Here is a 144,179-nt window from a genome sequence, read left to right as displayed (position 1 = left end):
TTTCCCTAAAGACTTTTTCAACTGTTTTTTCAGACGGGGCAATGGTTGCTCAACAAGATTTTTCAATTCAGTTTTTATTTCTTCAATTTTTTCTGTAAGCCTGTCTACGGATTCACATTTTTTTATTTTACAAGAGACTGTACGTAGCAAAGATTCTTGCACCAATTCATATTGTGTCCACTGAAAGTTGCGCAATATATTCCTTGAATCCAATGTGTATGCACGCTTTTTTAATTTTCGGTTCGACTTTGATCGACGAAAAAGATATGGGTCTGTATCTGCAGATATCGATCTCTTTAGCTTATGTTTGCTCTTTTTAGAAGCTGTGAATATAGAAATATTTTTCTTAGTTGAATGAATGAATCGTTACTGCAAAACCATAAACATGGCATGGCAAAATTAACAACATATATTACATAATATAAAACATGGACAGACAGCAGAGAACAATATAGTACAATACAATGACATGTAAAGTTAATAGATTAGATGATATCGAATATTCCATGTATTTTCCTCCTATATTCACATAATTTCATTGTTGGAGACGTACAAGACGCTAGTAGTATTTACAAAAGTTTGTGATTATTAGGCCAAGAGAAATATTACTTTCGTAAAAACTTTGTGTTTGGACAGACCTATAAGCGGGACAAACAAGAACACAATTGTAGTTGTTTACCAATTAAGAAGCGTAAAATAATTACATGTTGCCAAATATGACTCAATGTTGCACTCAGTTGACAGTTCTATAGTTTACAGTTTGAATTTAATGGGTCTATTTTTATGCCCCACCTACGAAAGTAGAGGGGCATTAGGTTTTCTGGTCTGTGGGTCCGTTCGTCCGTCTGTTCGTTCGTTCGTCCGTTCGTCCATTCGTTCGTTCGTCCCGCTTCAGGTTAAAATGTTTAGTCAAGGTAGTTTTTAACTTAGTACTAGTGTTCCCTATGATATGATCTTTCTAATTTTAATTCCAAATTATCAACCCAATTTCACGGTCCACTGAACATACAAAATGATAGTACGAGTGGGGCATCCGTGTACTACGGACACATTCTTGTTCAAAATAATACGCAATTGCATGAGCGTATCATTGACCTTAGAATTAGTTTTACCTTAATGAAATTTGATAATTTATTTTAGTACTACGATACCGATGTCATCTAGTGATGAGTATGTCTGCGATATTGCTACACCACCTGGTTTGATGCTCTCTGTCTTATTGGTATATGCTATTCAGCACATTTGATTAATATTAACGATGATAATTATTGAAATTCAATCTCCCTTTTTGTTTGTAACAAGAATGTGTCCTAAGTACACGGATGCCCCATTCGCACAATCATTTTCTATGTTTAGTGCATTAAAATTAGAAAGATCATGTCATAAGGAACATGTGTACTAAGTTTCAAGTTCAACTTCATCAAAAACTACCTCGACCAAAAACTTTAATCTGAAGCGGGACGAACGGACGGACGAACGGACGAACGGACGAACGAACGAACAAACGGACGAACGAACTGACGCACAGACCTTAAAACATAATGAACATAAATTGGGCATAATAAAGAGATATTGAAAAGACGAACAAAGTTCCAACTAATTATAATATGTATCTAACCCTCATTGGCATATGAACGAAACTATCATGGCTGGTTGAATTTTCGACAAGCTGTGGTTTTGTTGTTAAATATTAGAAGGTCATGTCATAGATAAAAAAGAGAGGCAGTCTCGGACCAAGGCTAATTTAAATGACACCGGTATGACTTTACTACCGCAGCTGTCCATGACATAAATGAAAACGAGCATACCAATAAAACGTATGTATACATCAGTGTTTTGGCATTCTCCTAAACTCATCAATGTGTAATTTTCAATTTTAGTACGAAGAAGTATGTGTAATATGGGAATAGAGATACATTCACTCTAAGTTTTCCTCAGGTCGGCAGTAAAACCCTGATGTCTGTTTGGTTTTACTTCAAGCACCAATTTGTAGCCGGTCGGAATGATGACATTAAATCCAATGTGTCGTATCAGTTACACGTCCTCTTGACGTTACAAATCATTGCAACTACTCTTTGTGTGGTCGTAGGTTGTTGAGAAGCATAATTTCATTTCCTTTCCTATTTTCACTTATTTTCCATAGGCACTATTACAGGAGATATCTGTATTTATTATGCTTCACGTTAAAAATGCCAGATTTCGATTGACTAATACAAGGGAGATAATTTACTCTCTCCCATGGCAGAGCGGGAGACATATTTTTTACAGAAAGAAAGGTCATTCCAAAGTCTTATTAAGTTACATTGCTCAGAGTAATAAACAAGACATGCTCTCATTTAGTTGACCATACAATTACATTCTCCTATTTATCAGCATATTGACAATTAATTGATGGAAAGTCGACCGACAGTGTCTATATTTGTGATATTTTATACTAGAAAAACTCAATATGATGACAGAATTTCAGATGTCCTAGTAAATATTTTGTTGAGATCAAATTGGTTTACCAGACGTGACTGTGAAAGGTATGAATTTAATGTTTTCAAAATTGTTAGAATTGTCTTTTGATACCGAGTTACGTATACATTTTTTTAAATTTAGACAATAAGAAGAATTTATACTTATGTTTCCAACAACTTTCTCAGCAACCCCAGTTTGTATTGTCTCTGTTTTGTCCTAGAAAAAAAATTGCAATTTTTAAATGATATTTGTTTTGTAACTCTTAACGTATGACATGCATTTACAACTGCGAATGTCAATTATATATTTGTAGTAAAGATGAATTATATTAACAGGCACATAATGAAAGCAAATATTTACTCACAGAACTTATAAAAACAAATCTTTTTGAAAAATCGAACTTTTTAGTAATGAAATATACATTTTCGTTATAATAAATTTCAATGAGTATCACATGAAAAAAGATTAGTCAACCCGAATGTTACATCTACATTGATATATTAGCTCAACAAAGGAACGATTTTTGTTCTACTCAGGATAGGTAAGATAATTCCCGGACTTGTTTTATGAATATTTAGAATCCGAGCCTGGTAGAGGTTTTGTTAAATGTTCATAAAACATGACCTAGAATTGTCTGGCCAAAAGTAAAATAACAAAAATACTGAACTCCGAGTAAAATTAAACACGGAAAGTTCCTTATCAAAAGGAAAATTAGACATGTGTTTAACACAAACACATTAAACGAATGGATAACTGCCATATACCTGGTTTTGTACAGGTATTTTTTTATGTAGAAAATAGGGGATTTAATTTTTGCTAGCTAAATCGCTCTCTCATATGACAGTCGCATAAAATTACATTAAATTGACAACAATTTCTGAACAAAACAAACAGACATAATAGGTAAAAATGTCAAAAATAGATGAACAACATTCAACATAGTGTTATAATCTTAATCAGTATAAAAAAAATGTCAACAATGAAAAGCAAAAATGCATATAGACAAAGCACATTAGCAAAAAATAAAAATTTACCATAACACAATAACACAATGACGGGATAATAACATAACCACACATTCGATTGCACACAAATTCAGCGTCTTATATTGCAATTATCAAACCTTAGTATGAGCTCTCTGTAAGTGGTAACATTGTTAGTTAAAGGAATGTTAATAATTTTGAATTGTCATTTCAACAGATGGAATGAAATAGCAAGGATAAATTACATGTTTTTAAATGGTATACATACAAATATATACTGCATTCAACATAATACCTAAATCAAAAACATAATTTTTTCTCCAGTTCTATCAATTTTATTGAGAAGTATTTATAAGATTTGCAATAAGGATAAGTGAAGTTCTTTATAAGCTGAATAAAGGTTGTTATAAGAGAATTGAAATTGAAGTTAATGTATTAAATTTAGTGATATTCTTAAGCAATCAAACATAATAAGTTATTTCCGATTGTACTGAAGTCGCAACTTCACATTACATACATGTACGCCTTAAAGATTTAAAGAATTATTTCGTTTTCAATTGTAAGAACGCAGTGGTAAAAAAATGTTAACTGTACAATGACAAAGTCTAAGGTAAGGGATCGCCATTTAAGAGATCTTTTCGCCAAGCAGGTCTGAGGTCTCAAACTTTTAAATGCACATGGTGTGGACAATTGTTTGGAAAAAAAATTGGTCGAACGTAGTTTGTGAACTACTGACATAAATCCTGTATATACAATTCAGATTATAATGTCAAAATAGCTGAGTTTTAGTAATCTGATTCATACATCATGCATTGACTCAACTTTAATATTAAAAAGACCAAACCATTATTATTACTTGGATAATTTACCTTATTCAGACGTGGTAATGATGATTCGTCCATAGTTTTCCTTATATACTTTGTATCTGTTTTTGCCATTATAAAATGATCAACTAATAGCTGTCTAGTCCCTTCTTTCTTGGTTATATTGACTGTACTGTCGTTTCCGATAACGATGGCGTCCGTGAATGGACTGTGTATCTGTATGTTATATGTGTGGTGTACAGTTTGTATAACATTTGTTGCAGTGCCGAGTTCCGTCTAAGATAGAATTTGAAAAATAATTACTATTTCATTAAGTAAACAATTTTCAAATTTTCTTTAAAACAGTTTGATTTCATAAACGAAAGCGATTCCATTATTGATGACGTATTCATACTACCAAATGAGTGATGAATAAGGGGTGAAGAAAGTCAAAAATTTTCACCGTATCAAACCTCAAAATTGTTAAGTGGTAGTCCAAGCCTGTCTCTCTTGTTTGACATTTGTGTAGAGCCATTCATTTGGATTTCTGTTTTTTTCCACCTTATTTTACTATTTGTCAAGTTTTTTTCAATGATAATTAGTTATGTTTGTTCGATATCAATAAACTCATCATAGATATCAGGATTATATTTTATTTTTACGCCAGACGCGTGTTTCGTCTACAAAACACTGATCAGTGACGCTCGTATCCAAAATAGTTAAAAAAAGTTGAAGAACATTGAGGACCAAAATTCCTAAACGTTTTGCCAAATACAGCTAAGGTAATTTATTCCTGAGGAAGAAAAGACTTAGTATTTCAAAAATTCAACAGTTTTATAAACAGTTAATTTATAAATATGACCATATCAATGATAATCAATGTCAGCACAGAAATGCTGACTACTTGACTGGTGATACAGTTGGTGTATTAAAACTCCACAAGCAGTGGCATTGACTCAGTTGTAAATGGACTCATCAAATTAAACTCGTTTGTACATTGCAATCAAAGTATATTAAATTATTTAAGATTTAACCGGAGTTGTTACTCTTCCCCATACGCTTTGGTGGTTTTAACTACAATGCACTGGTAACATAAAACGGTTATTTGTATCGGAAGAGCTCTTAAAAGACTGCACAATACAGTATAAATCAGGCTCGCTCAGTCGCATTAAGCTATCATACTTATCTGGTACTGTTCAAACAATACGCTTGCACTAAACAAAGATCTGATTAGTATATATTCAGACAGTTCAAAGCTGCTCTTAACTGTTACCAAACAATATATTGAATCGTATAAAAAGGTATTGAACAGTTACAGATTGACTGCAAGGTTTAATCACGTTTATATTGTCAGCCTCATTGGATGAAGTTTAGATCAAATTGATCGTTTAAGACTCAAATTGTTTTAACAAGTGATGGTGATCACACAGAATGACATATCTAGTACAATTAACCACTTGGGGAAGCTGGCTATAACCGCATAGGTCGAACCTTGAACAGTTGAGGCAAGTATTCAAGCTTGAAACATTGCTGAATTTAAATTGTGATCAAATATTTGACACATCACAGGTTCCTGAATGAAGTCAAAGAACTGACAAATTTGAAATTGGACTTTTACCTGTTATGGCCCTATATCTAAAATCCAAATACACGGTAATATTCAGCATATCCAAATACATCAATAATTTCATTTATCTTTATATTGATGGACGACATTAGATGTGTTTTGAAAGGGGTTCACTTTATAAAAAGATTATATCATTCTGCAAATCAATTTATACAGAATAACAAACAAACCAACCAAAGTTCTTTAAATTTGTTTTTCAAAATATCATTCATTTTTAATACGATATCTTTAAAAATCTATAAATTGACCTTTATTTTTCAAATGATATAATAATGAACTTCAAATTTTCAAATTTGTATTTTTATGTATAATTTCTTAGATAAGAGTATGATATTAATCTATTTTAAACTTTGATTCTTCTTTTTATTTTATTAAATGTGCAATACATCTTTAAATTTGGATTGCGATTGAACAATCGACATTGCATACATTTCTGACAGACGAATTTGGTTTTAGAACAAACAAATTTGAAATTGGACATATACCCTCCATGGTCCAATATCCAACATATAAGTACACGATTAGGTTCAGCATATCAAAGAACCCCAATCTATTTTTTTTTTTACCCTTTGAACCCTTTAGATGTAGTACTTTTAGACAAAAAATGCAAACTAAACAAATCGCACCTGCTCTATCATAAAATATATTTGAGACAAATAACATATAAATTTTAAATATTATCGGGTAAAATATGGGTAATTTTATGTTAAGGGGTCTGAGCGTCAGTTTTACAGAATATTTTCACCTGTTAAAACTGGACCAAATCATTACTTTACCTACAAATTCATGCCCCACTATATCTTATAAATGTGTTTTCATCTCTTAAAGCTACTTACTACTTCATACATCAAATATAGTGAAATAAATTTGAAAGGTGTATAAAAAATAAATATACTGTACACACTATGAGACTAAAAATCAAAGGACAATAACTTTGTCCCTTGACCATATGGACCAATTGATAAGGGGCCCAAATTCAAAATCTGAATTTTGGATGAGATCAGGCTTATCAAAGAACCCTATGCATTTATTTTTTGTTCAAATCAAATCAAGTTTTATTTCGGACCCCAATTTTGACAAACTTAAAATCTGGGACAAAATATATGCTTAGATTCCGCATATCAAGAACCCAAAGATTTTGTTTGAAAATGAAACTAAATCAAAGTTTGATTTTGAATACTTTTCACCTGAATACGGACCCATTTGAATACGGGGACAAACATCAACTATCTGAATACGCTGGTTGAGTCGTTATATATTGTCTGGAGAAATTGTTATATGTGATATGTAAGAACCGAAATAAGATCGTAGAAATCAGAACATTATAACTATACGAATAACATATGTTTTTGTGACTTTTTATCGTTTTAAGGGTCACGTAAAATACTTATATACTTACAGCTTGTACATCTTGATCATTATATATTCCAAGAGTCATATGTTTTTGTTTCCTATTGTCTCCTGGAAAATGATATGGTTGCTGTTCAGAATTTGTAACTTGCTCAGATTTTTCAATCTCATTTTCAATGTTATGAGAATTGTCATTTTGTCCACGTTCAGATGTTCGAAATCGATTTACATCAATTTCACGCGGTGTTAATGGTGTCAATCCAAAGTTGTCATCATTTGGATTTACATGTTCTTGGTCTTGCAACTGCATATCCCTCGGAGCAAATAACATATTGTCGCTTGCAACGGGCTTCAGTTTGATTTTTGTTTTCGTTAATTTGATTCGGTTTGAAATTTTTCTTTTCTTCGGTTTTGATGTTTTGATATCTTTGTTTGTAGTAGACTCTACCCTTCGGCGAGATGAACCACGCAATAAGTTTCCCATCTTACAATGTGTCTATTTTCTACTGAAAGAATAATAGGAATGATATTAATATGTTAATAATAATGATATAAACAATTATAATAAAACATAAGAAGAAGAAGAAGAAGAAGAAGAAGAAGAAGAAGAAGAAGAAGAAGAAGAAGAAGAAGAAGAAGAAGAAGAAAAAGAAGAAGAAGAAGAAGAAGAAGAAGAAGAAGAAAATGCAAATATCTTGCTCCTTGTCAGACAGTATTAGTTTTGTTCGACTCTGTTCCTTAATACCAATTTTTGTTTTTGTAATAGGGTGCATTATGAGTAAAGCAATTTGTAACAATAATTTTCTTTCTTATAATTATGAGACACACATTACTTGAAATTCATATAAAGGTATGGATTAAAAACGGTTAGTTTATTTATAAGTCATAACAGAATTTACATTAACAGGTAAATATTCTTAATGGGTTATCTATAGACACAGGGTTTCCGCTGGCGGTCGCCATTTACGTATTTTGCGAAAAATTAATGACTGTGGCGATTAAAATTCATCATTTGCGAAAGAATTTGGCGAAAGAAATATAACGATTTTAAAATTTCAGCCATTTTATTTATTTACTTTTTTCGGGTTTCTCGGAAATAACCTGATTAGACAATATTCGGAATTGACCTTGAGCACGTTAAGATTTTGACAGAAAATCAATAATCAACTAGTTGCATTTTATAGACAACAAAGGACTAGTTAATACAGGTGTTAATTGTATTGTTTGACAAAATGATATTGTTACAGCATTACGTCCGTCACATATCACACTAAGGATTTATTAACCAGTTTGGGACGCACTTGTTTGAAGCAAACTTTTGACGTCTCCTCACTTTCTTTTAATAACGATGGTCCGGAAAGGAAACATGTTCAAATCAAGAAAAATCCCAGACTTACAACTTTATCCTTGGACTTTGAGATAGATAATTGATTTGAGAGTGTCGTTTTGGCGACTCACATGTTCAAGCTTAATTTTGTGTCTCAACTTTTTTCATTGAGGATGGTTCGGAAAAGAAAACTGTCCTTATGAAGGAATATATTGGGAACAACCACTCAAATAAATGGTAACACTTCAATGTAAATGACTATCCTTTTAATGAGGGATCAATTTAAAGTGCTACAAAAGTGTTTTGTTGTAAAAACCACTTCCTAATAGAAAAGTACATATTTATATCAATTGAAGAAACTTTTCCCAAAGAACTATACATTTGTATTATATGGTCAAACAATGTCCAAGAATTTTGTTTTATTCCTGGACTTATATATTTTCTTAATGGTAAAAGTAAGAGAACCCTTCTTTTAGAAAAATTATTCCAAATTTAATGAGTCCCCCCTTTTAAGTTAAAAAGAGAAAGTTTATTTTAAAAAGTTTTAGTGTTTATTTATTACAATGTAGACTAAAAGATAAGTTTAAGAATATAGTCATATGCAAGAACGGGGCATCTTTTTTTTTTTGGGGGGGGGGGGATTTATGGGCTGGGGGTGGGGGGTTCGAAAGAAGGATAATTTCAAACAAACCAAACTCCAATTCTGAATGCAAGACATTAATTTAGTTCAATTAATTTACATTACTTGAAAAGAAAACCAATTGAAAACTTAACAATTTAGCAACATTGTTTTACATTTTTCTCTCAAAACACCATAAAGGGGCAGTTAAATATAAAATGTTCTACGCCGTTTTCGATGACAGATGTGTTGAGATAACTAGGGATTAGACTGAGGATTAGATCAACGTGATTCGACTGCATATTTTTCAACAATAGGGGAAAGGCCTCTTCCTAGATGATCCTTTATCGTATCTGAAGGTATACTCAGACGTGCCTCTGCTATGCATCATGTGTTACTTTCTTAAATATATTAATGGGGTCATAAATTTCATCTGTCTGATAAGGCGGCCGGTGTATTTACACGGTATAATGCTCCTTTTATTAGATAATGTATTTAATTAACATAATTTAAATTGGCCTTGTCAATTGCATGACATGTAGATTTGCTAGATTTTTTTCAATTACACTGGGTGTCCCCTTGAGCAGAGTAGGGCTTATATTCAAACCCCCTTATGGAGCTATATTTATGGTTAGTCCCGGGGGTTAATCCGGCCACACTCGACTAAATCCACCATACATTTTGTCTACTTTGGGGATCTGCCATGATAAGATTCCTTGATCCGCATCTGCCCCCTCGCCCAAAAGTGTATAGTACAAAGGTTACACTCTCGTTAAAGAATATAAAATGAAAACAACATGACCATGAATTTCATGCGTCCGAAGCACTTTTCTGGGTATACTTCCATCAGCTACAAATCCAAAAATGCAATTCAGACAAATATGTCTATAAAAGAACCGGAACATTGTTTTCACTAATTCATTTTTTGATTTCATTGCAAAATTTGGAAACGGACATGTTTAAAAGGATTATTTTGAATCATGTTACTGGAACCGAAGAATTGACTATACTGAGCGCTGATACTAACCTCGAAGATTAATGGTCCATCAGCAGAGGGATCGACTACATAATTATACAGTTTCAGAGAAGTTGTGATGACAAACTGTTGCAGCAGTATATGAAGGCAAATAAGTTAAAAGGGGCGTAACTCCTAGAAAAAAATTGAATCATAATTTTCTGTCGATATACATATCTACATAGTATGTCTTTATCATCTACAAAGTTTCATGAAACTCTGTTGTGCGGTTTCAGAGGATTTGTGATGACAAGAACAGGACTGACGGACTGACATACAGACGGGTCAACAAACATAACCAGTGTTATCTTTCTATATAGTCTTTACATATTAATCTGTCGCCATATTGAGTAGGGTTGCACTTATTCTGCAACGTGATTTAACAGTATTTTTATTTATAAAAGATGTCTAATGATAATAAAAACTTTCACAATTTGGCGTTGATGGTTAAGCTAAGTAATTAGTCTAGTACTTTCATTACATAATTAATTCTTAAAAAGCATGTTGTTATTTTTTTTAGTTGTCATTTGATAAACAATCTTTTGTGTTCTCCAACTTTTGAGTGATTATTGCATAGCCAATAAAATTGAAAACCGCATGGAAAATTCAGACATAACAACACAACTACTTGCTTTCCTGTTAACCCAAATATATATTTGATAAATTTTGTATGTGATTTGCAGATATATCTATCTAATAAACATTTTCTAAAATGTATTTAGTCTTCTCATTACATTTAACTGAATTGGTAAAAACATTTTCTATAGTCCACTGCCATATACTGCAATCCCTTTAATTGTATTGTTATAACAATGTACATGTATTAGGGTTTGAAACACTATGATCTGATTATGACAGGTATTATATATGATTTTTATGAAGCTTCAAATATTTACTGTTTAAGTCATCTTAACACTAGATACAAAGGTTATCTTACTTTACAGATTCAATATAATACCTAATTAAATACTATGTGGTATTAAGACGTTTCCTGGTTTGTTAATCAATCAAACTTTAGTTTAGGAAGGATTATAATGATACACCATTTTTTGCAGTGTTAAAGAAACCTATCCACCCGCTAGTAAATCATGTTATCTGCATACTTAGTACATAAAACAATCCATAGAGATTAATACATTGCCTTTTCCATATCGGCCCGGGTATCATCCCGAGAAGTAGTCGAGGTGCTGATATGGGTCGAGGGATGATACCCGGGCTGATATGAAAAGGCCATGTATTAATCTCTTTATCATATACTTTCGACAATTGCTTTATGTACGGCAAATAAACAAATAAAATATCTTAAACATTCAAAAAATTTATAAGAAAGTTAAATTATGAATCCAACAAATACACTATAATTGTCCAACAATAGCATCACTACCTCCATATTTATTTATGCTACCATTTCTATAGAGGCATTTTGAAACATTGAAAATTTGGAAGAGTTTTATAATCATTATTTCTCCATGTTTGCTGTACTATAAACTGATTCATAATTGTCAATGGCATTTGTTAGCAAGTACTGAACTATCATCATTTGTAAAATCTAAATCATTTGATTTATCCATGTTAACAGATGTTATTCAATAACAGCTGGTTCTGTACAAACAGATTTACCACTGGACCCAATACACCTTATCGCTATTTGTACGGCATTACTGGACATAACAAAAGTTCCCGTAAATGTTGACGTCATCATGAAAAATATCTGACGTCACAATGGAAAAACAAACAGACGATACTTGAAAAACCGAAAGTAACTTGCACGAGAGACACTGTAATGGGTTTTGTGCACGAAATCCCCCCTGATATGGATTATCTTCCCAGGAGGGGGGGGGGGAAACTATGGCTTGTATACTTCCGCTCATTACACATATGCAAATGCTATCATATTAATGCTAAGTATATGATAAATTCAATTAATGTTCAGATCAACAGGGTCAGCCAATAAAATAAATTGTTATGGCAAATCATTCATAAAGAACTAAAAAATATTCTACCTTAATATAGAAATGTATAAGCCTTATCCTTCTCCCATAAAAAATGTAAAAATGTAAGATTAATATATAGGTTTACGGTAGATGTCATTGGTAGAATAAAAACTTTCTGTTATGTCCCCCTTTTTAATTTATATATAATGCCTGCAGGTATAACAAAGGCAAATCAAGATCCACATACAAAGCTAGGAGATAGTTTCCCGTCCTTGAACTATTGATGTTCTATAAATAAACTCATCTTGGATACCAGGATGACATTTTGTATTTGCGCCAGACGTGTGTTTCGTCTTAAAAAGACTCATCAGTAGCTCGAATTTTAAAACAGTTAGTAATGCCAACAAAGTACAATACGAGGTTCAAGCATTATGGACCAAAAATTCATAAAAGGTTTTCCCAATACATCTTCATGTAAGGTAATCTATTCTTGATAAATATGACCATACCAATTAAAAAACACAGAAGTGCTAACTACCGGGCTGGTGAAACACTCGGGGAATAAAAACTCTACCAGCAGAGGCATCGACCATGTGGTTGTAAATAAACTAGGCGTTTTTAAAACAAATATGTCATCAGAATGTCTTTTTTTTTTTTTTTTTTTTTAACAAATTCCAATGTAGAAAAAGCTTAATAATAGTTCTACTTCATGTCTGGTTTGGTTGGGTGACTGCTTTTCAATATTACAAATAAATAATATGCGGATGACATCTATGTAGAGTAGTAGTTTGATGACAGCGCTCGATTGAATTGAAACTTGAAATTTTCGATAATTTTGGTTCAGCCTAAATTTTTCTTTATATCGTCAACCAACTAGTTGAGTTGGAAAATATATATTGAAACTAGTTCTTATTGTTAAAGCTTATTAAAATTCTTCTTAGAAATCATCCATATAACTTTCTATTCGGATGATCTTTATAATAATAAATTATATGACATCTACAATACAAAGCTATATCCCACGATTGTCATTCGGTAAACCGAGAAAAACGAATAATAACGATGGCAAGTGTTGTGATCGAATTGTGAATCGCAATTAATCGAGAAGGCATATACGTAGCCAAGAAATAGGTCTTTTTAATTGAAAGAAATACAAGTTTATGTAATCACCGATTTTACATAACAATGATCTATCATGTGTAGACATTCCCAGAGTATGAATAAAATACTAACTTTTTTCTCAACAAAAACATTTAATCTTACTTTTTGCAAAGGCTTCTAAAATGTTTGCTTAAGCTAAGTTTATTTTTTTTTAAAATAGGTAAAATATTTTTATAAATTAGCTATATCTGATCTTTCAAGAACAGAACCCGTAATTTGGTGATCGGAAACATAATCATGAAACACCTAAAACGATTTACAAGTATACTTGTAGTACACATACGTGCATATGTGTTTGCAATTATTAGATTTATGTTTGGGTCACGTCGTATTCCTCTTTACTTATAAAAAAAAATGTGCTACGACGGTTTAATGTTATTTAAGGTTCATGTGGACCAGATTCTATTCATCTAGGGCATGCTATGCCTTAAAACTTTTCCAGATGCATAGGTTTGCCTGTACTCAGAGTAAATTTTGAGGTGAAAATACGGCCATTTTAGCCATAGGGTCCACATGAACCTTAATGTTGGATCTCATGCACAAATCATTCGTTAATAAAATACTGTTAACATCTGTGCTAGGTTTCCTATGATTTTGATAAGCATTCATAACGCTGAACTTAGTTTACCAAACAGTTAACATCTTATAAATGTTCCGTATAACCCGAAAATTAAACAAACATTTGAATAGACGCTGTAACTCAGGATATGTTCTTTTAAAGAAAATAGGTTATATCATTTATATCAAACTCATATATATATATATATATATATCTTCGTTTACCTTGTACACATATATATCTTCTTGACACTTTATATCCAGTTGCGTACACAACATGCACAAGTACTGATTGTAAGTAGAACACTTCAATCAATTTATGATAGAATGAGCTTAAAACACTTTAATTTCCTGAGTGCCGTGTTTATTTTTAGATCACATATATATAAAATTTTCTTATTTTGAAGGCAGTTCAGTGCAACACAGACGTTGAGCTGCAAAAGTTTCTTATCATCTACATCCGATTTCACCTGGATAGATGCACGCTTGATAAAGCTAGTTGGTCTAGCGAAATATTGCGTTTTTTTGCATCATTTTGTAAATATTTTAAACATTCTTATATTTACATACTAAATAGTGTGTTAAAATTACATTGTTAGGCAATCTATAATTTTATTTGTGTAATTGAATTAATCTCTGTACTGATTAATCCACACTCCCATAGATTTGTATGTCATGTGCTGCTATTTATAGGCACTTATATATATATATATATATATATATATATATATATATATATATAGTCTTTCTAGTGAATAATATTATTTATAAGTCTGAAACATACGCGTACTACAAATTTAATGCGGACCGTTCAGTAAAAAATTACGGGGTAGCACTAACTCTGGATCTACTTTTCGGGCAAGTAAATATCGATCAAATCTACTTTAAAAATCAAATATAGGCAGATAGGTAATAATTTTACTTCATTTACTCACTGACTTGGTCACGTACAACCCTATAATGCTCTTAAAGTTTATCTTGTTATAACGTACTTATAAAAGTTCTCGATTTCTGAAAAATGCGCTATTTTAATGTTGTTAATATTCTTGATTTTATGAATATTTCGTGAATTGTAAGAACTTACAAATTGAATAGTTCATAACTTTTGTTTCAGTGATACAAATAACATGAAATCCTCCAGTAACAAGTTTGAAGACAAATTATATAACTGACCACGTGTTTGTGGATGTGATACTTATTGTAGAGTAAAAGAGAGGTGGAATTGAATATGTGAACTCAAAGAGAAAGACAAATCGGCCATGACAGAAATTCGAAAGACAAAAAAAAAAAAAAAAAGACGAAATGACAAATTATAAATCTCATCATAGAAAACTATTTACAGACAACACCAAACCAGCCATAATTAGCAGATGATTTGGGATAGTAAGCAGAAGCATGTCCACATGTGGCATCCGTGATAATAGTAACCTTTTAGTTAGTTTCAACAAGGTTTTCGTATATAGCATATACTTCTTATGTAAAGGATTAATTTTAAAGATTGTTTTACAAAAGTTTGTTTAGTATAATAGCTTTGCTTTATCTTATTTATAAAGTAAATCAATAATATAACATCATAACTACCATTATTTTTCAGCACAAACAAACTATTTCATCTTAAATTAAATTACATCAAAGTTCCAACCTCATTATCATTTATGTACAAAACAATGAACGAAAAACAAACACGTCGCACAGCAACAAAAAGACACTAAATTCCAGGCTCCTGACTTGGGACAGGCACATACAGAAGGTGGCAGGGTTACACATGTTTTGCGATCCCTCCCCTCACCTTGGACAGTGGTACAACAGCACAACACTAGAACATACTATACAAAAAACAATCAACGAATAACAAATATGATATAAAAAAATCCAAAATTTGTATGTTCGTGTTTGCATAGTTTTCTGAGTTCTCATTAGAATATTCAAAACAATAAAACAAATGGGCTTTAAAAGAAAACAAAATGTAAATGATTGACATCAAAATTTGCCTTTAAAAAGTAAAGTAACGTCTTTCTTAAATAATTTCGTAAATCGACACTCTCCATTATTGTCTTAAAATACGTCTTATTGGACCGTGGTATAGTAAACATCTATTTTCATTACACACTAATAACATGATAGAATAACCACAGTGTTAAATTAAATTCGATCTAGTTATTTATTATCCTCGTTACGGTAACTATCAACAAAACTGAATCACATGACCCAGCTTTAAAAAACTTATCATTGTAATCTATAATCAAAAATAAAACCAAAAAAACACTTTTATTCAAAATTAGTTCTTAAATCATAGCTAAACAGGCAATATGGCATTTGATGTAGTAACATTTTGATTTTTGCATTTAGTCCTGTATTGAGCAACCATTATTCGTCAAATGATATATACACACGACACCAAATTTAATCATATTACTCTCAATATTGCTAAACGTTCAAAATATGAAAGATCATCTGCATTTCAATGGGATATGGAATTTCGGTTAATATATTTTACTTACCGACGTTGAATCCAGGAACTGAATAACTTCCACACATTGAAAAACTTATCGATTAAATAATAGATGTCTATATTTAGATGATAAAGTTTCAAAAATAAATATGTGCACTTAACACATTAGTTATATCAATTAAAATTTTGATATAACTTTTTTCCTGTATTACTTTTAGTGTTATAAATGAAGAAATGAAAAAAACCTGCTATGTATTAAACTACAATAGAGTTTTATTCTTTTAAAATTTAATTGCCCTGACAATTATCGTCCATTTGGTTCTTTTAAACGAAGCAGAGAGTATGTGTATTATGGTAATATTACGTAAATATCTAAACAGAAACTAAAAAGTTGTGGTAATGTTTGCAGTAATATTTGATAAATATACACATGATACAATTTCATGAGGCTATATGTAGACTGCTGTATATGTAAATAAATATCACATGTTTTATATATTTGTTATATATAGTTATAGATAATAACATGTTCCCTTCCTTGTTAGGCTCTTGTATAATCCCGAGATGCCAAGAAAAGCATACAATTCTAACCGAGGGCACATATGGCACGAATGGGTTGATCAGGGTCCATACCAATGATTGAATTACGATGTCTGTTAACAACACAACATAACTTTTTTTATGCCCCACCTACGATAGTAGAGGGACATTATGTTTTCTGGTCTGTGCGCCCGTTCGTCGGTCCGTTCGTCTGTACGTTCTTCCGTCCGTCCGTTCCTTCGTCCGTCTGTCCCGTTTCAGGTTAAAGTTTTGGGTCAAGGTAGTTTGTGATGAAGTTGAAGTCCAATCGACTTCAAACTTAGTACACATGTTCCTTATGATATGATCTTTCTAATTTTAATGCAAAATTTGCGAGTGGAGCATTCGTGTACTGAGGATACATTCTTGTTTTAGAAATTACTTTGTTGCCAAACTTATAAGATGTCGGTACAGAGAGAGTGTCATGTGAGTATTTTTCATATTTGATGTCATGTTTCTTAAAATTATTTCCATTGCCCATTTTTTTGTGTGTTCGTTATAGTTTTACTTCTTCTTTATTATGTATTATTTTGGAAATTGACTTCGTTACAATATCGATAAATAAAGACAACAGTAGTATACCGCTGTTCGTAATATATAAATTGATTGAGAAAAAAAAACCAAAAACAAATACGGGTTAAAACATCAAAATGTAACACACACACACAGAAACCAACTATAATATAACAATGGTCAAATTCCTGACTTTGTACAGGACATTTTAATTCGTGCCAAACCTCCCGCTTGTATAGCAATGTTAAATATAACATTAAAATGAGAACATTGGTCCTCAATGCTCCTCAACTTTGTAACTTTTTTTTTGGTATTCGAACTTTTTAATCAGAGCGTCACTGGTTAGTCTTGTGTGGAGAAAACGCGCGTCTGGCGTATTAAATTTTAAACCTAAAACCTTTTGGTAGCTATTATTCGTGTGTTTCTCTGTATGTTATGAGTGAATTAAACCAATCTTTAAGTATAATTTGACCTTGATCGATTTGTTTTATAAAATTGTTACAGTACCCTTATTCAAAAGAAATTGTCCTATGTATACTATTTTATTCAGTACACTAGTTCTATGCATACTATTTTTTTCAGTACACTAGTCCTATGCATATTATTTAATTCAGTGCACTATTCATTTTCATGATTAACTTGTCTAATTGATAAATGATTTTATTTTTAATAGTTTCATTCTGGTAAACTACTGAAGATATGCATTATAGTGAAATGAATTAAAAAAAAAGCTATTAAAAAACCAATATCATATGAAAGAACAGATTTAACGAACCTTCACCCTTATCTGAAACAAATGTGTAACATTACAACATAGAAAGAGACACTATAACATATCAATTGAAATGGGTAAATCAAATCAAAAAGACATATTAAAACAAGTGGGCATACACTGTACGAATAAATTTGATTCATGATACACTGTAAATGCAAAATCAATAAAATAAGGGGTGAAAAAATAAAGGCAACAGTAGAATACGGCTGTGAGATGCACAGTTTGAAAAAAGAAACACAAATAGAGTTTGAAAATCTTTGATTCACGCAAAACAAAATTAAAAATCACAATTTTTGTAAATGCAAATACTGGAAATAACATGCCAAAATTGTTAATTCAGGAATAGAAATGGCGAACAATTTTTATAAATGCTGAATCAGGGATTGAAATGTCCGAATCGAAGAAATACTTTATGAACAAACTTATGTTTGTGATACACGTGTAGCTTGTAAATAGTTTAATGACAGTTAAGAAGTAAATAATAAATTTAGAATCCTAATCCGTTAGTTATTTTTCTGTCACCTATCATTTTTTGGGATTCTTTATAGCTTAATGCTCGGTGTGAGTCTAGGCTCCGTTTTAAGGACCGGTCTCTGACCTATAATGGTTTGCTTTTACAAAGTATGACTTGGAAGGAGAGTTGTCTCATTGGCACTCATACCACATCTTCTTATATTCATTCAATTTAGAACAAAACATTGAGCGCACGTATAGCTGATGTATATTCCTGACAATCAAAATAGTAAAAGTTTTCTGAATAATTATAATATAATGTGCATTGACCATTTGAATTTTTTTTTAAATTTTCATGATTTAGCATTTCAAACTGTTTTAATTAGAGGTCCCCTCTCCCTATGTATTTCGTGTGAATGTTAGTGAGTTACGCCTGGTGTACAACATTAAAAGTCTGGTACATTTGTATCGTTGATGACTCTTATATTATTTGTTGTTTATCAAATGATAGGCTCTTGATGGAATGTGAAACTACATAAATGATTTTTGTTTTTTAAATGTTATAAGAATTCACCGTGCATAAACTTATTAGCACCAAAACGGTTTATTGTAGTATAACATTATCAATGCATTTCTTTATGAAGTATGTAATTATAATTCTTAATACTTTGATTTCCTTTCTAAAATCTGTTTCTATTAAAGTGACCTCTCTGCTCGATATGCTTTATATTCATCCTACATCTTAACGTTTAAATATCTGCTGAGACCCAAAATGTGTACATTTACTATACTATCATGTCTATGCGACAGTTGCTCAATTATTTTCTTTATGTTAAGTTTATTGCAATAATTAACGAAATTAACATAATTATGTATATGACAAATGATGGTAAAGATGGGTAACTAAAGGTTGCGTAGGCGTGTAGATAATTTAAAAACATCTTAATTTATTTTATCATTATGACGTTATGCATAGTATTAATATAACATTCCATTATCATTCTGAATGATAATTTAATTATCAATAGGTGTTAACTTTTTATATACTTACCTTTGCTACCTAAGATAAGTTGTTCCTAACCTTTCGATATCATCACAACACTGTTAAAGGGAGGTACATGTTTGACAAATAAAGATAAAATCAAATTCGGCATTGTTAAAAAGCGGTATACGTTTATATCTTTAGTCGATTTCTAGTCAGTTATTTCTCTGGTAATTATGATATGATCTTTATTACATTTTCGTCACTGGTAATTTTTGTTTTATAAATTTACATATAAGGTGAACGACCTTTAAATTGACGGAAGAAACATATATAAGTTGAACGACCTGTAAATGTACACAATATCCAGGTACTCACATAAAAAACGGATGTTACTTAGGTACTTGCACTTGATATTCTTATATTGAAATCTGATGTTAGACAGTTTTTGGAAATAATTTTTAGATAAAGAAATGTATCTCCATCATTCAAAGGTCTGATTTTAGCTATAGGTTATGACTTTGAAATAATACATCACTGTGGAAACATTAATTGTCGAAATGTGTATCTGGTGCATAAAATATGTATTTTTACTGTTTCTTACATAACATACATCATATTAGACGGATATGTGTATCTTTGTGTATAAAGTCGATATACACATTGCATTGTTACATTATTTTGTTTACTTTTATTTAAATTACTTAATATGTATCACAATAATGGTATGTAAAAGAAGAAATAGTTGCTATACTAAACGATTGACTGAAACCTGGTTCAAGAAATTTCATTACGGTTAAGTTCAAAGCGGCAATTCAACTAAACAAAATTTACGATACATATAAGATTGAAGTTAAATATATTGAAATGCATGGTCAATATCAGTTAAAACATGATCTTTGTATTACAGATGAATGAATAAGAAATGCATACTTTTTGTTTTAATTATTTACATAAACCACATTCCGGAAGCGATGATCCATGAAAACCTTCAACAAGAACTGCACAATTACTGAACCTTAAGGGAGTTCAAATACTAAGGACATGTATTTCATCAATGTTATGATAATGCAAAAATGTATAACATTCACAATTGTGTGTGTGAATTTATGAATGTAGAAGTAAGTTGAATGACCTCGATGATAAGTTTAAATACACCCGACGACCGCCTTAACTTACTTTTTAAAAGCTTCGTCATTCATTCTGCGAAAATCAAAAAGAATTGTAGTACTACTTCTTAATATACATGACGCGACAAAAAAGAGTCACACAATGTACCTATGTATCTATTGATGAGGATACAAGTTGAATGACCTCTCTCAAAGGACTGAAATAACAAAGATCCATAATTAAATATTAGGGCGAGCATATGTTGTTTGTCGTCATGATGATAAAGTTGTCGGGTCTTGTTGTCTTTCTGTTTCTTTTTATGTGTAAACTTTAAAGAATTTGAGATATTACTCAATTCTTAGTATATTCATCGAAAGCTAGTGCCTTATGAGCAAAAATTAAGCTATATCTCTTATATATCATTAATTTAAGGCCAAAGATGCGGTATATTCTTTCAAAATAAATAAGCTATAATTAAACTGAATTTAAACAAAATTAGGCTTCTACTGAAATATAATACAAGAGTAACTCCAGCTCTAGAATTCTCAAGTTCCGACCACTATAAGATTTAGAATACCCTAACAGGAAATATTTCTAGAAATGTTGTGTAGAATAATGCATGTAAAGCGCTTTAAGCTATATTGTGTCCCATACGCATTGATCATATCTATCTTCTGATACATATCAAACCTACTGAAGACCCTCTTGCATTGTGAAAAAAGAGGGACGAAAGATACCAAAGGGACAGTCAAACTCATAAATCTAAAACAAACTGACAACGCCATGGCTAAAAATGAAAAAGACAAACAGAAAAACAATAGTAAACATGATACAACATAGAAAACTAAAGAATAAACAACACGAACCCCACCAAAAACTAGGGGTGATCTCAGGTGCTCCGGAAGGGTAAGCAGATCCTGCTCCACATGTGGCACCCGTCGTGTTGCTTATGTGATTACAAAATTTTAATCCGGTAAATAGTCTAATTCGGTAGGTCACATTCATGAAAGGGAAGGGAATTGTAGTAACGACGTAAGGAACATATCCGATATCATTTGTGAAACGGTTATTCCATAACGGTCAACCAACTCGTGATGGCGTCCGTAAAATATACGAAGGGATGATTTCAACTTCACCATTTGGAACTCTTGGTTTAATAGCTTCCTTGTGAGCAGAAACCCTCTATCAAGAAAATCATGATAGGAAATGCAAGCACGGGAATATCGTATCAATTGGGAGATATATACCCCGTATGCAGGTGCTGCTGGAATGTTGCTACTTAGAAATGGAAAGTTCACAATTGGAAAGCTGAAATCATCTCTTTTGTCGTAAAGTTTTGTTTTCAACCGACCCTCATTGTCAATTTCTAGATGAAAGCTTCAAGTCATTCATTAGAAACCAAAGTATGTCTGATTAAAGTTAAGTTAATAAAATAGATATTTCGTAAAACTAAAATGTCCTGTTTTTCCTGATCGGAATCCAAATCACTTTTGACATCAGCTTTTAGCAATCAATGCCTTTGAAATCATGATATTTATTTGAAATTATGCATAAAAGATGGCAAAGGCACGTTTGTTTATTACAGAACATAGTAATTGATTGATTTTGGCCTACTGATGCACAGATATGCATATGATCGTATAGAAAAAATGCCTTGAATGACCGTCTACATGTCTTTTTCAGGTGTTCATTAAAATGTATATACCTTTTTTGTTTCTTTTTAAGTTCCTTCCAACTAAATTTTAAAACAACTTTAACAGCAGCATAAAGCAAAACAATATAATATTTGTTATTCTAATTTTGTGTAATTTTACCAGTGGGAGACAAAAAAGCTATTGACACCTATTCCATTTTAATTCACATGAGAAAAATAAAAAATCCAATTGAAGAATATTGTTTTATCATTGATCTTTATTTGTTGATTATTTGAATGGGATAACAGTTTTGAGGAGATACTTTTAGAAAATTTGAACGAACGAACGAAAACAAGGATATATTGTACTGTTAGTAACTGTTTTAGTAAATTAATTTAAATTGTTTATGTTTCAAACGTGCCTCTCCGATTGATAATGTGGAACAACTCTGGCTTGCAAACGAATTGAAAGAGAAGACGTAATATCTTAGGGCTGTGCCTCTTACAATGTTGCAAAGATAACGGTCTTCAACTTCGTACTTCATATAACTTACACGGTTATTCGAGCCCAATTATAACTCTTTATGGACAGATAGAGACGGAACGCACATATGGCGCATCACATTATAACCTTGACATCGTTTGTAAGTTTTTACTACTTGTTGCCTGAAATTCATTGTATATGCAGACTGTCTTAGTGACAACAATTTTTTTTTATAGATACCAGGATTGGAAGTTTGTATTTGCGCCATGCGTGCTTTTGTCTTCAAAAGACTCATCAGTGATCCTCGAATAAAAAAAGTAAACACCGTCAAAAAAAGAACGAAGTTAAAGAGCATTGATGACCAAAATTTCTGAAAAGTTTTGCCAATCATAGCTAAGGTAATATGTTCCTGAGGTAGAAAAGGGTAAGTATTTCAATTTTCAACATTCATGTGCACCTGTTTCTTAAAATAACAGCATGCTATGAAGCATCAAATGCACAACAATATAGTTCATTCTCATCGTGGGACAAATAACCGCAATAAAAGAGCTTATCCTATGATTATGGTTTAAAAATATGTGCATTGTTGTTCAGCTTACATCACTTTATAAATTTAGTTTTTCTGTACGTTTTTGATGCACCAACTGTAATGTCATTCCACTTGTTAAATGAGGTCCTACTTACTAAAAAAACCAATAATATTATAATAAAAGCGAAACCATAAAACTGTTTTGGAAATTGATAAGATCAATGAACTTAAACCATGTCACCAATACCAACCACAATCACTAAATAATTAAATGTTAAAAAACAATCAAGATCGTTATTCTTACCAATGGTTGTGTATGACAGTCTTTAATCAACTCCCAACTTAATCACAGCTAATGTGTGCGTAAAATACCTCAGATACTTCAAAAGTACTTCTACCATTAGGGGTGGATCCTGGATAATAAAATGGGTGCAACTTAATAAAAGAAAAAGAAATATCCCCTAGTGTAGCGAGACTTAAATCAATTTTGACAATTTCAGTGTGTCAAAAAATGAAATAAATAGTGTTTCTCTTTCCTACAACTAGAAAATCAGATATTTTATGATATTTTGGGTGCAATGTAAATCTTAAGGAAGCTGGCTTGTCATGATTCGTAATTTTGGTCTGATTTTCGGAATCCTCTGGTTTTATCCATTTGAATGCATTAACAAATTTTGCCCGGTGACCCCCATTTTTCTTTTTATAATTCTTTTACATGTATAATGATAAGCTGTCTGTTAAAGTCTTTTAAAATTTTAATTACTTTTTAATAGTTTTTGATGACTTTAACTTGTCAATGATAAAGCTATGAAAAGTCAAGAGAGAACATTTTCCCGCCAAAATTTCAATGGCTTATATACCGAAAATGAGCACGGTGACCTATATATTTTTTTCGCTCTTTGTATTCCTTTATTAATCCCCTATTAATATAAACTAGTGTTTTGAAAAGTTAATTACTTTGAAACTGAGAAGCGAACTCCCTTAAATCAGTGTTTAAAGTCAAATCAGATAATGTCTTTTTTTTCCTGTAAATTTTGCCAAAAATAGAACTTATTTTAGAATATTCAGATAAATAAATGAATGCAAGGTATTAATATAATATTCCATCATCATTCTGATTGATACTTTAATTATGAATAGGTGTTAACTTTTCATATACTTACCTTTGCTACCTAAGATAAGTCGTTCCTAACCTTTCGATATCATCACTACACTGTTAAAGGAGGTACATGTTTGACAAATAAAGATAAAATCAAATTCGGCATTGTTAAAAAGCGGTATAAGTTTATTTCTTAAGGATGTTCGCTACTCTGTTTAAAAATTACAAGCTTTTTAAAAGACCATTATGAATTGATAGTATATATATAGAAACAATAAAAGGAGAAAAAAATGGAGGGTCCATGTGCTTGTTTTCAAGATATAAGCCAAAGAAAATTTGGCGGGAAGTAGTTCTCTCTAGATTTTTGATACATTTAACATTGGCACCTTTTTGGTTTCAAAAACTATGAAAAATAACAAGGATTTAATAAGATTTTGAAATATGGCCTTTTGAACTTCATGGAACAAAATTATGAAAAGAAAAGTAGGGGTTAGTGGGCAAATATTTTTATTGGCAATACATGGATAAAACCAGAGGATTCCGAAAATCTGGTAAAAATTCCAAAAATAGAGGAGCAAACATCCTTTAGACTATTTCCTGTCCATTATTTCTCTGCTTATTAAGATATGATCTTTATCAAATTTTCCTCACTGGTAAAAAAATGATGAATTTACATATAGGGTGAGCGACCTGTTAATAAACGGAAGAAAAATATATAAGTTGAACGACCTGTAAATGTACACAATTAGCCAGGTACTCACATAAAAAACGGATGTTACTTAGGTACTTACACTTGATATTCTTATATTGAAATCTGATGTTAGACAGTTTTTGGAAATAATTTTTAAGTAAAGAAATGTATCTCCGATCCATCATTCAAAGGTCTGATTTTAGCTATAGGTGATGAATTTGAAATAATACATCACTGTGGAAACATTAATTGTTGAAATGTGTATCTGGTGCATAAATTTTTTTTTTACTGTTTCTTTTATAACATACATCATATTAGACGGATATGTGCATTTTTGTGTATCAAGTCGATATACACTTTGCTTTGTTACATAACTTTGCTTACTTCTATTCAAATTACTCAATATGTATCACAATAATGGTATGTAAAAGAAGAAATAGTTGCTATATTAAACGATTGACTGAGACCTGGTTCAAGAAATTTCATTACGGTTAAGTTCAAAGCGGCAATTCAACTCAACAAAATTTACGATACATATAAGATTGAAGTTAAATAAATTTGAAATGCATGGTCAATAAAAAGTAAAAACACAACAATACTGAACTCCGAGGAAAATTTAAAAAGGAAAGTCACAAATCAAATGGCAAAATCAAAAGTTCAAACACATCAAACGAATGGATAACAACTGTCATATTCCTGACTTGGTACAGGCATTTTCTTATGTAGAAAATGGTGGATTGAACCTAGTTTTAAAGCTAGCTAAACCTCTCACTTGTATGACAGTCGCACCAAATTCCATTATATTGACAACGATGTGTGAACAAAACAAACAAAAACAATAGGTAAAAATGTCACAAATAGGGTTAAATAGTCTACTTCGGTAGGTCACATTCGTGAAAAGGGAACGGGATTGTAGTTACGACATAAGGAACATTTCCGATATCATCTGTGAAACGGATATTCCATAACGGTCAACCAACTCGTGATGGCGTCCGTAAAATTTACAAAGTGATGATTTCAACTTCACCATTTGGAACTCTTGGTTTAAAAATGAAAATTCACAATTGGGAAGCTGAAATCATCTCTTTTGTCGTAAAGTTTTATTTTCAACCGACCCTCATAGTCAACTTCTAGATATAATTTATAATGAAATGGCAAAATCAAAAGCTCAAACACATCAAACGAATGGATAACAACTGTCATAGTCCTGACTCGGTACAGGCATTTTCTTATGTAGAAAATGGTAGATTGAACCTGGTTTTATAGCTAGCTAAACCTCTCACTTGTATGACTTGTATTAAAAATACTTCCCACGAAATTTTAATATCAGTTAAAACATGATCTTTGTGTTACAGATGAATGAATAAGAAATGCATACTTTTTGTTTTAATTATTTACATAAACCACATCCCGGAAGCGATGATCCATGAAAACATTCAATAAGAACTGCACAATTACTGAACCTAAAGGGAGTTCAAATACTAAGGACATGTATTTCCTCAATGTTATGATGATGGAAAAATGTGTAACACATTGTGTGTGTGAATTTATGAATGAAGAAGTAAGTTGAATAACCTCTATGATAGGTTTAATTTTACCTGACACCGCCTTATCTACTTTAAAAAAGCTTCGTCATTCATTCCGCGAAAACCAAAATGAAATGTTGCACTACTTCCTAATGCCTTATGAGAAAAAGTAATATTTCTTATATATCATCAATAGGCTATTTGCCATTTCCCGTAATTGACCCTGTAATTAGAGATCCCTAATTTGGTTGTCTCCCTTATGACGGACATTATTTTTTATTTACAATGGAGAGCTAACAAACAAAGCAAATTTACTTGTGCGTAATGTGAGCAATCTATAAGGGTTTTAAATCTTTTAATTACATTAATTTGTGTTTTAGCTAAATAAATTTGACACAAGAAATTATTTTTCATGAAAAATTAGTTATACCGCCGAAACATCACTTTCAATTCATCATGCTTTGCATTGGCAAAAGGGAATCTTATCCGGTATGGAACCACTCTACGATTGACAAAGGGAAGTAATTTGTTCAAAAAGTGTGTAATAATAGATTCAAATCGGTAATTGGCAAATGGAATATTTGTGGCCAAAGATACGGTATATTCTTACAAGATAAATAAGCTATATTTAAACTGAATTTCAACAAAATTAGGCTTCTAGTGAAATGTAAGACAAGATAAGCTCCAGCTCTAGAATTCTCAAGTTCAGACCACTATAAGATTATAAATACCCTAACAGGGAATATTTCTAGAAATATAGTGTAGGATGATGCATGTATATCGATTTAAACTACGTTTTGGGCTATACGCATTGTTCATATCTATCTTTTGATACATGCCAAAAACATACTGAAGACCCTCTTGCACTGTGAAAGCTGCAAGTTCTTCATTAGAAACCAAAGTCTGTTCAAGTTCATTCAAGTTTTATGTCTAGATATTTAGTGAAATTAAAATGTCCTGTTCTTCCTAATCGGAATCCAAATCACTTTTGACATCAGCTTTAGCAATCAATGCTTTTAACTCATGATATATATGAAATTATGCATAAAAGATGGCATAGGCACGTTTGTTTCAGTACAGAACATAGTTAGTGATTGATTCTGGCTATCTGATACCTTATACATGTTATATTTGGACTGATGCACAGATATGCAAATGATAACATATAAAAAAATGCCTTGAATGACCGGCTGCGTGTTTTTTTTCGTTTTTTTTATTGAAATGTATTTACCTTTTTTGTTTCTTCCCACGAAATTTAAAAGCTGCTTTAATAGCAGCATAAAGCAAAACAATATAACATTTATTATTCTACTTTTGTGGAATTTTACCACAGAGAGACAAAAAAGCTATTGACACCATGCCACCTTTTCCATTTTAATTTACATGAGAACAATTAAAAATCCAATTGAAGAATAATATTTTTTCATTGATCTTTATTTGCTGATTATTTGAAGGACAGGTTAAGTAACAGAGTGCATGGCTCAGATAAGATTAGACAATATGAATGTGTAAATGAGGTACACAAATAGATGGGTGCGATTACATATCATTCAGTATCAATGGACGTTGTTTTTGTTCAAATAATTCATAATATAAATGTTGATGTGCCAGTTGTAATAAAGCTTTATATTTAGGATTATCAACTTATTATGAATGATTTGAAAAGAAGGCGAGACGTTTCAGCCTGTGCGCTTTTTTTAAAACTGTAAAAATAGGTGCAGATAAATGGTAGATTGTCCCCTATAGTAATATGTAAATAATGCATTATATGATGAAGATAACATTGTTAGTACTAACTTTTAAGTTTCTAAATGATGTAATAACAACTTATAAGTGTCAAAAAACGTAAAATTAAACACAGGTTATAGAGAGTCTTATATTCTATTGTTAACATTGTTACCGAGTTTTGTTTGATAAATGCAAATACTCTGATTTGTTTATACATTTAATTAAACAAAACAAATTTTGAAATCAATCAAAATCAATTTTCAGTGAGAGGTTTTAACTCCTTGCTTATACATACATTTGGTATACATCGAAATTAAATTAAATGATTTATTAGGAAATAGTATTACCATGCAAATTTTTATATGGTTTAAAATTAATGTGAAATATATATATAAACACATAAATATATATATATGTCATGGTCCTATAACGTAAGCACTACTATTTAAATGACAAATAAAGGCAACAGTAGTATACAGCTGTTCGAAATTCATAAATCGATTGAAAAAAAAATCCGGGTCACAAACTAAAACTGAGGGACACGCATCAAATATAAGAGAACTACGCCACAACAGAAACACGACATTAAAATGAAACACACACAGAAACGAACTGTAATATAACAATAGGTATTTTCCTGACTTGGTACAGGACATTTTAAGAAAAAAAATGGTGGGTTGACCCTGGTTTTGTGGCATGCCAAACCTCCCGCTTTAATAGCAATGTTAAATATAACATTAAAATGACAGCATTACATGACAGGACTACAACACAAATAAATGGGAGAAAATATAGGACAGAGAAACATCGATCTGAAAACCGCGAAATCTCACAGCTGTTTCTATAAAGCTATCTACACACTTTTTCTCTGTTTCTTCATCCACTGATTCACTGTTGTAATACCTATAGAACATTTAACATCACAATCTGTAATAAGCTTTATTATTGGAAAATAATTATTTGAAGGACTCGCTAGTTAGTACAGTAGGGAAATTCTTGAAGGATTGAAAATTATACTTAATTGAAACACAGAAGTTAATAAGATGTCATCCATACGTTGAAATAACAATCAGAATTATAATAATTATCTCATGGGAAATTGAAAGGACATTTTATTTATATCATGTATGCAATTGCTATTTAAACAACAATGTGTCACCACTACACAGATGCCCCACTCGCACTATCATTTTCTATGTTAAGTTGACCGTAAAATTGGGTTCAGAACTCTAATTTGGCATTAAAATTAGAAAGATCAAATCATAAGGAACATGTATACTAAGTTTCAGGTTGATTGGACTTCAACTTCATCAAAAACTACCTCGACCAAAAACTTTAACCTGAAGCAGGACAGACGAACGAACGAACGGACGAACGGACGGACGGACGGACGAACAGACGCACCGACGCACAGACTAGAAATCATAATGCACCTCTACTATTGTAGGTGGGGCATAAAAATAGATAAATGAAAAAGGTGCGTTGCATATGATATTTGTAAAAGTAAAATCACAAAAATACTGAACTCAATTCAAAAAGGAAAGTTCCTTATCAAATGGCAAAATCAAACACATAACAACTCTTATGTCCAATAATAGGCTACGTAAAATCTTTAAATTAAATTCGATTAACCATACATCTGCGACTGAATATTCCCAACAATTTCTGATACTAGGAGGTTTTAAAAAATTTTAATCTATTTATTTTACATTCGAATTGTTTTCAACCAAAATTGAAGATAACATGTCAACTACATATGTAAATCTCATCTAAACTACGAATAGCATCTTCCTCGGTAATTGAATTCCATTCTTTAGGAATAATATTTGCAGAAGTCCGAAAGAACTGCCGTAGTTCATCCTTCCTGTTGCATATGAGCCATTTCCAATACTTAAATTCACCAGCAACTACGGCAGGAAGGATTTCCCAATTAATTAAGGGCTGGTCATTATTCGAACATTTCGGAGGATTGTCTTCATTTATTAGTTTAAAAGATCTATGCGGTGATCTGATTAGGCTATTGCAATTTTCCAACATGATAGTATTACTATCGTCCTTTATAGATCCGTAAGCAACCAGAGGTCTATGTTGGATACATTTATGTTTATTTTCATGTGTAATATGTTCTATATCACTATACTGACATGGTTCGTGACAAAATGGACAACATTCAGTACAACCCCAAAGACATTCTATTATATAATTATATGGGTCCACTCTCCATTTAACGTCATTAGTGGTAGTGTTTTTGAAATTTGCAATGATTTCGCTATTCATGCTCTCTAAATTTGAAGCTACAATGTCAATGAATTCTTTCACGAAGTCATTTCTAAGGGACTGAAATTCACCAAGATCTTTCGACGAAAGAGGCAGCGATTTTAAATTTTGCAAAAAACATTTTGCCCAGTCAGATAAATCATTTATTTCACCTTTTCTATGTTTTGTTGATGTTATTATTATTGCCAACTTAAGTTCATCAAAAATCTTTTCGACTTCCATTTTAGCAATCTTTGCGTACACATGCAGCTTATTCGGACTTTTCTTAACAAAAATTTTCTGGTCTGTAAATGATACAAGCCATTTTTTGGCAAATTCATTGGGATCAAAAATAAATTTTATAATATTGCTGACGTCAGTAGAATCAAACTCAATCATCATCTGTTTCAATACAAATGATTTCTGGCAATCAAACGTGAATGTAATAATAAATTGTTGTATTTTAAAAGGCATCAAAGTTGATACATGCCAGCAAACCTTTTTTGAAATTAAACATTTGAAATCCTTTGCATAACTTGTCATTTTGTCTCTCTCAGATGCTGTTCCTATTTCATGAGTTGTACTCCACGGGATAATATGAAAATCTTGAATGCGCTCTTTCTTTAATTGTAATAGTTTATCGTTTGCATTATTTAATACGATTTTGCTTTTCTCATTTAGACCTGATATTATACGTTCATTTGCATGTCCTGTTTTTAAAACCGATTTCCTTAATTTCTCGTTATATTTGTCAACAATAGTTTGCAATTCAGCATTAATTTCTTTAATCTTTAAAGAAAGTGTTTCAGGGGATTCGCATTTCATAATTTCACATGAAACTGTGCGTAATAAGGTTTCTTGAATCATTGCATACTGATTCCATTGGAAGTTCCGTAGCATAGTTCTGGGATCGACTGTGAATGAAGGTTCTTTGGAAAAATCTCGAAAAGGCTTTTGCCGAAGAATCGAAACTGATCTTGATCTCCAACGCATTTCAGAACCTGTGAAAAAAACAATACACTATCAGTACAAGACACACTCATAAATCTGAACTGTTAATCTATAGCTCCTCTTTTTTCTGTACTTACACAACCTTGGCTTGAAATATCTGACTTTTAGTTTTCAAAATAAAGGTCAAGCAAAAGAAAACCGCCCCGGCGTCATGAAATATACTGAGTAAATGTTGATCTATGAGTTTCAATGTCCCTCTGGTATTTGGCGCCCCTCTTTTTCAAACACAAGAGCCTTACCCATTTAGGCAAACAGAATAAAGAATACAAAAAGAAAATCCATCTATTTTAGCAGAAAAAGAACCACCAATGGATCGTCAACACGATGAGAAAATCCTGCACACGAAAGCGTACTTCAGTTGGCCCCTTTACACTAACATATACATGTTTAGCAAAATTGATGCTACAGTAAAACTCCGAAACAAACGATGCGTTGAACTAATAAATTTAAGTCCTTCTAATAATTAACCAATAACTTTACCGAAAAATGAACCTAACAATGATATATAATGTCAACATAAAGGTGCTGACTACTAGGCTTGTGAACCTTAAATCTTCAAGCTTGGTAACACAGACTACCTTAAAAATACATACGAAAACACGTTGACGTAGAACAACAATAAACAAGTAAAACACAAAAATGTTTTTTTCTATCAAAAGATTAAAAGTGCCATTAGCAGGATTTAGTCTATATTTAACAGGTTGATGGTTTACCTAAAATGAAGTTTATGTACTCATGTATTGTTAAAATGGAAATCGGGTCTTTCGATAAAACAGATTGGCCGAGTTTTAGTTAATTTTTTTTACAGTTTACATTTTCCTTGGTTAGGTTCGATAATGTGAAAGTAGAGACATAAATTGGACAAGATATTTGACCGCCAAATCTTGAGGAATGCTTTTGTTAGCAAACAAGAGAACAGTTACTATCGATTGCAAACAAGCATAGCAGGAACTAAACGCACGTTAACACCGTGTTGACATATTTCGTTTGTTTACTTGAATTTCCCAGTTTTCAAATGTAAGAACGTTGCTGTAATTATGATTAAGAGATCACGATGTTTACTTAAGTCCGTTTCTTCTGTGACAACGGTTGTTTACTGCAAATTTCGTTTTTCTATCAGTTGCGTGCACTTTTTATTTTCAAAGTAAATATGACCATTTTAGTCTATAATAGGAAAGCCACAACCATGATTCATCTTATTGGTATTTTTTTCTAAACTCCATCTTTTTCTAATGCAATACGTGTTTATGTTTATAGTCATCAAAGGTACCAGGATTAAAATTTAGTACGCCAGACGCGCGTTTCGTCTTCATCAGACTCATCAGTGACGCTCTTATCAAAATATTTTTAAAGCCAAACTAGTACAAAGTTGAAGAGCATTGTAGATCCTAAATTCCAAAAAGTTGTGCCAAAAACGGCTAAGGTAATCTATGCATGGGATAAGAAAATCCTTAGTTTTTCGAAAAATTCAAAGTTTTGTGAACAGGTTTATAAAAATGACAACATTATTGAGATTCATGTCACCACCGAAGTGATGACTACTGGGCTGGTGATACCCTCGGGGACGAAACGTCCACCAGCAGTGGCATCGACCCAGTGGTGTAAATAGTTATCAAAGGTACCAGGATTATAATTTAGTACGCCAGACGCGCGTTTCGTCTTCATAAGACTCATCAGTGACGCTCATATCAAAATATTTTTAAAGCCAAACTAGTACAAAGTTGAAGAGCATTGAAGATCCTAAGTTCTAAAAAGTTGTGCCAAATACGGCTAAGGTAATCTATGCCTGGGATAAGAAAATCTTTAGTGTTTCGAAAAATTCCAAGTTTTGTGAACAGGAAATTTATAAAAATGACCACATTATTGATATTCATGTTTAAATATGCATTATGAGTTTTTTAATGAAAAATGGAAACACATTCATTCAATTTTTACAAACCTTTGCATATGGTTTCTGTAACGTTCCCTCCAACTCTAGATTTGAATTCGTCTCTTGTTTTGTCCTGTAAAACATTAAAGGTTCATTTTTTTGTTGTGCATGCAGAATTTATCTCCATTTCTAAATGTTTCGTATAATAAAGATAAAATCAACGTTTTAAAAAAAAATAAACATATATATTAAAAGAATGAAAGAAAGAACGATTTTTTTACAGTCTATCTGGCGTCGCAATCAAGGGGTGACATCTTTAAACGAAAGAAACATCTTCATTTTTCACAACTTAACACCAGTAGGTTAGTGGGCTAAGTAAATAATGAAATTTTAGTATTTTTCATTATGATAACTTATTCAATACATATCACAGTATCTCTTATAACAACATTTTTTTTTCTTAAAATGTCCTGTACCAAGTCAAGAATGTGGCAACTTTTATCAAATAGTCCATTTATGTGTATTTAGGCGTTTTTAGTTGTTGCACTTCATTGTTTTTATTGTTTCGTTGTTTTCCTCTTTTTAAGTTTTCAACCCAGATTTCTTTTCTCTCATCGATTTATTACTTTTATCCTGCAATTGGGTGTCCTACTATACAGATACAGCCCTACAGATATCGCTATGCTGTATCTGTATACTATACATATATCGCTTTAAAGCTCCGCCCACTGCCGGACTGAGTATTGTTTGAACCTGTGTGACCTCAGAATGTGTATTCCAGTTGCATTCCAATGACGATGACAATTGTCGATTTCAAAACTTGAATGTGTATGATTGTGTTACAAAATCAACCATGTCAATTTCAGCATGCATGTTTATTGAATTTCAAGTCTGAAGCGTAGGACAACTCGTACACTTCTGTTTCAAATTTGACAATGTTTTGTTATTTGTTTTTACTGTTGAAATTAGTTGTTATGTTAAAATAGATAATTATTCACCTTGAGCGATGTATTATTATTGACCATTCGAGATTCTTTTTTTGCGAGCCCGTCTTCAGCGTAATGTGTGATTTTGATATTACTACGCGGGCCTCAAGGGATTACAAATCGAAAATAAATACTAAATATTATGTTAGTTTTTGTGTCTTTTAAAACACAAACAATATACAGAATTAATTGCAGGATAAAGAAAATAACTGTTTAGTGTCTTTAAACATCAGCTGTATTTGTACTCGGCTCGAAACAGGTGTAGTAGCTCGCTAAAAGCTCGCATACACCTTGTTTCCTAGCCTCGTACAAATACAGCTAATATTTAAAGACACTAAACAGTTATTGTCTATATAAACAGCGGTATACTACTACTGTCTTTATTTACAGTTTGTTCTTTTTTTTTTGCTCACAAACTACCAAACAATATGTCGACATTATTTAAACCAAAATTTATCCAATTATTGTAATATCTCAACGAGAAACTTGACAAAAAGGCCTGTTTATCTTGATTTTTCATATACCTAGAGCAAAACACATGTAGGATCTGAAGGGAATTAATAATATCGCTTACAGGTTAAAAGTTAACTCTGCGATTCGAACTTTTTTCACTTTATTCTTAATAATAGCGATTATACCGAGAAAAAATGGAAACGATATCTGTAAACCGTTTGTTCATTCATGTTTTTGTGTTTTATTCATACATATATCAATTTGTTTTTGTTTTAGATTAAACAAATGTGTGTGTTACATTTTAATGTTGTGTCGTTGTTCTCCTCTAATATTTAATGCGTTTCCCTCAGTTTTAGTTTGTTACCCCGATTTTGTTTTTTGTCCATAGATTTATGAATTTTGAACAGCGGTATACTACTGTTGCCTTTATTTATACATAATGAAACGTCTTAAGCATGGGAAAACTTACAATTTCATGCCCTAATAAAATTTCATTCATGGTTTCCCCGATATATTTGTTGTCCTTATTTCCCACTTTGATATCGTCAACTAGTGGTTGTCTGTCTGTTTCCTTCTTGGTAACATTGACTTTATTGTCGTTTCCTATAATGAGGGCATTTGCTGATGGATTGTGTATCTCAACTTTTATGTACTGGTTGACAGTTTGAATCAAGTTGGTGCCGACTTCGGTCTACAAATTTTAATATATATATTTTTCAATCACTCATATTTCCTTTTCACTAGCTAGTTTAATAAAAAATAAACGATTAAAAAGCCTTCTATAATAAGGATAATGGTTTTGACTAGACTCCAGATTGAAAAATTTTCTTTTCGTCATCTTTTTGAAAACTTTTATTGTTAAAAGAGATGGCGTATGTCTGTTTGTCTAATCAATTAATGTACATGCAAGATATCGTAATTGGTAGCAACATTAATATGTTTGAGGGAATTTCCTGTTTTCATTTTAGTCAAATTTCATTTTGCTTCAATTAAGAAAAATAAATGCGTCCTTTCCGATTTTTTGCCTACGTGGTCTCCCAGAATAATGAAAGCTTCGAGTGATAGGGGTTATTTATTCGATTTCTGTGTTTTCAAGACCAGGATCAAAAACTAGTCTGCTTTTAGTCAGATAAATGTGTCCTTCTAAGGTGACAAGTGTGCATACTGTTAATTTGTAAACTACTTAGATGAACATGTCGATCTAGAAAAAGCACAAATAATATTAGAATCGTATCAACACAGTCTCGTCCTAAATGTTATTTTGATGTGCGGTCACCTCAATAATCATCAGTATCTTTTAAGACAATTCATAAATGTCTGTTTTGTTGGATACAGATAAATGAAAGCTTTCAAGATTCTGAAAATATAATTAACAGATTTTAATCGACTACAAGCGAAGTATCTGAATAGTTCGGAAAGTACCTTTGTAAATAGTTGTAAAAGATTACTGAACTACTCTAAATGGCTATAGATCAGTTTTTTATATGAGGTGTCCAGATAATGTTCTGTATTCAGTTAAAAGTTTAATTTTCCAGTGATAATATTACAATTATGAATTTAAAACCTTCCTCCTTCATACATATTTCTAGGATTTTCTTCTTTGTATTGCGTTTTACTGTTTAAATGTCTACCATACAGAAAACTCTGATTCCTTATCCGGTTTTGGCTGTACTTTTTGTCGTCCTTTGTGGTTTATACCTCTTTATCCTTATAATACGCTTGGATTTTTCAAATGTTTTGGCCTCGAGCATTTTTGAAGAGACATTGACTGTCAAAATGCGCATCTGGTACAGAAAAAAATGTACCGTTTAAGTAATCAATACATCTTATAAGAAACATTATGGTTGTTTAATTTAGATTGATATTTCCGTTGATGATTTTTAGTGAGTTAGCTGCGAAGTGCAGTTTTGCATAGTTTTTATTTAAACTTACTATTTGTGTGTTCTTTTCACCAACAATATCAGATTCTGGTTTTGGCGAGTCACGCATATCATCATTTGAAACTGCTCCTTCATTTTGGCTATCGACTCTTTGAGTTTTGGACATGTATGTGTTCTGTGACTTATTTCTATCGTCAGTACTTATTTCTTTAAAAGAATGGTCTAGCGTAGAGGTTTTGCTATCAATGTTTATTAATTGAATATCAAGATGATCTTTTGAGTTGAATTTCATACAAGATATAAAACCTTGCACACAGTTTCCCATGATTATACGTGTGCTTTTTACTGCAATTATAAAACATAGCAAGTAAAAGTGATAATTTGTAAAATTTGTTGTGAATAGTACGCTATTATAAGACATTGGACTTTTATTTGACATTGTTTATATAATATTATATTGTAATTTTAATTATAGTAAATGAATCATACTAGAATATTCTAGATGGATAGTGAAAGTAATTATGTATATTTATGTTAAGAAAGTGTTGGCAAATTCCGAAATTAACCCTGTTACTTAAAATAGATTATCATTTCTCTAGTTAATTATAGTTTGTTCTAGATTTATAATGTTCTTATGAATTTAGTATATAAGTAACGGGTTTTTATGGATAATTATCATTGTAAAAATAGTAGTAACAGAAGTATAAAGGTATTATCAGTTGAACTAGAAAGAAAAAGACGGATTATTCCAATGTGGTATTTATATTAACTGTACATATTGTTAATAACTGTTAGTTATTGGATTAAAGATATCAAAGGATTCCGTGTTAGTCTGATTTCGCCACACATTGGTGAACAATCATATAAACAAGAAGAATGGATTATTGATAACAATAAAAACTAAAATAGAAATAAGAACAAACATTCAGAGAGATGACAACGTTATAATGTACAAGTATTGCCTTCATCAAAACTTAAAATGATAACATAACAGATTATAAAACCATGATCTTTTTTTCGCCAAGGACAACAAACTGCTGGTATCATTATACTTATATTTACTTGAGGTTTGAATGTGGATGTTTCTGCTCTTTGATATGCCCGTGTCTGTAGTGACGTTTTAAATTTCACTGAATGTTATCTATGAGTATTGGTTAATTATTAAGTCAAGGATCTGCAATATTACCATTACTTTTCTTCATTTGTTTTATGATTTGGTATGAAAAAAGCGACTGATAACTTATTACACACGGGATAGCATGTCATAATTTTTACAGTAAAGTTATTCATAAAGTTCAGAACAATTACTTTGGAGTTCATTTTGTCCTTTTGTAGCCTGAAGACGAAGAATATCTGTATGTAATTTGGAATAATTTTATTAACAATTCTGTACCTATATTTTTCTCATTCATTTCCTTTTGGCTACTAGTATTCATGACAAAACAAAAAACAGATTATTTGTTTTTTAAATGAAAAGATTGAATCAAAGTTCGAGTTGATGTCTACATAGTTATATCAGTATATAATATATATGAGATGTAACGCGAATGTCTTTATTTTAAAATGTCACATTGCTAATGACTTTTCTTGATGCACCCTCACCAGCAGCGCTCAGATCAAAACAATTCTAAGCCGTGGATGTACAAAAACGTTAAAACGTGAGAAGTTTATGACTACGTTTCTAAAAGAAAAGACAATTTTATCTTTGGTTAACCTTGTCCATGTGAGTAACATCTTTGTTAAAAAAAATAATTCTGAAATTCTGATGTGAGAATTCAAAAACATGTGTTATTCATTATGTAAAATAAACTGTAAAATTTGTAAATATTATTTTAGTTTAAATTCATGTTTTCAAAAAATGATCGTATTTGTATTTTTGCTTCTCTCGGTCGTAATGGTTTTTATATAAACCGGATGAGCTCCTTACAAGTTTTATCGTACTAAATTATAATCGAATGGAAACTTAAAACGATTAAATTGTATCACAATTTTCATAATTTATCAGATAGTTTATATTTTGACTTCCTTTACTCTTTATTTTTATTTCGGATTAATCTTGAATAATATTATCACCAAAAAGATTAAAATGATACTGATCTATTGAGTGATTCAAACGTTTCGTCTTGAGTAGACATGCACCAATTATAAATTAGTGTTGCTGTAAGACGTCATGATCTTTTAATCTTATTATATTTTCAATACCTACAACGAGACCAAAGTCATACTCACCTGCAATGAGTGGGGTTCAAACTAAGAACCTCAGTACTGAAAGGCTAGTGAACCAGAAAATGCAAGTTAAAGATAAATGCTTATTCAATTAAAGCTTGAAACACAACGAATTTGAGTATCCACAATAGCATAAGTAAAACAATTAACGAGATATATCCAATTTAAAAATATAGATAAATAAGAAAAATCGTCTTTGGAAATGACACGCTAACACCAGTACACATTGGTTTATAAAATTAAATTTCCTTATAGGGACAACTTATTACAGATATGAGTCACGTCACCAACTTAAGCATTTTATAGCTGACTATGCGGTATGGGCTTTGCTCATTGTTTAAGGCCGTGCGGTGACCTATAGTTGTTAATGTCTGTGTCATTTTGGTCTCTTGTGGACAGTTGTCTCATTGGCAATCATACCACATCTTCTTTTTTATATTAACTTGTAATAGTATGATATGAGTAGTGATTTATTTTTTATTAAACATTTAAAACAAAAATGATGAATGAAAGATGATTGTCAAATGAATTACACTTCAACAGCCATTGATCGTCACATAATATCTGCATACTTTAATTAAATTCTTAGTATCTGTTTTTCAAATATACACGTTATGTTCTTTGTAACATATTTGTGTATTTTCATAGTGATTTAGACTATAACACAATGTTGACTGTCGTACCCCTATTTTTCACATTTTTACCTATTTCGTCTGTTTGTTTTGTTCACATATCATTGTCAGAATAATGGAATTCGATGCAACTGCCATACAAGTGAGAGGTTAAGCTAGGTTAACAAACAGGTTTAATCCACCATTTTCTACACAAGATAAAATTGAGAATGGAAATGGGGAATGTGTCAAAGAGACAACAACCCGACCAAATAAAAAAACAGCAGCAGAGGGTCACCAACAGGTCTTCAATGTAGCGAGAAATTCCCGCACCCGGAGGCGTCCTTCAGCTGGCCCCTTAACAAATATATACTAGTCCAGTGATAATGAACGCCATACTAATTTCCAAATTGTACACAAGAAACTAAAATTAAAATAATACAAGACTAACAAAGGCCAGAGGCTCCTGACTTGGGACAGGCGCAAAAATGCGGCGGGGTTAAACATGTTTGTGAGATCTCAACCCTCCCCCTATACTATCTAACCAATGTAGAAAAGTAAACGCATAACAATACGCACTTTAAAATTCAGATCAAGAGAAGTCCGAGTCTGATGACCAAAGGAAATAAACAAAATGACAATAATACATAAATAACAACAGACTACTAGCAGTTAACTGACATGCCAGCTCCAGACTTCAATTAAACTGACTAAAAGATTATGATTTCATCATATGAACATCAGGCACAATCCTTCCGTTAGGGGTTTAGTATCATACCATCATAATATATACGAGAAGAACATAACCCGTGTCATGCCAACAACTGTTTTTAGAATAAATGTGTTTAGTTCCGATGCAAAGACCTTATCAGTGACTCAATATTAACGCCAAAATATGCAATCTTTAATGACTTGACAACAGTATCGTAATTATATCCCTTCTTAATAAGTCTATTCAAAGGTTTTGTAAGTTTCTGAGATGAATACTGACACCTTTGTGCTTTATAAAGAATATTTCCATAAAAAAATTGGATGTGAAACACCTGAACGTATTAGAAGTCTGCATGTTGAGCTATATTTACGAATGATGTCTTTATACCGATGATAAAATTTAGTAAATGTTTTGACTAGTTTATGATATCGAAAACCCTGGTGTAATAATTTTTCAGTAATACATAAATTTCTCTCGTTAAAATCTAAAACATTGTTACATACACGAGCGAATCGTACAAGTTGAGATATATAAACACCGTAAGATGGTGAAAAGGGAACGTCACCATCTAAAAACGGATAATTAACGATAGGAAATGAAAAATCATTCCTTTTATCATAAATTTTAGTATTCAGCCTTCCATTAGTGATATAGATATCAAGATCGAGAAAAGGGCAGTGGTCATTGTTAGTATTAGCTTTATTTAAAGTAAGTTCAACAGGATAAATTTCATTAATATACATACTGAAGTCGTCATTATTGAGAGCATGCTTGTTCGAAGTCAGGTTCATGATTGTTGTTTTCCATTAGTTTGATGTGCATGTTTGAGCTTTTGATTTTGACATTTTATTTGGAACTTTTCTTTTTGAATTTTCCTCAGAGTTCAGTATTTTTGAAATTTTATTTTGTACATGTATATTTATCAAAATGTATAAAACAACAGTATGTCAAGCGAATAAACGTGGAGTTGGATACAAAATACTTAAATAACTAACATTTATAGATTACACATATGGCTATGCATGATATGATGTTTACTTACATCATGTGATATTCTTCATCTACAAATAGGTGTAAAATCTACGGCAGGATGTATTGTCACTTATAAATTTAGGAAGTATTTTATCCTGATTATATTTTCGTCAAACTGGTTTTGTTAAACTATCATTTTTGGTTCAAACTGGAATGATAATAGCACAAAAGATGTTGAAAATGGTGTCATCTGTTCAGGTGAAATCCAAATGTTTTATCGTGAGTAGACTAGCGTAAATTAAAACTCGGTTTTCTAAACAACATTTGTTCAACCGAAGTCATACGCACCTGCAATGTTAGGAATTCCAAAAAAAAAAAACCAATCTGATAAGCAGTTGAGGTGAACTATTTAGTCCAAACAACCATCGAACACATTGTTTTGGTAAATGCTAATCCAAGTAGGAACAGACTTTAGTTTAGGCTGAACAGTTGGACAGATACAAAAAAAAAGTCTATCTGCAGAAATATACACAACTTAAAAAGTAAGGCAAATAGAAATTTTTCCTCATGCATGTATCTTAAAATATGTCCTGTATGTAGGTTTATATATTATATATTATCGATAAACATGATGTTTCAAACAACCAGGATAATATAATTACTCTCACAAGTTCAAGTGTTGTTAATAATTTGAAGGTTATTTTCGTACTAACAATTCAAGTTTGAATTCGTGTTAATCATTGAAATTGAAATATCCGTACAATTTAATAAAATCCTGTCAAAAGGCCAGCAAAAACTTATAAAATTAAATTCACGGAAGTATTTATGTCAACTATTGTTTTTAATAATACATATAAAATATATAATTCTTTCGCTAATTATTGGAAAAGACCATATGCTAATTCAGTTAACCGAATATTTTATAAACGCGTATTATTAGTTAGGAATGAAATCTTTATTAAGAAGTAACCATAGGGATATAGCTGCATTCACAGCTTTATAAAGAAGCCAACCCCATAGTTGACAGTAAGCTATAAAAATCCCTAATATAATTTTTTTAAAATTCCATCCGGTTCTTACTTTTGCTAAAAAAAAATAAATAAAATGAATAAATAACCAAGTGTTTCAGACTTTTACTGTTTCCAATAAATATGTGGCAGCAATAAAAAATTTGATAAATAACTTGATATTGATATTTTATAAGAAATTAAACTAATATGTTATATTATACTTATCCACCAAGAGAAATAATACGGTGAACATAATATATTGTATATTTTGTAATTATTTGGTATATCTTATGACTGATAAAAGAATTTACAATTGCTAGTTTGATTGTGGAGTTATCCATTCAAATTTAACAAAAATGTGAAATTTTATCAACATGTTAGATATAAGGGATAAATTAAAACATAAGTCCGAAAGCCACATTGTTTTTATCGCTTTATATCCTGCCTTATGAATAGTGTTTCCTAACACCGCAAGATCAAAATAATACTGTATCAGTCGGTGAACGTCTGACACAGCGGTATAAAAATAAATTCAGCCTTGTAATCAAGAGGTAATTGAGATTTGAACTGTGACGTTTCATTATTTTCTGTCAATTGTTTATCTAAATTACGACATCATATAAAGTTTAGGCTAGATTTTTTTTTAAAATATTCAAAGAGTAACATAACCAATGTTCTACAAACTGGCACATTAACTGTTTCCTTTAAAAAAACAACATCTAACAGATAGAAGCATGACAAAATGTTTTAAATTTTCCCGAAAAGTTGAGCTTTATATTTTTATATATGGGGCATAGGTATTGTCATTTACAAACAGGTCTTTCAAAAGCTCAAAATCAACCTAAGAAAACTAACTTTATATAGTTTCTAAAAATTTAAGTACGATTTCATTAAACATATTTACGATATCAATTTAATTTCAACTGTTCAGCATTTCAACAATTATTGGCTTTAGTTAAAAATGATATTCGGGGCCAACATTAATCAATCGTCTGCGAACTATACCAATTGAACTGCTATAGATGCGCATTACGAGATAAGTGTACATGTACTTAGTAATTTTTGAAACCTTTTGTTCTTGTTGAACTGTTATAAATATGTTTATTCATCTATTCTTATTGATTATTTCTAAAGCTCAGTGTGATGTTTAGTAATGTTTTTTAAAATCTTTTTTATTTATACTCTGATCTTTACATTAGACCAAAACAACTTATTTAGTTATTTTTTTTATACATATAGATTCCTTTAGAAATATTTGTATATACATGTTTCATACATCTACATAACACTGATTATTTTGTCATTTTAGTTCTGTTTGTGTTTATGTATTTATTTATCTATCTATGTATATATGTCTGATCAAATATGTGAAACTATGATACAAATAACATAAATCATTGTATTATGGCTGGCATCTGCAGTGTAATAAAGCTCGAGGTTAAAACATATTTGAAAATGCCCAATGAGTATCTAATTCAAACAAAGAATTTTCAAATTAGCAAATATTATTGAAAAATATGTTTGAAAGTTGACGAGGGGAGAACAAGAGACCAAAAGTAACCTGGACAATTTTCATGCCAGCATAAATAACAACAATACTATATTCTATAAATTAAAGCGACCAAGTACAGAGAATGACATATACAAACGAAATACAAAACAAAACAAAAAAGCATGGAAAAGGCGAGTTTACATTGGTAGTAATATGAAAAAAAAGTCCTAAGAAAAAACAACATGGTAGTGTGATCTAGCCATGATGACCAATTTCTCGTTTATCAAAGTAAGATTTGGATATGGATATAAAAACCCATTTATATGAGAAAAAAACCAACAAAAAATCCTAACTCCGAGGACAATTCAAAACGGAACGTCCCTTATCAAATGACAATATGAAAAGCACAAACACACAAAATGAATGGACAACAACTGTCATACCCTTGACTTGGCATTTTCCCATGAATAAAACTTCCGGTCCCAGCAAAAAAAAAAAACCACCTGCACGATGGTTCCACAAAATTGGTAAACGACGGAAAATGTAACGTCCGATTGTCTATAGTTGGTTGGTTTTACGTTATAAGATTTCTTTTAGATAGTTGGGTTAATATCTTTATTGCGCCTGCAATTGAGGAATACAAAAGATCTCTTTGTAGAGATATAAGACATGTTTTTTTTTATACAAGCGACTGATTTTTACATTTGTGTTGATTTGGAAAAAAGAGGACCATGGAATAAATGTGTAAAACGGAAGGAGGAACGAAATATACCAGAGGGACAGTCAAACTCAAAAATCGAAAATAAACTGACAACGCCAAAGCTAAAAATGAAAAAAAGACAAACAGACAAACAATAGTACACATGACACAACATATGAAACTAGAGAACAACACATATTACCCAACACTGGGGGTGATCTCAGATGCTCCGGAAGGGTCAGCAGATCCTGCTCCACATGCGGCACCCGTCGTGTTGCTTGTGTGATAAAAAATCCGGTAAATAGTGTAATTCGGTAGGTCACATTTAAATGTATTCAAAGTATTGAATTTTCAAAGAACTTATTGTGTGAAAAATGTGATTTTTAACCACGATGAACCGCATCACGAAAGTATTTTCGGGGTATGCTAATTTACGGAAAAAATGAATCACACTTCGTATCCCGGAAATTTACTCACATATGTGAAAATGTCTCAGATTCGAAACGAGGCTTCATACATATCCAACTTTACGATACGGACTGAGCTACAGAAGGAAACGTTACCATAACCGACTACAGAGAAACAATTGCGTATATTGCCCAAGTTATCTATTTGAAAATCATAACATGTATATCTTTATTTCCATTTTTTTGTCCATTCTCCATTCTATCTCGGGTGTAACAAAGATTAATTCTTTCCTAAATGTTTTGTTCCAAAAGTACACTTTTGAAACTTTTGTTGACTTGGTTACTTATAGTTGTGAACAATACAAAGGGATGAACAATTACTATGTTTGCAGGCGTTTTCTTATATGCATGTAAATGTTGTAAGACTTTATTCATGACAAGATGTATTTTTTTTTACTGTGGATTCCTTAATTTTCGTGGGAACCTATTTTTGTGGATTGAAGAAAACTTGCCTCTTCGTGGATATTTGATTTCATTGTTTTGGCAAATTCTGTGTTTATTGCTATTAAACAATTGTAATTTGTTGAACATTTAAATTCTTAGTTTTCCTGTACATGCGAAATCGACGAAGATTGGTATTCAACGATAATTAATGAATCCACTGTAAAAGTTATCACTATAACTAAGGTGTCTGTTTACCGATTTGCCTGCACTAATACTCTTATTGATTTTGTAATCACAGTATATTGTTTAACCATAGTGCACGTGGCAATTATATCAAGCTGTGGAATCTGATGTCTTCTAATTAAGTGTATACTCACATAAATGCTTGTATTAGAGCAAGTTGTTTTCTTTAAACAGATATTATAAAGTTTGCATCAATACAATAAAGAAAGAACATTTGCTTTTTTGAAATGATTTAATGCTTCAAAATATGGTAGGATGGAATAACTTGATGATAGTTTAACATTCACATCCAACTATAATGCTACATTATAGTTTCTGTATGAGGTAAATGATTGCTACATAATTCTACAGAAAAAAAACCATACATGCAGAAATGAAATTCATTGACAAATGATGGTGTTTCATCTTAAAATTTACTGGAGTGTTTGTTTTCAACAGTTCATTACATATTATTTTTAAGTCAATGAAATTAATGCATTTCTATACTAGCACATTGACGATTAACATGATAAAGATCTATTAATTAACATTCTTGCATACAGTAATACAGTTCTTGACAAATAATATAGTATGCATCTTTATAATTTGCTGGATTTAAATAGTTAATGACATAGAGACATTCTTGAACAAACTAAAAAGTAGAAATACGATGTTTTGCATTACAAGTACAATATAAACGCACTATCTTAGTTGTGTATCCTAACTCGAAATAAGAAAAAAATACTTTCTCCAAAGAATACTTTGTTCAGAAAAATCAATTGTTACTCAGTATTGTAGTATTAGTAATATGTGTTATTAAATAAAGTCTAAATCAATACATTTGAAAACCCAAATGATGTATACATATTTGATCAAACCGTTTTTAAAGCAGTCGTCAGAAAGAAGAAGGACATGTACCTGGTTCTACAGAGAATATGCTTTTCACACGAGGATACTCCCTCTCTCGACGACCTTTCTTATGTACATATCAATAAGAAATTGTTCGAACTCATTTAACAGGGATTCTCCAAAAGAAAACGAACACTAAATGATGAAGCACAAATAAACAAGCTGACATAGAAACAACATGCCAATTCCAACTTGTAAGTAATCATGTCTTCCCAGACTAAAATATCAATCAGTACACATTCAACGGACTTTGTGTAGACGTCATAAACAGTCCAAGAAACGCATGACTTTGTGCAGAACTATGCTATGAGTAAACAGTATCGACAGAATGTAGGATCAACGAGTGCACTAACTGTACAATGGTATATGAATCAATATATAATTAGCTATGCTTTAATTTATCAAAAAAAGCATTGTTAGTACCGATAAATAAAGTGTTTCTGTATTTCACTACGGTGTTAAATTAATAACCTGTAAATACTAGTTTAGTTAAAGACCATTGGATTGTATCTAAATGTAAGAATATGATAAACAATATAGGATGTGATAGTCTGTTTTTAATAAAAATTATACACCTACAGCCAAACTTTTTAAGCATAGTTTTGATCTATTGAAGAATTTAAGAAAAGTTTGAATTGAGATGTTGTAACGAAATCCCAAAATTTATTATGTAATAACTGTTCATTGAAATAAAAAAAAAACGTACTAAGACGGGCATAGCGAACAAGTTGTGAAATATAAACATCATAGTAATAGGCATAAGGAACATTACCGTCCAAAAAAGAAAAAGAAAATTAACAATAAGTAATGAAAAATCGTTCCTTTTGTCGTAAATTCTTGTATATAAAGTTTTCTGTGTAAATCTGAAATATCCATATCTAGAAAAGGACAATTATGGCCAACTGTAATAGAGATGTTCAAGTAATTGCCCTCGGGTAATATGTCCACCTCAGCAAAATGCTAATTACCGATTACGTACAGCAAAATAATGACATCATTATAACAGGTAAGTTTTTTTTATTGATAAATTTGTGTGGCATAATGATTTACAGAGTCGTTACTGTCAATATTTAGAAAATATACCATAAAAAACACGTTATTTTTCCTAAAAATTATTTTGTTAAATATGCTTTATAAAAAAAATAAGATAGTATTTTGGTACTTTTTTTCTCAAAAAGTAAATAACCTCTCGGTGTTGAATGATGTTAGGATTACCTGTAAGTGCAAAGCATAAAAGATCATATATAAACTTAATATAAATTTTTTTTTCTGTCGATGACGATTAATTATATATGTTTAATGCAATCAATTCAAAACAAGCATTGCTGAATGGTTGCAGTTGATTATAAGATGCGGTTTAAATAAAATAATGGTATTTGAGCTATTTACAAAATGTATTTCTGCTGAGGAAATATTATATATTGCAGTATTCCAGTTATTTGTGTACTTCACAGTTGGTCACTTATTCACTATTGTTGCCAGCTTTGTTATCGGTTGAATCTGGAAAAAAAACCAAACAATCATAATATTTGTATCTTTTTACTTTAATTTGAGATTGAGTCATTAGTTCCCTAGAAAAACTGTTTATACGGCGTAACCTTTAAGTTTAATTAATTTATGAGCAAAATATGTTCTTATGAATTAAAGTCTTTCAATTTCCAAATTTAAATCATGATTATAGTTAAAAATATATCATTTTAACTCTAAACTAATTATTTCATTACAAAAGTGAACCAGCTAATGCATTTGTGATGCCATCTAAATTTATAAAGATAAAATAAAATTGAGAAAGGAAATGGTGAATATGTCAAAGCGACAACCACCCGACCATAGAGCAAACAACAGCCGAAGGCAACCAATGGGTCTTCAATGTAGCGAGAATTCCCGCACCCGTAGGTGTCCTTCAGCTGGCCCCTAAAATATGCATAATAGTGCAGTGATAATGGACGTCATACTAAACTCCGAATTATACACAAGAAACTAAAATTTAAAATCATACAAGACTAACAAAGGCCAGAGGCTCCTGACTTGGGACAGGCGCAAAATTGCGGCGGGGTTAAACATGTTTATGAGATCTCAACCCTCCCCCTATACCTCTAGCCAATGTAGAAAAGTAAAAGAATAACAATACGCACATTAAAATTCAGTTCAAGAGAAGTCCGAGTCTGATGTCAAAAGATGTAACAAAAGAAAATAAATAAAATGACAATAATACATAAATAACAACAGACTACTAGCAGTTAACTGACATGCCAGCTCCAGACCTCAATTAAACTGATTGAAAGATTATGTCTTCATCATATGAATATCAGGTACAATCCCTCCCGTTAGGGGTTTAGTATCATACTATCATAAAATATATGAGAAGAACATAACCCGTGTCATGCCAACAACTGTTTTATTTAGAAATAAATGTGTTTAGTTCCGATGCAAAGACCTTAGTTTTTCCAAACAATACTTGGAGTTGTACAAAGCGCGTTTCTTTGAGTATCAAAATAAATAAAGATTTAAAACAAGAGAAAGTATGAAAACCAAATTGGAAAATTCAAGCAAGCAAAACATTATATCAAAGTGTTTTTCAAAACATTTTCCTTTAAAAATATTAAAAAAATCATCCAACTTAAAATATTTACCGTCATTTCTCAGTTCCTGTTCTTTTTTCTCTAATATGTCGATGATGGTGTCATGGCCATTTTTTTCGGCATACATAAGAGCTGTCCATCCATATATGTCATACTTGGTCTTGTCACAATCATTGTTGATAAGAAAGGTGACAAAACGCTCTCGGTCAGACTCAACAGCATTCCCTGTTCTGGTTGATGCCCTGTGGCTCCGACACGTTTCTATCAGTGGTGTATTGCCGAAATAGTTTATACAGTTGACTCCCGCACCTTTTGAAATGAGATCTGTAGCCAGCTGGAATCGATCTCGCCGTATTGCCTGAAATAAAGCACCAGTTCTGTCATTTTCGTCATCTTTTGTAAATCCAGCTCCCATTTTACTGAACAAGTCGGGGCAAAGGAATCAAAACTTCAGAGAAATGTACCAGTCTTCGATTCTCAGGCAATAATGCATTGTATTTAAGATATATTTCTTATTATACGTATGTGTTTCTTCATTTAAAAGGTCACTTTTCTCACCTGCTTTGTATATGACGTCACTTGAATTATAAGCTAATATAAAATCTCTAGCAATCGAGGATAAGCCTGTGTTAACCTTTAAAAATGAATGCGATTCTCTTAGGTTTTCTGCGTTGCCATGATTTTTCTCTTTCTTGTAGAATTTAAAACTTGAACATCGATTAATATGATTATCTTCTAATCTTAAATAGCGGTTTAAATCACTGTGATTTTTCAAAGGGAGGAGTTTTTGAACAGCCAGCATGAACGGCTGTCGTATCTAGGTCAAATATGTCAATTTCACACTGCAACACATTACAGTCATAATAAATAAATACGTAACAACATGTTCATCCTTTAAGAGTTTGAAAGTCTTTCAAGTTAATGAAATATATTAAATGTATGCCAATTTGATAAATTTCATTATTCCGCAGTGGTCAATATACGCATGTGCAAAAACAAATTATTGGATTTAGAGCATGGGTTTATTCATGAAGCGAAAAAAAATCACGTCATATTAGAATGGTTGATTGATACGTTATGTTTCTTACTTTACAAGTCTTTCGGTCCTAGATATAAGACTTCTAAAAAAAGTTAAATCACAAAAATACTGAACTCCAAGAAAAATAAAATAATGAGAGGAGTTGCGATGACAAACTGTTGCAGTAGTACATTAAAGTAAATACGTTCAAAGAGGCGTAACTCCTAGAAAAAAATTGAATCGCAATTTCCTGTCGATATGCACAACTACATAGTATGTCCTTATTATCTGAAAAGGTTTCGTGAAATTCTGTTGTGTGGTTTGAGAGGAGTTGCGATGACAAACTGTTGCAGTAGTACATTAAAGTAAATAAGTTCAAAGGGGCGTAACTCCTAGAAAAAAAATTGAATCGCATTTCCCGTCGATATGCACAACTACATAGTATGTCCTTATTATCTGAAAAGGTTTCGTGAAATTCTGTTGTGTGGTTTGAGAGGAGTTGCGATGACAAGAAACAGGACTGACGGACTGACGGACGGACGGACTGACTGACGGACGGACTGACTGACTGACGGACGGACGGGTCAAAAACATTATACCCTCCGCAACTTCGTTGCATGGGGTATAACAAGACAAAGAGTACAAGGGCACAGTTGGTTGTTATATGCAAGCCAATGGTATGTTGAAAAACTCGATATTTAATCAAATCTCATGAGTTGTTTAATTTATATAATGCATTATTTTGAATAGGAATATGATCTTAAACATGAAATGAGGGGTTCCTTCCAAAAGCAAACAATTTTAGAGTGAGAAGTGCATAAATCTACCACAACTGTCAAGACATCATAACATTAAAACAAAATTACGAGAATGAATAAGTTATTTTCTTATAATTATATGTAGTAAAATTGAGAATGGAAATGGGGAATATGTCAAAGAGACAATTGTTACAACCCGACCATAGAGCAGACAACAGCCTAAGGCCAGCAATGGGTCTTTAATGCATTGAGAAACTCCCGCACCCGAAGGAGTCCTTCAGATGGCCCCTCAACAAATATGTATAATAGATCAGTGATACTGGACGTTATACTGAACTCAGAATTATACACAAGAAACTAAAATTTAAAATTATACAAGACTAACAAAGGTCTGAGTCTCCTGATTTGGGACAGGCGCAAAAATGTTTATCTTTTTTTATTTATTATTTATTTATTTACCTGGTTCAAACTATAGTATGTATAATTAAGATTAGTATCTAACCATGTGTTGTATAGAATTATATAATATATACTACACATGTACATTAGCTGTGTTTTTCATTACCATTGACTTTATTTGTTAACAATATGTGTAAAAGTGAAGCGAGGAACATTCAACCTCCTTAGTCGAAAATACGACCTCATGTCTAAAAAAGGAAAATACCAACAGTCTAATAAAAGTACACACAACAATATACAGAAAACTAAAGACTGAGCAACACGACCCTAACAAAAACTTTGGGTGATCTCAGGTACTCGAGAGCAGATCCGGCTCTACATGTGGCACACTGTATTTGACTGTTGTGGTAAACATTATATATCAAACATGAGAAATAACTATGTTTCCCTTGGTATATAAATTATTCTTCCATGAGTAAATAATTAATGCATTCTATGGGCAATGTTTTATGTTTCTCGTGGTTTTGTAGTTTACATCCTCTTATAAGCAATAACTTAAAATCCTGTGTTGTAGAATGTATGCCCAATGTGATAAATACTTTATTACTCATTTGGTGAAATCAATCTCCAATTAAAAGTTATAATCTAATGAAAACGTTAAACGCTCATATGAACATGGTGAAGGATAAAAAGTAATTTCAAAAATAAGACAAGAAGTAATTGTAACAGGATGCTGTTACGAAGTCTCCCAAACAAAGCTCCCATAACTCGCCATTCATATGGTCCCATGTTCATTTGATTTGATTTTTTGTCCCATACAAGAATATATATGGCTTACGAGTGGGGATCTCAACCATTTACAAGTATTCAAACAGGAGGGGGTGGTGATGACCCTAGGGACTTTACCTACATTTCATTTGATTTGTTTTATTTTCCCATACAAGAATATATATTGTTTAGGGTGGAGATGTTGACCGTTTACAAGTTTTCAAACAAGAGGGGATGGGTGACCCCCTCGGGACTTCCCTTTTATATCATTTCATTTGTTTTATTGTCCCCTACAAGAATATATATGGTTCAGGGGTGGGGATCATGACCGTTTACAAGATAATAGCACATTCTCAAATTGAACAGGGTGGGGGCGACCCCCAGGAACTTCCCTTTAATTTCATTTGATTAGCCTTGTTGTCCCATACAAGAAAATATATGGTTTAGGGGTGGGGATGTTGACCGTTTACAAGTTTTCAAACAAGAGGGGGTAGGGTGACCCCCTCGGGACTTCCCTTTCATATCATTTCATTTGTTTTATTGTCCCCTACAAGAATATATATGGTTAAGGGGTGGGGATCTGGACCTTATACAAGATAATAGTACATTCTCAAATTAAACGGGGTGGGGATGACCCCAAGGAACTTCCATTTAATTTCATTTAATTAGTTTTATTGTCCCATTCAAGAATATATGAGGTTTAGGGGTGGGGATCTGGACCGTTTACAAGATAAAAGCATATTCTCAAATTGAAGGGGGTGGGGATGACCCCCCAGGGACTTCCCTTTTATTTCATTTCATTTGTTTTATTGTCTCCTACAAGAATACATATGGTTTAGGGGTGGGGATCTGGACCATTTACAAGATAATAGCACATTTTCAAATTGAACAGTGTGGGGAGAACCCCCGGGGACTTCCCTTTAATTTCATTTGATTTGTTTTATCGTCCCATTCAAGAATATATGAGGTTTAGGGGTGGGGATCTGGACCGTTTACAAGATAAAAGCATATTCTCAAATTGAAGAGGGTGGGGATGACCCCCAGGGACTCCCCCTATATTTCATGTGATTTGTTTTATTGTCCTTTAATCATTTCTGAAGACTACATGTATTTATCACTTACAGTTTTCAAGTTATATTCATTTGAAAATTTTAGAAAATAAAATCCCTTAGGGTTCTATAGTAAACCCCTCCCTTCTATCTGCCCCCCAAAATACCCCTTAATAGACCCCAATGCACAAACGAAAGATCGATGGATCACCTAGACATATTAGTCTAATGTTCTATGAAACCCTAAGTTAATCTGACCAGGGGTTTTGGAGAAACGCTGCGGACAAGTTCATTTTTAATGTGGCGGAAGAAAAAGAAAAAGAAAAAGAAAAAGAAAAAGAAAAAGAAGAAGAATAATAAAAATAATAAGAACTGAGCAAAAACAATAAGTCTCCAAACTTTGTTTGGGAGACTTAATAAGGAATCATATGTATGAGCAAGAACATACTCTCGAAATTTCAAACTACTGTGGATTCATTTTTTTCGTTGGTACTATTTTTCTTGGATTAGGGAAAGTTTAATTTCTTAGTTTTGCCGAAGCATGCATGCACACCTATATATGATTTGTTATTCGTTGAATGTTTTAACTCGGGGTTTGCCTGTTACTACAAATCCATGACAATTGGTATCCGACGTAATAATGAATCTACAATATGCACTTAGTGTAACGACAGCTACTCAAGCAGAACATATTGTTGTGTACATGCGAAACCAAAAAAAGGTTGTTTTTTTTTCTTATTCAAATACCATATTCTATCCTAAATGGTTTAAAAAATAAAGTATTGTACACATAACCTGAAATTGGACATTTTTAAAATTCAAAGGTCAGTAATTCGTCACAACAATGACATATTTTGTATAAGACATATACCAATGCAACGAATTAGCACAACAGCTATATTAAATTCATATTTTCACAGCTATTTATAATGATCATGAGTAAACAACAGAAAAACAGGAAATGAATCATTAAGTAATTGATTTCCTATATAATAAAAATTTGATAAACATAACAAATAAATATGAAATGCTGATCTTATCCAAATATTTATTTGTTAGAGAACTTAAGTTTTGAATTTTGGGCTGTGGTAAACAATATATATATATATATATAAAGAAGATGTGGTATGATTACCAATGAGAAGAATCTTAATTCACAAGAGTCCAAAATGACACAAAAATTAACAACTATTGGTTACGTACGACCTTCAACAATGCGCAAAGTGCATACTGCATAGTCAGCTTGAAAAGGACTGTATAATGTAAGACTCCTGTGTTGAATAACTTATTTCCTCTGTGGTTAATGATAATATATATCCTGGTTACTAATGTGTTTTATGCGGTGGTTTATTATGTATGTCTTCTTATTAAAATCAATAATGTATCCTGTGGTATTTAAGTGATGTTTACAGTGGTAAATAATGTAAAAGAGGACCGAGAGATACCAAAGGGACATTCAAACTCATGCATCGAAAATAAATTGACAACGCCATGGCTTAAAAAGAAAACAAACAAATAATAAATACAAGACACCACATAGAAAGCTAAAGACTAAGTACAACCCCCCTGTTCATGAGGTATAACATGTATGACTTCTGTTATAAATGATAAATTTCTCTTGTGGAAAATAGTCATTGTGTCTTATGGTAAAACTGGCAAAAGATACCAAAGGGACTTTCAAACTCAAAGTCGAAAATTATTAGTTAAACTGACAACGCCATGACAAGAAAATTAAAAAAGATCAATGGACAAATATTAATTCATCAAGACAATATTAAAAACTCAGGACAAGGAAACACGAAATCCAACAAAAACCCGGGGGTGGTCTCATGTGCTCAAGAAGGGTAACCAATGTATTATTTTATGTCCCCTGTTAAAAATCATTAACGTCTCTTTTGACAAATGATCAGCGTTGATAACAAAGATATACTTAATCGCATAGTCTTAAATAAAATGACAATACATTGCAAAAACCGGAAAACGATTAAAGGACAAACAGCAGTAAACTAAACACAAGGCAGAAAATTAAAGACTTTACAACACCCACTAAAGTCGGGGGTGATCTATGGTGCGCCAGAAGGATGCGCAGATCCTATTTCTGTCAATTAGCACAACATTTCCTTTTATAGCTATTTTTGATTCAGATTTACACATCTATATGTTAGATAACAAAATTAAGCTGTTTATGAAGTTCAGAAATTAATAATATTTTTAATAAAAATAGGATTAAATATGAAAAACAAAAGCAAAAATAAAATGCTGTTTCAAAAATGTACTGATTTTGTAGAATACAATCATGATAACGACACAATAAACAATTACCTTTGAAAACATGGTAGCTGATAAAAAATCAACAAACAACAATTTCTTTTTATCTATATAAAGATATTTTACAAATATTTCTGTAACTAAATTTGCAATAATTATGAACCGACATATGAACTAGACGTTTAATAGTTTATAAAATTGTTTATCAATTTATATTTATAGCATAAAACTTTTATTAAAAAATACATGTATTACAAAAGCTAATGCATACTTAGTAAAATAAAGTTTATCTCTTCATGTCCTTACATAATATGCCCTTTTAACGAAAGCCTTGGTACAATAGATAGATAAAAGGGTTTTTGTATTAGATACTGTAGAAGAAAAAACAATTATGACTAATAAAGCATGTCAAAATTAAATATTACTTATGCATATGCCTTAAAAACTGCGCATTCGTTCTTCTGCAGGTTATGTGGATTGAAACAGTGAACAAGATTGAGTATGGTATTGACAATATTCGCATTGTAAAAGTATTTGTCCAGCCGATTCCAATACTTTCATTCTTAGATGAGAGACAATATAGGTATCAATAAAAAGTTTTATTCCACTATTGTTTATTTAAAGTACAGTAATCTACACTTTGTTCTTATATGGGTTGAACAGTCATACTATATTTCTATCACCTGGAATTGAAAAAAAAAATACTTGTATTCTACATGTTCCATATAATGAAACAGTAAAATGGTACGACATGGATTCATTGAAAGAAACAGTTTCAATATCGGTTACGTTTAAGACAAAATACTGACTTTTAAGGGTTTAGTATGCATATAATGTGTCATAGTTTAGTAACTGCTGTTGTTTTCTTTTTATCAGCATAAATTCTGAAAACTGACCACTACAACTCAAGCTAATGATGTATGAATATACGTCACTTCATAAACACTTTGTAAAATAAAACATTCCCGATTAACGTGAGTTATATACAGTTAATACTAAGACTCATTATAATTCTGCATGCACGGAATAACTTTGTTAATGTCTCCACGAATGTGTCTTCTGTAATTAAAAACTAAAAGCACAACGAGATGTAATGATAAATTAATATTCTCTTTTAAATGAGTTCTTCTTATCTGTTCATTGGAATTTAAGATTGAAACATTATACCTATATCAAAAGTTTTGCCTCGAAAATCAAGTAACAGAAATTTATAGTCGAAATGCGCATCTGGTGCAGAAAAACTAGTACCGTTAATGCTACTAGAGCATTAACCCCCGTATTAAACTTCTTATGTCTTACTTGAATATAGATCAACCTTTTTATATATTGTTTTCAACATACTAACTTATGTTAATACGAGTAAGTACAGATACCTTTAAAAAAACGCTGAGTATGGACAAAACTTGATAAATTTCTATAACAATTTTAAATTCTTTGCATATGCCCTGGTAATAATAATTATAACAGGTAACATGGAAATTGTTATTTCAAATTGAATGTCGGTTTACGAATATTCAGATAGTTTTTGAAAAAAAAAATATTCGACCAGTTGTATGTGTCCTTACACAAAGCACACTTTGCATAACACAAGTTTTATTATTTTGTTGCTTTTTTAAATACAGCAAGGTTACACAATTGGATTAAACAAACATAAACAGGAAATTAAAAGAAATATTATTACGTCTACTTTCCTAACACATGTTACAAGAGAAACCAAAACAAAAAATCAAACCAAAGATACATAATAATATTTCATCAATACCATTAAGTTAATTTAAGTCATGCATGGCGTTTACATTGTGTTAAGTACAAATAATACTTTTTCAATGAAATCGAAGAAAAGTTTGAATATATGTGAACATGTGTACAATGCATTTTCACTTGCAACTGTCATACAAGTGAGAGGTTTAGCTAGCTATAAAACAAGGTTCAATCCACCATTTTCTACATTAGAAAATGCCTGTACCAAGTCAGGAATATGACAGTTGTTATCCATTTGTTTGATGTGTTTGGACTTTTGATTTTGCCTTTTGATTTTGGATTTTCCTTTTTGAATTTTCTTCGGAGTTCAGTATTTTTGTGTTTTTACTTTTTTTTAAGACCTATTGTAAATATACTCTAAACGGTATCATTTAATAAAATTAAATAGATGATTGAATTGTTATACGAAAAAATGCTATAAACAACGATGTTGACGTACCATTTCAGGTGTCATAAATATTTTCATACTTGCTACTTTCTTTCAGATCTAGCATTATATAATAGTCCGCCAATCATGACGAGGGTTCCAGCAATCATACCAACAGTTAAAAGATCGTCAGCCTTGAAAGAAAACATAAGTTATTGATTATATCAATCTAATCTAAGCCCACATTAATAAAAAAAAACTATGCAATTACAATGTTAAATTGGTTATCTTATTAGAAACCAGAAACGTGTGTGCGTAACGTTAATGAAACTAAACGTATCCTAAAACACGAAAATACAAGAAACATATACAATTGAGAATGGAAATGGGGAATATGTCAAAAAGACAACCCTACTAAAGAGTAGACAACATGCATACATGTATGCGAGTGTTATAGTTGATTAGGAAATGTAGATAATGTGGAAAAAATCGAATTCTTAAGTATTTGTCTTTATTCGTTCCATCCATATGTCCATCTCTTCTATAATCTATAATTAACATTACTATATATGCATCACACAACAGTTTTCAGCGTCACTGATGAGTCTTATGTAGACGAAACGCGCGTCTGGCGTACTAAATTATAATCCTGGTACCTTTGATAACTATTTACACCACTCGGTCGATGCCTCTGCTGGTGGACGTTTCGTCCCCGAGGGTATCACCAGCCCAGTAGTCAACACTTCGGTGTTGACATGAATATCAATAATGTGGTCATTTTTATAAACCTGTTTAACCAAACTTTGAATTTTTTTAAAACTAAGGATTTTCTTATCCCAGGCATAGATTACCTTAGCCGTATTTGGCACAACTTTTTGGAATTTTGGATCCTCAATGCTCTTCAACTTTGTACTTGTTTGGCTTTATAAATATTTTGATATGAACGTCACTGATGAGTATTATGTTGACGAAACGCGCGTCTGGCGTACTAAATTATAATCCTGGTACCTTTGATAACTATTTGTAAACATTTACAATTCTAAACTACAATATACATGAACTATTAAATCACTGTCAATTTTTTACACAGCATTTTGAATTGTTTTCATACCAAATAATTACTATAGACTCATCATGGATAAGCAGACAATTGAGCTTAATAAATATTACTCTTACTATGCATGCTATGATCATTATAATAAATCGCCTACTCACATTTATCTGAATATTTTAAAAAGGTATGACTAACAACATTAATCAGCTTTATGTTCATATTGTTAGAAGTCAATAATTCGTTGTTGGATGCAAATATTAAATAGATAGTTATTTAATAACTATATAGTATGAACGCGATTTGCGATTTTGTGCTTATATAATATATGGAAACATTCATTGTTTGTCAATAATGTTATGTAGTCGAGCAAACGTTTTAATGTTGTTGTCTTTTCATTTTGAATTTTTCATGATCGTCAGGGACGACATCAAAAGATCAATGTAGAATAAAAAAAAAATATTAATATAGTTTGGTTGTGGGGTGGGTTTAAATTGCTGCAAGTTATTTTTATTTGGCATCTATTTTTCATATATCCATATTGATCAATTTTCCCTAAATTAAGTTAACAGTAACAACAATAACGGTTTCAATTTTCCTGCACCAGATGCGCATTTTGACAATACATGTTTCTTCAGTGATGCTCGTGGCCAAAATATTTGAAAACCAAAGCTTATATAAAAGATGAAGAGATGGTGATGGGGGTCAGTGGAAATAAGTTCCTTTTTTATACTTCATTGATCTTTTGAAGTCTTCCCTAACCATATATCACATTTCAATAATACCTGTTGTGAAATTTTTTTGTCATATCGACACCAGGAGGCAAAGTGTTCGCAATTTCTCCACAGTATATTGTAATCTAAAGAACCTAGTTTTCCGAGTGCTCGTTTTACAACTTCTTTGGGATCGAAACACCTAGAATATACAGACATAAATCCTCTAAGTATACAAACTCATTTTGAGTTCAAGCAGATAAAGCCTGTAATAATATTGTCTTCAAACAATCGCATGTATAAACTAATATTTACAATGCCTAACAAAAGAGCTCGGAATAAACAGCTGAAATGGTAATCCTTCATATTGTAAAATAAAACGAATGAAATTTTACAAAATAAAATATCTGTCCTTCTCTCATTTGATATTTGATTTCAAAGAAAATAAAGAAAATCTACCGTCATACTACATGTAAATACCAACATTTTTCAAAATCTCTTATAAAGAACGATTTATAGCTGGATCATTATGATATTTAACAACCATTTTTCCATATTGTCGACTTTTATTATTTCTACAGTCAAAGATACAGTTTCTCTCATAAATATCGTGATGAAAAATAATCAACCAGTGATGTCGACAATATATTTGTTGAATTCTTGGAACTGATGTATAGTGTTTTTAAATATCTCAGTTGATACGTTATGCCCGTACATGTTCACACTGTACGAACGTCATATATAGGAGTGTGCTCCTTATGGAGACACTGCTGCAATAGACTTTCAATACAGTCATTGGCATGATAATGTTTTGGATTGGTATTGTGAAAATGATTGTGTAAATTCCATATAACATATTTGGTACATATGAGCGCACGGTTTGTGGTGTCTATCGTTGATGGAAGATGTTTGTTGTTGTTCTGCGGTTAGTTTAACTGTTATATCGACTATGTTTTGTTCGTCATTAAAGCGTAATTTTGTTATCATGACCTTATGAGAGGGAAATTTTGCTAGCCATAAACCAGTTTTAAATCACTTTTTTAAAAACTTTGGTTGTAAAATTCGGAAAATTATTCTGTAACTAACGATGTTGTAAATTATCTAAAAAAAAAATAATTGTACAATTGTTTTATTCAAACAATATTTTCACCAATTCTTCTTTAGTGATGATTTGTGAAGTCGTTTATATGTAAATTTGGTAAACTAGCCGTAGTTATTTTGCACATATTTGCAACACTTCTGAAATGTTCTGAAAAATTAGCAGTGGTTCAAAACTTCGTGCACACATATGTATGCTTATTTTTTTTAACTGTACCATATTCGAACTTTTCCTCATGCCTATTTTATAACACATAGAAAAACAACAACAACAAATTAAGTAGATTCACTCGAACAAAATAATTAAAAAAAATGGACAGAAGCTTGTTTATGATCAAAGCTAGTATCCAGAAGGACATTTGGTAAACAAATATTTCCTGTTTTTTTTCTGTACATACAATCTGCAGTTAAAGTTCCTAAAACATTTATTAATAGCCTAATAAAGTAGGTCAGACACTGGCTTCCGGGGAACCCTTACAAATTGTCAAGGGTTACTTGCCAGTTTTTTGTAAGATACATGTATGGATCACGCTTAATGTACTCAAATTTAATAATGTATTCTGATGGATTATCTATTTAAATCAAATACAGAATTCTCTTCCTTTAATTTTTAAATTCAGTTGTATAATGAATGATACACTTGCTTATTCCCGCGGTCTTTACTGTTATTGATCTTACATTTACTGGTGCCCAAAACATCGAATACGTTTTCTTTCTTTACTTCCGCTTTGTTGAAGTGAACACCACTTATAGAAAATGAGTGACCTGGGTTAGCCGCAACTCGTCCACCAATACCAGAAACATGAACAATTTCGTTATTCCCTGATAAAAACAATATAATGGTAGATATATAGAAAGAGTCGTGCTACATTGTAATGGAATTTGCGACTGTCATACAAGTGAGAGGTTTAGCTAGCTATAAAACCAGGTTCAATCCACCATTTTCTACATTTGAAAATGCCTGTACCAAGTCAGGAATATGACAGTTCTTGTCCATTCGTTTTTGATGCGTTTTGTTATTTGATTTTGCCATGTGATTATGGACTTTCCGAATTGATTTTCCTCTGAGTTCAGTATTTTTGTGATTTTACTTTTTGTAACTTTGGTATTTACCATACCAAGTGATTTGTTTAAAAGAATATAACACATTTTGGGATCCAACGGTCATTATTGAATGAAAAGTAACCTACAGGCTTATTTTCTTTTATTTTATTAGAATATGTAATAAAAAATATATCTTGTTTTGCTTAATGTCAAGATAATTGGGGTAGAAATTTTAGCCTTTTACCTAAATTTTCGATTTCTTGGACGTTTTTATCCACTTGTATTGACAGATAGAAATAATCAACTTTTTATGTTTCTAGAAGGATAAAACACAAGTTGATTTTTGTAAATTTTTTGTAAATTGTTTGGAATATCTTCTGTTCAAAAAAATGCCCTAACTGTTTGTTAGAATTCTTATTGCATGATATTTTTGAAAAACTGCACTTTTGTTCCCAATTCAATTATAGGTGCTTTTTTGTGAAGAGTGAAGAAACGAATAATTTGCATATAGTTATTAGTCATTTGTCATTTTAAAAAAGAAAGGGCATACATATACTTGATTTCAAGCCATCGAACATTGCTTCTTTTGTCGATATATCGGTGTCTTTTTGTAATATGCTCATTCTATAAGAACGTATGATGTCTGTCCGGCGTAAACATGTCGCACCGTAACTTGAGAACGACTTATCTAAATTTCATGAAACTTAATATAGTTGTTTTTTATGATGGTCAAATGATCTGTATGCTTTTTGGTGAAAATAAGATTAAACTTTTTGAGTTACGGCACTTTGTAGCTAAAACAGGGGTGTGTTTTTTTTCACATGTCGCACCGTATCTCAAAAACGATTCTTGATTATTGCTTAAAACTTTACACACTTCTTAGTTATATTAATCTTAATATCTGTATACTTTTTGGTGATGATTATAAATTTCATTTTTGAGTTATTGAGTATTTTGTAAAAAAGGGGGAGGGTTTTTTACATGTCGTGCCGTATCTCAAAAACGATTTCTGATTATTGCTTAAAACTTTACACACTTCTTTGTTATATTAATCTAAAGATCTGTATACCTTTTGGTGATAACTCAAAATTTTATTTTTGAGTTATTGAGTATTTTGTAAAAAAGGGGAGGTATTTTTTTCGCCGTATCTCTGATTATTGCTTGAAACTGTACACACTTCTTTGTTATATTAATCTAAGGATCTGTATACTTTTTGGTTTGATTCAAAATTTTATTTTAGTGATATTTGTAAAAAAAAAAAACAGGGTTGGGGGGGGGGGGGGGGGGTACGTCACATGCCCCGCCGTGTCTCTAAAGCAATAAATGGTAATTGCTTAAAACTTAAAACGCTGATGGCGCAGCTGTTTATTTAGAACCTAGAATTATATATCTGTTTTAAATTTGAACCTTAGAACAAAACAGGTACTGGGTACAGATTTGAAGACTTATTTTATACCTCACATCAACGCGAACCTGATAGAACGCATGGCAACGTGTAATTGCATTGAAACTATGGATTCATAATAATACGAATATATGTACAACTCTAGATCTATCGGTGGTACCTGTATATTAAATGCGTGCCATTGTAATCAACCATTGTAATCAACCACTACGGTAACCACTATTTGTCATTTTAAAAAAGAAAGGGCATACATATACTTGATTTTAAGCCATCGAACATTGCTTCTTTTGTCGATATATCGGTGTCTTTTTGTAATATGCTCATTCTATAAGAACGTATGATGTCTGTCCGGCGTAAACATGTCGCACCGTAACTTGAGAACGACTCATCTAAATTTCATGAAACTTAATATAGTTGTTTTTTATGATGGTCAAATGATCTGTATGCTTTTTGGTGAAAATAAGATTAAACTTTTTGAGTTTACGGCACTTTGTAGCTAAAACAGGGGTGTGTTTTTTTTTTCACATGTCAAAATTTTATTTTTGAGTTATTGAGTATTTTGTAAAAAAGGGGAGGTATTTTTTTCGCCGTATCTCTGATTATTGCTTGAAACTGTACACACTTCTTTGTTATATTAATCTAAGGATCTGTATACTTTTTGGTTTGATTCAAAATTTTATTTTAGTGATATTTGTAAAAAAAAACAGGGTGGGGGGGGGGGGGGGGGGGTCACATGCCCCGCCGTGTCTCTAAAGCAATAAATGGTAATTGCTTAAAACTTAAAACGCTGATGGCGCAGCTGTTTATTTAGAACCTAGAATTATATATCTGTTTTAAATTTGAACCTTAGAACAAAACAGGTACTGGGTACAGATTTGAAGACTTATTTTATACCTCACATTAACGCGAACCTGATAGAACGCATGGCAACGTGTAATTGCATTGAAACTATGGATTCATAAAAATACGAATATATGTACAACTCTAGATCTATCGGTGGTACCTGTATATTAAATGCGTGCCATTGTAATCAACCATTGTAATCAACCACTACCACTATTTGTCATTTTAAAAAAGAAAGGGCATACATATACTTGATTTCAAGCCATCGAACATTGCTTCTTTTGTCGATATATCGGTGTCTTTTTGTAATATGCTCATTCTATAAGAACGTATGATGTCTGTCCGGCGTAAACATGTCGCACCGTAACTTGAGAACGACTTATCTAAATTTCATGAAACTTAATATAGTTGTTTTTTATGATGGTCAAATGATCTGTATGCTTTTTGGTGAAAATAAGATTAAACTTTTTGAGTTACGGCACTTTGTAGCTAAAACAGGGGTGTGTTTTTTTCACATGTCGCACCGTATCTCAAAAACGATTCTTGATTATTGCTTAAAACTTTACACACTTCTTAGTTATATTAATCTTAATATCTGTATACTTTTTGGTGATGATTATAAATTTCATTTTTGAGTTATTGAGTATTTTGTAAAAAAGGGGGAGGGTTTTTTACATGTCGTGCAGTATCTCAAAAACGATTTATGATTATTGCTTAAAACTTTACACACTTCTTTGTTATATTAATCTTAAGATCTGTATACCTTTTGGTGATAACTCAAAATTTTATTTTTGAGTTATTGAGTATTTTGTAAAAAAGGGGAAGGTTTTTTTTTCGCCGTATCTCTGATTATTGCTTGAAACTGTACACACTTCTTTGTTATATTAATCTAAGGATCTGTATACTTTTTGGTTTGATTCAAAATTTTATTTTAGTGATATTTGTAAAAAAAAAACAGGGTTGGGGGGGGGGGGGGGGGGGGGGTCACATGCCCCGCCGTGTCTCTAAAGCAATACATGGTAATTGCTTAAAATTTTCTCAGAAACTATTGATGATTATTGCATAAAACTTCCACACAAGACGTCGGGCGTATCATACGCTGATGGCGCAGCTGTTTATTTAGAACCTAGAATTATATATCTGTTTTAAATTTGAACCTTATAACAAAGCAGGTACTGGGTACAGATTTGAAGACTTATTTTATACCTCACATCAACGCGAACCTGATAGAACGCATGGCAACGTGTAATTGCATTGAAACTATGGATTCATAATAATACGAATATATGTACAACTCTAGATCTATCGGTGGTACCTGTATATTAAATGCGTGCCATTGTAATCAACCACTACCACTATATATGTTGATAAAGTATTGTTTCCTTTATTTCTGGTCTAATAACCGCAATGTGCAAAAGAAAGAACAGCGTCCGTGAAAGCCGGACACTGCTTTCAATGTCAATAAAGATGACACGGATTTATAAATTGACATGTATATCATTATATGTATTATGAGTTGTTGACTTCATAATAAGATAATTAACAAAATAAAACACCAAAACTTGTCACAAGTGAGTCTTTACTTTGTCCGATATACGGAAGTAAAGTAAAGAATTTGTTTACGGGGTGGGGGAGGGGTGAAATTTACACCGAGATCAAATTGCCATGGGGTTCAAAATACCATTTATGAAATATATATATTATATGTTATAACAAAGAAGTTATCTGAAACTTAAAAATAGGAATTTAAAAAAAAAACATTGTAAATTAATCTCAATGCAGTGTTTAACCAATGGCAATGGTAAAACCTTAACCAGTCTCAAAGTACCGGCTTAATTTATCCAGTATTTGAACAATAGAAATAATCCTCAAATAAAACTCAATCCTGAACTCCTAAAGAAGTTTAAGATAAATGATTAAACTGAAAAAAGTTGCCAAAAAAATATATATACTGATAATAGGAAAGAGTTGGTGAGATCACTTTCTCCCCGAAATTCTCGCGGTTTTCTTACATAATAATTAAGAATATTGAAAATAAGTTGTTTTGAAAATTTCAACCCTTGGTTAAATATTTAACCCAACTCCTAAAGATGGGTTAAATATATCTACTTTAACCAAGGATTTAACAGAGGGTTTAATTTAACCACAGGATGAACAACAGAAAATTACCAAGGGTTAAAATTTAACCAAGGGTTATGATGTTTAACCCTTGGTTAAAATTTAACCGATAGTTGAACAACTGGGTCCGGATAGTCCTATTTTTTTGGGAAATTACAGGTAAAAAGTTACTATAACGATTAAACATACAAGATACAATTATGTGTGTCGATCCTGCGTAATTTGACTGAAAACGACGAACACTTTTTCTTAAATGTTAATACTTTCATGAAATTTAAATGAAAGTATAAGTACTTGTAATTAGCTAAATCAAGATAGGGAACATGTATACTTAATATAAAAACTTTCGTATTGTGCTATACAATACGTGAAATATAGCCTCTGGCCTTTGTTAGTCCTGCATGATTTTCAATTTCAATTTCTTGTGTTTAATTCGGAGTTAAGTATGGCGTCCATTATGACTGCTGTTCGGGGGCCGGCTGATGGACGCCTCCGCCTACGATTTGGTTGACCGCTATAGAATAACCGTTTCACAGTTGATATCAGATATGGGCCTTTCGTCTTAAGTACAATCCCCTTCGAATTCCCTTTCATGAATGTAACCCGCCGAATTAAAATATATACTCAATATGTTATAACATGAGTAACATGAAGGATGCCAAATGAGGAGCAGAATCTGCATACTCTTCCTGACTACCCGATATCATCCCAAGTTTTTGGTAGGGTTCGTGTTACTTATTCTTTAGTTTTTATGCTGTGTCATGTGTACTACTGTTTGTCCGTTTGTCTTTTTCATTTTTAGCCATTGCGTTGTCAGTTTATTTTCAGTTTATGAATTTGACAGTCCTCTGATATCTTTTGTCCCTCTCTTTTCTCAGCAAATTATGATACATCATATGAAAAAAAATAATACATAAAACCGAACGAAGTACAAAAACAGATTTTAGGTGCACAATGAATGTTTTTCAACATGTTCGACTTTTTACCAAAAAAAGCACAATTTAAGAATACAAATTTTTAATCCTGGCATCTACATGTATGATGAGTTTATTTACGGTAACATACCTATGTAAACTGCCCAATGTTTGTACGCTCCTCGATCAATTTCTAACAAATCTCCTTCTTTCACCCGACGGTGGTTTGGGTTTGGCAAAGTTTTCTGAGCCATTATCTGCAAACAGAGAATATATTATAATAGTTCAATTCACCTTTATATGCCAACGCAAATGGTTACGGTCATAAAACGATTAATAGTACAAAGAATAACGATTCTGTCGTTTCATTAAATTCCCTTGCGGATATGACTTGTCTTATTCTCCGGTAATAAAGTATATTTTGCAACTAAGTACGGGCCTAAACTGTTCTTATTTGTTGCTATGTTATTATGTCAACAATTAAATTAATTTAGGTTCTTTGTTATTCATAGCATCCTGTAATATTTTATATATTCTTGTACATCCTTGTTTGACCTGAGTTCTCGGATTTTTCTTATTGTATTTCATTTTCATATAAAACCCCAACAAAGTTTGCAAAATCAATTCATAAGAGATCAATAAAAAAGTCTTTTTTTGAAAAGTCCTTAAGTGTAAAAATCTCTCTGAAATTATACCACAAGTTTCCATACCACAAAGGAATGGTTATGATTTGCTTGGAAAAGTGGATGGAGGGGGGGGGGGGGGTGTTACGGCTCAAAACGTTTAGGAATTAGAGGCAAAAAAGAGGGGGAAACAAGGGTTTCTTCATGTTCTTGGTTAATGGCCAATTAAGACAATTTGAAACTAGTGAGTGTAAGGAAGGTAATCCAAATATATTGAGGTAATCCAAACATGTTTGATTACCTCCCTTACACTGCTTTAAAATTTATTTAAGATTTTTTTTTCCCATATCAGATTTCAGAAATTAAAAAGAAAATTTCTTATTTTTTTTTTTGCCAAAAAAGTGGGGGATACATTTTTCTTTTCTTTTTTAGGTTTGGGTCAATATGTTACAGCATAGTGTGTGGCACAAAATCAACAAAAAAAGGAGGGTATTTTGTTTTAACAACAGCGAAGTGCAAAACCCAAAAAATAAGTATAAATTCAAACTATTTAATCAATTTTAAAGTCATAAGAAATCTCTAATTAAAAAAAAAATATGCATATTTTTTTTTATAACTAAATGGATAGTTTTCATCATACAACTTATGTACATATACTTTTTTCTGAGGATTTAAATTCTTTAATTTGTCCACATTTAGATTTCAGATTCTTTATTTCTTGAACACCATAAAGATACAATGGTACAAAGAAGTTCATCAAAAGTCATATAACATAACACAAACACACATGACAAGATGAGATGAAAATATCAAATAATACATGATAAACAGTATAGTAAAGAAGAGTGGTGATTAACCAGGAAGACTCACTTGAAAAGTTATAACCCTGATAAATTTGCACAGCTTTTTCAACTTATTTTTAATTTTTAACTGAAATAGTTTTTCAAATTTTAGTATGTTACATCTGTGCAAGAAAAAAGTATCCAAATATTGTGCTCGAAAATTTGCCAAAGAACTACACTGCAAAGTGTAATGAAATTCATCACCAAGAAGAAGTTTACTTATTTTTAATTGCTTGCTTCCAGGAAGCAATTCGCCGACATATTTTTCGTATTCATAGTGACCTGAGCGTAACCCTCCTCGTTAAAATCCAGTGATCGCTATACGCATGGATCTGTCATTAAAATAAAATAATCAATTATCTGATTGTACATGTTAAACACGTGCTCAATACCCATGCTTTTTGTTATTTGTTTACTATAAGGTGACAATCGGTAAACTTCGGCTTCAAACACGGCATTTAATGAGCATCCATATTAGTTAAATCATAACAGACAAAGAGAAAAAAAATGACGATTATACGATATATTTGCGTAAAAAATGATAAAATTGTGCACAGAAGACTAAGTTTATGATATATACATGCATTGGTTAAAGAATTAGATAAACATTATTTTTCACCACTCACTCGTTTCATATGACTTTAAGTTATTTGACTATAGTAATTCTGTGTCAGAAACCTATTATGGTAAATTTAGACCTGTATCAAGCGTGAATAGTGTGCCAATTTTTGTCCCTTCGGTTCATGGCTTGACCTCTGCGGTCGTATCCAATTGCGTTCGGCGAAGCAGTTTATTAAACACTTAAAGTATATATTATGTTTAAAAAGTGTGAATATGATGAAAAGGATGATCAAAATAAGTTTAAATTGCCCTGGTGTGGAATAAATTTGTGGTAAATTGATCATACTTCTTAATTTCCTTATTTCAATCAGTTTTAAATAGTGTATACTGCCTTAATGATAACATGACTTTAATAACCATTTAAATTTGTTTGCTGGGCATTACCAATTATGGATTCGGTAATTTTCAGCTAAACAAACCCGACGTTTACCGAATCTAAACCACTACCATCTCATTATACATCAATCTCATCATACATCAAACATCATCATCACCATCACCATCACCTTCATCAACAAAAAACGTATAATGTTGTGAGCCCTTCATATAATGTTGTGAGCACTTCATATAATGTTGTGACCACTGCATATAATGTTTGGACCACTGCGTATAATGTTGTGATCACTTCATATAATGTTGTGAGCACTGCATATATAATGTCGTGAGCACTTCATATAATGTTGTGACCACTGCATATAATGTTTGGACCACTGCGTATAATGTTGTGATCACTTCATATAATGTTGTGAGCACTTCATATAATGTTGTGAGCACTGCATATAATGTTGTGAGCACTGCATATAATGTTGTGACCACTGCATATGATTCTGATCATTAACATAAGGCAGTCATGGCGTTCCATAATGTTTACATCCATGTCCTGTATATCATGACAATTAATGTCCAGGATATATATGTACCAAAAACATCTTTTACGTTGTTTTTTTAATTTATTACCATGATAGCTATATTAAACTTTTTTAACAAAATATTACATCAGGAATATCAAACAATTATATGCTTTTGTTTTATGTATGATCTAGTGTGATATATGGTGAAAAATTTCAACTGTAAATAAGTTAATCAATGTACATACCTTATAACATATTGATTAAATTAAGTCCGTGTTCACACCAAACGTCGTGAACAGTAAACATGTTTACAATTAGTTCAATTTAACAGGTCGGGATCACTACCTTATATGGAAATGCATAAATTAGCATACTTATGTTCTCGCAAATGTAATTGTTTATTTACATGTGACGCAATTTATTTTCACCTAGGTTTTTGACCAATCCACTAAATGAGTAACAATGCATGATGGACTAAGTTAAGTACTACGTGTTTACAATCAACCGAAAACACGTGTTATTTACTGAAATACAACACATTTTTTCGTGCAATGCGGGATTCACAATTTCGCTTAGTTTTTCATTTTGTGTATCCTCATATATAGTTCGTGATATAAACTATTACTTCCATGCTCAGATTAACGAAGAGTTGTTTCCATGCGAAGAAAAAATGGTTTGAATTACCCGATATATAGCCATTAATATGTTTGATGATGGCACGGAGATTTCATGTATTCGTCCACCAGACAGCAACGAAACAACAGCGAAAAACACAATTACCTATGAGACAAACTAGTGTAAAGTGAGCCGTCGATAACAGCAGGTGCTAATATTCACGAGTACAGCAATTTACGTAAAGATAATTAAAAGCAAATGTGTGATCCTTGAATTTTGTTTTGGTAAAAAAGGCGAAGAAATCTTTACATAAATGACAGTGTTAACAAAATCTATAAGTATTTATTTTTGTCACATTTCAGTATATCAGACTTCCAAACTGTTCCCTTTGTTTTGAAGGTATTGAAGTCAGCAACTGTAGTTTCATATTGTTTTCTTTTTTTAACGGGCTCGAACATTTGCCAAATTGAATAAAATCATTACAGCTGATTTCCTAATGCTTGCAAAGTAAAACTTTGGTTGGCTTGCTTGCTTTGTGTGTATAGTTGTTTATACGAGCTCTGAAAATAAAATTGACATCTTTAAACAATATATATAGGCATAGACAAACAAAGCAAGCAACCTAACCAAAGTTTTGCTCTACATGCATTGGGAAATAAGCTGTAATGATGTCATCCATATATATGTGCGACGAGGTGGAAAACTTGATATGTTTTGTGAGCGTTGAATCTAATATAAAAATGAAGATGTGGTATGATTGCCAATGGGACAACTGTCCATAAGAGATTAAAATGACACAGAAATTACCATTTATAGGTCACCGTACAGCCTTCAACAATGAGCAAAGCTCATACCGCATAGTCAGCGATAAAAGGCCCCAATATGACAATGTAAAACATTTCAAACAAGAAAACTAACGGCCTTAATTATATATATAAAAAAAAATGAACGAAAAAAGAAATGTAACACATAAACAAACGACAACCACTGAAATACAGGCTACTACCGTATAGCGGGTGTAAAATTTCGCGTTTGACATTGAATAAGATACAATGTATACGAAATATGTTGGCGGTTATTTTGGCGGATTCAAAACTTTTATCAATACCTTTGCATGTGTCGTTTTAAATTGGCGGAATTTATTTTGGCGATTTTGTTATATCCGCGAAAATAACCGCAAATTTGCACCCCGCGAAAATAACCCGCTATACGGTATATATACAAATCTATATGCGTTTTTATTTATTAGATAGATTTCTCCTCCTTTTATATATTAAATTGGGCCGTTTTTTGTGTGTTTTTTTGTTTTGTTTGTTTTACACAAGTAATTTTTGGGTCATTTATAGCGCACTTTTCGGCATTGAACATATGACTGCTTACTTTACTAGATAATGCCTTTTTTTGAAAGATATTTCATTTGCACTCATACCTCATCTTCTTATTTCAATATACAAAGCACGTTTTAGAATAAAAATAATAGGTAATATGGCACCAACTGTGATCCAGAGGTTTTAAATATTAGAAATATTTCACATACGTTTAACATGCCAGCAGCCGAACGATGAAAAAAATTCTGAGGTATATTTTGTGATAAAATTAGCAACAAACGGACATTATCGATGGATGAAGTTATACAAACTGCATTAAGCTATGTATCGTTCCCGCTCAGTGGCGGATCCAAGGAGGAGGGGGTATGGGGTTGGACCCCCTTTTTTTTTAACAATCAATGCATTTGAATGGGTACATGTAGTTGGAATCCCCCCCTTTTTGTCCTGGGTTAGGGTCCCCTTTTTAAAATGGCTGGATCCTGCCCTGCCTCATTCATAACACTAATTTTTAGCATACTAAATATTATGATGTTCTTACTTTCAGTTCAGGTCATGATAAAAATTTCATACATCCAGTAGGCCTACAGAAAGAAGTGTTTCAATGAAAGTTTTCGTGTTTTTCTAGGCAGAAATGATTTTGAAATGACATTATACAGGTTTAAAAGAGCTCAAAAAATGTCATAGTGGACAGTGGTCATTTCATCTGAAATTTCACTGTTTTAGGTCGTAAAATTATTGCACAGGTACAATGCATAACAATGGAAAAAAACTGTTCAACAACTTTTACAAGGCGAAAAAGAAAGTCGAATTGTGAAGCCCTTAAACAATACTTTTTTAAACTGAGCATGCAAATTGAAGTTTATGTTATATATTTTACAATTATCACATTCGCAGAACAAAAACATATATTTTGAGAATCCCAGACCCTATATTAGTTGACAGTTCTTCCACTAAATTCCACGTGTTTTCCGGTTGTTGTGAACTCGTAGTAGCCCACAATGCATTGTAGCTCATTGAGTCGATTGGTCAGTTTTTCAAGGCCGTATTGGCCTTGTGTTTGTGAAATTACTATGCAAATATATTCTGACGTAAAGAAATCTAGAGTTCTCGACCTGTGTAATGTACACTAGTTTCACATTAAAGTTGCTCACATCTATATACCTTGTGTAATTACCTGTACATAAGATTTGTTCACACTTGTAAACTGTATGTCATTTAAAGGTTCATTGCGTAGAACGGAATGCAAATTTTCGAACAACTATTTTAGCAGTTGGGTAACGACCATTTGACCTTAAAAAGAAGTGGGGTTGGATTTTTTTGGTAATTTGTAAAGACCAGTGGCAAATATTTCTGTGTACGTCGATGATCATATATGTCTATCTTTTGTATTTGTTTCAAAAGAGTATTTGAAAAAGAGGGGGGGGGGGGGGGGGGGGGGGGGGGGGGGGGGGGCTATGCTTTTTTTTTTTTTTTTTTTTTTATTTCTAAGTGTATTTAAACGGATCTGAGAAACTAGACAGACAAAACAATTTACCTCAATTTTTTCAGTAATGCAAATATGAGTGAATTGTTGTTTGAGTAAAGACCAGTGGCAAATATTTCTGTGTACGTCCAGTCGATTCGGGAAGACCTTTTAGGCGGGGGCGTGGCGGGCGTGCGCCCCCCCCCTAAAATTTGCAAAGCATGGGTTGACTTCAACATATTTAAGTATCAGAAGAGACCATTCTATCTTTTTTAACATTCAAAGTATATAAAACAGTCAGTTTAACAGAATCAACGTGATTACTAATCAACTGACCTACGCTTTATTAAAGTTCTATAAATAATTTCAAAGGAAGGTGTCAAACGCGGTGTTATGTATTAGGGTTGAATTCTGTTCGAGGTCGGGGCTATTCCAGGTAAGGGTGTAAGGTCAGACCCGTAATGCTGTTTTTGGTGTTTTTAGTATGAACGTGCTTTATATGGAGAATAAAGACGTGTTTGTAATGATGTCTTGTCCATTTATTTAGTCCCCGTAAAAGGCAAGAACATCTCATGGTGGAGGACTTCAAATGGATTAATTTGTTTTGTAAACCGCTTTTGACAATTTGTTTCAATTTTATACTGTGTAACTGAAATATTTTTGTGAATTACCACGAGGATCGATTTGCGTGCACTCAAGCGTGACACTACATGTAGGCGGCAAGCACATGGTTTTTACACAGAGACAATTTTTATTTCCTGTCACTGGAAATCCCACTGGTAAGGGAAGGTATTTAAAGGATCAGACTGTAGATAAACACCCTGAACGGAAAATTGTATGGTGGATACATCCTGGCACGACAGTACAACAGAATTTCGATGGTTGAAAGAAAAAGCTGTGAAGACATTTCAGGACTTAGGGCAGATACACATTACTCTTTTTATATGGTTGGGCATCTGTGACTTAACATTCAAGACTGGACAAAACTCACCGGATTTCAATTTGGACATTTGGCATCCAGAAAGCGGCACTATGATCTGCAAACGAGTTATAGTACATCGCTCGCTCTGTACTTGGATGGGATTCATCCGTCACCTACACTAGCGAAGCTTTGGCTTCTCAGACTTTGTTTAAGGCTTAATAAAGATTGTAATTAAAACATTTACCTAACTGATTGGTATGTTTTTCACAGATTTTCAGTTTTGTATGTGAGAATTTATCTCGCTGCTCTTTGTATTGATACATGAACATGGTTGTATGTATAGTGGTTCAGTGTATGTGAGAATTAACTCGCTACACAAGGCATTAAACAAAGCGTAATACATTTAGACTGAAGTATACATATAAAAGCGTAATATCATTCTAGCTCGCTAGACCCACAACTGTTGATTTTTGCTCTTTATATTAAAATGGCATCTTATGAATGTGTATGTGAGAATTTACTCGCTACATGCATGTATAGAGTAAACCTGATCGTTGGTAACATAATTTTGTAAATGACTTCAAATCAACTCTCGGCAAATTTTTCTGATGACGAGTACGACAGTGAGGTCGAATTTGGATTGATATCAATTAAGTCGACTGAAAACCCACTACTGCCTTTACCCGTTTCTATATCACCATTGTCCCAGTACTCTGACGATTCCCTAGAATTTGAACTTGAACAACCAAACTCTGTTCTATCAGACGAATTTTTGTCGTTAAATCAGCTTCGGGAGCCAGATATTAATTATTTACTTACTCCTTCCCCAAAACTACCTTTGAACTTTTCAACATGTAATTCAAATCTTGCCATTTCAGACACGATGGAAAAACTAGCAAACTGTCGGAAATTTGGCGGCTACCCCCATGAAAATGCTGCATTATTTATTGCTGAGTTTGAATCATATGCAACCCTACATAACATTTCACCACTGGACGACAACCGCATAATAGCGGCGTTTCATTTACATTTGACTGGTCCAGCATTAACCTGGTTTAATTCACTATCGTCAGAAAATAAGGCATCATGGGAAGCTATAGTACATTTGTTCACAGATAAATATGTTGATTCAGACTGGCAAAATCCTACAGTTATGCTTGATAGTGAAATCTTTGAAAACATGTCTTTATCGTCAGGCCAGTCAATTGATGATTTTTATTGCCAACTTGTGGAAAAAGCAAATACATTGAAAAAACCTGATCACGAAATTTTAGTTAAATTCATTAAAGGGTTACCCGAACAACTAGCATTTTTTGTAAGAGCCGGTCACCATAGAGACAGTCCATCGGCATTACCAGCCGCTAAAATGGGCGAAGCTTATGGGTATAGGAAGGCTGAGCTACAAGTAGCTGCGACAAGTAAACAGGCAAAACCTAGTGATAAACGTGACTCCGAGTTCGCCTCCTTACAGTCACAAATAGACACTCTCACAAAGGCAGTCCAAAATTTAACTGCATCTAAAACTGATGAAAGTACAAAACAAAACAGACGTACCGATCGATTTGCTTATAGTCGTCAGCAGGCAACTTACCCCCTCAGGCAACAAACAGTCGTCAGCAGGCAACCAACCCCCCTCAGGCAACCAACAGTCGTCAGCAGGCAACCTACCTCCCTCAGGCAACAAACAATCTTTGTTTCAATTGTAATTCGCCAAATCATATTAAACGTTATTGCAACTGGAACGGACAAGGAGTTAGCAGTTCCGATATCACATGTCAGTTGTGTGACCAAATTGGTCATTCAGCGGTTAATTGTAAGAGACTTTCGGGAAACTGAACAGTCCCGGGGGACACCAGGCACGGTCTTCCGGGAGGACTGATATAGGTGCCAGATGTCGTAGTCGTTCGCCTTCTAGGTCATTTATAAACACTGTTCAATCTGAACATTTTCAAACTTCCGATGATGAAATGCAGTGTTCTACATCAAATATGGAAAGCCGGAATAAGTTTATTTATTTGCCCGTACAGATTTTGAATTTGAAAATCGCAGCCCTAGTAGATACGGGAAGCTCAATAAATGTAATTTCACAACAATTATTTAATTCAATACCTGAAACTCACAAGTCATGGGTAAATTCAACTAGTGAGAAAATTGTTTTAGCTAATAACCAATCTGTTAACATTATTGGTGTTTCACGAATTAAAATACAAATTCCACAAGGAAAACATTGGATTTTAGTACATGTACATGTATTTTCACAAACATCACATCCGTTATTATTAGGCACAGACTATTTGGTCTCGAAGAAAATAATGCTAGATTTTTCAAAGTTGACCGTATGTTCTCGTTTCTGTAAAGTGAAAAATCAAAAGCGTTTGTCAGTTTTGCCAAATTCTGAGATGATAGTATGGGGCAAAGTTCATAATGATATTTTACATGGTATGCAAGGAATATGCACGAACCATAATTATTTGTTTAAATTAGGTGTTTTGACAGCGAAATCGGTAGTTTCTGTAAATAAAGATAAACTGGTGCCTGTCAAACGGTTTAATTCTACAAATGAAATAGTTGATATTCCAAGGGGTCAGATTGTTGCGAAATTTGAGATACTTGACAATGACTCTGATTTAATAGCTACATGTATAGGAAATAGAGAAAATCCAGAGGTTAATAATGTACAGTTTTCGACAGAAAAGTGTGAAGATGGGGAACTTAGTGGGACAAAATTTTTTTCCTATTTTGATATTCCAAAACATTTATCTGAGTCTGAACAAGGACAATTGAAAGGGTTTTTAAAATCGCATGACAACATATTTGTAACAGATGAAAATCCTGTTTTAGGTTTCACGGACGTAGTGCAACACAAGATTATACTAAACCGGATTTCAAGCCAAAATATCAGCGATCATATCGCCTTACCCCAGATAAAAAACAAGTACTTCGGGATCATCTCGATCATTTGCTAAAACAAGGAATAATTTCCCCGGTTGGTGAAACCGAAGATATACCCATCACAAGTCCCATAGTGTTGGTTTCAAAAAGAGCCAAGGAGTCCCGAAATAGCAAAAATAGCGATTTCAATCAGTCTTCAAACAGTCTCTCTCAGTTCAGATTTTGTTGCGATTTCCGTTATTTAAATTCTCAGTCTCAGCAGTTTTTTTTATGGACTACCAAAATTACAGGATTTAACAGAGTCTTTCTCAAACAGGACCCCGAATTTCATAACTCATATCGATTTAAGTTCAGGATTTTTTCAGATGCCTATATCTCCAGACAGCCAACGATATACCGCATTCAACACTTGTTACGGTACACATCAATTTCTCCGCCTACCAATGGGTTTAAGTTCATCGCCAGGATCATTTCAACTTTTAATGGACAAAGTGCTCCATGGGTTAACATTCAATTCTTGTCTGTGTTATTTAGATGACGGTTTAATAACATCAGAAACCTTTGAGCAACACCTTAGTGATTTACATGAGGTATTTAATCGTTTACAAGCTGCTGGCCTAAAATTGGGCCCTAAGAAATGTCATTTTGCACAGAAATCTTGTTTGTTTCTTGGCCACCTTATTTCTAAAGACGGTATACAACCACCGCCTGATCGAATTACAGCAGTTCAAGAATATCCGTCACCCCGATCAGTACGTGAACTTCTCCGTGCACTAGGTCTGTTGAACTGGTTCAAGAAATTTATTCCAAATTTTAGCGCTGAAATAGAACCTCTAACCAAACTTCTTCGGAAAAACGCCAAATTTCGTTGGACATCAGAACAAGAAAATGCATTTACCAAGTTGAAATCTTTATTGACAAATTCTCCGATCTTAGCATTTCCAAATTTTCATACTGAGTTTTATTTAGCAGTGGATACCAGTTCTAAAGATATAGGATACATGTTGTACCAGTATCAGGAGACAGCTAGCGATAGTAAGGAGGTCAGTGTAATTCGTTTTGGTTCTAAGTCATTAAGCAAATGGCAAAGATCGTACGGACCTACAAAATTAGAATTACTAGGGATGGTAACAGCTATTTTAGATTGTGCAATGTATTTGAGGGGTCGTAAATTTATTGTCGAGTGCGACCACCAGGCCCTTCGGCCTATATTTCAAAAACAACTTAAAGGAGCCATATATGAACGCTGGGTAGCAATATTGCAACAGTTCAATTTTGAACTACGATATAAACCGGCAAAAGATATGCAGGTTGCAGACGCTTTATCTCGGTCAACTCGATTGACTAGTTGTGAAGGTATTGATAGTCCTGATCAAGAGGACCCATTTTTTCCATACGTTCCCGAACATGTTGGTGATATACAATTTGAAGGAAAGCGTGTTAATTTTCCGAATTTTATGGATTCTGAAAGTACTGATTTTCAAGAACTCAATCTTCCGGAAGTTAACAACGTAATGCAAACTCACGACTCCATTAGGAATTTAAAACATTTTAAGCGCGGTAAACAATTTCAAAACAAACAATTAGATTTTGGATATGACGCTGATACAGAAGATTACGATGTAGCAGATCAAACAATTTCTAAAATAAAAAGTCAGTTACCAGATTACATAAAATATCAACAATTCACGGACAAATGTGACTCTGAAGACCGTAATATAACAGCAGATACAGGAAACCGTGATATACCGGAAACTTCATCTCAAAATATTGACACTGAAAATCAGTCAGAATCAGTAGATCACAAAACAAGTGCTAAAAATCAGGATACAGAAATTTCTACGGAAAAGGAAGATCATTCAAATTTTACAACGTTAAATACCGATGGTGACGAAACCCAAACTAATCTTAGTACAGAAACGGCTACAAGTGAGAACAATACGCAAGTTAAATTCACTGATTCAATTGAAATCTTTAGACATGGTGATTTTAGTAAGGACACTTTTCAAAAACTGCAAGTGCGGGACCCATTATACATACTTTGGACCTTTTATATCATATTTTGAACAGAATAAATTACCCTCTTCACAGAAAGCTGCTAGAAAACTTCTACTCGAAACTCCAAATTATGACATGGTGGATGGATTGCTTTTTCATACTCGTACAGCAAAGTGTAAACGGACAAAACTTTTGGTAGCACTCCACAGTTAGAAAATAAAATTAAAAATGAGCCACAAAATGTTTTGTCATCTCCTATTCCTGGATTTCTAATACATTAACCTAACTGTTTGTGTTGTACATGTGCATATGTATGTAATCAGTATATTTCATAGATTTGATTTTCAAAAGTTAAAAGAGTGAAAATTAATTCCTTGTATGTGTATCCATGGCAACATTCTGCATTTATTTACCATAAAATATTGCAAAAAGGGGGGTGGACATGTCACATACCCCCCCAAAATTTTGATCAAACTAGAATTTCAATGCCTTTGAGTGATACCTTTTTAGAAACTGTTTTCATAAATCTTCCTAATGATCAAATAAAAAATGGGTGTCTTTCGCCTCATTTTTTCGTAAAATCCAATCACAAAGTTCGTGCGATAAAAAGTTGGAAAAAAACATTGCAATAATTGCCGGACCAATGTATGGTAGGGACATGCAAATACGGACTGTCATACAGAAAACAGCCTATATTACATACATTACATAATCATGATGTTCATATAAACCCAATACAAAGGCTATTTTAATACTCAGCTATCCAAAAATGAATTTTATTGCACACTAGCTCTCATTTTTAAAAAATCCACAGGGGCCAAAATGCGAAACTACACACCTAACTGTGGAGTGCTACCTTTCACTTCGTATCAACTAGCGTTACCAGAGGTCGCTATTAAAACCGTTCTTCGATTGTACCATGACTCACCGTTAGGTGGACACGGTGGCATTCAACATACAGCGGACATGTTAAAAGAACATTATTATTTCCCGAAATTATTACAGAGTATGACGGATTATGTTAGAAGTTGTCACGATTGTCAGAGCCGAAAAGTTACTCAAGTTAAAACAAAAGCAGGTATCGTCGCTTTTAAGACACCTGAAGCGCCTTTTCAGGTTTGGCAAATGGACCTATACGGACCTGTACCAGTGTCAGCAAAAGGAAACTTTTACAGCCGTCGATGCGTTCACAAAATTTTTAGTTGCAGAGCCTATACCAAACAAAGATGCGTTGACAGTTGCGGAAGTCTTATTTAAACTTGTATCTCAATATGGAGTTTGCGATACTCTGATCAGTGACCGTGGTTCGGAAGCCAACGCTCGTGCAATTAAGGAAGTGTGTCGATTACTGGAGATAAATCAGCAATACACACCAAGTTTTACTCACCACTGTCTTGGTTTGTGTGAAAGAACGCATAGAACGTTTGCAGAACGCATGACGCCTTACATTCAACAGGGAAAACATTGGGAGGATATGGTACCATCTATTTTACTTTCATTAAATTCAACTGCCAATGACAGTGTAAAATATTCACCTTTTGAAATTCTTTACGGCAGTCGTCCTAAATTTCCTTTGTCGGGACACGTTCGTGATTTGAATTTAGCGTCAATCCCAAAAGATTCTCATGACTATCTTAAACAATTTTCCGAAAGATTAGATATTATTCGGAATGAAGTAAAGGATCACGCACTAAAGTCGCAAACAGCAATGATGGAACGCGCTAATAAAAAAATTCATAACTTAACATTAAGACTTGGCGACTTTGTATACATGAGTAAAGACCCGACAGGTCCAGGACATAAATTTAAATTCAAATTTGCAGGACCATATGTTGTTGAAAATTGTGAAAGTCCACACTTATATACATTAAAAGACCAGACTACATCTAAAATTTTCCCGTCAATCCATATTAACAGACTAAAGCCGGCATATGTTCGCAAACCTAATCAGTGTAACTATTTCATGGATCCAGTTATTACAAATGTCAATCAGTTCACAGTAGAACACGATTTACTATCAGATGAACATTCGGAACACAGTGAGAACGATAGTCCATGCAATGATCTTGTTTCATCCGAAAATAAATTATCCAATGTCCCGGATGTAAGCACATCAGAAAATAATTTACCCGTGCGACGTTCTAAAAGGACACACAGAAAACCCATGCGTTTCCGAGACACTAATTTTACGACACCTGAATCGTCCACAGATAGTCATATCAAAGACAATGTTAAAATCAAACGTATACTAGCTTGTAAAATAGTGAACGGAACACATAAATATTTAGTTCATCTTTGTGGCGAACCTGCACAGAACGCACGTTGGATGGATATTTCTGATCTCAACGTTAAAGCCAAAGAGATTATTAGTAAAAGGCCCCCGCCTATAATAAATTAAGTGTATTATAGCTTGGGCGTGTGGAAATTATTCCGCCGCTTACAATGAAATAAATGATCAAAGTAGCGTCTGCTCGTAACTGCATAAGCGTGTGGGATTTTCACCGCCGCTAATTCATAAGTATCCAGAGATAAAGTTTGCACAACATTTAGTAATGTAAGAAAAAGAAAAGAAAAGAATCACCAGCATCATCTCTTTTGCACCTGATATTTGTGTGAGGTTCAGTGGCGGATCCAGGGGGGGGGGGGGGGTTCCGGGGGTGCGCACCCCCCTTTATTTTTGCCGATCAATGCATTTGTATCGGGACATATGTTTTGCACCCCCTGCACCCCCCCTTTGCCCTGGGTTAGCACCCCCCCCCCTTTCGAAAATTCCTGCATCCGCCACTGAGGTTTATCTCGCCGTCATTCGTATTCTTGTATAGATGTCCAACAATTTGATAAACTTTGAACTGTTAATTGAAGCACTTTATTAATGTTAATCGTTTGTTCAAATTTATTGCATTTCATTATATTTTTGGTTGACTTGGAATAGCCCATTTTTTTTAATAAGTGTGCATAAATTCATTTAAGATTTGCATATCAGTTTTCCCTATTTGCACATAACTGATTTTCATCAAATTTGTTCATGATAACGGAAATCATTTGATAGCGTGTACATTTGATACATTAGAATGAATGTTCATGTGGAATATTGTCAGTAGCGGTGTGATAGAAATCATAAATTGCCGTTTCAAGAGGTGTTGCTTTTCTGAAACAAGTTTCATTAACTATAAATACGGATCCACGAGTCTGTGAGAGAGAGTAGGGGGGGGGGGGGGGTATGAGAGTGTGAGAGAAACAGTTATGGTGGATGAAACCTATTGTGGAAAGCTCATTTTCAATAAGAGGTAGCGGTCTCTGTTGGTTCCTTATCGATGTATAATAAACAGTTACAGTCATGACAACATTGTTTCACTTATATATATGCTATTTTACAACTAATTGTATTGTGATTTCATAACGTTATCAAATTTTACTAGAGCATATGAGTAAGATGTGAGATTGTAGAGCAAAGAGTTGAAACGTATTTCAATAAGATTTTTGCATATGGAGTCGTATTGTACTGAAGATTGTTTTTTTTATAAATTGATATTTACATAGTATTTTGGTTTGAACTGAATTCAACCTGTGGAAAAAAATTATCCAAATTTTTGCTAAGCGGGGGGATGTTATGTATTAGGGTTGAATTCTGTTCGAGGTCGGGGCTATTCCAGGTAAGGGTGTAAGGTCGACACGTAATGCTGTTTTTGATGTTTTTAGTATGAACGTGCTTTATATGGAGAATAAAGACGTGTTTGTAATGATGTCTTGTCCATTTATTTAGTCTCCGTAAAAGGCAAGAACATCTCAGCGGAGCTGCATTTGATGACAAATATAATAGGTTTTTAGCAGTTAAAGTAAAAACAAATGTTACATTGTATTTGCGGTTTTTAATAATCAATTTGTTTGATAATCGAAGTTCCAAAACATCCCTCTTCACTCACAATTTCATCATGACACGTCGGCAGGTGAGATTATTTTATAATATCCGTAATGAAAGATAGAAAAACTGTTTCAAGCGAAAGGTTAGTGTATTAATTTGTATCTCCGTGTCTATATTTATTTCTCACTTGCAACCTAAATATTTAGCCGAATTCTGTACCGTATTACTCATGTTACTGTATGCTTGGGATCCAAGAAAATAAATATAACTGCGTAAATGCATCTCATTCTGATTTTAGTTGTTTGTGGCGAACACAGTAAAATCTGGCACGACCTCTGAAAATCAAAAAAGTAAAAACAGATAGTATGAAAGAACAATTAAAAATGGCTGGTAAAAGTAGATCTTTTCGTTTGAAAAATATATTGGTCAGGTGAGCAATTGTGATCTGTCTCGTCTCACTTTGCGTCCGTCTGTCCGCCCGTCTATTTGTAGATTGTTGTCAGGTGTGGATTAAGGCGGTTTCAGCTTGAAACTTTTTAATTCCTCGCTAATTTTAACACACAATAGTTCGAGATATCTACATTTCACCCCTTTAGAAGAATATTTCAATAATTTTACCTAAAAAAACCTCCAAAATTTTTTCGCCTCGCCCTGCTCGGTCGATATATCAAGTTTAGCCAAATATTTCTGTTAAGAACTTTATCAGAAATTGTTATAAATATCAATCTTATTCAAAAATCGTTTCTTTTATAAATATATATGGTAAAATCGATATTTTTAATGCCTTTGTGTACACTTAACCTACACAAGGCCTACATTGAGAATCGACTGCATGTAGACAAAACATGATTTGAACTACATGTAAACATTGAGCTTTATCAATCAGACAATGGAAACGTAATTGTGTTTTGTTTATGTGTGAGTTACACTAACACAACACCGAGTTTATGTCAATGTGAACACTGCCTAATATCTATGTTGAGCCTATTTATAGTCGACAACTATGACTAGGTCATTGGCCATTTTCTGTAAATATTGCTTGTATTTCAACTTTCACTTTCGATTAAGCTCTGAAAAAGGTTACACCATTTACGTGAAGTTAAGTTTTTAGATTAAATATGATTTAATGAATTTAAAAAAAAAAAATTCATTTGTGTATTATTCGACCAATGAACTCACAAATAGATAAAATTCTTTGGAACTTAAATGTTTGTGATTGACTTGGTTCAGTTTATACACCATTTATTTAAAGAAAATAATTGCGATTAATCCTTATAATTTTTAAAGTAAAGACAAGGAATACACTCCCCCCATGCACAACGTCTATCACAAGTTGATAGTATGTGTGTCAGTAAATTGGTCCGGTGCATGAGATTGTTTTTTTTTCTTTTAAAGAGAGACAAAAGATACCAGAGAGACAGTCACACTCATAAATCGAAAATAAACTGACAACGCCATGGCTAAAAATGAAAAAGACGAACAATAGTACACATTACACAAAATAGAACACTAAAGAATAACCAAAACTAGGGGTGATCCAAGGTGCTCTGGAAGGGTAATCAGATCCTGCTCCACACATGGCACCCTTCGTGTTGCTTATGTGATAACAAATTCGGTAAATAGTTTAAATGTCCAGTAGCAAGTCCAGAATCTGGCAGTTTTAATCAAATGTTTCGTTTGAATGTATTTTGGTGTTTGTCTTTTATTATATCGTTTTAAAAACATGTAATAGTATTATTTTATATTTTTGTAAAGTTTATTTTTTGCAATATCCGCTGGACGTGGCTCGATAACACTGATGTATCCTTATTTTTGACATTTTTTACCTTTTGTGTCTGTTTATCTTGTTCGCGCATCGTTAAGATAATGGAATTTAATGCAACTGTCGTACAAGGGAGATGTTTAGCTAGCTATAAAACCAAATTCAATTCACCATTTTCTACATACAGTGAAGATCAGTTCTAACCTCTCATAAATTCTGTCAGAATCTGTCAGGAGAACTGTTCTAGAACAGTATGTAGAACTGTCAGCCTGACACCTTTTAGTCAGTTCTAGGTTAGAACTGTTCTAGCTAGAACTGATTTGGTCAGTTCTACCTAGAACTGATTTGGACAGTTCTACCCTAGAACAGTTTTAGACAGTTCTAGCTAGAACTGACCAAATATTTGGTCAGTTCTACTTCTAGAACAGTTCTACGGTTAGAATTGATTTCAAATTCTACGGCTAGAATTGATTTATAAATTCTACAGCCAGAATTAATTTATAAATTCTACGGCTAAAATTGATTTATAAATTCTACGGCTAGAATTGATTTATAAGTTTTAAGAAATATTTGTCTTAATTTAAAGGCTTCGGCAAAATAGCGATTAATATTATATAGAGTTTTGCTATTTTGCCGGTTTTATTTCAGATTTATAATCGGCAAGAGAACATGTTTAACCCCGCCATATTCTGCATGTATGTCAGTGCCTGTTCCAAGTCAGGAGCCCGTAATTCAGTGATTTTCTTTTGTTGATGTGTAGTATAAAATATTTGTTTTTCTTTCATTTTTTGTACATAAATTAGGCCGTTAATTAGTATTATGGGGGGGGGGGGGGGGGGTTATTATTTGAATTGTTTTACATTTTTTATTGTGGGAGTCGGGATGGCTCGTTATCACATAACAAAATATCCTCATTAACCAAATGTAATATCTGTTTACGAGTAGTTTTCATACCTCGGACGGAACTGTTTAACAAAAATCTTTTGACCACATCAATCTAAACTGACTTTATTTGCTCTTCAGTCTTTCTGCAAATCTATATAGCTGCACAGTACTTAAGTTTTAATTGTAGGTCAAGAGGGACTGTACTATACAAGTTACAGCAATATTGGAAAACAATTTTGTTCGCATCAATTTATAGTGCCAGCATGCAGGGGCACTTCCAGCAATTTAAAAAAAAAAAGGGGGGGGGGGGTTCCAACGATATGTTCAAATTCAAAAGCATTGATCGTCAAAAAAAAGGGGGTTTCAACTCCTGACCCCCCCCCCCCCCCCCCTTGATCAGCCAATGCATATGAGCATGTCCTCTTTTTATTCAAAATATTGAATCATAAACAAATATCAGTAGTTTTCATACTTCAGACTGAGTCGTATAATAAAATCTTTTGACCGCATCAACCGAATCTTACCATATTTGATTTTTTTTTATGTAAATCTAAATAGCTGCACAGTAATTCAGTTATAATTTTAGGTCAAGAGGGACTGTAGTATATAAATAACTACAATATTGGAATTGAGAGTGCCAGCATTTCCTATTTTTATTCAAAATATCGCATCAGAAACAAATATCAGTCATGTCAGTAGTTTTCATACCTCAGACTGACAGTAACATGTAATCATGTGATAAAATTATTTGTCTGCATCAATCAAAACTGACCATACTTGACTGCATCAACCAAAACTGACCATATTTGACCGCATCAACCAAAACTGACCATATTTGCTCTTTTTTATGTAACTCTTATAGTCGCATAGTAAATCTGTAATATTTTTATGTAAGGATGGATTGTAAAATCATGAAAATACAAATGATAGAAATATGGGAACACAATGCTACCTAATTTCATTTGCATCAATTTAGAATGCCAGCATGTCCTCTTTTTATTCCAAATATTGCATCATAAACAAATATCAGTAGTTTTCATACCTCAGACTGACTGGTCTAACAAAATAATTTGTCCGCATCAACCAAAACTGACCATATTTGCACTTTATTATGAACATGATGTGAATCTTAATAGCCGCAAAGTAAATCATGTATATTTTTATATCAGGATGGATTGTTTAATAAAAATGAAAGCAATATTGGAAAATAAAATTATGCTCTCATCAGTTTATAGTGCCAGCATGACTTGTCCTCTTTTTCATCAAAATTTTGAATCGTAAACTAATTTCAGTAGTTTTAATATCTCAGACTGACACATGAATATAACAAAATTATTTGTCGCATCAACCAAACTGACCATATTTGACAGCATCAACCAAAACTGACCATATTTGACCGCATCAACCAAAACTGACCATATTTGTTCTTTTTTTATGTAACTCTTATAGTCGCATAGTAAATCTGTAATATTTTTATGTAAGGATGGATTGTAAAATCATGAAAATACAAATGATAGAAATATTGGAACACAATGCTACCTAATTTCATTTGCATCAATTTAGAATGCCAGCATGTCCTCTTTTTATTCAAAATATTGCATCATAAACAAATATCAGTAGTTTTCATACCTCAGACTGACTGGTTTAACAAAATAATTTGTCCGCATCAAACAAAACTGACCATATTTGCACTTTATTATGAACATGATGTGAATCTTAATAGCCGCAAAGTAAATCATGTATATTTTTATATCAGGATGAATTGTTTAATAAAAATGAAAGCAATATTGGAAAATAAAATTATGCTCACATCAGTTTATAGTGCCAGCATGTCCTCTTTTTCATCAAAATTTTGAATCGTAAACTAATTTCAGTAGTTTTAATATCTCAGACTGACTCATGAATATAACAAAATTATTTGTCGCATCAACCAAAACTGACCATATTTGACTGCATCAACCATAACTGACCATATGTGACAGCATCAACCAAAACTGACCATAATTACACTTTGTTATGAAAATCTTAATATATATATAGCCGCATACTAAATCACTTATAGTAATACATATACCGGTAACGATGGATTGTATAATTCAAATGACAGCAATGGGCAGATTTTACAGTATTGTGTTCTGTCTCCTACTTTCATGTTGCTAACGTGACAGAGACAAAAATGAGTAACGTTAGCGACATTTGGACATGTCACATGAGCAACAACATCTTTAAAAGTTAAAATGTATGCACACAGTGATGTTTAATATATGCCTGGAGTAATAAAATTGTACAGTCTGGTTTAGAATTTCTAAATATACAGAATGTCATTTGCAGGTGTACTTTATATCAAATGAATACACAAGAAACCAAAAAATGAGTAACGTTAGCGACATTTGGACATGTCACATGAGCAACAACATCTTTAAAAGTTAAAATGTATGCACACAGTGATGTTTAATATACGCCTGGAGTAATAAAATTGTACAGTCTGGTTTAGAATTTCTAAATATACAGAATGTCATTGGCAGGTGTACTTTATATCAAATGAATACACAAGAAACCAATTCGTAATAGTAACATTAGCAACATCTACTATCATGACATTACATTTTGTTGCGAACGTCTTTTTGGTGGACGGAATACATTTAAGGTCCTCTTGTAACGATATTACATACAACTTACCTTCTTTGCTTCCCCATCATGTGAAGGAACTGACTCCAAATCTATTTCTGCAAAGGGCGATATCGTAACTTTCTTTCTTTTCTTCGTATTAGCTTCCTCTGTTAGGAACACCCCTCTTTTGAGGGTAACATGGTTAAAAGTCTAACTATATACACACTCCAAAATTGCTTAAAATCTAAAATAGACTTTAAATAAAAAGTTTTTAAGATTGAGTGATGATTGTCAACAGCCATTACACACTTATATTTATCAGTTTTAGCCTTGAGTTGTGCATCTTATAACACATATCTCTTGTGAGCATTTCTAGTTCCTCTATTTTGAGCTTACTTTCTCTAAATATATATGAAAAGTTTGTACAGTCAATTATAAGGACTGTAATTTGATGTCTATCAAAGAATGTCTCTTTCCACTTCCTTTCTCCAATAAATTTCGTTACATGGTTTTTAATAGGGTTGAAAGTTTCTTTTCTTGTTTCACTTAATGCTGAGCAGGTAGTAAGCATATGAGTAAGGTCTTCTGGTTCTTGATTGCACATTTGACAAGTTGGAGCAATTTCATATCTGCTGAATTTGTGTCGATCAGCTTGTAGGGTGTACGTTCGTGTCATCATCCTACTTTTGATTATACCTTTTCGAACATCAAGAATTGTAGGCTGCAATGTGGTGTAGGAGATATGCGGCTTTCCATTTTTAATTTGATTTATAGCTAAATATTTGAGTGATGTCTTTTGAATTGTATCAATTTGAAGAATATTTTTCCAGTGGTTTGACATTTTGAGATTTACTAATGTTTTCCAACTATATTTAGTAGGCAGACTGCATTGAAGTTCCCATATATTTGGAAGATTATATAACTGTAAGGTTTCCATCACACAAAAGAAGAAACTTTTTGGATTGTCAAAATTAATTGATGATTGTCTTTGAACAAGATCTTGAATAGTTTGGTTTTTGGCCGATAATAAAGAGTAGAGCATAGATAGTTGCCGCTTGTGAAGCTCTCCTTCAATTGGTATTGCACCTAAGAGTAGATATATTGCTGATGTAGCTGTTCTTTGCGGGAGAGATTGAATATGTCTCAAGGTATTTTTATGAAATTTTTCTAGTATTTCAATTTGCCCTTTGGTAAGTGGTAGTATTTCTAAACCATATAGAAGTCTCGGAAGAATGTATGTTTTATAGATGTTATATCCAGTAATTGGGTCAACCCCGTTTGTTCCATGAAGACCGGAGCTCATTAAGGAGTATTTTGTTCTTCTCGCTAGTTTAATGCGGTCATCAATGTTAATTTCATTTTCTTTTTTGTTTGTTCTTTGAAGACCTAAATGTGTTGTGGCATCTGTTGGTTCTATAGTTTTTCCTTTTAATACCCAACTATTGTCTTTTTCTTTCGTATTACACTGTACTATTTTAGTTTTTGTTGGATGGATGTTATATTGATGCTGATCAGCATATCTGCCTATAATATCAAGCATTAATTGCATTTCCGAAGAATCCGAGCTCAATAAGGCAATGTCATCTGCACAAGTAGGTGCACCAATATAAATATTTCCTAGTTGAAAGCCAATAGAGTTGTTTTTGAGTTCTTCAAGAAGATCTTGGACATACAATTTATAAAGATGTGTAGATAAGATGCCTCCTTGTCTTACCCCTTGTTTTATATTAAAACTATCACTGATATCCCCCATCCACTTTACTTTTGATTCTAAATCTGTGTACAGTCCCTTAATAAGTTGTAATAGATCTGGAGGAATATTTTGGTCTAGTAGTTTGTCCATTAGTATAATATGTTTGACTACGTCAAACGCTGATTGTACATCAACTGTTGTTATAAATAATGGTATATTGTTTTTAAGTTTTTCACATTTTGCTTCTGTTATAAGTAAGCTTGCCATAAGGGGACATAATCCTTCGGTGAAGCCAAATTGTAAATCTGGTCCCGGCTGTAATTGAAGTTTCTTAAGAATGCACAGTTCATGAACTTTTCCAATGATTGGAGTAACGGTAATTCCTCTGTAACTCTTGACATCTAAAGGGTTTTTGCCACTCTTTATAACAGGAGTGAGAATTCCTGTTTTAAAGGCTCTTGGAATAGAGATGGTCTCTTTTATTTTGTTGAATAAAGTTGTTAATACTGGTGTTAATATTGATTTGGCATTCTTGAGATGTTCGGCAGTGATCCCATATTCATCTGGTGATTTCCCTACATTTAAAGTTTCTATTGATTTTTGAATTTCTGTTTCTGTGTATGGGTCAGATGTAACTGGATTTTCTTTATAAAATTTTTCGATCAGGTTTTGACGTGTTTGGCAGAGATCTAAATAGGAGTTGTCATATTCAGAATTTTTTGGCATACTTAAGTCTTCATAATAATTAGCAAATACTTTTCTTTGGTTTGAATGACAGTATTCCTTTTCACCATCTATTTCTATACAAGTTGTAGTACTAGTTCTGGAATTTCGATTTCTATTAATCAGTCTATAGAAAAGTTTTGTTGTTGGTTTTTCCATGATTTGTTGATAGAGTTGTTTTCTAGCAACAGCTTGCTCTATTCTTTGGGAGTTTCTCAAAAGTTTCTTTGCTGTTTTTAATTCAGTATGTGACGGATGATTTTGTGGCCGACCTTGATTTTTCCATTGTGAATATAGCAGTTTACATGATTTCAAATGTTTTCGCACAGTTGGTGTTGCTTTCCATTTTGGCCCTTGTAATTTGATAGGTTTTGCTGGAACAGCTACCTTTGTTGCTTTCAGTAATTCATTTGTGATTGTTTGAAGTTGGTCTGAAGTTGAATCCTCAGGTTTTATTTTAAGGAGACCCTCTGATAGATTTGAGGTGTATATTTCAGTGTTTATTTCATCCCAAAGAAGTTTTTTGTATGAGGTTCCTTCAGATGGTTTTCTATTAGCAGCACTTGGAATTTTTACAGTGGTGTTTGTTTCTACTGGCACATGTGCTGAGCTATTTGTTGCTGAACGGTCCCAAATTTTGTATTCTTTGAAGATTGATAAGTTTCTTGTTAAAATGTAATCTATTTGAGATGACGATTGCCCAGAATGATGAAAGAAAGTCATTTTAGAGTTATAATTTCCAGCTGTTTGCAGGCCTAATTCCTGTACAAAGTTTTTCAGTAATTTATCATGCTTATTTGATCTTGATTGTAATAAAGTTCCATTGAGATCCCCACAGAGAATTATTTCATAAAGGTCCTGATATTTTAGTATTATATCAAAGATTATATCTAGACATTCTGAATACTCATATGCAGAGTCTTTGTCATTTGTTGGAAGATACGCATTGATTATGCAGATATTGTAGTTAGAGGATAAGGTGATAGCCACAATTCTTTCATTTCCCTCTTTTAATTTCTTAACGTTTCCGCTCCATGCATCTGGCCATAAAATTGAGACCCCTGATTGCCCCTTTGGTAGTTTTGATCCATCTAGTGGATCGTTTGAGTCGTGACAGCGTGTGAAGTTGTCAAAATTTGGTAGTATGTCGGAGAGAAAATGTTTTTGGAATTCCCATAAAAAATGTTCTTGAATACATATAATTTTGTTGTCCAATGCCAAAGATACAAGAAATGCCGTGTTAGATTTGACGCCTTCAATATTACATGTAACTATATCGATCGTCTCTTCCCCGATTCCATCATTTCTTCGAGTAGAGTTGTGTTGTCTGGTGGTTTGTATTTGAGGCCTTTTTGCCGAAAAGGATGACTTTGGATTTGTGAGATTTTAGCTATTTCATCCTGGATGTTCGGGACTTCCATTTGGGTGTGTGAAATGTGATCTATTTTTTCAGCCTCACTGTTTTTAGTCTGATGCTCTATATTAATCTCTACAGTACTAGATGAATGGTTTAGAATGGTAGTTTGTTGTTTTTCCTGTTGGTCGAGGTAGGTATTACTGTTTGTGAGTTGTTCGGAAGTATTTGCTTTATTTATACTTGAACTACAGGCATTTTTGTTCATAGGCTGAATATTTTCTCTCATTGGTCTCATTGTTGTTGGTTGAACAATTGATGATGATTGCCTTTGTTGGTTGTTTACATGATTTGGCCTAGTTTGTTGGTCATGTTGGTATATAGGCGGTTGATATGTTGGCGGGCGATATGTTGGTGGACCAAACGTTGGCACTTGATGATATGTTGGTACTTGTTGACCTATATGATGTCTTGAGACATTGACATTATGATTTGGTAATGTGCTAAAGTGTGGCATCCCTCCTTGATTTAAATAGTAGGGGTTGTTGTATATGGAATGTCCAAATTGTGGAATCCCTTGTTGGTACATGTGTCCTCCATTGAAATTGTTAGGATTATGTGTATTGTACCCCATTTGATTTGGATAGGCGTAATGTCCTTGAAATTGTGGGGGTTGTACATAAGGTATTTGAGTTGTCTGTTGGTTTACTATTCTCGATTGTAATGAGATATGTAGATTAAGAGCCGTGCTGAGACTTATGTGATTTTCTAGAGAGCGTAGACGTTGTTCCATTAGCTCTTGTTGAAGGTTGGAAGATTGTTGTCTATCATTGCACGAGTGGTGGTGGCAAGTATTACAGCTACTATATTGCTGATTTGGTATGTTGTTTTGGCAGTTGTTAGTTATCGAATTGCTTCCATGATTTGTGTTTGGAGCTTCTACATGTATATTATTGTTTGTGCCAGTTGATGTAGTTTGTATAGTCTCAATTACTCTCTTTAATTGTACAATTTCGTTTTCTAGACTCAGTATTCTGGCCCTTTGAGAGTTGGAAATATTTCTTTCCTCTATTTTTGGTTGGTTTTTCCTTATGTTCTTCCTATTTTGTACATTCGTATTTGGTGTAATAGTATTAGCTGGTTTGAGTGTGATACCAGTTGTAATGTTGTCTTGTAATATTGTAGGCACTATGTCTGGCTCAGAAGATATATTTTGTATCAGTATTTCTGTGTCAGGATTTTGTGGTACCCTAATATTTGACCGTCTCAGATTTTCTAATTCGCTATTCTGCTCTTTTGTCGGAAAATTTGGCATATTAATGTTTACATGCTTTGGTGTGGTTTCATGTGTATCTAGATCTTTATCATGCTCTTGAGTAGGACAAATTGATGTGTTTTTGTCTACATGTACATGCTTTGGTGTAGTTTCATGTATATCAATGTTATCAAACAATAACTGATCATTACACTGAGCACAATGAAATCCAATTTCTTTGTATATATTGTCAGCGGCTGATGGGAGTATATTGGCGCAATTGAAGTGAAACCATTGGTCACAAGAGTCACAAGCTATACCCTCAACAGTTACATCGGATTCACAGATAGGACATATGCATGAGTTGTCACTGTTCGTATTTGATGTTGTATTTGTATCTATTATACAATTTGTGTTGTTATCCTTGTATTCTAATAGTTGTCTAGATTTTGACATTGTTGTATCTGATTGTTGCTCTTGCAAGTCATTATCTTTAATGGCTAATTGATCTGTTGTACTTGTTCTTGAAACAGTGTTCTCTTTTATATTTTGGTTGTTCAACTGTGTTGAGATGTTTTGGTTTATCACATCCAATGTTTTCAGATTTACTTTGAGAATATTGCATAATATTTCTAATATGTCACTGACAAATATATCTACATGATTTCCATTTACGGTCATTGTGTTGGTGGAGTTATAGCAGTTTATTGTGAATTTTAACTGATTTCCAGGATGGCCGTTGTTTTTTCTATTGAAAACTTTGTAGCAATGATCTATGATTGAGTTTGAGTTGTCTATGCCAGTTTGTGTTTGAATAGTATAAGGGTCACTAAATTCCTTTGAATTTAAGATATCCATAATTGATGTTTTAGCTAGCTCATATGCTGCTGTACTATATATTATGACAAAGTTCTTGCCCGCCTTCATTTCATATTTGATATGCTCTCGGTGGCAGTTGTCATGCTTTTTGTCTAGAGCTTTTTGTTTGTTCAAGTGATATGGTCTATTATGAGTTACAGAGTTTGTAGGCACTAAGCTGCTTGTAGATAGAGCTTTGGATAGTTGTCGAGTCATTGAGCGTGACATGGTGAAACCTGGTGTGGTCGATATATCTATTGAACAGGGACGTAGTGGTAAATCCCACAGTCGCCCTGTCAATATATATATGTAATGAGAAAGTCAGGAAATTCACTGAATGTTCTTTTTCAGGGTCGTAGTGGAAATCCCACAGTCGCCCTGTGAACGATTGAAATGTCTACCAGCAGTCAGCTTTTATTTGAGTGCTAAATTTTCGTAACCAGACCCTAGACAGGTTTCTTTTAGGATGTACACCGTCTTTATGAAGTGTCCAATTATATTGGTCTCGAATCCTTTTATGTTAATTTTTGGAGTTTTTCAGGTTCGAGCGTTTTAAATCAGCATTTATGTTTGGAGCTCTACTATTTAAAGTTGTATTTAATTCTCGGATTTTATCATTTACTCTAAGAACTTGTTCTAATAGTTTTTCGTCTTGAGCTAGAAATTGATTTGGGTCAGTATGATTTCTACTTTTATTCCATTCGTATATTGAATAAACTGGTATTTCAATAAAGGTTATTTTGCTCTCTGGATATCTTTGAAAAAGTTCAACAATTTTGTTTAAATTGCTCAGTAATGAGTTGATTGCTTCATCAGATTCAGTCTTAAGAGAAATCACCCCTTTATTATATTGGGTTAAATCACATGTCCCTAGCCAAACGTATGCAGAGATGTTATGTAAATGTTGAATTTTCTGGTCAAGATTTTGCGTGAGCCAGCTTAGACCTTGTGCGGACGTTCTTGATTTAGCGCACCACCACTTAATTTGGGTCTCAAAGTTAGATGTTGTTGCTCTTTGTAAATATAAACCTTTACTATCTGAAATGACCACGGGTGTCAGTTTTCTTTTCCCCGTAGGGAATTCAAATGGCTTGCTCAAATATTTCAATAGTTTATGCTCAGTCATTAATTAGTCTTTGGTCTTATAATTGAAGTAATTAAATGTTAATCTCAAGAGATAACTTAAATGTTTTCTGGAAATTCCAAGATGGCTGCTGAAAATGGCTGCCGACAATGATCACTCACACATGTTCCATGATAAAATTATCGGGATAAAAAATATTTACAGTCATAAAAGGTAAAATGTTCATGCGTTGGTAATTATATACACTGGTACTTAAAAGGAAGTGTGTAAATGTTAAAAATGTTCGTGCTAAAACAATAAAAAGGATAAAATGCGCTCCCACAAATTTCACATCCACTCTCCTTGCTGCCTCGTTCTCCTATACAGGAGAGTTACAGATCTAAATATATGTTGCTCACGTGACACTGATTTGGACGGAAACGTAACGTTCGCAAAAAATAAAACAGCCAATGATATTGATTCCTCAAGTCCTTTGAACCCCTTACGTCATCCAAATTTAATATGATTGCTATTTTCAATTATTTATAAAACCCGGGATAAAAATAACTACAATGGGCTGTCTGAGAACCATTAAGAAAATTGCGATCGTGACATACCACAATGGACGGAAAAGACGTGACGTTAGCAACAATATTATTAAATTACCTTTTTTAGCCTTTACCAATAAAAATCTGCCTTAAAGTTATGATTAAAACACAAAAGAAGACTTTTTATTAAAATAGAAGTCCATGTTATTAGGCTCCACTTATAAATAATACTTCAAAATTCCACTCCAAATAAGCTGGATGTCAGTAAAGTAGGTCATGATGTCTATTCCATGTCCAATATTTTGAAATTGGAAATCCTCCAATTCTAACAAAAAACACAAACACAGAGTAATTTTTATTTTTATTTACTCAGAAAGACACATTTTATTCAATACCATAATGCATTACTCCATTACACAGTCTGTTTCACAGTTTCAGCAATTGCTTTTTTGATGGATACAAAAAAACAATATTTCCTTCTTATTGTAAAATCTGCCATTGTCAATGAATATTGGAACACATTAGCTACAAAAAATTTCCACATCAATTTAGAATATCAGCAAGTCCTCTTTTTATTCAAAATATTGAATTGTAAACAAATTTCAGTGGTTTCGATATATCAGACTGAGTGAGAGTTGTTTTAACAAAATTATTTGACCGCATCAACCAAAACTGAACTTATTTACACTTTATCATGTAAATATACATGTATATGGCCTCATTGTAAACATGGTAAACCAATGTTATTTCTATGTGACGACGGATCGTATGATAAAAATGACACCAACTTTGAAACCCAATACACCTTATTGCTAATCCTGGCTGACCCGGCCTCTTGAACTTTTGAAGCATACAACAATGACTTTTCCATTGTGGCGTCAGATATTTTGTTTTATGACGTCAAAACTTTACGGGAACCTGTGTGATATCCAGTAATGGCAGACAAATTGCGACAAGGTGTATTTATACCATATCTAAGAATTTAGCGCACCGTTAATATTTCCTCTCTGTATCCATTATAATAATGAACCGTCATTAAACATGCTAAAGTGACTTTTTAACATGTTTAAGTCAGTAGTTTGTGATGGTTTTTTTTTTAAACAAAACTATTTAAACATCTTCTGCTCGTCTATACTCATCGCTTCGCTTCTTATCAACCAATAATCTGCTATGGAATAGACCACATCCAAGCTTAGACAGCGTAAATACCTCTTCTCAAGATATTAGTAGATTACCGACGAAGTTGAAACTGTTGACAGGTACTTACTATTTACAAAGCAACAAAGCTGCCTTCAACCAAAACACAGTTGATCCAACATGCCTATTATGCAAGGGTAAGCCAGAAACAATCGATCATTTCCTTATGGAATGTCCAGCTCTGCATGAAATCCGTTCACCTTATCTACAAGAATTAGATAATTTTATTGGTAGTATTGATGTGTGCATGAAATGTAGTATCCATAGTAACATCACACTAGACACTAACTTTATATTAGACCCTAGTAGCTTTATTTGTGCTTGTGGTTGTAAATGTAAATGCATGGATTTCTGCTACACTGTAGAATACATCACAAGGAAGCTTTGCTTTGCTCTACATGGACTACGATCCCGTATTATTAAAAACCTTCCGCCAAGCAAGCGTAAGGGTCTTTGACAGTAACCAACACTCATCTCTCGAGGCGTACGTAGTATGTCTTTTTAGGTACATACATATATATATATATAAACATTATTCGTCATTGTGCGAAGTGCTCCTTTGAAGGAGGGATTTTCTCAAACAGAACAGAATGGCATCATCCAACACCCACATGACTGATTCATATACTTTATTTTAAAAATAAAATAAAAAGTACATGTATGGGAAGTTCTCTTCTTGGAATAGTATATACTGTTAATATAATTTGAAGAAGGCAAAGAAAAATGCATGATTTTGTTTGTAGCCGAACGTCCAGGGGCAAATGTTTCATTCATGTTCAGATCCAGTATATTTTTCTGAGTTCCAGACTCCAAGATATCATTTATTTATATAATCGTTATGGATAAGTTTGGCTAAGACGAGATGGTGCAAATGTATAGTTTTTTTACGTTACACAACACTTTTTTCATTAATATCCCATAATTCATCCACTGTGCAATTTTCGTTTGAACATTCGTCAAAACAGAATTATAAATGAATGTAAATCCAAGGCAAACAAGGTAAATTACGATTAAAATTCCATGAATTAAATGTAGAGTTTTATATAGGAGACTGTTAAAAACGGGGAACGAAGAAACGTAAACAATGATGTTTCCGTATGCAATCTTATAAAAATATCTCCGATGAGTTGGATAACCTTCTATTCACTTCGATATTTGTACATGTATAAACGTAATAAAAGTCGTTTGATCAGTAAAAAATATAGAAAATCTGCTATCTATAGCAAAGTAATTGGAAGTGATTTATTTCTTCTAAAGTGCCCTTACTGCAGTGACGTCATTTAGAACTGTTCTACAGTCCTGACTGATTAAGTCAGTTCTGCTGACAGTTCTACGGTTAGAAGTGATTTGGACAGTTCTACCTAGAACTGATCCTGACAGCTCTACCCTAGAACTGATCCTGACAGTTCTACCTAGAACTGATTTAGTCAGTTCTACATAGAACTGATTCTGACAGTTCTACTTAGAACAGTTCTAGGCAAGGACGTATATTATGTTAGTTATACGTCCTTGTTCTAGGGTAGAACTGTTCTAGGTAGAACTGTTCTAGGACAGGTTAGAACAGTTCTATGACAGAATATTCTGACAGTTCTAATGAGAGGTTAGAAGTGATCTCCACTGTAAGAAAATGCCTGTATCAAGCCAGGAATTTGACAGTTGTTATCCATTCGTTTGATGAGTTTATTTTTTTGATTTTGCCATTTGATTATGGACTTTCCTTTTCAGAATTTCCCTTGGAGTTCAGAATTTTGTGATTTTATGATTTACCGAGTCATGAATAAGATAGCTATTATCCATTCGTTTGATATGCTTGAGTTTTTGATTGTGCCATTCGCTTAGGGACTTTAGGTTTATAATTTTCCTCGGTGATCGGTATCTTTTTTATAATTTTTATCAATATGAATGAAGAAAGGGCGAAATATACTACCAGTGGGACAGTCAAACTAATAGATAGAAAATAGACAACGCCATGGCTAAAAATAAAAAAAAAGACATACAGACAAAAAATAGTACAGACGACACAACATAAAAAACTAAAGACTAAACAACACGAACCCAACCAAAAACTTGGGCTGACCTCAGGTGCTCCGGAAGGGTAAGCAGATCCTGCTCCACATGTGTCACCCGTCGTGACCTACTACGCTAATTTGTGATTATGTGTATATCGATTTTATTTACGTTTCATCATTTTATCATGTTCATACCGAAACACAAATTTTAAGGGCAATGACATTAATAGAACACTTTAATTAATTTTTGAAAATATGTTTTAACACTTAAGGTAGCAGGAGTGTCTAAATGTTCGACAATAGTTTAATTTAAGATAATCCCGGGTCAATATACTTTCACATCTCAATATAAACACTAGGGGTCACAGACCTTGTTTATCCATCAAAATACATTGCAATTAACAAAATCATACATAATTAAAATGGGTTACATGTATATAAGGGAAACTTATGCTTTCTTTTCATTGAAAAATTAAACGATAGAATTGTTTAAAATTGAATGAGTAATTGCTTTACATAAATGCTTACGAAATATCAAATAAGGCGGCACAGGCTTTCTATCCAGGAAAAAAGTAAATAAGAGGTTAACAGGCTTTGTATCCTGGAAAAACGTTATAACGAAAAAGATTATTGTACAAAATGTTGTAGAAGATAATCAAATACAATCGGTCTTTGATTTAAGTAGGAAGTTTTTTCTTTAAATAAAAAAAAAATCATTACATTGAACGTCACTTGATTTTTCATTTTTTCCTAGTTCAATATTAAAAGTTAAAATGTCAATGTAAAGTCCCAGTCCCACTAGACCACTCTCACCGCGATCTAATAAATTCAGATCGTGGTGAGGTCGCGGTATGAGCGGCATGAAGATGTAAATGTTCGTTGATTTTATGATGCTACGATCCCATTACGATTATACCACGTTCTCACCGCGCTTATTCTGCTACCTTACTACGCTTATCAAGATCGTTCTACGCTCTTCACGTTCTTACTGCAACCGTACCAAAAGTTATCCGATTGCAGCACGATCTTACCACGCTTCTACTGCGATTATAGCACGTTCTTACCACGATTCTACTACGTTCATACCGCGATCTTACTACGTACCCAGCAATAACGTCAATATTGTGTTCCATATCAATACAGTTCCATTCCTTAATTTCTGATTAATACGTATACTAGTATATAGATTTCTCGGAAATAATACAGTAATGCCACCAAAATTTTCTAGAACACGTGGGCGTGGTGCTAGGGGTTGATGTAGAGGCAGAGGGAGCAAAGTAACGAATCCTGATCAATTCAACCTAAATACAACCTATTGCTGGTCCATAAAGCTCAAATGACGATATTTTAGTGAACGATAGCAGAGATGACACAGATGTGTCAATATATATAGGAAGATGTGGTATGATTGCCAATGAGACAACTCTCAATCCAGGTAACAACTAATAAAAGTAAACCATTATAGGCCAGTTACGTCCCTCAACACGGAGCCTTGGCTCACATCGAACAGCAAGCTATAAAGGGCCCAAACAATTACTAGTTGAAAACCATCTAAACGGGAAAACTAACGGTCTAATCTACATAAAAAACGAGATGCATGGTTGAGCCGTTAGAGCAAATGGATAATTACATTTTTTGTGAAAAATACAACGAGATTGTTGGTCGTAGTATGAACGTAGTCAGGTCGTAAGAATAGCGTGATGAGGACGGCAAGGGCATGATAGAATCGTACTATTTTCGTAAACAGCGTGGTATAGTCGTAGAGGACGCGTAGTTGGGTCGTGTTGAGAACGTGATGGTCGTAGTGAGGTTGTAATAATGTCTCTGGGAGATCGTAGCATAGTATCTCCGAATAGAATCACGCTTTCGTTACGCTCTCGCTACGATGGTACAGCGACCTTTGCGATCTTACTACGCTCTCACTACGCTTCTACTACGACCTGATTTCGCCACGACCGCACCACGATTGTTTTGAACATGTTCAAACTTGGCCACGCTCATCACGATATTGAAGACCTCGCCACGACCGTGATACGACCTTACTGAGATCTACACGATTGTACTACGATCATCAAAATTTGCATTTTTTTTCACAGATCGTAGTGCGATCGTGGCCTAGTGGGAATGCGGTATTAATGGACAATGTCAAAACCAACTTTGACAAATGAGACCAAATTACCATTAGTTAAAACGGTCCACTAAAATTATGTCAACTGACATGCATTATATTTTTTTTATTTAAAGATCAACCTTTACGTATTTACTATACCAATTTGGCAAACTAGATATACCAAACATATTCAATGTTGACTGACCAGTATACCAAATACAAATTAGATTAAAATGTCAATTGTTCTTGAACAATTGAGAGGTCTTTCCTTTTGTTATGTAAAATACATGTTCCAATAGACGTAGAATGTATTGAAAACTAAATTCGCTATCTGGGACATGACCTTGACCTTTTGACCTTTGTCAAGATCATTAGTCCCCAATGTCATTGCTGAAGACCCCATGGGTCTAGGACCTTTGGTTATATAGTAAAAGCTGATTTTGTCTTTTCAGAAACCTAAAACAGGGGTTATGCCCCTTACAAAAAGGTCAAATCTCTTCGGTCAAAATGTAACAAAGTTGCGCCGTAATGACCCAAACATTTTCCACTATTTAAAACTTCTGTAAGTATAATGGTTTTTGAGATTATCCAATAACAAGGTGTTAGGTTAAAGGTCAAGGTCAACATACAAATTTACCTTGAAGCATTTTTCAAAGATACATGAATTGATGATTATTGGTGAAGATCCTAGGTGTCTACGACTTACGGTTTCTGAATTTTGATGGCCAACCGACACTGGTTAATTTTCATAGGGGCATAACCCTACCAATGAGTCGTTGAATCCTTTCGATCCAAATGTGACGAAGAACCGGGGTCTAGTCCTGAACAAATTTCACCCTTTGTTTTTTCACAGGGTGAGTTCCGGATAGGTATTCATGACACCGATACAAAGTGTGAACATGAAAGCGACACGACTTATGGTTACGGAGGCTAACTTCGTCAAAGTTTGGTGGAAGAATAATAATAATAAACAAAAGAAATCCAGTAAGGTCTTTCCCTTTTGAAAAAGGAAAGACCTTAGTAATAATAATAAACAGAAGAAATACAGTAAGGTCTTTCCCTTTTGAAAAAGGAAAGACCTTAACTATACTTCAAACTATATAAATCTAATTAAATAACTCAACAAATATATATTGTGAGACCACAGATGGAGTATGCAAGCATCATTTGGGATCCACATACAGCAAACAATATCCACAACCTGGAAATGGTACAACGTAGGGCAGCAAGATTTGTTACTGGTGACTACCACCGAACCACTAGTGTAACAAACCTATTACACCAGCTGCAATGGCCAACCATACAAGAGCGTAGAGCTACGAACAAAGTTATAATGATGTACCGCATAGTTAACCACCTGGTTGCAATACCAACATCTTGCTTAATTCCAACAGCAGCAACATTAAGAGGACACAACCAACGATTCCTTGTTCCATTCGCAAGAACGCAGCTATACCAGTACTTGTTCTTCCCAGACGCCATCAGATTATGGAACAGTCTGCCACCAACTACTGTAGCCTGCAACTCAATTGACACATTCAAGTGTGAGTTGCAGAAGACCAAGATGTATTAAGGACTGTGCGAAATTTTTAACTGTACCTACTATTTTTTAACTGCACTGTAAATATTGGTTTGTCTGCACCACGCATCAGTTCGATAATACACCAGATGGTGGTATGAACTGTTTATGGAAGAAGAAGAAGAAGAATATTGCATTTGCCGTACGGACGAACTAGCCGGCATTTAATATGATTTATTTCATATCAGTTAAGAATAAGCTTCTCTTATTGGATAAAAAGGGGCCACATGACATTCACTATTCTTCAGTAATAATTTCAATCGGTCATTAACAGAACAAAAGGGACCAGAAAACCGGTCGTTAACGAACTTTTAACATGATAATGACCGATGGGGCGTGGTTTCCGTCTGATAATGACCGCTGGGGCGTGGTTTCTCTGTTAATGACCAGTGGGGCGTGGTTTCTGTGTTAATGACCGGTGGGGCGTGGTTTCTCTGTTTAGAGAGATGTCCCTTTAATAAAACATTTTCCTGTTTTCAATATTATATTTAAGTTGTTGAATTGTTTGAAATATGTTTACATTTATTATAAAATTATAGAGAAAGATTAAGTATTTATCTACTGAAAAATTGCACTAAAATGAATGGCAGTATTACTACGACTGGTATTCACTCTTTGACCTGGGACTAGTATAATAGTCCCAGCTTTGACATAGAAATCGTATAACTACTCGAGTTTGCTTTAGGCGTTTTGAATTTATGAGAATTTCCCAAAACATGGTCTCTCAATGAAATAAACATAATAGTTCTTGAAAAGTTGGTTATTATCGTGATACATGAACTGCCCGTAGGACAGTGGTATTGACTGCGACAGCGATAATGACCTCGCCTCCGCCTCAGTCATTATCACTATCTTAGTCGATACCACTGTCCTGTGGGCAGTCCATATATCACGATAATGACCAGTTTGTCAAGATCTATTACATAAATAATCGGACATTTATGTGACGATAAATATTTATTACAATACATCAAGTCCAGCGCTTAAAAAAACAAATACAAAAATAAACAGCCACTGCTTATAGCATACTTATATATAAATATATACACTTGTAATTTGTGGTTTACTATCGAACGTCCACGGCTAGAATGAAGACCTTAACACGGACAATACATTTGGCGCCAAACCATAAAAAACCTTGAGCATTGGTCATTCTGAAACACGTGACTACACTTAGTCTTGATGAACCGTGCAATACATTATTTTTCTACTATACTTCGAAACGCAGAAAAATATATGTATTTACTATACCAAACTAGATACATTTTGTATACCAAACATACTCAATGTTGACTGACCAGTATACCAAATACAAATTGAACTATACTTCAGACTATATAAATCTATGAAAGTTAACGTTCTTTATGTTGACGCATGGACGGATTACGTTTTACTATTTAGTACGTCTGTAAATTAAAGTTAGTCATTTCGAACGTTTGTAGACAAAACTACTTGATAACTTACTTAATTAGGAAAAAGAAGGCATCATAATTGCAATCATATATCACCATTTTTATTTTTAAATGCAGTAACCGTTGAAGTCATTATACTAACTGCAATTGAAGGAGCGGACCAAGCCATTTTTACAGAGGGATTCCAACCCAGAATAAAAAGGAGGAGGTCCAACTATGTGTTTCCCTTCAAATGCATTGATCGTCAGAAAAAATAAGTTGGAGTCCAATCCCTAAACCCCAAAGGGCCATCCCAAAGATCCGCCACTTCATATCATGATATAGAATTGTAAATCAAGCCATATTATGTGTGACCTTTGTAGTAGATGTTATGCGGTACAAATTTTGCTCATTGTCGAAGGCCGCACGATATGCTATATATTTGCTAGCTTCTATACGTCATTAGGTATCTTGTGAAATTTCTTTTGTCACTCAAAATTTTATCGTTAAAACCCAACATCGTCGTCGTCATATGCATGCAAACTACATCTTCCTTTATTCTATGTTGTCTCACATATAGATAAAAACATTATAATATAATTATGAGACTTACCAGCGTATACCGCCCAATGAGAAAATAATATGTTTTCTTTTATCGATATCAAATCACCTTCTTCTAAACTGTCCAACACTAATGTATTTTGGCAATAGTTCTTGACAACACACTGTGCCATTTTCTTCATGAAAATAAACAGAATTGATATATTTATGTTTGTTTTCAACATCGTGTGTAAAAACCCAATATATTAACACAAAGATATTTAAAATGGTAACGTCAAAATTTGACGTTTTACGCCGATTATTGAGGATAATTTTTTTTATTTCGTTGGCAATTTTATTTTTGAAGATCAATATGGATACTTCTAAATATTTGGCTGCATTGAATATGCATGAAATATTTCCCATCAGAAGTAATGACACAATTGATGTATTTGGGTAAGATAATAGTCTATAAGACAAAGAAGATATGGTATAAGTGCCTATGAGACAACTCTCTACCAGAAACCAAATAACATAGAAAGTAATTGTGTTTTCCACATTTAGATCCGAAAAGGAAGAATATATCCGTTCTGCTTTAATAAAACAAGCTTTGGGGAATTACAAGTTAAACCGGTCTTACTTATAAAGTACACTTTACTGTTTTAAATAACGGAACGATTAAATTAAGAAATGCAACGATTGTCACACAAAAATAGTAAATATTCATCTCATATATGTTTACAAGCTTTGTATGATATACATGATATAGAGGAGTATATAAGCACTCTTCAGGCACAACAATTTCATTTTTACTTTCAAGTTCTATACATATGAATCTTATTGCAGAGAAATAACAAATCGCAGTTTTATGCTTCAAGAATTTGAAAATAAATTAGCGATGTTTTATCCTTTCGTAGTACAGCTTTTTCACAACTTTAGAACTTCATCTTAACGAACGTTCAACACAAGTCATCGGATTTTTTTTTGTACTTTATGATCTTGTTGCATGATACTATGGAAGAATGTTCGACATGATACAACCATGGGTGCTAAAAACACCAAAACAAACAAAACAATTTGATTTTGAAAGACATGAAATGCGTAAAGAATTTACAATTCGTTGAAAACGTTTTTAACTATTTTGATCTGAGCGTCACTGATGAGTCTTATGTGGACGGAACGCGCGTCTGGCGTATAAAATTATAATCCTGGTACTTTTGATAACTAATTAGAAAATCGTCTAGTGGACAAAATTTCTAGACATTGGATTTGGTTGAAAACGAAGTTGTTTTGCCTACGCAAATTATCAGAAAGTATGCAACTGTTTTGTAGAGTTAAAAGTTCAATTACGGAAAAGCACTATTTTGCATGCAACAAATCGAAACTTTCTATAAATAACGTCACAAATGACAGTTTACTTTTAAAAAGCGGCGTGAGGCATTGGAATTTCTTGCAAGACATTTGCATTTTATTTGTGGTATGAGTACTGCAAACATTCGGTTTTAATATATTAATATAAAATGTCATATCTGAATACTTTTGTGAGCATAACTTATGAAAACGAAATTTTAGTCAAATCTTATATTTTAAAAACCTATAGATTTTGATAATTTACCATTTTCCTAAATAAGACTTACGTCTAAAGAGGTCATGGTCACAAATTTTTTGGTAGATTAGGTCTACATGAAATGTAATGTGTGAATAAAGAAGTACCGGAAAAAAGCAAATTAATTAAGAAGTCAACGCGTTTGATTTAAAACATTTTTGCCAATTTTTGCAAGTTACATGTAATATTGAGGAGTGCATAGTCAGTGGAAAGAAATCTAGAAAAGTAGATTATGCACCAGACAGAGTATACTTAGAAATAATTACATTATATAAATGTGTTATTTTGATTGGCTACACGACAGTCTCGCGTTATTCCTTAATCAACTTCATTATACAATAAAATTTCTGTACCTCGGTCAACGCTTTTACACCCCAATGAAGTTACAAAAAGAAGCATTCAATTCTTAAGACACAATCAATTTTGAAACAATCTCACAGATTCTTGTTTGTGTGAAAGTGGTAGGTATGTTGAAAACACTGCATACGTTAATACTTAAATCTTCACGATTAACTGCGTACAGGACATATGACCCAGGCTAGAAAATTGTCCAGACGTAGGTATCAAAAGTCAAACCAAAGTTATTCTATATTAATAGTGCATTGACTTGACATATCAACGATATAAGGATGAGTCTAGAAACGGGGAAATGCGAGGCTGTTTCAAGTCTATGACTATTATTGTCTTTATATTAACAAATGAAATATGTTTTTCCAATAATTGCAAAAGAAACAAGGTTGAGTCGTTCCACGCATCGTTGTTTACATTTTGTTTACATTGGAAACAAGAACAGGTTGAAAAGGTCGTATGAATGATTGAATATTATTTCGGCAACTTCTATTTAAATATTCATGAGGACAAGTGATATCGGGTCAGTGACTGTATATGACATAGAAATATATAGTCAACGCATTTTGACTGCTCAAATAGAACGAGTGCATATATGTGCGATATGCAGGTAACTGGGAATACAATATGAACATCTAGCCAATTGAGAAAGTAAAAGTAATTCATCATACAAAAATTAAAAAAAAACAACCTAACAGCTACAACTTTAAAATATCATGAATATTGAGGTCAGAAAAAGATATTCCAAATCCTTCACCTCTTCATGAAAATCAACATAAAAAATATTTAATAAATTTATGGATTGTATAAGAGTATTCATAGTTTGGGTATTCAACATTTAAATTTTGTAAAATTCGAAAGGAAGAAAGATGGATATGAAAGTGGCCCAAAATAATGAATGTAAGCATTGTCAATTATAAAAATCACCAATAAATTCATTCAGCAGAAAACAATATTGGACCATCAGGGAGCAACTATTTAGCTTTAAAAAAGGGGATGTGGCGGTATGAGTATGATTTTTTTTTCACGCAAAACACTTCAAGGCTATTTACAAAAATTATTTGGTCAAAATTTAAAACTAGAAGGTATGGGGAAAATCTGGTGTCACAATATTTTTTTTGTCCTCTGCTTAGTCTGAACAGATTTTTTTTCATCGATTTGGGAATCAGAATATCTTTTTAAGAAAAAAAAACATACCCCCTCCAGCCTGTTGAAGTTCCGAGCAATGATTGTTCCTTAAACATCCTCTATCTGATTTGTTATTTTATTTTAGACAAAAACTATATGTAGGATATTCGTCCTGTACATGCATGAAATACTTGCCACTGGACATTAAAGCAACCAACAATCAATCAATATATATGACATACAGTCTTGGTATAGAGCTGGCATTTAAGGTAGCACCTTCCTCATAGATTCTCGATTTTCATCAAATTTGCATCAGATTAAACCACAATTACGCATCAAGTTTGGAATATGAATTATATATATGATGAAATTTGAAAACGTGTGCCTCCGGTATTATAAGATGTTAGTTTCGAGATGGAATGATCACGAGGCTTACTTAGCTTGGATTTGGAGCTAAGAACTTTGAGTAATAATTCTTGTCAAACTAACAACAAACGACAGTGAGTATTGAATAAGACTGTTACAGACATCCTTTTTTAATGAAAAGGTCAAGTAAGAGGTCATCGTCACAAATTTATAAATAGATGTCATGAAATGTCAATATCTGAGGGAAAAAACGTTAAAAAAAAAGAAAACGTATCATTTAGAATATTTTGGTCAAGGTGTTTTCAATCGACTGGTAATTTGTTCAAACCGTCAAAAATTATAAAGGATATATATATTCTAAATAGTACTGGGGACTCGATAGAGGGGCGGGAAGGGGGGAAGGGCACTTCAATACTTAAAATTGATAGGGGTGCCGCTGCATGCGTTTTTGTTACCCCACCCAATATATAATTAAGATTTCAAAAATGTATATCTTTTCATATATTTCATAGTTAAACATGTTACTTTTTACTATATTGTTTGGATTTCGTTTGGTGTGTTATGTAACAGTCGCTATTTGTCCGCCATTACAAGATATCACACAGGTTCCCGTAAATTTTTGACGTCACAAAACAAAATATCTGTCGCCTAAATGGAAAAGTGATTGTTGTATGCGTCAAAAGTTCAAGCAGACGGGTCAGCCGGGATTAGCGATAAGGTGAATACAAGCAAAATGAGAGAAAATTGGTTGATAAAACAAAGTCGGGAACAGGAAGAAAGATGACAGACAAAATTATGGTAACTTTATTGACCGAGGGTGGTAAAGGGTTATTTTCGTGCAACGTTTTCGGCCTTTTTATTTCATGTATTTTCGTATTTTAACGTTTTATTTCTCGTTTTCTCGTGTTTGGCTCGATTTGCGTGCTTCGTGTTTTCCCTTATTTATTTTCCGTGTTTCGTGTCAGTGCTTTTAATTTCTCGTGCAGGTCCCGAATTTGATTAAAAAGTCAGTGTGTTATAATACCTTCTGAAACTTGTGTAAACTTATAGAAATTGATGTATATATTGTTACCATTCTACTTTTGCTTTTGCAATATGTATGGTATTAATGAAGTCCATCAAATTGCTAGCCTATGAATTCAATTTTTTTTACCAAGTAAGATGCAAGTAACGGACGCTAAAAGGTGACCGCAAATTCTTCATGTTCATTACTAATGGCTGCATGATCTACAAGAACGAGTGAATATAACTTCTGGTAATCTACTTGTTTCCTTAATATTTACGACTTTATTTATCGTGCTTCGTTTTTCCCCGATTTTTATTTTTCGTGCTACGTTTTTGCGATTTTTATTTCACGTGTTTCCGTGTTCAGTACCCCCCTTTACCACCCTCTCCGTATCATATATTTCTGATAGTTTTCCCGACCCATTCACATATTTTAAAGCTTGAAACTAGCCTAGTCAAAATAATTAGTACGTCTGGCATGGCTATTTTAATTTTTTTCTTGGACGCTTAATATTTGAACTAATTCTAGCCTAGCGTTTCGACTCCCATCACCTCAGTTTATTTGTAAATTGTAGGCAGTGGACACCGAGATTTGGGAGTATGTAGTCATTGCAAAAAAAAAATCTAGAAGATTTCTACCATCACAAGTATTATAACAAAATTATTTGTGGAATTCGTATTGTTGATGTTATGTATGTATGTTGGTCTGCATAGTTAGTTGTTCTTTGAAGACCCAAACTCTCAACAGACGAATGACTCTGTGAGGGTTGGTCTTGGAATCTTTCCATGATGGGGGAAACTAGCTGGGAACAATGCCTTTGATGGTGTATGGCATTGCTGCCGCTGTAAAGGCAGGCCGGGCGTTGTTGCCGATGTAGAGGCAGGCCAGGATCGACTGACACCTATAAGTTTCAAAATTCAAACTTTGACGTCTCAAAGCAGAATTTCTACTTATATATAGCAGTCACTTAATGACTTTGGTACTAGTTTGTGCCCTATTGTTTATCAAAGTTAAATTATTGACGTAAGTTGACCATGTCAACCATTGTCCGAAGTTTATGACTTGTTTGTTCATCTTTTACTTTCAAACAAAGATTTAAGTAATATTTGTTCTATCAGAAAGTTATTTGACCAAAGAAAGTTAGTTTGACCAACGTGAAATTTACTTGAACTAAAAACTGGACATGAAAATAATATTTGTAACGTCAGCTATGTCCAATATTTATGTCAAATATCTGTCACAATACAAGCATCAGACAATATATGCTTGGAAGGATTTTCATTATTTTTTTTTTATAGAATATCATGATTTTCCGAAAGTCAGTCTTTCATAATCTATGAAAGAATGAATTTTGGAAAATCAGGTCGGCCAGAAGTCAAAAACTTCTCTGTAAAGTCCAAACAGTCTATAATATCCTCAACGATCTGTATATTATATAATGTAATGTGTACAAAATTAGTCTGATTTTTTATGTGTTCTTTGACGTCGACTGTATGTTATTCATAATCCTTTAAAAAAAAGTTACCTGAACACTGACTGGAGACCGCCTTCCACTATTTACGGAAACAATGACGTCATTGGTAAAATATAAGATCATGCCCAATCTCGGAAATGTATCCGTATTTTTAAGCGTATCCAACGGTTTATACTATGAAAATACTTTTGTGTTTGTGAGTAAATTGGTCCAGTACTTTTATACTCAATTGATAGATGATGCCGCTGGGGTTCTGTTAACTCATCCTTTTTATATTATTTAGATACGTTTTCAATATGTTGCGTAACGAAAAATGTTATACCTTTCCCGTATTGTTTGGGTTTTGTGTAATTAAAAGTGGATTACAAATTTGTCAAAAGAGAGAACACTTTTTGATAGAAACACAGCCAAATTGATAAACACCAACAAAGATGACAGACAAAAAGAAGTTATGGAACTTTTTTGACCTTATCATACATTTCTGATAGTTTCCCGACCTATTCACATATCTCAACCTTGAAAAGATTACATATTCCAGCGGTACGTTCTATCACCTTGTATATCTTGTATATATATAGAAAGTGAATCCCCCGAGAAAAAAATATTTCGCTTTAAATTTTCCTTTGCAACAAATTTTAAATAAAAAAAAAACCCGAACTACATGTAACAGCGTAAAATTCAACAAAGTTGAGTAACAAGTGCGGTGTTTCTGTTTGTCACTGCAAACAACACATAGCTTAGATCAGCTAAGTTACTACACACGACAAGTCATATTCAACAGTTCAATTGAAATGGAATACAGTTGTAAAAAACGGAATTTGCCGCAAACCAGACACTATACTCAGCCGTTCCTGGTTTGTTTCATTAACCATAAGCCTTGATTTTCACTCGGCGCATTTATAAACAGGTTTCAAGGGACCTCGTACGGCTTACAATGGGACTAAAGATTTATTACTGAGGGGGTAATGGGGATTCATCACGGATCACGAAATGTTAGATTTGCAGTCTTATCACAGTTTACAGGAAACACGGTAATAGTTAACCCATGAGGACGCGGTGTGTCAGTGAAAAATCACCCCGATGGTCGGAGGCCAGAGGGTGATCTTACGTAATACGTTAACACACAAGGTCCGAATGGGATAACTGATTTACATCCTAGCTGTTTTAGATAAGACGAAAAAACATTTACAATTCATAAAATCTAGTTTAGAACGCCACACAACCAGTATAATATACTTCATACTATATAGTGTACTTTGACTCCGATATTTTTAGATTACTAAAACAACCACAAAGAGGAAGCCGGGGATTTTCAATTAGAAGAGAGACAAGTCATGTTTTTGTTAGTTAGTCTTGAACACGCAATGTTCAGGGTATGAATCACCGACGACACCACGACAATATATGTCGATATATATTTTTTCAAAATATGAAATCTTACCGATACCTGAGAAATATTTTTTTTTTAAGTGGTGTGCCAGCTGGTGTTCAGTTTTGTCCATCCTGTTACTTTTTTTTTTAACTGATAGCAAAAGTTATAAGAGAATAGAATAGAAAATATCAAATGAAAAGTGTGGTTCACACTTGCATAGTAGTGTTCATTTGAAATCACATTTACATTTATCATTTATGTAGATTACCCCAAAAAAAATCTGTAGATAGTCTGCACGTTCAGAAAAATCATCACATTTCTTATTTTCCAAACGCTCTTAATAAAAATTTGTGGAGACAGTGGGAGCGAAAATTTACTATTATGCCCCTTTTCAATGATACTGACTGGAAACGTCAATAGACCAGTTATGTTGATGATCAAAATTGTTTTACACATTTTTGGGGGTAACAGGAACTAACCAAGGCAGTAACAGGGAGGACACGTTGGTAACAGTAGAAACAAAACATAATTTAGGTCACAAAAATCAATAACAAAAGACTCGATTTTGAATTTCCTTGGGATACAAACGAGAGATTTAAGTATCTAAACATTATACACGAACCATGTATACGTTTAGCATCACTGTCCGGGTCAAACAAACAAAACAAAACAAAAACAAATGAAAAATTGGTATTGTTGTTTTTTTCGCGAAGTGTGGAGTAAGATTTGGTTGCCGCAAGTCGTAAAAATCAGTGTACATAAGATGACATGCCTTTCTGAGAACTACCGCTTTTAAGATCAAGTTCAGCATGTTGGTTGTTATTTATTTATCATATTCTCTTCCTGAATATGCCTTTAAGTGTCCACTGGAGGCTAACCAATCACAAAAACAAGCACCCGTCTTAGAGAAGGTTGAAGATATAGGCGTAAAAAGCAAATCTAATTTCATATGTTTAAAAACATGAGAACATGTTAAAGAACACAACAATACAACTGAACGAAAATTCAAATAATTTTTTTTTTTTAATGTCAATGATTCTGATATACATGTATCAGTGCATATAAAGTGCGAATCCAGCTAGTTCATTTTCACTATCATATGCGAGTATGTCTATTGTAGAATAAAGGATCATGGGATAACTGTATTTGTTTACGTTTCGAAAATATCAAAAATATTATTTTTTTAGGAAAGTTTCAACATATTTTCATTGTGATATGTCTTTTTAATGTACAAACATAGCATTAAAGTTCAAATTAGTGTTATAAAAGCAATATGATATAGCATATCGATTATTGAAAGCGATCCATTTTAACTATAGATGCAATGAATTATCACTATTAGTGCAGTCATTTCTGATGTAGAATTTTCGAAGATGCGAGAAATTTTTATTGTAGATTTATGTGATAAATGGACTTGCAACAAATGAAAAATTTAGTTGATGACTTTAGTATTAATGATATTTTCAAGTTGAAATACAAACTCATCATTTATTCTTCATCAAATATATACATTTTTTAGCTATTCAAACTTGTAACAAAAACGCTTCTCAAAATGTCACATTCAGAGACGAGTAAATGAGGACGTTGTCTTCCACGCAAAACATACACATGCGAACAGAGAACTTAATATGCATCTTTGTCATACTTTAAACGAAATGTCAACTAAAAATAAATAGGCTAAAATCAAGGTGAATTTAATTAATGTATACTTGATGCAACTGGCTTAATAATTTCAAATTGAAACACCCCACCAAGAGAAAGAGAAAGAATCATTTTAATTCGACGAGATCAAGAAGGTTTTTTTTTATTTTTTCAATATGAAGATATTACAAACGCCATAGTATATATGATGGTATTGGATTACTAAAAGTCAAACATCGCCAGACAATTCTTATAACATGTATAATGCAAAAGGACAAACGTCATTGAATACTCATTAGTGGCCTCCGGCTGTTATCTGCTCTTTGGTTGGGTTGTTGTCTCTTTGATATATTCACCATTCCCATTCTCTTTTTTTTTTTTTAAATTCATCGTATTATGAAAACGAACTTTTATAGTGTACTATAGGTAAGAACTAAAACTACCGGTTAACCGGTTAATCGGTCCAACGACTATCCGATTAACCGGTTAGGCAAAATTGTACGATTTGACAACACTCATATTAAGCCCATTATAAATATATTAGAAAATTAGTGTTTTTTTTATCCCTTTTTATCCCGTCCCGTTTCGATTTGAGCCATAAATATATATATTAAAGAAGATGTCGTATATGTGACAATGAGACAACTCTCCATCCGAGTCACAATTTATAAAAGTAGACCATTTTAGGTCTTCAACATGGAGTCTTGGCTCACACCGAACAGCAAGTTATAAAGGGCCCTAGAGTAAAACCTTTCAAACGGGAAAACTACCGGTTTAATCTATATCAAGATGACCGTAATTAGTGATGAAGTGTCATGGAAATGGATAAATAAAACCAAGGACCAAGATCCCTACGATTTATAAGAAATTAAATAGAATACATTTGAAATAAATGTTATTTCTATTGAATATATTAGAGTGTTAAATGAAACCTTCCTCCGCAAGTTAAACTTTATCAAATACTCCTCTTACAATGCACCGCATATACAATACTAATGAAATGCTCTACAGTGAAAATGAAAGTATAGTATCATTATTCGACAGTAAACATGACTCGCATAACGAAAGCATCAAAGTGGAATTTAGTTCAATATGAAGAAACTAAATGACAACACCTATTCTACGTTATACTACTTTAATAATTTAGTTCAATATGAAGAAACTAAATGACAACACCTATTCTACGTTATACTACTTTAATAATTGTGTTGAAATGAATATTTTTCTGCAACAACATCTTACCTGCTAGTTTTAAATCACCTGCACGATCTGTTCGTGAAATGTCCTAAGTATTCACCTATTTCGGTATATATTTCACAGCTGGATGTAGGCGAGTGATACGAGAGCCAAATTTACATTTTTAATGCACCTACCTAACACACGGCTAAATTTTATATCACTAGAAAGCTAAGAATGTGTACTTTCTAAATATCCCGGTCGTCAAAAGAAATTATGGTGCATTTTTTTTTGATCGAGGTCAAAGGTCATGGGTGCAATTTCAATTCACGGATACTTCCAGTTGTAAAATCGAGTCAAAACAAATGCAAAAAACGAAACAATTTTATAGGAATGCTGTATTACTGTTGGGAAAATATATTTCTATCATAATATTAATTAATTTTGGTTGATTTTAACGGTAACACATGTTACATAACGTTTTCTCTCGGAGTCTTTTAAAATCAACCATTTAAGTCACACAAATGTATCTGTAGTCGCCATTGCATTATCTAAATCTTATAATACCTCCATATCATTTGATTGCACGTATTTACAAACATATATCTGCAAATTTGATATAAATAATCCGAAACATAATATTTGAAGCAAGAGGAAAATATAACATATGACGTATTTTTAATTGTTTAGAAAAGTCCCATGATGAGTTGTACAGTTCATTAAAATTGAGGAAGCGTATGGTCTCCTGTTAGTTTGAAAGCCTGCCAACCGCTTCAAGATCAGACAACCATAGAGCAGATTTTCTTTTATTATTGTAGTGCAATATGTTGATATATAAAAAAGAAGATGTGGTATGATTGCCAATGAGACAACTATCCACAAAAGACCAAAATGACACAGACATTAACAACTCATACATCACTAAATCAGATATGATAAGAGTACTAACAAACATAACTAAAATGAGTAAAGTGCTACTAGTATATTTATATCGACAAATTGATAGTTTTAATATAAAACATCACAAGGAAAATATGATCACTCATTGCACGTCAAACTGTGTTTGATTTTACTTCAGTCGGCCGCCATGTATCTTGAGATATATAATTAATCAAACAACACTTGACAAAGTAGTGTGTACTCTTTTTAAATTACGCTAGTGATGACGTTCGGCTACTTTGGCACTAAGTATTGCTTTTTTTTTTTTTTTATCTTGTTTCACCGCTTCAAACGGAGGACAAGGCTATCCTATTATTGAACCTTTTATTTGGCTTTCTGATGTTAAAATCCCGTTAGTGTATAACCTAAATGATCGAAACGTCGGACCAATGGGATGTTGGACCATTTAGGTGTCGGAATATTGCGATATCGGAATATTATATAGCTTCATTTAAACTTGTAATCTCATCATTCTTATCGGTCAACATATCCATACAAAGACAACTTCCTTGGCATGGGCATATATCAGTACAGTAGAGGTTTTGCTCAAAGCGGACACAAGATCTACTATATACAGATTGAATTAAAAATTTGGAATGGACATGAGGGATTTGTCAAAGAGACACCAACGCGCTTAAAAGCAGGCAACGGCCAAAAACCACCAATGGGTCGTCAATGCAGTAAGAAACTCCCAAATCTGGAGGCGTTCTTCAGCTGGCCCCTTCACAAAAATGTACTAGTTTGAAATGATAATGGACGTCATACTAAGCTTCGAAATATACTCAAGAAGTTAAAATAAAAGTTATACAAAACTAAGAAAGGCCAGAGGCTCCTGACTTGGGACAGGCGCAAAATTGCGGCGGGGTTAAATATGTTTTTGGAAATCTCAACCCTCCCCCTATACCTATACCAATGCGTGAACAGATCAAATCTTGTAGAAAGTTGTATGACATCATACCGGACCGATGTTGCCTTTTAGCCAACCAAAGTCATACGGAGATCTGTTATTGTTTCTGTCGACATTGTCTTGGATAAAATTTTAACCCCTAGAAGAAAAATAATGCCATGTAGAATGGATGCCCCATTTTTATTGTTTCTAATCTCCTGATCAGTCAAACTTGTTGAAAGTTATCAAAGGTGTGTCCATAAATACGGTGCATTTGTAGTGATAAACCTTATTTAAAAAGTTTAAAAAAATATTTATAGATAATATACATTCTACTAAAGACATACGTCTAAGAACTTTGTCAATAGGAATATCGTACGCTTTATTAACTGCCGCAGATGTGTCATCATCTAAAAGCTTAAGACAATACAGAAATGTTTTTAAAGCAGATGGCATAATTTCAATTAAATAATCCAGTGAAATGTTTTTAGATAATGGATAAGGTGATTGGATTACAACTCTACCCTATATCTGCTTCCGTAAAATACTAGTAGCTGCATAAAGTGCTTGCAACCAGTTTCGCAGTCACTGCCCAGATCTTTAATTTTGACAGACCGTATATCACAGTCATTTTAAACGGGTAATTTTCCGTCATTACGGCATAAGACAAAATTATAGAGCTACTGTATACAATATTGGATGCACATTGGCCTTGTTGAAGCTGTATACATGTAACTATAAATTGACCATGGTTTTTTAGTTTTTGTTGAAGCTGATCATATGTTGTGTAGTTTTCTCGGCGGCGATCCTCGGGCAGAAATTAAGCCCGGTTCACTGATCAAGTAATTAAAGTTGTTAACCAGAATACTTCCTTGTGTACAGGCACGTCATCTTTAATCGTCGAAATGTTAGTAAAAGCTGTGTTATGTTCAGAACTAAATAGCTCTTTAATTTCTGATTTCAAATTTTGTAGCAAATATTTAGCAATGCAAGCTCGATGGTATAAAGATTTAATAGTAAAATTATCATGAGTTTTTTGTAAATCAGATCATTGTAGGAGATATATGTAGTAACATTTAAAACAGCTTGAGTTTGCTCCTCAGAGGATACCTTATGAAGTTGTGTAACTTGCTTATAGGCTTTATACATTTGCAAAATATACAAACAGACAAATCAGAATGAGTTGTAGATCTACTGCCCTCGTTGATATATGAGAAGAGACTGGTCGGTAGAATTGGTACATGTAGTACAAAGTCTTTGTACAGACAAAACAGAAGATGATAGGTTGTGCTGACTTTTGAAATATTTATAGCAACTCTTATGATATTTTGTATTTTCAAATGGGATGTTTTCATTTTTTTCATATTCATCGACCAGTCTTCTGTAAACTTTATTTTTTCTTTTTCCCACTGCGGCAATACAACTGTATCTTCATTTAAGTGTTTAACTACATAGTTGCTATGTAGTAAATACATGACAGACTATGCATCTGTGTCAATAAATGGATATTTTTTTTGCTTTTTAGCAAAGGAAGGGTTTCATTGTGAACTGGACTGTGAAAATTTGACACGACTCGGAAGATTTTCTACAATTTTCCGATACGATTCCTTATTTAGAAAGGGGTGAATTCTACAGAACTCAAAAACTATGTTTTACTTTGATTTGATCTTTATTTCGGACGATTTTATATCTATTTAAGCTACACTGAAGTTAAAGATAGAAATAGAGCTGTTTAAATATGATTTATCGTACTCTAAAAGCACTATTAAGTACACGGAAATCGACTAATATATTCAGTAAAAAACGATAACGAAATAGATAAGGGATTCCGGAAATTATAGTGATTTTACCCAACATCATAAAATTACAGAAATTCGTGATTTTAAGAAATGTTGAGATAAAGTCTTGATCTTGAATGAAAAAACTATAACTGACGAGTAATTTGGTGTGTTCTAAAACGGATAGAGAGCAAAAACATTTAATAAAAATTTAATTGTAGACCCGAAAAGGTCGGGATTATGAAAATTTTAGTACAAAATGTCAAATATTTAGAAGGAATACAAAAGCATGCGGAGTTACAGTTATAAATATTGTTTTTCATTATTTTAAGAATCTAATTCACTTAATTATTCTGTCTAAAAGAAGAGATACGACTTATTTCCTTTGCTTGAAAAATATGTCGTAATTTTATAATTTTCAACTAATTTCTGAAATAAACGTTAATTTTACAAAAACTGCACCGTACGATTTTGTGACGACCGGGCAAAAATCAAAGTTTAATCATTATTCTTTCATTTAAAAAAAAAATTAGCCGTGTGTTAGGTGGGTGCATTAAAGTCCTTAACTAGACGTCTTTTTTCAAATATTACACTCGCCTAATGTCTTTAGGGGGCGATAAAACCCCGTTCGCATCTCTCACATTGTCTTACTAGTATATTTTATTTCTAAACATATACATTTTAACTCATTTTCTTCAAAAATAAAAAAATAAATCGTGTTTATTTATCATTCTACATCAGAAATTTATGGCATATACAGTGAAAATGATATTTAAGGATCCGCACTTTACATACACTGTGTATGTAGTTTTTGACACATTTTAACACGGAAGGCTTGTCATTCTTGGATTTTTGGATCAACTCCATAAGTTCACGAAGAGGTTCTGATTTTGTTTGGATTCGGAATGATAGCCAATATTCTGGAAGTTGTAGCAGCTTTTGTCTTTCAATGATTTTGTCAAAGAAAATCCCGGAGACGTCCAAAAAAAGGGAGGGTGTCTGTTATTATAAAGATGAATAATGCACACAGATTTTGCCGCTGGTGTGGGTATTTATATTTGGAATGGCAAACAATGGCAAATATATCAATGACCTGCAACTTTAAAAAGGCAATATATTAATGGGGAGAAATTCTTATCTCAATTAATGGGTCATACGTACATGATGTGCACCTACTGTAGACTAAAATTTGTGTTCTAATTTTTTTATCTCCTAATATTATCTCATTTAAGTAAGATAGTGGTAGCTGTGAAATATATATGTGAAGAAGGGATTTTCACATTATTAATTTATGAATAGGGCAGGGGAGTTCAAACCACAACCGGAGGAATAATATACCCACATTTATATGTTGAGTAACCTCCTTTTTTGAAATAAAAGACATTTTTTTGTGTTGTAAGTTGGCAAAATATGATGATAGTTTTATACATTCGTTCGACATCCGTTTTATCCGTTAAACGTCCTGACATTTTATCCGTTGGATGTCCGTTCAAAATTTTGAACATTTTGAGCATGTTCAAAACGTACGCTAAACGGACATGAAACGGATATGGACGGACGTCTAACGGACAAGAACGGACGTCTAACGGACATGAACGGATTGAAAAAAGTTATCCGTTAGCCGTCCGTTCGAGATATCCGGTAAGGTGTGACCGAGACTTAAGATATGTTGCCCGAGTGTTATGTGTTTAAAGGTATCTTTGATGTATTGTTTTCTTTTATGAAGACCAATGCTACATTTATGTTAAAGAAAGTTGCACACAGCGTGTTCCTGGGAAAATGAACCGTTTCTTTATACATGTATTTCTGCCTTATGTTTGTAGGTAATTTTCCGTAATCCTTCCAAGCACAAGCTAGTGCTAATGTGTATCGATTATTAGCACATAACAAGTACCTGGAAACATTTTGGACATGGGTGGAACCTTTTGAGTTCTTCTGTATTTCTGTGGTGAAGTTATTTCCGACTCCTCTCCAAGCACAGGCTAGTGCTAATGCTTTGTATCATTTGCACATAACAAGTACTTGGGAAGATATCAGATTGATCTGTAAATCTGTCGACTTTGTCTTCGTCTTCGTCTTGCTTTTCTTTTCCATTATCTCTTGATGTTGTGTTGTTAAACCTTTGATCTCTCTCCAAGCACAGGTTAGTGCTAATGTTGTATTTTCATAAGCACATAACAAGTACCTGGAAAGATCTCAATGTAATTTTCTCGGCTTCTCTGATGTTATCAAATTTTCATCTGTTTTTCCTTCTTCCTCTAAGATGCAAATTGCCAATCTCCTCCCCAAGCACAGACTAGTGCTAATGTACATTTATCATTAGCACTTAGTAAGTACCCGGGAAGATCACAGCTTTATTTTCGACTTTCTTCTTCTGATGAAATGTTCGTTCAGACAATCTTACATCAAGTCTTTGTATTTAAGGGCTAAGGTGTCAACAATTGATAAGTGTCATATCGCATCTCTTCGTTGAGCATCTGATGTTTTAGAACATATGAGATAGTCGTTGAATATTGATTAGTGTCATAATTGATCAGGTCGATGTTTTTATCCCAAGCTAAGTTTTGACGATTTTGAAAGGGAGATAATCACGATAATTTAATTTATTTACGATTTTCTTTGTAAATTGAAATTTTAACAAATGTGATATTTTTTCGTTACTATTTGCACACGTGTGTCCCAATGCAGACTAGTTCTCAGTCATTTTCTTGTATCAATCTGTAACTTCTTTATGACGAAGTAAAGCCCATTTTTCCAAGCACAAGCTAGTGCTACTATGTTAAAGAAAGTTGCACACAGCGTGTTCCTGGGAAAATGAACCGTTTCTTTATACATTGTACATGTATTTCTGCCTTATGTTTGTAGGTAATTTTCCGTAATCCTTCCAAGCACAAGATAGTGCTAATGTGTATCGATTATTAGCACATAACAAGTACCTGGAAACATTTTGGACATGGGTGGTACCTTTTGAGTTCTTCTGTATTTCTGTGGTGAAGTTATTTCCGACTCCTCTCCAAGCACAGGCTAGTGCTAATGCTTTGTATCATTTGCACATAACAAGTACTTGGGAAGATATCAGATTGATCTGTAAATCTGTCGACTTTGTCTTCGTCTTCGTCTTGCTTTTCTTTTCCATTATCTCTTGATGTTGTGTTGTTAAATCTTTGATCTCTCTCCAAGCACAGGCTAGTGCTAATGTTGTATTTTCATAAGCACATAACAAGTACCTGGAAAGATCTCAATGTAATTTTCTCGGCTTCTCTGATGTTATCAAATTTTCATCTGTTTTTCCTTCTTCCTCTAAGATGCAAATTGCCAATCTCCTCCCCAAGCACAGACTAGTGCTAATGTACATTTATCATTAGCACTTAGTAAGTACCCGGGAAGATCACAGCTTTATTTTCGACTTTCTTCTTCTGATGAAATGTTCGTTCAGACAATCTTACATCAAGTCTTTGTATTTAAGGGCTAAGGTGTCAACAATTGATAAGTGTCATATCGCATCTCTTCGTTGAGCATCTGATGTTTTAGAACATATGAGATAGTCGTTGAATATTGATTAGTGTCATAATTGATCAGGTCGATGTTTTTATCCCAAGCTAAGTTTTGACGATTTTGAAAGGGAGATAATCACGATAATTTAATTTATTTACGATTTTCTTTGTAAATTGAAATTTTAACAAATGTGATATTTTTTCGTTACTATTTGCACATGTGTGTCCCAATGCAGACTAGTTCTCAGTCATTTTCTTGTATCAATCTGTAACTTCTTTATGACGAAGTAAAGCCCATTTTTCCAAGCACAAGCTAGTGCTACTATGTTAAAGAAAGTTGCACACAGCGTGTTCCTGGGAAAATGAACCGTTTCTTTATACATTGTACATGTATTTCTGCCTTATGTTTGTAGGTAATTTTCCGTAATCCTTCCAAGCACAAGATAGTGCTAATGTGTATCGATTATTAGCACATAACAAGTACCTGGAAACATTTTGGACATGGGTGGTACCTTTTGAGTTCTTCTGTATTTCTGTGGTGAAGTTATTTCCGACTCCTCTCCAAGCACAGGCTAGTGCTAATGCTTTGTATCATTTGCACATAACAAGTACTTGGGAAGATATCAGATTGATCTGTAAATCTGTCGACTTTGTCTTCGTCTTCGTCTTGCTTTTCTTTTCCATTATCTCTTGATGTTGTGTTGTTAAATCTTTGATCTCTCTCCAAGCACAGGCTAGTGCTAATGTTGTATTTTCATAAGCACATAACAAGTACCTGGAAAGATCTCAATGTAATTTTCTCGGCTTCTCTGATGTTATCAAATTTTCATCTGTTTTTCCTTCTTCCTCTAAGATGCAAATTGCCAATCCCCTCTCCAAGCACAGACTAGTGCTAATGTACATTTATCATTAGCACTTAGTAAGTACCCGGGAAGATCTCAGTTTTATTATCGACTTTCTTCTTCTGATGAAATGTTCGTTCTGACAATCTTACATCAAGTCTTTGTATTTAAAGGCTAAGGTGTCAACAATTGATTAGTGTCATATCGCATCTCTTCGTTGAGCTTCAGATGTTTTAGAACATATGAGATAGTCGTTGAATATTGATTAGTGTCATAATTGATCAGGTCGATGTTTGTATCTATTCCGCTAAGGTGCTCAGCAGATAGATAACCATAAACACCATTGCTCATATTAAAGTTTTATTCCTAAAGACAACTGTGTATGCAGGTAAAAAGCTGCAACAAGAATGAAAATATCATATAATATTTGGAAAGGCTATTATATTGAACCAAAAATACAACAATAAAAGTGTAATTTTCTAGCTTAAAATTGATATAGTTCAGCAAGTTTAGTAGATACAAAAAACAACATTTAACAACTTCAATATCAAATTAAATAAATGAATGTGCTATGAAATATTCAAACTTGACAAATACTTGAACAGAAACACTAGAAATATAGCTCAGACGGGGTTCCTTACTGAAAATATCATAGGAAAAATGAATGTTAATACTTTGCTCTAGAACTTCATAATTAACTTATTTGCATCAAAAATAAATATGCACATACAAAATATAAACCTTAGTAATAAATATTTAACTTACATAGTGGTTTGCCATAAACGGATGATTATGGGCCTACTTGTTTCCGGAAAAAGGCGTACGCCTTTCGCCGGTGGCGAACGCCCGGTGCACTTGTTTCACAAAATTTTGGATGCGCGCGCAATAACGGCTTACGCCGCCCTCGCCTATCTCAGGACTCAGGCGAAGGAGGCGCATTTTCATTTCAAGATGGCGGAAAGAGTGTAAGTGAGATAACTAAAGGTTACAAATACTGAAAAACAACCAGTAAACGAAAAAAGATTATTGTTATGTGCAATTTATCTTCATACTTCGAAGATGGTGAAGAGAAAATGTTCTTTTTTTAAAAACATTATAATTAATCTCTAAACCTATTACGAAACAGAAAATTTCTTTAAAAACAAAGCAATGACAACCTAAAATACAATTAAATTAAGATAATAAAAATATTAAAGCATGAATATTTTCGTCAATGTTTTAATAAAACTCCTTAAATATGTAATTATGCAAAAATACAGATTTAAAGGCTAAATTATTATTTTCCTAATGTTGGATGATATGCCGGTTCACTTGTTTTGAGTCAAAATACGGCGTACGCCTATCCTTTGTGAAACTAGTTGGACCAAAGCTACAGCTTGATAAAGTTTAACATTGGTCCAATGTCATTGTGGTTCACAATTCAAAACAGGAAACAGGATATCAACAAAAGTAAAAGTGAAAGTGAAAGTGAAAGCAACTTTAAAGTGAAAGTGAAAGTACAATCACATAAGGTCAAAATGAAAGTAAACAATTAAAGTTCTCAAAAATGAAAGTAATTAATTACTGATAATAAATATGATATACAAACAGAACAGTATCCCAAGCTATGTTTTGACGATTTTGAAAGGGAGGTAATCACGATAATTTAATTTATTTACGATTTTCTTTGTGAAAATTGAAATTTTAACAAATGTGATATTTTTTCGTTACTATTTGCACACGTGTGTCCCAATGTAGACTAGTTCTCGTTCATTTTCTTGTATCAATCTGTAACTTCTTTATGACGAAGTAAAGCCCATTTTTCCAAGCACAAGCTAGTGCTACTATGTTAGAGAAAGTTGCAAACAGCGTGTACCTGGGAAAATGAACCGTTTTTTTATACATGTATTTCTGCCTTATGTTTGTAGGTAATTTTCCGTAATCCTTCCAAGCACAAGCTAGTGCTAATGTGTATCGATTATTAGCACATAACAAGTACCCGGAAACATTTTGGACATGGGTGGTACCTTTTGAGTTCTTCTGAATTTCTGTGGTGAAGTTATTTCCGACTCCTCTCCTAGCACAGGCTAGTGCTAATGCTTTGTATCATTTGCACATAACAAGTACTTGGGAAGATATCAGATTGATCTGTAAATCTGTCGACTTTGTCTTCGTCTTCGTCTTGCTTTTCTTTTCCATTATCTCTTGATGTTGTGTTGTTAAACCTTTGATCTCTCTCTAAGCACAGGCTAGTGCTAATGTTGTATTTTCATAAGCACATAACAAGTACCTGGAAAGATCTCAATGTAATTTTCTCGGCTTCTCTGATGTTATCAAATTTTCATCTGTTTTTCCTTCTTCCTCTAAGATGCAAATTGCAAATCTCCTCTCCAAGCACAGACTAGTGCTAATGTACATTTATTATTAGCACTTAGTAAGTAACCGGGAAGATCTCAGCTTTATTTTCGACTTTCTTCTTCTGATGAAATGTTCGTTCAGACAATCTTACATCAAGTCTTTGTATTTAAGGGCTAAGGTGTCAACAATTGATAAGTGTCATATCTCATCTCTTCGTTGAGCTTCTGATGTTTTAGAACATATGAGATAGTCGTTGAATATTGATTAGTGTCATAATTGATCAGGTCGATGTTTGTATCCCAAGCTAAGTTTTGACGATTTTGAAAGGGAGATAATCACGATAATTTAATTTATTTACGATTTTCTTTGTGAAAATTGAAATTTTAACAAATGTGATATTTTTTCGTTACTATTTGCACACGTGTGTCCCAATGCAGACTAGTTCTCGTTCATTTTCTTGTATCAATCTGTAACTTCTTTATGACGAAGTAAAGCCCATTTTTTCAAGCACAAGCTAGTGCTACTATGTTAAAGAAAGTTGCACACAGCGTGTACCTGGGAAAATGAACCGTTTTTTTATACATGTATTTCTGCCTTATGTTTGTAGGTAATTTTCCGTAATCCTTCCAAGCACAAGCTAGTGCTAATGTGTATCGATTATAAGCACATAACAAGTACCTGGAAACATTTTGGACATGGGTGGTACCTTTTGAGTTCTTCTGAATTTCTGTGGTGAAGTTATTTCCGACTCCTCTCCTAGCACAGGCTAGTGCTAATGCTTTGTATCATTTGCACATAACAAGTACTTGGGAAGATATCAGATTGATCTGTAAATCTGTCGACTTTGTCTTCGTCTTCGTCTTGCTTTTCTTTTCCATTATCTCTTGATGTTGTGTTGTTAAACCTTTGATCTCTCTCTAAGCACAGGCTAGTGCTAATGTTGTATTTTCATAAGCACATAACAAGTACCTGGAAAGATCTCAATGTAATTTTCTCGGCTTCTCTGATGTTATCAAATTTTCATCTGTTTTTCCTTCTTCCTCTAAGATGCAAATTGCCAATCTCCTCTCCAAGCACAGACTAGTGCTAATGTACATTTATCATTAGCACTTAGTAAGTAACCGGGAAGATCTCAGCTTTATTTTCGACTTTCTTCTTCTGATGAAATGTTCGTTCAGACAATCTTACATCAAGTCTTTGTATTTAAGGGCTAAGGTGTCAACAATTGATAAGTGTCATATCGCATCTCTTCGTTGAGCTTCTGATGTTTTAGAACATATGAGATAGTCGTTGAATATTGATTAGTGTCATAATTGATCAGGTCGATGTTTGTATCCCAAGCTAAGTTTTGACGATTTTCAAAGGGAGATAATCACGATAATTTAATTTATTTACGATTTTCTTTGTAAATTGAAATTTTAACAAATGTGATATTTTTTCGTTACTATTTGCACATGTGTGTCCCAGTGCAGACTAGTTCTCGTTCATTTTCTTGTATCAATCTGTAACTTCTTTATGACGAAGTAAAGCCCATTTTTCCAAGCACAAGCTAGTGCTACTATGTTAAAGAAAGTTGCACACAGCGTGTTCCTGGGAAAATGAACCGTTTTTTTATACATGTATTTCTGCCTTATGTTTGTAGGTAATTTTCCGTAATCCATCCAAGCACAAGCTAGTGCTAATGTGTATCGATTATTAGCACATAACACATAACAAGTACCTGGAAACATTTTGGACATGGGTGGAACCTTTTGAGTTCTTCTGTATTTCTGTGGTGAAGTTATTTCCGACTCCTCTCCAAGCACAGGCTAGTGCTAATGCTTTGTATCATTTGCACATAACAAGTACTTGGGAAGATATCAGATTGATCTGTAAATCTGTCGACTTTGTCTTCGTCTTCGTCTTGCTTTTCTTTTCCATTATCTCTTGATGTTGTGTTGTTAAACCTTTGATCTCTCTCCAAGCACAGGCTAGTGCTAATGTTGTATTTTCATAAGCACATAACAAGTACCTGGAAAGATCTCAATGTAATTTTCTCGGCTTCTCTGATGTTATCAAATTTTAATCTGTTTTTCCTTCTTCCTCTAAGATGCAAATTGCCAATCCCCTCTCCAAGCACAGACTAGTGCTAATGTACATTTATCATTAGCACTTAGTAAGTACCCGGGAAGATCTCAGCTTTATTATCGACTTTCTTCTTCTGATGAAATGTTCGTTCTGACAATCTTACATCAAGTCTTTGTATTTAAGGGCTAAGGTGTCAACAATTGATAAGTGTCATATCGCATCTCTTCGTTGAGCTTCTGATGTTTTAGAACATATGAGATAGTCGTTGAATATTGATTAGTGTCATAATTGATCAGGTCGATGTTTGTATCCCAAGCTAAGTTTTGACGATTTTGAAAGGGAGATAATCACGATAATTTAATTTATTTACGATTTTCTTTGTGAAAATTGAAATTTTAACAAATGTGATATTTTTTCGTTACTATTTGCACACGTGTGTCCCAATGCAGACTAGTTCTCGTTCATTTTCTTGTATCAATCTGTAACTTCTTTATGACGAAGTAAAGCCCATTTTTCCAAGCACAAGCTAGTGCTACATTTGTATCTTTAGCTGGTAGTATGCATACACCAATGGAGAGTGCGTACATATAAGGCTATCCGTATATCCACTAGTTCGTTCTCAAGTTTCCCTCTTGTAATCAAATCTGCAGGCTACAGAATCGCTTGACACATTTAAAAAAAAATCTTACTGACTTTATATACATTTGTACATCCTATTTCTTTTTAATATAATTTTGGGGGCTTATTCTTTATACAGGGCCATTTTAATATATGAGTTGACATCACATTCTCCGTGAAACCTTCTTGGATCAGAAACTTTACTATATGTAGCCATTGTGCACCGATATGTCGTGTATTGTCAGGGACCTAATACAACAAATTATTAATCATACATGTAATTGTCAATGTCATTTTTCATGAATAATATTATGATAAAAGTATATAGTACCATACGGTAAATTTCACTCTCAATTTTTTCGATAACCAAGGTTTTTTCATCGTTTTTGTTACATGTTTTTTTTTGGTAAATCGTAGATTGGTTCTTCATGTCTTTTTACTTTTTGGTTAATTGGTATTTGAGCTCACTGCCGACAAAATGCCTTACAGTTTGTTAAAAAAAATGTATGTTGTTTTGCTACATGTTTAATGTTAACCACTCCCAAAAATAACAGGGAAGATAACGTGTTTGCAAACAAGTTTATAAATTAACACTTCTACATTTGTACATGTGTGTACACGATCGTACATGTTTGTACATGTGTCTGTCCAAGTCCTGAAATTAAAATTCAGTGATAACTATTGTTTGTCGTTGGTCAATTTTATTTTATCTTAATTAAGCATCGTCTTAATTGTTTAACATACTTGTATGTCGTGACCCTTGCTTGGGTATGGGTGTTGATCCTTGTTGAAAGCCGTACGGTGTTCAATAATTGCAGGGGCAAGGGGGGGGGGAGGGTTCCAATAACAGCAAAACAGTGAATTGATTTGGCTTAAAACAAGTAACAAGGAATTGAAAAGAGATAAAAACAGAAAACAGTAAATGAAATTTTAAAATCAGTCCGGTCCTCGGTCTAGGATCAATCCAGTAGATCTTATTTTATAAATGGTCGTGCGGACCTAGCTAGGCCTTAAGAGAGACATGCACATTGTAATATACATTTTGTACATTTTGATTATGATCCTCATCAAGAAACCCTTGCCACTGTTTTGCTTTGGGATAAATTAATAATTGATTTGAATTGTATATGAACGATGGAGATAGAGGATCATTATCACCATATCTACGTAAAATTCTAATTAGAACAGTTCTTAATATCAAGAAAAAGGAAAACATGGATATCGGTTTAGGATATTAGGCCTATGTCCATACGGCCTAAATAGAAACACCTTTTATATATGTTGTGCTCAAGTTGTAATATTGTACAAAAAAAAAATATACAAATTACAATTAGTACAAAATTCGACGTAAATGCACTTAAAACTCGTACATTAATTTAACTACAAAAACATAATGAGCAAAAGACGTAGTAACACAGCCACAAACAATCGACAAGCACTGAACACAAAACTCCTGACTTTTGGGACTGCTGGTACATACAAAATGAGGCAAGTTCAACATGTCAGTGTTTTTTTATAAATCTGTACACTTATAAGTTATTGTACAAGTTAGAACTAAATCTTAGTCAAATTTTGTTATTTGTACAAACAATGTTACAAAGTCAAAATACAAATTATATTTTGGACAAAAAATGTGTACAGTCAAAAAACAAATATTTACAGTATGGACATGCATTTAAATGTATCATTTTCCAAAAATTTGTACACATTTTTGGAAAATGATACATTTAAATGCATGTCCATACTGAGACGATGGAATCTATAATATTACAAACTATAATAATAACATATACTGGAATAATTTTGGATCCGATTGATTTTAATTTGTTGATGTGATGTATTTTACTGTTACCCTTCTGCAAATACAAGATCACCATACTACTAGTGGAAAGACCACAATAGATATAAGAAGATGTGGTATGAATGCCAATGAGATAACACTCTATCCAAGTCACAATGTTGACAGTTTAATTATCTTCAATTTCTGCTAACATTCCAATTTTTGATAACAGTTAACAGGAAATACATTCCCACAATAACAAATAACAAAAAAGATATTAGTTCTATAACATCTAACAAGGAATAAGACTTTTTAATAGGTCCGAGACCACAATTATTTCGTAGTGCATTTCTTTAAGACAATAAATGCAAATTAAAAAAATCACACCTGCGCTTTCTCAATACAATTTTTACAGTGTATTGTACTACTTTTGGGACAAATTATATCAAAATTACAGAAAACTTCGTCGGCTCTAACTCAAAATATGGATAATTTTATGTTAAGGGGGTCTAGAAATCTTTTGACAGCTTCCAAAGTGCTAATTTTAAACCTTTTCCAACTGGGCCAATTCACTACTTTACTTTAAAATTCATGACCCAAATATTTTGGCAGTGTAATTTCATCCCTTGACTTGCTATTTGAGGCATAAAACATGGAGAAATACATTTGGAAGGGGTATAAACAAATTTAGCAAGAAAAAACACTGTCCACACTAGGGACGAACAACGAAAATCAAACGAAAATCAATTGTGGTCTGGAACAACGAAAATCAATTGTGGTCTCGGACCAATAACAGCTAATAGCAAATACACTTTCCGAATAACAGATAAACAATAGTTAAATTACCCAATAACAGCATACAGTTGAACCCCTTGCCACTCTCATTGCATACAGATTCAGATACATTTATTTCTATTCCGTTATATTTGGGTTTTTCCCTGATCTATTTCTATCTTTAGTAACTGTGGTTTGTAGAACAAGTTTGTAAAACAAGTTTGAAGAACTGGTTGGATAGTATTTATATATAAGTCTTTAGTGAGTACTGCACGAGCATTTCATAGGCGGGAATACGGGTGGGGTATATAAGACCGATTTATCGAAGTTACTGCGAGCAAACCAAACCTACATTTTGACTTGCCTCTTATTTCGCCATGTAGATAGATTAGTTTTGAATTCGGACGAATTTATTAGGGAGTATTTAAAATAGTTTAAGTCTGTAAGACTGTAAGTCTCACCACATACATACAAGTGTAAACGCAGTATGATATTAAGTACACAATGTAAAAATTAAAAATGCATGTGTCATTTTAAAAGAACTATGAGAGAATGAAAAAAAAAATAATATAATAATTTGTCAACAGTGTAAGATACTATTTCGTCGCAATAAAATATCATGGCAGGTATTGGCCACAGAACTACAAACATTTTCATTTTTGAAAAAATAAATATAAATTTTCATCATCTGATAAAGTTAAAAACATATTATTATGTTGATGGATTATATCAATAAATAAAGACTGTTTTAGATCTTCATAGCTAAATCCAATACAACTCATAAACAATTATTTATTCTACGTCTTAGTCAAACTTTTGCTTGGTGAATCTGATAAACGTTCAATAACATACGAATGCTCTTCAACTTTGTGCTTGTTTGGCTTTATAGGTGTTTTGATGTGGGCGTCACTGGTGAGTCTTATGTAGACGAAACGCGCGCCTGGCGTACTAGATTGTAATCCTGGTACCTTTGATAACAATTAATAAAAACTCTGACTAAATATGACATGCATTCCTTTCTTGAGAGTTACATGAATATCTTGTATATCCTGGATAAAAAATTATGGTCCAAAATTGTGAATCAATCAATTGAAGTCCGAGAAGAAAATATTTGGAAATCATCTATACAGTGTCGACAAGAACTTTTTCGATACTACGAAATTCAAAACATACTAGAACACACCCGCGAAATCGCGGGCACTCAGAGCGTAGTTTAAAGTATGTAAAGTGTTGTTTGAAGAATTTTGTGAAATATTGAATGACTGGAGAATTTCAGCAAAAGTATCATAAATCATAGGTAACTGGGGACTGGAAAATGTTTTTTTTAATCCCTCCTGCTTTATTTCCAAAATTCCCAATTTGTGGTTTTCTATCAATTTCAATATGAATATACATTTAGTATGTTATGAACATTTAAGTAAGGAGCCTGTAATTCAGTGGTTGTCGTTTGTTTAATATGTGTTACATATTTGTTTTTCGTTCATTTTTTGTACATAAATAAGGCCGCTAGTTTTCTCGTTTGAATTGTTTTACATTGTCATTTCGATGCCTTTTAAAGCTGAGTATGCGGTATGGTCTTTGCTCGTTGTTGAAGGCTGTACGATGACCTATAGTTGTTAATTTCTGTGTCATTTTGGTCTCTTGTGGAGAGTTGTCAACATGGCAATCATACCACATCTTCTTTTTTTTTGTAATCAATGAATTTTGTAAAAGATTTAATGACTGGAGAATTTCAGAAAAGGTATCAAAAGTGCACATGAATAATTTTAGCGCTTATCTGTATCTATATATAAATAAAGTGTATTTACTTTCAATTCTAAGTTTTCTAATCGATCCATGGTGGTCATTGATATAGTATACAGACCCTCTCTATTTAATAAACTCTGTGACCACCGTGGATAGTAAACTTGAAAATGATAGCAGATAAAATTCTGAAAATACACTTTATTCGTAGTATGTGTATGTTCAAAGTATACAGAAAAACGCAAACCGGAAGTATAATCTGACTTAAAATTTTGTCCAATGACGGGACAATATCCGGATGCCCTTTTTTCTCGTTTTTCTCCCAAAATAACTCAATCTGAATAATCATATGAATGGATGACAAATGCGACTATGCACTGTACCTATAGGACACAGAGGCGTGTCGATTAATTTATTGTGGAAAGAAGAGAAGCGACACCGTATAGATTAACTATTCACAGACTTTTACGTCTTGCCGTTGTCTATCCGCATTTGAATTATAAACTATAAGTCATGGTAAAACTTGGCTCAATAGCTATAAAGGATGGCCAGTGCTCTTTATGCTGTTGTTATTTACAGATGTCGTTCAACACTTAATGTTATACTGTGAACAACTTTTGGATGCAAGAAATAACATGTTTCACGAAATTGTTGATGTTTTACCAGTCCAGGAATCTGTACGCTTTTTTTCATCAAAATGATAGCGATATAATCGAAGCCTTACTTGGTGGTATTACAGATTTTATGCAATCTGTTAACTCTGACAATTGGAGAAACATTATGTGTTGTTTGGCAGATCAAATATTTCATCTGTACGGAAAATTTAAAGGCGAATTATCCGTGCATAAGTTTAATTTTGGTCACTAAAATATCTGAAATGAACAAATATAGCATATAGATATACATATGTATCAGTAACATTTATTTTTTTGTTTGTTTGTGTGTGCTTTAATTGTAGTCTGTAATTATATATTGTTTATTTCTTGTTCTTAGTATGTTTGTGTTATAAAATGTAAATCCTCAGTATAATGGCGGAAATAAAGAGAATCAATCAATCAATCAATCAATCAATCAATCAATCAATCAATCAATCAATCAATCAATCAATCAATTAATCAATATCAATAAATAAAGACTGTCTTTAGATCTTCATATAATGGACATGTTAACAGAACATGTTTTTCATCTTCTATATCATCACAATTGAAACATAATCTTTTTAGTCTATAATGGATAATAATCTAAAAGGCAATCATACCATACCTTCTAATCTTTATATTTAAGAATTGATCAAGAGGATAACACGACCATAAAGTAAACTTTTCTTACAGTCATCTCTTGTACATGTTAAAGGTATCAGTGACTTTTTAGTTTATTTTATTCTTTGTCCGTGCTCAATGTTGCCGAGTGAGTGACCAGGTTTAAAATTGTTCGTCTTTTGGCTTTGCTTAGTGATGCGAATGATCGATTATACCTGTGTATCTGTCGTTATTCTATGTTCATTTCTGCGTTTAAAACTTTGTCGTTTTATAAAAATATATCGGTTACCACTCAAGTAAGTAAGCAAGTAAAGCACTTTTATACAATTGAAAAAGTGAGCATAAAAAAGCTTTTACAATAAACTTAACAGTGAACAATACATCCCAATAAGAACAGTTTCATTAGAGAAAAGTACATATAAACAAAAACAGCTTATATATTATTATCAAATACAATTAGTACCCATCAGTTTTTTACGGACCAGTTCTTGGTATAAAAGGACTCGTCATAGTTGGAACACATAACTAATAGATTTGTCTTCATCATTCATTTTTAACCTTTCTACTACAACCCGATATTTCTCAATGTAACATTTATATCTTGTGAGAACACTCTTGATCTATCATTTAAAGTTCTATTGCAAAATTGTTCAATCATATCAATGGTTTCTAAATACCATTTTTGTGATCCATGAAATAAAATAAATTTTATAAAATCAGACAATTTTAACTGTAAAGTTTTTGACTGATTTGATTATTTTACATGTTAATTTGCCATACATAAAACAATTGTCGGAAGTATATGATAAAGAGATTATTACATGGCCTTTTCCATATCGATCCGGGTATCATCCCTCGACCCATATCAGCACCTTGACTACGTCTCGGGCTGATATAGGGGTCTTGGGATGATACCCCGGCCGATATGGAAAAGACCATGTATTAATCTCTATGTAATATAATCAGATTATTGCATGGCATTTTTCATATCGCATATATTATCAGCCCTAGGTTTAATATCAGCCCAAGAGCTGCATGACTCGAGGGCTGATATTAACCGAGGACTGATGATACATGCGATATGAAAAATGACATGCTATGATCTTTTAATCATATGCTTCAACAATGGAGAAAAATAACAGATTAATATATAAATAGAAATAGAAAAAAAAAGAAGTTCAAGGGTGAAAAGTTTACAGACGTCGGACTCCAAAGGTAGTACATCCAAAATGAAATCTTTCTATCAAATGTCTCAACAGAGAAGAAAAACAACAGTATGAACTATTCTTATATGAACGATTAAAAAATTATTCAATATACATAATGAATACTGTTTGGAAAAGTCATCATTTTTTAAGTTACAGTAAATAAAAATAGATTAAAAAAAAAGCGTTTATTTTATCATTTGTTAGTTAGTTTATTTGTTTGCAACGTTTGTTAATTTTTATTGAATTTTACTCAATATACTTTCCTGTATCCAAATATTTTTTTTGCACACTACTTTTTACTGTTTTTTCACTGAAAAGTACCATTGATGTGTCTTTTCCGGAATTTACCGAAGATCACCGGAATGCTATGACGTTACGCACGGTAATGCGTTCAGATTACAATTACGTTATTATATATTATATGATTTTAGAACAGCATCCATTTGCCTGTAAACAAATAAAATCACCAACATCCATATATCTACATAAAGGCCCGGACATTTTTTTCTCATTTTAAGTTAATTCTATAAATTTTTGCACCATACATTTATTTTATTGAACTCACAAATCTTACTTTTGCGCTAAAAATTGCATGTCCGGCGTAACATTTCAGATTAAATTAAATTCATTTTCTCTATGTTCCGTTGTAATTCTGCACATAAAATCTGAGAAATTTAGTATATCAGCTTCCTACTACATTTATATTATAACATCATACCCGTTTTTTGGTATTGGCTGAACTTTGAACCAAGCCTCAAGTTCAACGAAATATTCAGCAGAGGAACCTGTCTTAATGAGTTATGAGGAAAGTTTATCAAAATTTCAGTTTTATTATCATCCCTATAAAGTAATCAAATCATATTAAACTATACTCAATAGACAGTTCAGAAAAAGATAAACATTTTCAAAGTTTCAAATGTAAAAAAAAACTTTTTCTTGAAGCAGATTTTTAAAAAATCGAATGTCTAGCCACTATGTCCAAACGTTATTTTTGTCCATTCCTTAGGTGAAACATGTTGTATATTAAATACTAAATGTGCATTTATAATACAAAACTAACATATTTATAAGATACAAACTATAAGTTCATGCAAATGGTTAAATGAGTCGGGTGTTTTCACTAACATTATGACCTTACATTTTTTTCGGAAAGTATTCCCTATGTCTAGCCATTATGTCCAAGGGTGTCATTTTGACGTTTCTGCACAGTTACGTCTTTTATACAAATACACTGTTACGGCCAGAAATCGCCTTTAAATTATAGCCAACAAAAGACACAAATCAGTTATAAAAATTAACAAGATTTATTATACAAAAGTTTACAAGAAGTATTACACAAATATTACTGTCAACTTAACTGTCAAAATATGAGTCCAATCTTTTATCTTTATCTGTATCCGGATATCTTTCGGAATCCAATCTGAATATTACATTCACTACTACGGTCACAATCCAGTATGATGTTGTTTGTAGAATTAAAGTGTCAATCCAAATGCGGTGAATACTAATGTCTATCGATGTCTAAGTCTAAGTCCAAGAGTAAGAGTGAGAGTTTAACTTTAGTGTCTATATATATATATATAGTTGTCATGGAAGATTCTAGAACAGTCTATAATGGAACATCCTGGAAAGTTACAACGGAAGTTTCTAGTAAAATGTAGAAGTTTATGTAACTCATCTTTTATTAGGATCATTCTGGAAAGTTCCAATCATTCTGTAATTGTTCCAGTGATTTCTAAACTGCACAGTTCTAAGATTATCCTGTAAACAACTATCAGGCCACACAACACAAATCAGGCCAACATAAATAAATACAATAATTACAATATCATAACAACACACTATTTACGAACTGTTTAGGAAGTTAAGGATGTTTGCTCCTCTATTTTTTTAATTTTTGCCAGATTTTCGGAATCCTCTGGTTTTATCCATGTATTAACATTAAAAAAATTTGCCCACTAACCCATACTTTTCTTTTCATATTTTTATTACATATTGTTTAAAAAGCCATATTTCAAAATGTAAGGAATCCTTGTTATTTTTTCAAAGTTTTTTAAACAAAACAGGTGCCAATGTTAAGTGAGAGAAAAATCTAGAGAGAATTCTTTCCGGCCAAATTTTCAATGGCTTATATCTCGAAAACAAGCACACGGGCCCTCCATTTTTTCTGCTTATTTAGTTTCTATATTTATATACTTTCAATTTATAACAGTCTTTAAAAAATCTTGTTATTTTAAAACTGAGTAGCGAACATCCTTAAAATGATGCCGGGAAATGTTCATTCCAAAATGGTCTGCTGAATCAAAATAACACTCAGATTAGAAAAACATACACACATAAGGAATAAACCCTTTATAGACACAGGGGGAAAGGGGGATGGGCCGAGGGATAATTTGTTATGGACAAAAGTTTTCACGAAAATCTAAAACACCTTTATAGATTAGAAACCGATTAGAATCCGAGTTACAAAGGTCTTATAAATTTTAAACAACTACATGTACCAGGACTAAATTTTTTTTATACGCCAGACGCGCGTTTCGTCTACAAAAGACTCATCAGTGACGCTCGAATCCAAAAAAGTTAAAAAGGCCAAATAAAGTACGAAGTTGAAGAGCATTAAGGACCAAAATTCCTAAAAGTTTTGCCAAATCCAGTTAAGGTAATCAATGTCTGAGATAGAAAAGCCTTAGTATTTCAAAAATTCTTAATTTTGTAAACAGTTAATTTATAAATATAACCATATCAATCATTATGATAATTCATGTCAGCACAAAAAGTGATGACAACTGGGCTGGTAATACCTTCGGGGAAATAAATCTCCACCAGCAGTGGCATCGACCCATTGGTTGTAAATAAACTCATAAATAGATACCAGAACTAACTTTTTGTATATACGCCAGACGCGCGTTTCGTCTACAAAAGACTCATCAGTGACGCTCGAATCGAAAAAAGTTAAAAGGCCAAATAAAGTACAAAGTTGAAGAGCATTAAGGACCAAAATTCCTAAAAGTTTTGCCAAATCCAGTTAAGGTAATCTATGCCTGAGGTAGAAAAGCCTTAGTATTTCAAAAATTCTAATTTTGTAAACAGTTAATTTATAAATATAACCATATCAATGATAAAAACGACGATTAACATATATTTTTAATCTATAATATGTAATTAAACACACCTTAAAAATCCAAATGCTCGATTTCGCTTTCTAATATATCTATATTTATGTTTATATCGAGCCCGTGCCCTGTAAATTGTTTATTCTAGACGTTTTATAATTTGGACAAATGTTTTACATGGTTATAAATCAAATATGAGAAGTTGAGTCAAATCGGTAAACATCAATTTGACAGCTAGTGCTCCAGTAGATAAACTTATTTTAAAAACGTACCTATTAAATACTGTATTTAAAATTTTGAATATTTTTATTTGTGTAAATATTGATTTAGTTATCAATAAATTAAAACCATACTAAATATTACACATACGAAACTTCATAATACTACAATCTGTTGACACTTAAAATTAGGTATTGCACGAGGGCATGGCTTTTCTTTGACTGCTAGTGGTGTTTTAACACTAAATTCATTTGGTGTTCGATGTGTACTAATTGATGGTTTAATCTTAGATACATTATTTTTTAATAGTTGTTAATGCCTTTGAATTCGCTATCAGGAACTGCGAGTACTCTCAGATCTGTATTAAGTGTCTTTTTGTATTTGGGATGTATGAGTACCCATCCACGTCTACTTTGTATTTTGTTAGATGTTCTATTTATATCCATCTGATGAGTTAAACCATTTCAACTGATTGTTATAGTTAGTTCTTGTGTTGTACTGTTAGTTTAAACATATTTATTTATAGTGGATTGGGAAACAAGTTTTGCAACTTATATTAACCTTTTTCCACTTTGCGGGTGCGAGTGCTGCCTTGTAGCGGCATTAGCCTGCTCTTTTTCGAAATCTACAAGGGTGTCTTTAACTTGCAAGAGATGTTACAGCACTGTCCTGAGTGATGTAGGGGTTGAGCACTCACAACCATGTTTAATCGCGCCACATTATTTATGTGCCTGTCTCAGGTCAGGAGTGGTTTTCGTGGTTCATGTTTGTCATACTAGTAATTGTTTTTCGTAAACTGGTTTGTTATAAATTAGGCCGTTAGTTTTCTAATTTGAATTGTTTTATATTTTCATGTCGGAGCCCTTTAAAGCCGACCATTGCTTACATCCACTTTATTTGGACTAGTTGTCTCATTGGCAATCATACCACATCTCCTTATATCTAGTACGCTTGTAAATATACAAGGTATCCACAAATGTGCATGCTTGAATCACTTTTTTCGCCCTAGTAATAATTAGACAGCTCTGTTATCTTTACATTGTACATTATTTTACAAAAAAAGGTGCTAGAGAAAACAAATGTCACTAAACAATAACAGTTACTATTCTGAAATAAGTCCTCCCTGTAAATACCATTCGATAAACTGAATGTACAAAAATTACAATGAGTCCATAAACGAAAGTCTCTTAAAAGAAGTATTAAATTCGTGATCAGTGTATATTTCAACTGACTGCTTTTCGGACGGCTTCGTGGTCTCCTGATACCAATAATTGTGTGTGCTTGACATTGGAATAAGATGTCCTTTGCAATAAAATAATTTTCTGCTATAACAAGTTGTAAAGTGTGGATGAAATCCTGATATTGTCGGATATAATTGAGATGATAATGACACAGAAAATATAGAAAATAAGCATACACTATAGAGGAAATTAAACATTTTCTATTTTCAACTTCCATTTGTAGTTTAGATAGGTTAGATAGTTGATCTGAAAATAAGACACATCGCCAACCGTAACTGCGGGGAATATATAGCTTATCAGGAGTATTTTACGAGCATGACCCTCTATTTTGGTCTCAAACATGTTGTTTTCTGGAATAAAGTAATGCAAGCAAGTTGAATACTCAACACAATAAATAAGCCTGCTAAAGCAACGCATAAAGCAAGGTATAAGATAATCAAGTTTCCATACGGATTCTGGTAATTCCTCTGATAGCCAGAAAATAATTGTTTTCCCGAAAAATGAACAGAGTAAATCTAAACATTCGGTGTAGGTTGCTATTACATCTTTCAAAAGGATTTTCAGGAGGGCATAACATACTAATTGAGTGTGTGTAAACGTAATTTATTAGAAATTTGTCACCAATAGAAAACGATATTCGCCATTCTATATCTTCTTTTTGCGATCCTTATCTCCGATTGGCACAAACAGAACTCCATGTTTCATAATACTTTGTTTGACGTTATAACTTGGCCATGAGTTATTTGATCTTGATATCCACTGTGATGCTTGTGATATCCACTGTGATGCTTGAGATATCCAAGTCTTCCAATGTTTGTCCATTGTCAGTATGATCATTTAGGATACTGATAAAATGCTAAAATTTAACGATAACCGACTGTCTGATGATCGTTTCGTTTATACGAGTACGTTTTGTTTAAAAGAAAGTCGAGCATTTCCCCCCCCCTTTTTTTTTAGAAAAGAAGGAAATCAATGAAATGACGACTGAAGAACGGTATTTTTTACTACGTTGTAGAATTTCGACCTAAAACCTTATATTTCGCAAGTTTGAGTCTTATTTTTCTTATAAACTTAAAATGCTTTTAAAAGTCCTTATGTGTAATACAGAGTATCCAGACTGGGGATTTTCTGCATTATGTGATACATGTCGACTGAACCATCTATTTCAAAATTACATGTGGTATAATACTAAAAAATAAACAACAATAATTTAAATTTAAAAAAGCCTGAATGTGACATAATGTGAAATATATTGGTCAACGACAAGCCATGAATTACAGATTACTGGCTTTTGGTAGGCATATAAGAACACGTTGAACAAAAACTTTTTTTCGAGTCCCCAAGGCTTCACTGAACCTGTGACTATGACCAGTAGATCATTAATGTATTAGCCCCAGTCTGTGACAATGGTGTAACAACATGACATTAAAATAAATGCGCTATAACATCAGATGGGATAGACTATTTTCATATTTATTTAACGACTTTTGACTCCGAATTATTTAATTTTTCAACAGGTTACCTTAACTGTGGTTGTACATCCTGGTACTCGGTCAAGTAAGAGCAACCAAAATAAGTAAATCAAACATATAATCGGTAATTTGAGGGGACATGTACTGGTTTTTCGATGATTTTGTAGTGTAAAGAAAATGTTAAGCAGTTAATTTTCTCCCAAAATTGTACCGATTGAAAGCTTAGTTTTACTGCTTTAGCTTGCTCTTACATGACCCAGTACCAGGATGTCCTACCACAATAAAAGGTAACCAGTCGAAAAAATATATAATCCGGAGTCAAAGTCGGTTATATGAAAATAGTATATTGGAATGGCTCATCAAATATATATATACTTACCAGACATGGGGTAATTGAAATATGTAATTGTAATTGACTGTAATTAATTACAATTTATCATGTAATTGAATGTAATGTGTAATTGAGCATTTTTTCAATTACATGTAATTGAATGTAATTAATTACATAGCCAAAATTGCCTGTAATTGACAATTACTTTTCAATTACAAGTCAATTACATTTGAAATTTTGGATCAAAAGATTAAATCTTGTGTTTTCTCAAAAAATTATTAAAAGCAATAATCTTAACAAATGTTGTAAGCTGACAAAGAAAAGCCTTCACAGTATACTTTCTGTATTAACACAACCATGGTAGATTCTTCATTTTGTATTGAATGATAAAAAAAATGTAGACACATGCCATAATTTTAAAAGAAACCACTAGGAAGTCACTGTCTTGACCTTAATTAGTAGATTTAGATAGATATTTTAAGACATTGATTTAACATAATTAACTTTATTCAAGGACTTAAATAACCAATACATATAACCTCTGGCTATTTGTTTTATTACAAACTATATAATGACTGTTTTTATAACAGTTATGTTAAACAGATATAAGGCTAATTAGAGAGAGATAAATATACCCCTAGGGCCTATAGGTACATGTTTAAATTCTTGAAGGGATAATGCATATGACAAAATCTCACTTGCAAAATTTGTTCACTATATATATGAATGTTGAAAGAAAACATTTTATCAGATTTAAAAATGAGCTCCAAGAGTGTACTGGAACATTTTACTGTTCCTGATGACTTCCAAAATGGAAATACTTTCAAAGGAAAATGTATGCATTGTGGCACCCTCATTAGTGGAAGTTATAAAGTTACATCCAACTTTGTTACACATATGAAGGTAATACTATATAAGAATTTTAAAAATTAATAAATTCATAATGCTTCTTTTTCATTTCTAATCAGATTTCATTTATCTTATATCCTCTAATAGCTTACATTTAAATTTGGAAAATATTTTGTTTATTAAATTAATTAGTTGTGATTAAAACTAAAGTTTATTTTTGTTTTAAGAAGTCAGATTTCTAAATCACTTATTTAAGATAAATAATTTGAATAAGCTGGGATGATTACTTGTCAGATAATTGTATTGATATGTCAAAAGACCCTCTTTTGTATTGGCATAGTAACTGTCAACGTTTACCACGTCTAGCTAAGTTAGCAGTGCAATATTTAGCTATTCCAGCCACATCTGCACCAGTTGAACGCTTATTTAGCACTGCTGGAAAAACATTTAGGCCGGAAAGGTGCAGACTGGCTGATGGAACATTTGAAAAGCTGATGATGGTCAAATGTAATGGGAAAATGCTTAAATAAGTTATATGACACAATACAAAAATGTATATACTAGTTGAACACTGTCTAATTGTTATAACTATAGAGCAATGTATAATACTTATGTACATATCATAGAATAAATGCATGTTTTCAATGTTTTATCTTAAATTTCCTTTCAAATGTAATTGAAGTAATTAATTACATTTGCCAAGTAATTGGAATGTAATTAATTACATTGGTAAAAAAAGTCAAATGTAATGTGTAATTTAATTGAAGATTTTGTAATTGTAATTGAATGTAATTAATTACTTTCAAATGTAATTGACCCCATGTCTGATACTTACCACAAAAAGTTATAGCAAAACTATATAATACATAAAGGCCTAATTTCAACTAAATTTATATAAAGTTTTCCCAGATTATAATAGAAGACATTACATAAAAAAATAGTAGAAGGGCCATTCAATTTGAAGGGGAAGGCGGATATTGGTGGTTCATTTTTATAAGACAATGTTGACTGCTGTACCCCTAGGCCTATAATGGACATTTTTACCTATTATGTCTGTTTGTTTTGTTCGCACATCGTTGTCAATATAATGGAACTTTATGCAACTGTCATACAAGTGAGAGGTTTAGCTAGCTATAAAACCAGGTTTAATCCGCTATTTTCCACATAAGAAAATGCCTGTAGCAAGTCAGGAATATGACAGTTGTTATCCATTCGTTTGAAGTGTTTGGGCTTTTGATTTTGCCATTTGATTAGGGACTTTCCTTTTTGAATTTTCCTCGGAGTTCAGTATTTTTGTGATTTTACATACTTTTTTTTATTCTGAATGTTTTCCGTTACAGTACCACGCAAGGATCGAATTATCAATTATTTTGCGAACTACATTAAATTGAATGGCAAAAACTCTCAATCATAAAATTATCTCTAATCACAATATTTATTTCTTCAAAGTTGAGGATCACAGTATCTTTTAGCTTAAACCATAACCCCTTTTCATAGTTCAATAGTATATAACGAATACTTTTTAAAACGTGAATTTATGTACAAATTACAGCAAGAAATATGCTAAAACATTAAGGTTCATGTGGACCCTTTGGCTAAAATGGCTGCATTTTTACCTAAACATTTACTCTTAGTACAGACAAACATGTGCATCTGGAAAAGTTTTAAGGCATAGCATGCTCTAGATAAATAAATTTCAAATGCATTGAATGTTTTAGAAAAATTAAAAGTTTACTGGATTTTGTATTGCACTTTTTTTCGTCCCTGCAGAAGATGATAAAAAATAAACAGTTGAGCTTCGCTTGATATGGTCAACTCAGGTGCACAGTTCAAATCACCAATTATTGTCAGGTATCTATTGGTCATGTCAATTAATACAGCTTACTTCAATTATTACCTGTGGGGAAGTTCTCAAACCTCTTTCCCAACTTAGTTTATTTTGGCACCTTCTGGAGGAATGACAAACAGTGCACTGCAGAATCCTGTTAAGTTTTTATTTTTCTCAAACCTGAAACATATTTGAAATTTATTTATCTAGGGCATACTATGCCTTAAACTTTTCCAGATGCATATGTTTGTCTGTACACAGAGTAAATTGTGAGGTGAAAATGCAGCCATTTTTGCAAAAGGGTCCACATAAACCTTAACTCAAAGTACGGTTAGGCATTGAATATACTCTAGACATGACCATTCATTTCTGCTTCTTCTTTTTTCATTAAATTGGGGAAATTTGATTGTGGAATGTCCCTAACATTGCCTTCTTTGTTTCATTGGTTAAACCTTTGTTTTGAAAGTAATGTTTAACTTACATTTTTTTGTAAAGATTGATTTTTGTATACCAATGATGAAATTAATTTGAAATACATTTTGCAGAGTATATTATGAAGTTGAACTGATTTCTGACTGGCATTTTCCTTAAAGAGGCACTCACAGACATGCAATATTACTGTTTAGCAAATAAACATTATGATTTACGAATACACTTTGGATTAATTCAAACAAAGCTGATAAAAAAACTAGGTATCCACATATGTGCATAATTATAAGCTGTCTATAAATACCATTGCAGAAAATAATTAAAAAATCATATTGCCCAGTTAAAATCATTTCTGGGATTATTGCTCAGCCTGGAAAACAAGGAATCGGGTTTTCCGCCCAGGTGATATTCAGCCAGCTCTGTTATTTTTGCATTGTAAATATTTAATAAAACAAAGTGCTAGAGAAAACAAATTTCACTTAAACATGTTAAAAAAATGATTAGTCTTGAATAAGTCTGTCCTGTGAATACCAGTGGTAAAACTGAAAGTACAA

At 32.8% G+C, this 144,179-nt stretch overlaps 1 protein-coding gene and 2 long non-coding RNA genes across 4 annotated transcripts in view; all 3 read right to left on the bottom strand.

The window, feature by feature from the left end:
- Positions 1-16,396, bottom strand: part of LOC143042312 (uncharacterized) — an 18,153-nt gene extending 1,757 nt beyond the window's left edge. Inside the window, exons 1-5 of the long non-coding RNA XR_012967941.1 lie at positions 16,339-16,396; positions 7,273-7,729; positions 4,313-4,543; positions 2,622-2,676; positions 1-323 (exon numbers count right to left, since the gene is read on the bottom strand). The exon at positions 1-323 is cut by the window's left edge and continues 1,757 nt beyond it. This is a non-coding gene — a long non-coding RNA (uncharacterized LOC143042312). The remainder of the gene's footprint in view (positions 324-2,621; positions 2,677-4,312; positions 4,544-7,272; positions 7,730-16,338) is intronic.
- Positions 16,397-29,808: 13,412 nt separating this feature from the next.
- Positions 29,809-41,942, bottom strand: LOC143042311 (uncharacterized). Of its 2 annotated transcripts, none has more exons than XR_012967939.1 (5): positions 41,717-41,942; positions 36,900-37,192; positions 35,437-35,658; positions 33,598-33,661; positions 29,809-31,648 (listed from the first exon to the last, which is right to left on the bottom strand). It is a non-coding gene; the product is annotated as an uncharacterized LOC143042311 (long non-coding RNA). The 2 variants fall into 2 exon arrangements; XR_012967940.1 differs by lacking the exon at positions 41,717-41,942 and adding an exon at positions 39,077-39,129.
- A 13,673-nt stretch (positions 41,943-55,615) lies between these two features.
- Positions 55,616-110,310, bottom strand: LOC143042307 (phospholipase A and acyltransferase 2-like). The gene is made up of 6 exons (XM_076214579.1): positions 110,281-110,310; positions 66,860-66,965; positions 61,029-61,206; positions 59,359-59,488; positions 57,595-57,716; positions 55,616-56,077 (listed from the first exon to the last, which is right to left on the bottom strand). Exons 2-5 carry the CDS (start codon positions 66,960-66,962, stop codon positions 57,627-57,629), a joined length of 501 nt encoding a protein of 166 aa, XP_076070694.1. The 5' UTR covers positions 66,963-66,965; positions 110,281-110,310; the 3' UTR covers positions 55,616-56,077; positions 57,595-57,626.
- Positions 110,311-144,179: the final 33,869 nt, after the last annotated feature.

This window comes from Mytilus galloprovincialis, chromosome 8 (genome assembly GCF_965363235.1).
Source record: "Mytilus galloprovincialis chromosome 8, xbMytGall1.hap1.1, whole genome shotgun sequence".
In the NCBI taxonomy this organism is placed as follows: domain Eukaryota; kingdom Metazoa; phylum Mollusca; class Bivalvia; order Mytilida; family Mytilidae; genus Mytilus; species Mytilus galloprovincialis.
Note: the sequence above shows the minus strand (reverse complement) of the source record. Positions and strands in the feature narration are given on the sequence as shown.

Bases quoted from the DNA above. Each gene is read 5' to 3' on its own strand.
- LOC143042307 (XM_076214579.1), bottom strand. From the start codon at position 66,962: ATGGCTCAGAAAACTTTGCCAAACCCAAACCACCGTCGGGTGAAAGAA. The intron at 61,207-66,859 runs GTATGTTACCGT...TGTTTTTATCAG, and splicing joins ACATTGGGCAGTTTACATAG to GGAATAACGAAATTGTTCAT. The intron at 57,717-59,358 runs GTATTATTGAAA...TTTTCTTTCAAG, and splicing joins ACAAAAAAATTTCACAACAG to GCTGACGATCTTTTAACTGT.